The sequence below is a fragment of the Pteropus medius genome, unplaced genomic scaffold, assembly GCF_902729225.1.
Source record: "Pteropus medius unplaced genomic scaffold, Ma_sr-lr_union100, whole genome shotgun sequence".
Lineage (NCBI taxonomy): Eukaryota > Metazoa > Chordata > Mammalia > Chiroptera > Pteropodidae > Pteropus > Pteropus medius.
The window spans coordinates 2,659,121-2,785,910 of NW_024354499.1; the positions used below are offsets into that span (position 1 = coordinate 2,659,121).

General features: G+C 36.9%; 3 protein-coding genes across 5 annotated transcripts; all 3 read left to right on the forward strand.

Annotated features, from left to right (window-relative positions):
* The first annotated feature begins 10,839 nt into the window (after positions 1–10,839).
* On the forward strand, positions 10,840–64,748 carry ANXA4 (annexin A4). 3 transcript variants are annotated; one of them, XM_039852348.1, is made up of 13 exons: positions 10,840–10,974; positions 32,024–32,075; positions 39,171–39,258; positions 42,893–42,987; positions 45,212–45,325; positions 46,182–46,272; positions 47,728–47,807; positions 49,641–49,697; positions 56,012–56,105; positions 58,458–58,553; positions 59,137–59,195; positions 60,242–60,364; positions 63,696–64,748. In XM_039852348.1, exons 2-13 carry the CDS (start codon positions 32,073–32,075, stop codon positions 63,753–63,755), a joined length of 960 nt encoding a protein of 319 aa, XP_039708282.1. In that variant the 5' UTR covers positions 10,840–10,974; positions 32,024–32,072; the 3' UTR covers positions 63,756–64,748. The 3 variants fall into 3 exon arrangements, with proteins under 3 accessions (XP_039708282.1, XP_039708284.1, XP_039708283.1); XM_039852349.1 differs by lacking the exon at positions 10,840–10,974 and adding an exon at positions 20,741–20,833 and having other exon boundaries at positions 63,696–63,784; XM_039852350.1 differs by lacking the exon at positions 32,024–32,075 and having other exon boundaries at positions 10,843–10,974; positions 63,696–63,784.
* Positions 64,749–67,491: 2,743 nt separating this feature from the next.
* GMCL1 (germ cell-less 1, spermatogenesis associated) lies at positions 67,492–109,805 on the forward strand. Its single transcript, XM_039852398.1, has 14 exons — positions 67,492–68,020; positions 73,498–73,621; positions 75,745–75,841; positions 76,930–77,027; positions 79,204–79,316; positions 79,927–79,992; positions 81,653–81,737; positions 83,409–83,499; positions 87,135–87,272; positions 95,361–95,430; positions 96,796–96,871; positions 100,785–100,930; positions 103,130–103,217; positions 107,899–109,805. Exons 1-14 carry the CDS (start codon positions 67,761–67,763, stop codon positions 108,025–108,027), a joined length of 1,581 nt encoding a protein of 526 aa, XP_039708332.1. The 5' UTR covers positions 67,492–67,760; the 3' UTR covers positions 108,028–109,805.
* Positions 109,806–113,430: 3,625 nt separating this feature from the next.
* SNRNP27 (small nuclear ribonucleoprotein U4/U6.U5 subunit 27) lies at positions 113,431–121,344 on the forward strand. Its single transcript, XM_039852816.1, has 6 exons — positions 113,431–113,570; positions 114,553–114,673; positions 115,410–115,522; positions 116,102–116,181; positions 119,867–119,931; positions 120,931–121,344. Exons 1-6 carry the CDS (start codon positions 113,537–113,539, stop codon positions 120,983–120,985), a joined length of 468 nt encoding a protein of 155 aa, XP_039708750.1. The 5' UTR covers positions 113,431–113,536; the 3' UTR covers positions 120,986–121,344.
* Positions 121,345–126,790: the final 5,446 nt, after the last annotated feature.

A 126,790-nucleotide genomic window follows, 5' to 3' on the forward strand; every position in this document is an offset into this window, starting at 1 on the left:
ATATTAGCCTTTTTCATTTTAGACTTTGTGGTGTGTGCAGCGGTATCTCACTGGGGATTTAATTTGCATTTCTCTGACTAATTAAGTCAAACACTTTTTCACACACTACATTAGCTATTTGGATATCCCCTTCAAGTCTTTTGTCAATTTTCTGCAAAACATTTGAACAGGTACTTCACAAAAGTTTTGAATTTTTAATTTATTTTTATTCTTTCATTTTGAAATAATTTCAGACTTTGGCAAAAATAGTACCAAAAAATCCCATATTCCCTTTACCTAGCTTCATTATCTTGATATCTTGCATAACCATAGTTCAATGATCAAAATCAATAAATTAACATTGGTAGTCATCTACAGACCTTATTAAAACCTCATCCATTGTCTCACTCATGTCTTCTTCTGGACTGGGATTTGGTCCAGATTTACACATTGCCTTTAGCTGTTATATCTCCTGAGTCTCCATTAATCTGGGACAGTTCTTCAGCCTTAATTTGTCTTTAATAATCTTAACATTTTCAAAGAGTACTGGCCAGTTATTTTGTAAAATGCTCTCAATTTGTATTTGTCTAATGCTCCCTCAACACTAATTCAAGTTATGCATCTTTGCTAGAGTGATGTTGTTTCCTTCTCAGTGCACGATAGCAGGAGGAACACGACATCAATATGCCTTATTGGTGGTGATGCCAACTTTGATCACTTGGTTAAGGTGTCTGCCGGATTTTGCCTCTGTAAAGTTACTATTTTTCCCATTGTGGTTAGTAAACATCTCTTAAGGCAGCATGTAAATACCCTGTTTCTTGTGATTCTTTTTCTCTGTAATGTTTTTAATTTATAGTATTATTTATATATCCTTGTTATTAGTCCTCTTTTTGATATATGCTTCATAAATATCTTACCACCCTCTAAAGGCTTGTTTTTTTCACTCTCTTCATGTCTTTTGATGAACAGAAGTTCTTAAGGTTAATATAATTAAAATTGTCATTTTTTTCCTTTATGGTTACCACTAATTGTGTCCTGTTTAAGAAATCTTTACCTCTTCTTCAGAAATCAGTTCTCTGGATATTTTGTAGGAGAGAAGGGATGTTACCTTATGAAATTTCTATGTGATCAGTAGATTACAAAATGGAATGTGAGATGCCAAGAGGTTTCAGTCTCTGGGATAGAAACAGGTAAAATCTTACTGGGAATTAGATTAAGCTGGTCAGTGGTCTCCCTCAGAGGTAACTAGGAATTTCTAGTAGAGGAAGAGCTTACTAATGAGATGTCAAGGATTCAACCAAGAAGGCAATCAAAGAAAAATATAATAAGGTAGTTCAAAAGTCATGTAAACATGGAAACAGTACTTATGATATCTTTGACTTAGTTGACATTTAATGAACATTTTTTGTTTAAAAAAAAGGAAAGAAAGAAAAAAAAAGAAAAGAAAGCTTTACCTACCCCAAGGTCATGATGACATTCACTTATATCTTCTTCAAAAATATTTATTGTTTTTCCTTTCATGTGGATCTACAATCCATCTGCAACTGATTCTCTTTAAGGTAAGTATCAAGATTCATTAGTTTTTCCCAGTTTTACTGAGAAATAATTGAAATACATCACTGTATAAGTTTAAGGGATGTGGCATGATGGTTTGATTTACATATATTATGATATTCATTATTTTGTAATATGATATCAATTGACCCAGCACATTTATGGAAAAGTCCGTCCTTTCTCCACTGCACTGCCACCTTTGTCATAAATCAAGTGACTATGCATAAAGGTCTGTTTCTCCCTCTCTTCTATTTGTCTTTATGTCTGTCTTTGTGTCAATACCATGCTGACTTAAATGCCATATTATTATGTCTTGACATCTTTACATTTCTGACTTCGATCTTCTCCTTCAAGACAGACTTGGCTATATTTGGCCTTTTGCATTTCAGTCTAAATTTTAGAATCAGTTGTCAATTTCCATATGCACATCATAAACCCATGATAGGATGATTTGGATTGTGTTGAATCTGTAGATCAATTTGAAACCATTATATATTTATAATATTGAATTCTTATTATGAACATATTTCTTCCCCCCATTTAATTAGATCTTTATTTCTGTCAGTAATGTTTTATAGTTTTCAGTGTAGTGATCTCGCACGGCTTTCATTAATTTACTCCTAAGCATTTGATGTTCATAATTTATTTTTAAACTATGACTACATGAGAAAAGCAGTGTTCTCCGTGGGAGGAGATTTTACTCCCAGGACACTTTTGGCAATGTCTGGAGACATTTTTAGTTTTCACTCTGGACGTTGGGGCTACTGACATCTAGTGTAAAGGCCAGTGATGCTGTTGAACAGCATACAATGCCCAGAAAGTCTCCCATAACAAGGAATTATCCAACCCAAAATGTCGATAATGCTCCTCTCAAGAAACCTTGGTATAGTAAAAAGAATTTCCAGAAAGATGTCACTTAATAGTCATTCTTTTATACGTATTGTTTTTGGATTTTTGTGTTTCCTGCAGCATAGTAGTTTACAGTGACTTTTTTTGTTGTTGTAATAGAGTTATTATTTACTACTGGGGTGTGAATAAAACTTGGCACTTTCAGATGTTTATTAAAGGATGTTATAATTGTTAAGAGATAATTCTCCATTGGTTTTGGGTTACTGTTCATCTTCTGAGCAAATGGCATTAACAGTTTAGTTGAAGGATGTCTGCATAACAGACAACCTTGGAAAGATAAAGACAGAGAGACTCCCTATAGAGATATCTGGAGATGTCTCTCCCTAGCGGTATTCCAGGGCAGTAAAGCTACAGACCTCCGCCTTACTTCTCTGGAGAAGATTTGCTTACATTCTAGGGTGATAAAAGATAAAACTTCTCTCTGGGATGATGGGCCGTGTTGTTAGCAGTCCCCTTGGGAGATTAGGAGTTTCCTAGGTTTCTCAGCTATGACACAGATCACTGTGTGCCCAGTATCCACCTGGACCTGCCCCTACACTGCCCCCATGGGACTTGGAAGCAAAAGGAAACCTATGTTGCTCATCGTTCTGTGACTAATAAACTATCTAAATCTATTTGGCTGAATTTGTAAAAGTGTGTTAAATTCACCTAGCAGTTGCAGTAATTTCTATTGCTTAGGGATTCCTTGGCAATGACCCATTAGCAAGGTCTACTGCCAATTAGGAAGGAGTGGAGGCACCTCTAATGTCACAGGTGTGTTTTCTCTATCTTGTAGTGCTGATGTAGTTTGGGTAAGAGAAAACAGTGTCTCTATCAAAAGTTCCCAAGACCTGCCCTTTAGGGGGCTGGTCCTGAGACATTCAGAGAGACTAATAACTGTCATGTCACTGTCAATACTCAAGTTCACAACTTAGTTGTAGCCATCAAAGGCCCAGCTGTGTCTACCGGGATACCAACGGCAACAGTATAAGGCTTCGTTTGATCCCACTCAATATTTAAAACTTATTTCCTGGAGGCTGGGTCCCAGTTTTGCTCTGGAGGTCCTAGGTCCCCTGCAATGACTGGATCTTTGTTACTTAATGAGGTTCAGCATACCTGGCTCCATTCCCCCTTCTTGCGTGAGGTTTCGCAGACATCTGGTGGACCTTTCCAACCAATCTGGCATACCTATCCAGACTTGCCTGAATCTAGCAGTCACCAGAACCATAAATCAAGCTAAAACCCCTGTACAAAAATATAGTATAGGATGGGCCATCATGGTAACTCACCCAGTACTATTTGCAGCTTCTGTGATTTTATGATCGCTAACATAAATACAGTCACTTTAGGGCTGTCCACATCCACCTGGAGTATTTGTGAAAACAAATGAGACCATGTTGATTCCTATGATCATTTTCATAATGATGGTTTGACTTCATGAAGCATGAAGTCAAACAGTATATGTGAGCTGCAGATGGCAGCGGGAAAGGTACAAGCTAGAAGAGCAGATGTTTTAAAAAGTCAACAATCTTGAAGGAAAAATACCTTCCCTGGCAGTGACCATGCTTCTGAGTCAGATGAGGGGTAGAGGTGGGGCACTTCCCTGGAGACAGTGATCTGCAAATGCATTGTTATTTGACTATCAAACCACGCTGAAGTTTATATTGATATAATGCAAATTACTAACCTGCCTGTGATCAAATCAGCTTGCTGTTTTGGTTGAGCTGCAGCAGCTCATGGTAACCAAAACAAGTTTTGGAGAAGAAAAACATGGTGCTCCCTTTTTGAGGCATAGAAAAGGAAAAATAGCAAATGATTCAGCTTTTTTTTTTTTTTGATATATTTCCTGTAGAATATTAAACTACCTTCTGTTGGGGAATGGAGTTTAGGGTATGGAGTATTTGTCACCTTGGCTCGCTATGTTTATCTATAAGGCCAATGTAAAGTTCTAAGATCATACTATCTAAAAGTGAGATACATTGGGCAATAGCATATTCTAAATACCAGCAAAGTTCATTAAATAAAGGTTATTACAGTACCAAAAGAGGACTCTAATCAAAAGCTTGTGTTAATCTCAGGCATGTGGCTCATCTGCTGCCATGCAGTGCCTTACACGTTCCTTAGGAGCCCAGGCCGGAAGTGAAACCAGCTGTGGTGCTGCCTCCATGGAGAGTGTGCTCTGTTGGCTCAGGTTTGAGGAGGCGGGGAAAGGGGAAGTCAAGTGCTAACAGAGGTAGATCTATCACTACCATTGGGCCCAGGAAGAGGCTGTCCCAAAACAGACCTGTCTTCCTGTCTATCTCTTTCTCACTGTTTTTTCCCTCACTCTCAACTTAGCAGATTGGAAAAACAGATTTTCTTCCTGAGAATCCCTTACAGTAGAGAAAATAAAATGGAATAGCATTGCTAAGAGAGTCACTTAAAATGGAGTCAGGAGGCCATTGAAGACGTGGGGCCTATGCATATTTTATGTATCAGCTCTTGGAACTATTGTTAAGTTCCTGAACTATTGCTAAACTTCAGCTCGAGCGCAATGAACATCCTGGATCAATGATTGCCTCATAGATATATATGAATTTTACTTCCTCCTCATCATGGTGACAAGACCATCTGCATTCTTCACCTTGAAAGGAACCAATCCATTCTGACAACCAGCACCCTTCATTTACATAATGGGCCTGACCAATCCCAACTAACATAGCCAATATCCTTCACTTACATGGAGGACCTTAATGAGAAGAGCTCTGATGGTTTTGCCCTTTATAAATCTTGCCTTTCTTTGTTGCCTTTGGAGCACGATTTAAGTTGCCCTCTATTGCAGTCCCACCTTTGCTCAAATAAATGCTTTTTATTTTTTATTACAGCCTATGTACTTTTTTAAATACCTTCTTGCAAATCTTTCATAGATCTTTTTTTTTTTTAGTTTTAGCAAGCCTAACACACTGCTATGATTTGTGATTGCAATGCCCTATTATATAACCTGAGGAATCATTGGATTCCACGGTCCCCAAATTGGTTTGCGCCTAAAGCGGCACTAGTTACCTGACAGAAAGATGGGGAGAAAGAGGAGATGGAAAACTGCTGTTCTTTTTGTAACAAGCCTTGTAGAACTTTTGCCTCTTAGAACTGTATTTGTAACTTTGATAAAAATAAAAGTTATATTTTAAAAAATTTGGTAGATGAGCTGAATAGAAGGGACACAACTGAAAATAGAATTAATGAACTTACAAGATTAACCCTAAGGATTCTCTCAAACTTAGAGCTAAAGAACTAAAACAAAAAAACAAAAACAAAAGAAAGGTTAAGTCACATGGAGAATAAAGTCAAAAGTTCCCACAGTATCCAGAACAAAAGAATGGAGACGCTGGAAGAAAGATAATAGAAGAATGTTTCTGAGTTTGGAAGAGATTCAAGGCTTCGGAGTGAACAGATCTGAGTGCCATTCAGGCTAGTGAAACAGGTCCCACTTTTAAACACATTCTTCAAGGGAAAGAGGAAATCTTGAATTTTTCTAGTGAGAAAAACTAAGCTACCTACACAGGAACAAGAATCAGTTTACTATTAGATTTTTCTTTGGGACCAGTGGATTCTAGGAGACAATGGAGAAGTATTTTGAAGGACGGTGGCAAAGTTAGTTTCCTTTAGAGCCCCCAAACATGGCGTTTTACATAATCAGGTGATAGCAAATATTATTGGTTGGGGAAGGGAGTGATTGCTTAAAAGTTTTGCTTTGAATTTTAATTTTATTTGACGGCGATCAGAAAAATAGCCAACACTAATGCAAAGCTTACAATGAACCAAGAACTATTCTAAAAATTCTACATAGATTGTTATTTAATCCTTATAACATAGCACCTATGCGGTTAAGTATCATTACCCCCATGCTATAGATGAGAAAACTGAGGCACAAAAAAGATAAGTGACTTTTTTGAAGTCATCAGCCAATAAATGGTAGAGCTGTGATTCAAAACTTATTTTCACTTTAGAATTTAATGAGGTTTTCTTTGCGAATAAATATTTTGTCAGTTTTTATAAATATTCAGCAGATGATTGAAACTAGATGCTTTCTCTGTGGTATATGGAGTCCAGTCCAGTCCAGTCTATAACTATTAATTCTACCTCATGAATATTCAGATTACTTCTGTTTTTTGGTTTGTTTCATCTATCAAAGACATAGTAGAGGCTGTTTAAAATTTACTTCTGCTTGATATTATAAAACTTAAAAAAAGTTTCTTCTTCTGCCTCTTAGATACTGTTTTCTACATTCCAGAATTTTTTTCATACTTCTATATACCTATTTATGCTTACTCATCTTTGACTGTTAAGAGTTTTATCCATGCTTTGCATTTGTTCCCAAATAGGATGAGCTCATTCTTCTTGGCTCCTAGTCTGTCTATTTAGATGCTATTAGTAGCTTCTTCTCAAATCTTAGGCTGGAGGATTGGTTACTTTCCAGCAGCCTAAAAGGATTGTGGAGGGAGCCATCTGGCAGGGAATGTCACCCTGCAAGGTTTTATGAAGCCATAGTCCCAAGGGGCCAAAGGTTATCAGATGACTTTTGTCTTCATGTCCTTCATGGTCTTTGGCCAGACTGGATGTGGCCGGCCATCCTCCTGAGATTGCTATCTTCAGAATCAGAGAAGAGCTTGCCAATCAGGCTAAAATGTACCCCTCTTTACGCGCCATAGGTCATTTCAATGAATACTGGGAAGGAAGATTCAGAAGTCGGGGCTAACTCTCCACTTTATCTGAAAGTGTTCTTGGTTATCTGTTGTGCCATAAAATAACACCCAAATTTCAAGGTATGAAACAACAGCAGTTATTTACTATTGTTATCTCTCATGATTCTGGCTATTGACTTAGCTCAGCTTGGTCATTCTCATTCAGGATCTCTCACCTGGCTGCCATGAGATGAGGATGATGCGAGAGTCATCTCGAAGGCCTCCCCATTCACATGTCTGGCACTGGGACTGGGAAAGTTCCAACTTCTGGGGCTGGAACATCCGGGGCTCTTCTGACTCTTTATCTTCACATGATCTGTTCATGTGGTCTTTGCAGCATGGTGGCTTTAGGGCAGTTGAACTTATCATTATATGTCTGCTCAGGGCTCCACAAGCATATGTTCTGAGTGAGAGAACTAGACAGAAGCTGTACCACCTTTTAAGATCCAGCCTTGAAAGTCACATAGTGTTACTTTTGCTGTACAGCCCACCCAAGAAGCCCACTCAGGTTCAAAGAGAGGGGACAAAGATGCCATCCCTTGACGTAGGGGAGGAGGCAGCATTTTAAAAAGAGCATGTGAGACTAAATATATTCTTGCAACCACTTTTTAAAAATACAATCTACCACAGGAAGTTTAATACAATTTTGTCAAATTGATAAATGATTATATATCATCAGTAGTAATATCAATTAATACAGACTCTATTCAACTAACTCATAGAGCTGTTGTGAGGATTAATTGATTAAAACTGTGTATCTAAAGCACTTAGAATACTGACTGGCACATAGTAAGTGCTTATACAAATGTTTGCTATAGTCTACAGTTAAGGAAAATTAGAAATCAATAACTACGGTGTTAACTAATTACCCTCCCCTGCCATTCTATTTTTCTTTGTCTATTCTGCTATTCACTTTCTTTAAAAAACCTTCTTGGTTCAACTCTCGTTTTGGTGGAACACATTATCTGAAAGCTTCTTAAGAAAAGATATGTGGAAGATAATTTTTTTAAATCTTGTATGTCTGACTATATTTTTATTTACTCCTACACTTGACCAATAGTTTAGATGGGTCTGAGGATTTATGTTGGAAGTAATTTTCCCTCAGAGTTATAAAGGCATTATTACATTGTTTTCCAGTTCATGTGTTGCTATGGAGAAGTCTGATACCATCCCGGACCTTGAGACTTTGTATGAAACCTCATTTTTCCCTCTGGGTGTTTGTAAGGTATTCCCTATGTCCTTAGTCTTCTGAAATTCATATCGTTTCATATAGATCTTCAATTTTAGTATAGTTCCCCTAGCCTTGTGTGGTAGATTAAAGAGGGTGGCAATTTTCTTTGTTAGTAACCCCTCCAACCCCCCTTCAGAGATGAAGCATAACTGTCCTTCCCCTGAATCTGGACTGGCCTTAGTGATTTACATGATCTATGGAATGCAACAGAAATAACATTCAGGGGCTTCCAAGCCTAAATAATAAGACCAGTAACTTCATCCTGGATCTCTTGGAGTATCCTTTGTGGAAGCCCTGAGCCTTCATGTAGGAAGTCTGACTTCCCTGAGATTGCCAGGTGGAGGGAGCACGCAGAAGTGCACTGGTCAACAGTGCCAGCTGAGGCCAGCCTTCCAACCACCCTTGCCAGGGTGTCAGATGTGTGAGTGAATCCTCCTGACTGGCCCATCTGCCAGCTGAATACCACCAAGTGACCTTTGTTGATGCCACTTGAAGAGGACAATTGCCCAGTTAACCTCTGTCCAAATTCAGCCCCTCAAAATCATGAGACAATAAAATAGTCAATGTTTTAAGTCACTAAGTTTTGGGATAGTTTGTTAGAGGTAGATAACCAGAACATTTTCATACCTGGAATGTCTCAGGTATGAAACATTCTGGAAACCGTCTGCGTTAATCCCTGCAGAGAATGTTTCCAAAATTCCACCCAAACGGGAGAGGGGCCGTGCATTTTGGGAAGCGGATGGAGGACTCTGCTTCCTGCACAGACTTACAAAAAATCCTCCAGTTTTTAATATTAACTATATACCCCCTTTCAGAAGTACGTGGTGCAACAAATTCCTGAGTATCTTGAGAAATTCTACAATATCATGTTGCTTCTCAGCTTTCCCGATTTTTATCTTAAGAGTCAGTTTTCCCAGGCCTGCAAAGTTCATTACCACCTGTCTATCTGCTTTCTGGTTTCCAGAGTTTTGTTATTTTTCCTGTCTTGTTCCCTTGTCCTTACGAGATTAGAAACAAAACTTACGTTGTTTTAGTTGGATTTCCAGAGGGAGCTGAGGCAAACGCATGTGTTCATTTTGCTATCTTTAAAGATTCCTTTAAGTCTTTCATTTCAACAATTAAATTAATTTTAAAAACACTCTGTCTTAGATCTATTTCCTCTAAGCAGAGCCTAAGATAGGGATTCTTGTGTAAATTTAGTGAGGGAATATTCTCAGGAGAAACCTCCCAGAGGAGTAGGATAGCACAGAAGAGGAAGCAGGGCAAAGATATGGTTTCTGCTGAAATTTAGCCTCAGACTAAGCCCTTTGGAACTCTGAAATAGGAAGAGAATCACAGGTTTATTCCTGGCCTTTTGTACCCCATTTAAGTTAGTTTCTGACTGAGGCTCCCCAACCTGGTCTGGGGGAAGTTATGGGCCAAAGGGGGCAGCTGCAAGCTGGGTGCATCTACGTAGTAAAGATGATCTTGTCAGGGGTGTTAAGAGTATTTTTAAAGGGATGCAATAGTCTCTCTAATCTCTCTGAGGAAATAAGTTATCTGTATTTAATTCTTTTTCTATTTGCCTTGTTAATTTTGCTTTCTCCTTAGTTCATACGCTGGAGCTCAGAAACTTTCAAGGTTTCAAGAGGAGGAAAGGGGCAAAACCAGGTCTAGAATCAACATCAGTCTGATTCTTGCTTTTAATTATGTCATACCACCTCCTTCAGCTACAGCTGAATGAAATCATTTAATGTTACCTCTCCGGCTTTCAGGGTGCTAATAGCCACTTGGATTTGGTTTGCTGGAGAGCAAACACACTCCCTAAAGCTACCTACCCTTGGTTAAATAAAATCAGAATTTGCCTTTAGACTCAACAGATTCAATCTGCAAGCGTTCGCTGAGCACCTACTATGTGCCAGAAACAGTACTGAGCATGGGAGCAAAGACCACCTAGACTCAGTTGGTGCCTTTAAGAGGCTTATGCGCAGTCAAGGAAGCAGGAATGTAAGTTTTAATGTGCAAGAGGAAAACGCAATGTGCCAATCTGATGTGACTTTCCACTTTGCCGGCCACAGCTCGGTTGAGCCTTGACGCTGAGAGAAAAGTGCAATTTCCCCGGGGAGAAAGCTTTGACTCGCGGCGGGACTCCGGCTACCGCGCGGACCTGGGCGCCGCGGGCAAGGGGAGGAGCGGGACCGGAGAGGCCGGGGGCTGGGACCTCCGTGGGCATGGGGGCGCCCGGGGACCTGAGACCCAGAAAGTAGAGGGGTTCCGACTCTGTGGGGCAGGAGCGGGGCGGGGCGGGCTGGGTGATCCCCGCGACCTGAGAGCCGCACTCGCAGCCGCCGGGGCGCGGGCACGTGCGGTGAGCAGCCCCGGCCTGGGGCGAGGCGGCCCCCACCGGAGCCGAGCACCGCGGTCCCGGCCCCTGCTCCAGGTGAGCCTCGCCCCGCAGGACTTTTCCGGTCTCGTGGGCAGAGGGACGACCAGGAACTCGGGCTCAGTCTCCACCCCGAAGTGGGGCGGGTCCGCCCGGGATAAGACCCGGTGTTCGGCCCGGACGAGGGTGTGACCTCCGTGGCCGCCGAGGACGACCGCAGTTCCGTCTCGGCACGAACGGTAAGGGGGCCCCGGGCGCGCGGTCCTGGCTTCGGGAATCCGGTCGGGCAGCCCCGGAGGCCTCGCGCGGACCGCCCGACCTGCTCCGCGCCCTGAGTGGGGGTTCCCGCCGCCGGCCTGCGGGCGTGGCCCGGGCAGCGCGGGGTGGAGCGGGAGGCCGCGGGCCGGCGCTCACTGCGGCTCGGGGTGGACAGGAGGGAGGCAGACGTGGCCTTTATCCAGAAGGACCTCCGGAGCAGCTTATACAGCTCAGGATTCCAGTTAGAGACCATAGCTGTTCTTTAATGAGTTCATGTGCCAAGCATTGTGCTGGTTTGGGGCGTTAAAAACAAAGGATTGAGTTAATATTCCCTGGAGCCGGCTCAGTCCAACACCCAAGTTTTACTTCATAATTCTTTCCTTGTTCTTTTTAAGAAACGTACTCCTTCTCCTGATTTCTTACCCCTTTTCTCCTTTTTTTGAATATCTAATGCCAACAGCACGGAACCTGACACATGGGAATCTGTGTCACTTGCCAGTGGCTCAGTCTCATTCTTTTGTTATGGCTTTGACCAGCTGGAGACTTGGGAACCAAAGAGATTATTGCTTTTTAACAATTTGCCCATCTTTAAGTGCTCCCTAAGTTGATGCGAGTTTTTTATCTGGAGCCTACGGGTCCAAAGTAACCCACACCTTACATGAATAGTGGGCATCTGCTTTCTACAGCTTCACAGTGAGAAGAATAAATAGAAGAATAAACCCCCTCTTGCAAATGATCCCCCATTGCCTATCAATTCTAGAACCCTCCACCTCCTCCTTACAATGCAGGTAACTCTATTGATAGCCAAGCCCTAGCTCTTTAGTTGCCAGGGAATTCTCAGACAACAGAAGGGTAGAAGAGCAAATAGGAGAGGAAGGGGGCAGGAATGAGAAATGGGTGACCATAGCCTAGCCATCCAAGACCTGCTTACTTCTCAGAGCCCTATCTAACCAGGGCCAGAGCCCCTACATTCAGCTAGGCTCAGGCGTCTGTTGCTTTCGGGACACACACACACATACACGAGCATGCACAAACACAACTACTGAATCAAGGCTGTCTATGCATTTCCCTCCTAGATGTTCTTGCATTTGTTAGAGATCATTTTTCTCTGGAAGAAATTTCGAGTGTAACATGGACAGTCAGTTCTGACCATGCCAGCTTCCCTGACCATACCTAGACTTGTGTCTTGTGGCCTGTTTCTTTGCTTATGTCTAGCTACTTGTTTGTTTTCCCCATCTTGCTCATCTGCTTGTAGACTAAGCTTGCTCTCCTCCAAGGGGGATGGAGGTGAGTGGCAGGTACTATGGATGGTAGGTGGTATGCCAGGGAGTACCTGAAGCTTCAGAATAAATATGCTGGGGGAGAGGATTCGTTTTGGGGTGTCAGTTTCACCCAAATATTTGAGTATAAAACACTTTTTATGTAATCACAGATATATTTTAGAATAGAATTCAAACTTTATATATCTTGTCAATATAAAACAAGAAACTTAAAAAAAAAATGTTTTGTAGGGGCTCCGGGCTGTGTTTTGGCCCAAATCGAGCCCGTTAGGGTTTGCTTTCACTGAAATTAGGGCTACTTATGAAGGCAGTTTGATAAGTGCTCCAGTGTTCTTCCTGGAGGGACTGAATAACAGCCATCCTAGGTTACGCATCTAATCTTTATTTCAACCTGAGGTAGGGTTATTAATCTTGTTTTACAGGTGAGGATCCCAAGGCTCCAAGTTGTGGTCCTTGGTGAAGGTCAGACCACCTGTAAGCTGTTTAGTCTCTCTGCTCCACTGTGGCAGCATCAGTGCTTGGTTCATAGTGATTTGAGGATTGATTTGTGGCTTCCTGGCTTATTACCTAAATCTTGACCAAACATTTCTCTTCCTCTTTAATTTTCTTCTTGTCAAGCTGACATGTGAGAGAGGGTTGAAAGAACTGGAGCTGTTTCGACTACGGAAGGTAGATTGAGGTGGGTGTGGGAACATATGTTAACAGCCCTAAATGATTGAAGGGCTTGGCTTGTGGATGAGGGAATCAACTCACTTTTTGTGGCACTGGGCAGAGGTGGGTAGGGGTTTTTTGAATGGTAGCTTCTAGTTGAAATTAAGGAAGTGACTTTTGAAACCTGTAGGCTGGGTGGGCTTGGAGTTTGCAAGAGCTCTTTCACAAGAGGTATGTAGGCAGATCCCTTTTGATGGAGCTGTGAAGGATAAAAGGCTAAACTTAGATGACATCTAAAGTCACAGTTTCCAAATTTCAGGTACATTCTCCAGGAAGCTTGTACAACATGCCGATTTTTTGCCCCACAACCAAAAATTCATGTCTGGAATGATAGGTTAGGACACAGAAACATGCATATTTTATAGGCTTCCTAGATCATTGTAATTCAGGTGTTTCTTTACCTTTGACAAACAAACTTTATGTGTATGCTTGATAAATAAAACATTAACAAAAACATATAGGACTTATGGGAATTTAGGCCTATTGTTATGCTATAAACTCTAGGTAATGTGGTAAATGCTGAAATTGTCCCCATTCTCAAGCTCTTTATTATACTCATGGCATCACATTCATCCCATAGTTTTATAGTTCTTAACAGCTCTAGACCAATATGGAGCTCCAACAAAAGATTTTTTTGTTTGTTTTTAAACTTAATTGAAACCGAGTTGGATTACCATATTAAGATTAATTTCCCTAAGATAAATAAGTACTGGGGATGTAATGTATAGTATGCTGACTGTAGTTAACACTGCTGTATGATGCACAGAAAAGATGTTAAGAGTGTAAATCCTGAGAGTTCTCTTCATGAGGAGAAACATTTTTTTTCCTTTTTTCCTTTTTATTATATCTATAATTTTCCTAGGGATTTAGGATTTCTCTTTAAGGCCTATTGTTGGTTTTATGGGGGTGACTTGTTAGCGTTCAGCTCTGTTTGGACTGGACTGAGAGCTTTTACCATGGAACCCGAACTACCACCTCTAGAGAATTCTTTTTAAGGGTTCAAGACATTTGAGGTCAGTAAATTGTCATAATTGCTTCTTGGTTCGGACTGCTAAACATAAAAACCATAGTGAATGTTTTATCCGTAATCAGCAGTAGAGATAAATTGCAGCTAAAGGCCAAAATGTAAATTACTCTGAAAAAGACCTTTAATGTTCCCCCTCAACACCATTAACCCTTTAAGGCCTAGTATAATACAACACAAGCAGCCTGACTTGTAACAGAGCAGGAAGTCCCATGAATGGCCAGTCAATCACTATAGATTCAAAACTCTGATTTAAGGCACTCACCTTCCCCTCTTCTAAGAAGTAACAGTAAGTTATTATCAGAAGCCAATGGAGAGGGGCCCCGTGGTGAGTGAGAGCAAGGTCCCTGCCTATGTGTAATTGAGCCATCTCCCCTGGAGAAAGTCCTTTGCAGATACAAGCCCAGTGGTATAATAAGCCCCCAGCATCCTCCCTCTCACTACTCACCAAGAAGGCGTTTTGTGGGTCCTGCTTAGCATCAGCTTTTGGTACTGTTATTTTTTGATGCTGTATAAGGACTTGCTGACAAAGCGGTTCTTATTCTCGTTAGTGTCACAGTCCCCTTTGAGAATCTAATTAAAATCACGAATCCTATCTCAAGAAAAATAAACACACATTAACATTTTTCATGGTTACAAGAGTTTATGGATAGCCATCTAAACCCAACCATGGACACCTAGCAGTTATGTAGTTTCATGTTAAGAATTGCTCTGAAATTGAGCAATGTTTGTCAAAATAAAAGAATGCCTTTGTTTGTTTACCTTTGTTCCAGCGATTTGAATTCTAGGAATTTATTCCAAAGATATGTTTAGACATCTGTGTAGAGACCTGTGTATAAGGATATGTACACTGCAGCTTTGTTTGTAGCAGCAAACGGTTATAAATGACCTAAATATCTATCAGTAAGGGACTGATGAAATTATGGAATATCTATGAAGTGCAATATTATGCAGCTCTTAAAAAGTGATGCGGATTGATAGGAATAGATATAGGATGACATCCAAGATACATTTTTTTTTTTAAAAAAGCAAAATATTGGTTTGCTTGGGTTGGTACCATTTCTGTACATAATGATGGAGGCCATCTGTATTCTTATATGTTTGTTACTGCATTAAATACTTATGAGAGGATACACAGGAAAATTACGACAATCGTTGCCATGGGGTTGGGGGTGATGTTCTTATAGATATATAAGGTATCTACTGTATACTTTTTTGTACTGTTTGAATATTTTTGTCATGTATTATCAGTTTTTTAAAAATAGAGTTACAGATATCACCTGCCCATTTTAATATTGTGAAGAGGAAAAATGAAACAGATTAAGAATGTATAATTATCAAATGTTCCAACCTTAAAATTAATATATGATCATATACTTCATTTGAATACAAAGAGCTAACATGCAGTTATTCCAATGAGATGAAGTAGCAAACACTCATTCTTGTCATACATTTCAATTTGATTATTTACTCATTTGGCTAAACTTCAAGCTGGTTCCCAAAAGAACATAAGGCACTTTGAATTGCATGGTGGTGTATTTAAATGATCTGATCGGTTTCACATGTCCTTAGCTGCAGAAGCAAAGAGAGGAGGTAGATGGAATAAGTCACAGCCTGTAGACTAGATAGACCTGCTAGGGCAGGGCCCTTTGTCAGGGGAAATTCCAGCACTGATATCAGGTCATGGAGCACTGAGGGACCTGGCCTTAGCTCAGAGCTGAACCCCCACTTTAGCCAGACTGTGCCTTAATCTGTGAGGGCTCTGCCTCTCTGTGTGCTGGAACCTTTGTACTGCAGGTATTAATAGCGAATGTTCACCAAGTGTTTCTATGAGCCTGACTCTGCCAAATACCTGGAAAGTTATTTTGTTAAAATTCCACCCATTTTAGGTGGATGCTACTTGTATCATCCCCATTGTACAGATGAGGAAACTGAGGCACAAAAATGTTGAGGAATTTGCTGAAGGTCACATATTAGCAAGTGAGAGAGCCAGGATTTGAATTTGGCAGTCTGGTTCTGTATCCTGTGCCACTCTGTAATAATATATAACGGGTTAAAGTAGGGAGTCAGCCAGAAAAGGCAGGGCTGAGAGATTAAGCTGACTATGGGGCTGGACTCTTTAATAGGGGAAGAGTCTATGTCCACACTACTTGTCCAAGATGAACTTGATGTTGATCTGGGTCATTCTGAATATTCAGGAGGTCCTGGCTGATAGGTGAGGATTGAAGGGCAGATTGGAGAGTGGAACTGGACAGTGTGGTCATGATTCTGGTAGCCCATCCCTGTGGAAGCAATATTTGGGGTGGCATCTAAAGGCAGGAGAGGCTGCTGGGCTATTTGGGGACTGGTCTTCAAAAGCTAGGCAGGGTGTCAGTGGTCCTTGCCTCTGGGCCCCACCCAACATTTATTCAAGCTCTTGTCTAGCATCCCAAAATCTGTCATATTTCTAAACTCTCCCCAGGTGATTTTTGTGTACACTAAGGTTGAGGACTTTTTCCAGATACCATGCTAGGCATTTGCAGTCTGTATTAACCAGGATCTTGTTGAAGTCATAGATCCAGACACAGTGTCCCGAGGACATCCAAGGCCTGAAGAAAGGGAGAAGTTGGCAGTCTGATGCTTGTCTTTTTACCTTGGAGGAAATTCTTTCTCTAAGCCTTTTGGCAAGTTTGTCTTTATTTCTCATTGACCAGAAGTGGATCACATGACCACTCAGAAACCAAGGGTGGCAACTGGAAGGAATTTGCCTTAGAACAGTTATTTCCTCCTGGGGTGAGTCCCGACTTCCTCGTTTTCTAAACCTGGTCCCTAAAGTCATGAAGGTTCTCCTAATGAGGAAGGAGGGTGTAATGGGGGCTGTATGTTATTGCTAATGCTTGCAGAAATCCCAGCTCTATAGTTACTACTATCTCAATTTTATGCCAGAATAAACTAGCCCTCATAGGTGGGATTAAATCTGGAGGGCAGATTAGGGACTGGAATTCTGCCCTTTGTTCTGCCTCCTCCAGGGCTGAATGATCTCCTCTACTGCCTGAGCCAGCAGCACCCACATATGGGAGGAGAATTGAATTTGGAGTTTCATAGGCATTGGGAAATAACAGATCAGGCCTACCAGGAGTGATGTACCATTGCTGTAGATAGTTTTGAGAACTCTATTGTTTAAATAATCTTTGGCAAATACATTTCCTAAGTCATGTTTGTGCAGATATTTTTTAAAGTGTTAATGTTATGCCCCGCCCCCTTAATATAATTCCTTCTGTTTTTGTTTTTTCGTTTTTGTTTTTTTTCCATTCCCTCATAGTTGATGTAAGATCATGAATGGGAATCAACACTTGTGAAGTACCCATGGAGGTGGTTTGGGAACCTTTTTAGGCATCAGTAGTTGGAATCTAGAATCATCGCTACAGAGCGGTGGTTCTCAATTTGAGAATGTATCAGAATCACTTGAAAGGTTCTTAAAAACCAAATTGTTGGGCCCCACCCCCAGAGTTGTAGATTCTTTGGATCTGGGGTTGGGCAGGAGAATCTGTGCTTTTAACAAGTTCCCAGTGATGGCGTTGGTCAGGGAACCACTTTCTCAACCACTGAGTTGTGTGAACTTCTTTTAGGTTGAAATACTGGCCTGCATTTACTGAAAAGATGAACATAATGAGATTTTAATCTGCACACAGCATATTCTGTCCTTTCCAGGTTCTTTGTGTTCCCTGTTAAAGGCACATGGGGCCTCCCGACCAGGGCTGTGCTTTGAGTGGACTGGATTCCCTGGTCTGCTGCACTCCCGGGAATCTGGGCCAGGCTTATTCCTCGGAAGTGAGAAGGTGGAGGGACAGCCACACACCCTCCCTCCAGGCCAACCTTGGTTGTCTGGGCACCAAAGGTGGCCCTAAATGTTGGTCTTAAAACCCCACTTTCACCTTAAAGAATGAAATTCTGATACATGCTCAAACATAGATGAACCTTGAGAACATGATGCTAAGTGAAGTAATCCAGACACAGAAGGACAAATATCTGATTCCACTGATAAGTGGTATCTAGCATGGTCAAATTCATAGAGACATGAAGTAGAATGATGGTTATCAGGGACAGGGTGAGAGAGAAATGGGGAGTCAGTGTTTAATGGGTTCAGAGTTTCTGTTTGGGAAGATGGAAAAGTTCTGGGAATGGATAGTGGTGATGGTTGCATGACTTTTTTTTTGAGTTAGCAGGTTGGATTTCTTTTTTTAAGTTAAGTTTATTAGTAACATTGGTTAATACAATTATATAATTTTCAGGTATACATTATAATTTGACATCTGTATATTCTATTATGTATTTTACTAACGTAAAAGAAGCTTCCTTCAGCTACCATCTATTTGGATCCCCTTTACCCACTTCCACCCTCCCTACCCCTTTCTATATATTTGACCCCTTTAAATTGTTCATTCCCTCCTTCCCCACCCTGTACCCTCTGGTAACTACTAGTCTATAGTCCATGTCTATCGTATGACATTTTAAATGCAATTAGTGCCACTGAATTGTACATTTTAAAAATGGTTAAAATGGTAAATTTTGTTATGTGGATTTTACTAGTTAAATTATGCTTTCTTTACTGTTCTGTCTCCCAGTGGTATGCTGGAGCATCCTTTGCATTCTTGTATCAGCCCAATAGAGCCAATTGTTACATTTTCAGGGTTTTTGTCAGCTGATTGTTAAATATAGCTATTATTTAAAATTAAATTATATGAATTTAGGAGTAAATAAATTAAGATGTAAATATTTATAAATATTACATTTAACTCATTACTTCCTAATTATTTGACTCCCATTTGCTATTATATATATGTTCTTGAGGTTACTTATGTCTGTTATGTCTGTGTAGGGGAAATACTATAAAGTAGTGTACTCCTGCCTGTCTATTCCTAACTCCAGGTTCAGTGACATTACTGTGGTAACTTGAAAGCAGTCATGTTGGAAATATTTACACCAAAGAAATGGCTATGAATCAGGGTTTTCTTTTCTCGGAGAGGCAGTGTTAAATTTATCAGCACACCTTTGGTCTCACTGTGTCTTATTGGTGGGGCAGGTGCGAGTAATTCTGTACCAGTGAAGCCCCAGCTATTGGGATCTTCTAGCAAAACCTTCTTTAATTGAATTCTAGCACTTCTAAATAGCCCTGCCTGGGGTGTTTTTGCAGTGCCTAAAAAAGAAGAGGTAGTGGCTAAGTTTACTAGGTGGGAAACAAGATGAGTCAGGTAGTAAAAGAGTTACTTTAACCTCCTGGGGCAAGAGTGTCCTCAACTGGAACATGAAAGGGGTGGGAGAAAAAGTAGTAGAAATTAAGTTCACTATTGTAGCAATGGGAAAGAGATTTTTTTAAAAAGTTTTTATTATGGACATTTTCCAACATACTCCCAAGTAGAGAATAACAAAATGAACCCCCGTATGCCTGTTCATCACCCCGCTCAACAATGATCAACATTTCACCAAAAAAGATTTTTTCTAACTGTTAGAGTAATAAGAGGGAAGAGTACAAAGGAAAAATTGGGTAAGTATGATTTAAAATTTTTCTTCCAAATATTTACTGTACTAAAAAGAGAACATTAAATTAGAAAAATACTTAATAAATTTTAGGTATAAAATTAAATTTTATAATATATGCATAATTTCTATAAATCTTAGTAAAGCACCAAGATCTTAAAAATGAGCAAAAAATGCAAACAGATCATTCACAAAAAAAGTTACAAGTAGGAAAAAAAGAGAAAGATTCACTATTACTGTTAATTTGAAAAAGCAAGTTAAACCAATAATAGTGTTCAATATTATACCTAAATATTAAATCATGAATAAATAAAGCAAGCAAGCATGCTTATGGCTGTCTGGGTTTTGGATATCCTTATAAATTTGGAGGACACCTGGAAATATTCATAATCATCAGATATCACAAGGAATAGGTCAAAAAAAGAATAAAATATCTACAAAGGTAATTACTACAAAGACTGTTGTCATAGTATAAAAAAATCTGAACAGATAGTAAGGATATTAAATAAATTATATCATTATGATGGAAGAGTATAAAATTACTAAAATGATAAATATGGTGATTGCATGGAATATGGAAAATTAAGAGGAGAAAGTAGAACACAAAATTATTTACATACTGTGATCACAACCGTGTTAAAAGATTGGAACAAACAAAATGAAATAAATGGTAAGTTTACATTGTTTTAAAATGTCCTTTTCAGTGCTTAAAGTTGATTTAATAATTTACACAATAAAATGAAAGGGGAAAATAGATGGTTGCTAAAGACCTTATAGTCTCTAAAATTCTGCGAAAGTTCATCTTTTCCGTTTGTAGGCAGTAGACAGATCCATAATTTCCAGCATTACAGTGGAAATTCTGTCTCTACCCGTGTTCCACTGCTCGGTTTGGGAAAGAAGTTTATCAGATCATCCAGGCAACTTAAATAATAACAACTAGAGGGAAGGAGAAGTTAAGATGAGGAGTAAACTTAGCACTAACTGTCCAGAGTCCACACTTAATTGTTACCATCGTAAAATCCCGAGGCTGCTAAAATAGAAATTAAACTAGACAATAGCTTTTCTGCCATGTATATTTATTATCCTTAATATTAAAAATAAATAAAAATTATTTTTAAAAACTATCATTTTCTGGTTTTATCATTTCTGTGATTTCTTGAGGTGTTAATATAAAATTTTCCATGATTTCTGCAGGTAGTCTCCATTTCTTTTAGAAAGATTCATGTTGGAGCATTCTATTTTTATGGGAAAAAAAAATTTAGTTGAAACCAAACAGTAATGAAAAGAATGATATTTGGATATGATTTGGTAAGTTCTCTTAAATACACATGTGTTTTAAAACCTAAAATCTTTTGCCATTTAATTAAATAGAGAGAGGAAAAGGATGATCATAGAAAATTAATCTTGACCTTGATGTGCTGAGTATAGAATATTTAAACCGAAATCTTTAGTCTCAAAGGATTTATTGATATTATTATGCTGGTCATTTTTCTCCTATTTAGAATGTTATGTTATTCTACCAAATAATGAAGATGCCCAATAGTTTCCTAACTGTTTCTTCTGAATAATTAAATGACTTATTTTCAGGGATAGGCTTTTCCTTTAAATATTCTATGGCTTTGTCTTTTTTCTCTTATTCTCTAGTATTTTGTTATAGCGTGTTTTCTTTTTTCTTTTTTTAACAAATGGTAAATGAAGGCACTAAGAAGATAAACATGTTTTTTGTGAAACTAAAAATGATAACCTGATTATTTATGTAAAGTGTTCAAAACAGTAACTGATGCAATAAAGTAAGTGCTCAATAATAGCTGTAATAATTATTAAACAAGGTGAGATGTCTGGAGCAGTGCTATGCAATAGAAATACAAAGTGAGCTACAAATGTAAGTTTGAATTATCTAGTAGTCACATTTAAAAAGTAAAGACAGGTGAAATTAACTTTAATAATAGAAATTATTTTATCCAGTAGACCCAAAATTATCATTTCAACATGTGATCAATATAAAAAGTTACTAATGAGATATTTTAAAGTCTTCTTTTCATACTAAGTCTTAACAACTTGGTGTGTAGTTTGACAGAACATCTGAATTCAAATACTAAATTTTTATCAGAAATACTTGTTATGTGTTTAGGTTTCATAAAATTTAGTTTTCATGTAGGCTAACATGCTCAAATTATTTCAGACATACTTAAAAATTTTCTGATATCTGAATTGAGTACCAAAAAATGATTTTCCTTTAATATTTGCATCCCCATTGAAAAAACTGGTTCATCTTTTTTAGAATTTGACTTTTAAACTAAAAGCATAACACTTTTCAACTGCATCTAAGTTAACTTACTAACTCTTATGCCAATTCAGTCTCTCTTATTCCACATCAGTGACATGCATTGGTTTTAAATTTTTTAAATGTGTCTATACTTATTTTTTAAACTAAAAAATAATAAGCATTGAAATTTAATTACAAGTACCCAATTTACATAGGTAATCACTTAACTTGAATGTCTGTAAAACATATTCAAATATATACATTAAAAATGTTGCATCGATGCAAAGAAAAATATTCAAAGTGAATAAACCTGTTGACATCAACTAAATTGGTGATGTGATTAGGTGTAACACTCAAAAAAATGCAACGTGCCTGACATGTGCACTACACAATGCAATGAGTGAAGTAAAATGTAGCCCAACCAAAACATTAAAGTTGTGTGTTATGAAAAAATATTTTCTACTGCTTCAGTTTTAAATTTTAAATTTAATTAAAATTAAACAAAATAAAACATTCAGGTTCTCAATTGCACCTGCCACATTTTGATTGCTCAGTAAACCACATGTGGCTTGTGGCTACCGCACTGTACAGCGCTGGTAAAGAGACTGCGTCTATTAAAGGACAAAGTGAACAGAACACCTTAGTCCCACCCTGTGTACCTCTTTGTGTTGGCATCAGCTTTAAGCAGGAGAGAAAATTGTTTGTACAGTGCCTGGTCCAACGCCCAGTTTCAAGCTAGTTTTCTCTTTGTTCCTCTCTGCTTCTCCACGGTGCCATCTTTTCCTACCCCCAATGCCTGGTCTTCTGAGCTAAACAATAATAATAATACAATTTATTTATATATATGTATAGTACTTCCCAGTTATTATCTGTTCCATCGTATTGGTCGACCTTGGAATTTTGGTCTCAAGATATTGCAGCCTGTAGTTTGTGATTCAAAAGAAGAGGCCAGATGTGACCCAAGTGCAGTTGGACATATGAAAGCTCCTGGCAATAGGACAGATAAGAACAGGGTTCTTATTGGTCTTCTCTCCCTGTATCCACTCTGCCATCTCAGTGTTCACCCCAACACCTGTTGGCTGGTTTAAGGGTAAGTAGAGTCAGTAATAGGTCCACCTCACAGTTCCTCAACTCAGGTGGTAGGCTGGGGTGGGGTTTTCTGGATCAATCCCCATGGAGAGGTATAACCCATTTCGCTCTCTCTCCCTCTCCCTTTCCTCTACATCCATCTCTCTCCCATCTGCCTTTACTTAGTTTCACTTCCTCTCAGCTTTGACATTTCATTAGTTCTAGTCTTTTCAGTTTGATCATGACTTTCTTATTTTCCTCCCCTTGCCTTCATGAGATTTTTAATAAAAAAATTGGGAGAGGCTGCATCAGAAATAGCAAGTTCCCTATGTAAATCAGAAATCCCCTGTGGAAGATTTTTAACAGTTCTGTTTTTGTATTATTCTGCCAGAGTCAGCTTGAATTCTGGAAAGATTTGTAAATAGAACCCTGCTCTGGCCCACTGAAGGAGTAGCTGATCCAGGGGGAGGGGGAGTTGTCCACAAAACCAGAGTATTTTCAGGGCATGGGAGGAGTCAGAATAAAGTGGAACACTTGAGAGCAGTGTTGATTCTCTGCTCACTTCCAGATCTCCGAGGCTGACCCAGTGCAAATCTGTGAAGGAAAACTCTGCTGCTTTTCTTGTTCATCTGGGAAGAGTTTTCTTCCCTCGTGGGCAAACAGAAAGGTGATGTTGGTATGGAAAAGACCGGGCACATAATACCTGTTTTCCTGCCTACAGGCAAATAAGATCTAGCAGGACAACAGGAAGCCTGGCTGTGAGTCTGGCTTTCTCCCTGACCCTGCAAATCCCTTCCCTCCTATACAATAGTCCCCACAGATCTGTGGAGGGTAAGTTCCAATACTCCCAGTGGATGCTTGAAACTGTGGATAGTACCGAACCTGATATATACTATGTTTTTTTCCTATACATACATACATGTGATAAAGTTTAATTTGTAAATTAAGTACAGAGAGAGATGCACAACAATGACTAATAATAAAATAGAACAATTATAGCAATATAACATACTGTGATAAAAGGTATGTGAACATGGTCTCTCTCTCTCTCTCTCTCTCCCCACCCTCTCTGATAACTGAGATAGCTACTAACAGGCAAGTAGCATATACAGCCTGGATACACTGGACAAAGGGATGATTCACATGCCGTTGGGACAGTAGGACAGTACGAGATTTCATCATGCTACCCAGAACTGCAGGCAATTTAAAACTTTTGAATTCTTTATTTCTGGAACTTTCCATTTAATATTTTTGGACTGTGGATGACCATGGGTACCTGAAGCCATGGAAAGCAAAACTGTGGATAAGGGGAGACCACTGTACTTTAGTTTCTTATTTGGCCAATCTGTCTGTTTCTTTTCTGCATCGTAAGGATTTTGTAGAGAAAGATGGAGTAGATTTTAGTTTCTCTGGGAAAGATTATGAGAAAGACCAGATGCTAGATATAACAAGGTGCTCCTCTTGTTACATCCCTAAGACTTCTGATTGCTAAGACAAGAGAAGATATCAAGAGTACTGGTTAATCTTGGAATTTGGGTCTCAGGATATGGTAGCCTATAGTCTGGGTATAGTTCTTAAGGGTTATGTAATTGTATTTAAGTACATTTACATGATTTTGCAACTATCACCACCATTCTTCCACAGAACTCTTTTCATCTTACAAAATTGAAACTCTATACCTGCTGAACTATAACTTTTTATTCACCCCTTCTCCCACCCCTTGGCACTACCATTCTATGTTCTGTCTTATGAGTTTGGCTACTCTAAGTACCTAATATAAGTGGAATCATACAGTATTTGTCCTTTTGTGTCTGGCTCATTTTACTTAACATCATGTCTTTAAGGTTTATCCATGTTATAGCATGTATCAAATTTCCTTCCTTCTTATGGCTAATATTTTATCGTATGTATGTACTGCATTTTGTTTATCCATTAATTCATCAGTTGACAGGTAGGTTACTTCTATCTTTTGGCTTTTGTGAATTATGATGCTGTGAACACGGATGTACAGATGTCACTGAGTCCCTGCTTTCAATTCTTTTGAAAGACTATATATATATGTATCTGGAAGTGTATATACCCAGAATATATACCCAGAAGTGGAATTGCTGGATCATATAGTAATTATTCTATTTTTAATGTTTGGAGGAACAACCATGCTGTTTTCCATGGTGGCTGTACCATTTTATACTCCCACAAGCAGTATACAAGGGTTCCAGTTTCTCCACATCTCCACCGACACTTGTTATTTTGTTTTGTTTTGTTTTGTTTTGTTTTGTTTTGTTTTGTTTAATAGTAGCCATTCTAATGGTTGTGAGGTGAGTTCAGTGAGTTTTGACAAATGTATACATCCGATATCGCTACCCTAATGGAGATAAGAAACATTTCTATTACTCTCCAAAGTTCTGTCTCTGTGCTCCCCATCTGCCTCATCTCTACCCAGAATCACTGGCCCCAAGCAACAGTGTACATCAGCTTTGCTTGTTATAGATACTTTGTTTGGTTTCATTCACTCAGAATAGTATATATTTATCAATGTTGTCTTTTACGGGTAGTGCTTTTTTTATGTCCTAAGAAATCCCTGCCTACCTCAAGGGAGAGAATACATTCTCCTATGTGAATGGAAAATAAACCCCAGTGTGACTGGAGTAATCAAAATTATGCTAATGTTTCTTTAGAGACTACCATGGGCTCAGAAGCAAGGGGAGTGGGCCCTTCTTGGAGACTAGGCTTCGAGGAGGTCCAAGGAGCCAAGGCAATTAATATCAGCCCTGTGGCCACAGCAGCAGCTAGTTCAGTTAAACTCAGCAAGGATCCTTGTGGTGCACTGTGTGCAAGGCATGGCTGAGAAAGTTGGGGCCCAGAGTGGGAATCTGGTGAGCACCGGGGAAAGTGCTTAGAATTCAGACAACTGTGAGGATGATGATTTTGTCAGAGGATGGACACACAGAGAACCTCATTGACTTCATGGCCAAGAGAACTGTAAGGGAAATCTGGTTTGACATGTTGGTAGGTATGAAAGCCTGAACTTTGCACACTACAGATGTTTTTAATATGGGTAGAGTTGGTGACCCACACCTTAAACAGCTCACTAAACAGGTAATGCTAGAATATGAAGATGTGGTGGATACTTGGAGAAAAGAATAATAAAAAGATAGCTAACATTTCTTGAGTACATAACGTGTACACTTTTCTAAATACTTCACATGATATAATAACTTGATTAATCTTTGCAACGACTCTATAAAGTAACTATTATTGTTAATTCCATGTTACCAATGAGAAAATTGAAGTACAGAGAGATAAGAACTTACCCCAAATCATACAGCTAGGAAGTGTGTATAAGAGGTTTCTAAACCAAAAGTGTTTGGACCGTGAGCTCCAGCCACTTTGTTATGAAGGAAGGATGGTGTGGTCTTTGAAGGAGGCTGCCCTCCCTGTCTGAATGGCCATCATGAGAAATTAGCAGTCAGGCTGTGAAGTTGGCTATCCCAACTCCAGATTTGGACCTTCCTGCTGCCATTTCTCATCAGAAGGATGGCTAGATTCTCTCATGCTGGTGGGAACCTGTGCTGCCCACACTGCCAGCACCTGCCAGACCTCAGACAGAGGAGCAAACAAAACAAGTTATTACCATGCATATTACCCAGAAGGCAGATCCACCGCTTACCTGCAGACAGGGCTGTTTCCTGCCTATAAAATGAAGGAGTGGACTGGGCACTCTCTAAAGTCTTCTCTACCCTGACCATCCAGCACCGAAGGAAATGAGCTCTCAGGGAGCAGGCGTTTCCCCACCCCTCCTATTTCTACTTCCCCTTTCTTCGTATAGTTCTAGCTCAGCTTTGGAATTGCTCTCTCGCCTATGGTTAGCATAACATTTTGATCTAAAATAGGGGAAAATCAACTCTGGAAAATCAAGAGAATAGTTGTGTTTTAAGTCTAGAGGGGCACTGCCGCTAACAGCATAAGTAGCTGCCATCTAGGACTTGAGAAAACATGTCGTAATTGTGCCAACAACATAGCTTTCAATGAAAACCCATAGTGTTTTTGGTTCATAGTAAAAGCTACAGGAGCTATTTCTGGCATTCCTTCTCTCCGTCCCTACTGGTGCACACTGGATAATATTGTTATTATCTTAACATGGCTAGCACTAGGAAAAACAATCAAATAGGGTCATTATTTCTAAGCTCCTTTAACACAAGCTCCAGAGCACAGAACAAAATACAAGACCAGCTTTCCTGATACTGAGCCATTTAGCAGTGGCCAGGCCTGTCCCATGGAGGAGTGAGACCCATGACCAGAGGGAGGCTAAGTAAAGGCTGGGAGACGACCATCCATAAAGGTTGTAGAGGGTCCTTGCAATGGGAAGGAAGTTCAACGGAGTCACCAACAGCCTCCAGGATTTTTATTTTTAAAGATAGGCTACTCTTGAACAGACAGGGGTATATAGGGTATATTACATAGGGTAGAAAGGTGGAAATTAAAGTGTTTCTTTTAGTGCCTAGACCAGTAGCAGGCATTCAGATAATGTTTGTTGAATGAATGGACGTGAAATATTGGTGAAACTATCATGTTAATCTCATGATTGTGAGCAATAATCAGAGTTAACAGCATGTCAGCTTTTTTGTTTGTGTGGTCACTGGCCTTAGAGGAGGGGAATCCAATTAGTTTGCAATTGAAAGACAGAATAGTTCAAAAACACTACCACCAACAACAACCCAGCCAACAAGAATTTCAGAGACCTCCAGTCCACAGATTGTACCAGAAGTCAATCAGATAACAAAAGAAAATCACTTGGGAAAATTTGAAGCACTATGCTAGGCAAACTGAATACAGCATGTAGAGAAACAAGGTTAGCGTAGCTCCATGTAGTTTATTAGAATATGTTTTGAGTTGTGCCCTACCCGCAGCTTGTGCCTGGGGAAACTGAGGTATTAAGTAAAGTAGAAAGACATAAAGCAAGGCAAGCATTGAACAAAGAGTACAAGACTTTACCATCTCTCTCAACAATCAAGGCTACCTCAACACGCTTTTAATCTTTCTAATCTTAATTGCTCCAAAGGTTATTGAGTAGATTAAGGTAATGTAGAAGACTATTTAATGGATGTTCCTTTCCTCCTTTCCCCTGCCTTTTAGACAAAGGAGAGTAAAAACTTTAAGGGACTAGCCTGATTTGGGAATGCTAGAGAAGGAGTGGGGATATTTTCAATTATATGTAAAATATGTATTTTAAACTATTTTGTGGATCAAAATTATTATTACTATTCTCCCTCACAATGCTGTGAATAAGTGGCTAGAATTTGGACAAAGTTCTGTCAATAAGTTACTTGCCAGGACTTGGTTGGAATAGATTATTTCCTAAGATTATTTAGGAGGCAGGTTTCCAAATTTGTCTGCATTCATTTAGCACACTTCGCCTGCAGTTAAATGTTTGAAAATGTTTATTTCTCTGGACTCAAACCCCATCACTGCAACAAAACTTCCTTTACTCTTAGAAGAATCTAAGTTCCAAGGAAAAAGGGTTGCTTTCATTTTCCTATTTCATAGACAGTTTTGAAAGCCTTCGTGTTTGGGTGGGGCCCAGTCACACCCTCCAAAAATCCGCAGACTAGAAGTTTAAATTTGTCATCCTGTGGGATGTAAAATGAAACCATGTACCAAAGAAAAATGGTGAATGACTCACTCACATGTGATCTTCTGGGGAAGAAAGGGATTCAGTAAGAATGTGCCACAAGGGCAGCAGTCTCCTTCATAGTGAAGGTTCAGGTTGCCTGTCCTGGCATGTGGGTCAATGTTATGAATCTAAATGGAGGCCACTAAGTTAAGTTGAGAATCTCAAGGACAACTTCTGGCACCAGGGTGAATTCATCACAGTGCCACATCCAGCAGGACTAGAGAAATTGTATTCATCAGTACATCAAGAAAAGGTTCAACTCTTAGGGACAGATTCTATATATAGGCTTACCGTACACACATACACACATGTGCACTCACACATGAACACATACGCACTGCTAATTTAATTACATTAAGAAATAATATTGTTACTTAGACAAAAATTCTCATGCTCTAGCACTTTGTAGACAGGTCTACATGGGAAGCTAAATTCGAATCCAGAGGTTGCTTGGCAACCATGGAAACAGAACAGAGGGTTTTAGATGGATAAAATTTATCTTTACAGTAGGGAAATATCTGACCCTGGACCATCGGGTCCTGGAGCCAAGCCACTCTTTCCTTAGGGTAGCTTTGATATCCTAATACTTGGGAGTAAGCCTCTCCAAGGATTTTTTTGTGGAGCTTGCTTTGCCAGTGGACCCAGTTTTTCTTTAAATAGGCTAATACTTTTCAGCAAGTTGGCTTTGGCTCAGGAGCCATTCTTTCTCTTTGAAATGAGTTTGTGTATTTTTGTTTTGATGGTTATTTGCTGATCTCCCTAGTTTAATGCTCAGGGAACAATCTAATTTGCCTGCTTTCCAAATTCTGGGGGTGTGGGAAGAATGTGCCACACAGCTTCCTCCATGCCTATAGCCTACTGAAATAGTACTTCAACTGAGAGGCCCTTGTTCCACGTACCTGCAGCCTGCCATAAGGATGTAAGAAACTTTATACTTGAGTCAGCACCTGGCTTGTCAATTTCTGGCAGTGATACAATAGGGAAATTTGTGGGATGGTATAATAATTACCCTTCTAGACATTCAACGGGAAAACTGGATGTGTTCTCAACATACCTAATTTTTCTTTATGAATTCATCATAAATTATTTCTGCAGATTTTTGTAATCTTACTTGAAATAGGTTGAACTTATTTACAACTTACTCCCTTACGCAACTGCTCTTGGGATAGATCTCTTATGTTTAGTTTCCAGCTTTCTTTCAGTTGCTCTAAAGCTGTGTCTTAAAATCTTCAGGAGTCCTCCCATGAGCCCTTCTTGTCGAGTGCTGCTCTTATAAAGAAGTTGCAGTTTCCCACCCACATACAGCTTAACCCTTAGGGTTTTTTTGACATCTGCAAACATGTGGTCCCTTCAGCCTTCATCTTTTCATCTTGAAGAGTCCTGATACTTTTAGGGTCAGTTGAACCACACCCAATCCTGGTGTATTTGCATTTTACAGGTGTCAAAGCTGAGCCACAGTTGCTAATTATTTTGCCCCACCCATGAGCAGTAAAGGAGCTGTTCAAACTCTAAACAAAGTCTGAGCCACTGGGCAACTGTTCACAGTTGTTCAGTTTATGGAGTTGTAGGCTGGCCTTCTGAGAATTCCCATAGAGAATCTTTGGCTCTGCAGAATGGTGGGAAGTGTGAGAAGACCTGCAGGGAGCTTCAAGGAGAAGGGCCTTTCAGCCTTTGGGGGCTGATCATTTTGTGCAGTTAAGAAGAGGCCTCCAACAATTCTGCTCCTCCCCAATCCTTGCCAAAAGTTACTGAGACCTTACTGGGTGCCAGACATTGTGCTAGTAAGCATTTGAGTGGATTAATTTTATATGGATTATCTCATATCTAATGAAAGAACCACAGAGTACCATTTTCTGCATTCATTTCTCTAATCTATTTAGAAACTTGTTCGGTACTAGTAAATAATAAATATACTACAGCTGTCTCTATATAAATGGGTTTATGCTGTGTGCTCTCCAAGTTTCAAAATAAATTGTCTAACTAAAAGCACCCTGTTTTCAAGTATGATACATATTTTCCTTTAGCAAAATATTTCGAGCCCATTGAATAATAACTCTCAGTATTTCCAGAAGGCTTTGCTCAAGCAGCCTTTCCACTTCTTGTAGTGGTCAAAAGCACTGGAAGTGTTTGTGCTCGAGGCTGGCTTTTGTGGGAGGTGTCGCCTTTCCCTGCCTCCTCACTCATTGTCATTTAGTCCAAAACTAGATGGAAGCAAAGGGAGGACCCTTGTTCCTAAAAGCTGTGTCTGCCAGGTTGTCAACCAATCAGCAGCAATTCAGTCCAACTCACATATTAGTGATGGATATGGGAACATTTTGATAATTTATAAGATGTGAAACAGGGCCTCCAGACAACAGAGTGGCTGAGGCCCATGAAAGTCTCAAAAAGCGCTGCTAATGGCTTACCCTAGCACGTTCTGGGCAAATGAGAAAGAGACGCCCATTCCTGCCCCCACAGACAGTCCTGGCCCTACTCCATCCCCAGCTCATGCCACTCTGGCCCTTGTTCTTGATGCTTTAGTCCATCCCTCAAACACGGTAAGTTTATTCCTGCCTAAGGGCCTTTGCACTAACTACACCCTCTGCCTGAAACAGTTCCCCTCCAGAACTTTGAATGACTGGACCCTTCTCATTCAGGTCTTAGCTCAGATGTCATCTTCTTGGAGATGACTTTCCTGATTGCCCCATCCAGGCCGGCTCCTTTCCAGTAACCCGATCACATCATCCTCCCACCCAGGGTTCAGCAAACGTTTTCTGTGAAGGGCCAGATATTAAACATTTTCAGTTTTCTGAACCACACAGTCTCTGTCACGACTGTTCAGTTCTGCTGTTACAACATGAAAGCCACCATAGATGACATGCAAACAAGTGAGTGTGACTGCTCCAATAAGTCAATATTTATGAACACTGAAGTTTGAATTTCATATAATTTTTACATATCATGAAATATTGCTCTGATTTTTTTTTTGTCAATCATTGAAAATATAAAAACCATTATCGCCTTGCAGACTGTACAGGAACGGCATTTGGCCCATGGGCTGTAGTGTGCCGATCCTTGTTCTATACCATGATCTTGTTGTATTTCCATCTTACTGGTATTTGAAATTATCTTATTTACTTTTTTGTTTTTTTATTGTCTATCTCTCTGGGCAGACCGTAAGCTCCTCGAAGGCACATCCTTTGTCTTAGTCACCATATTATCTCTATCATCTAGAACCGTTCCTCAGTTGTGGAGGTGCTTTATGAACATTTGGTGATTGGATGTATTTTTGAAAGTATTTTGCTGGTGTAGTAAGCTTGCCTGTTCAAACAGTTGCTCTTTAATTATTAGCCTGGCCCTTGTACCTTTGGCTAATCAATAAATGACCTTTTGATTAAATTAAGTGTTATTTCCCTATGGTTTAACTTCATACAAACTGTAAGTGTTCCAGATTAATGATTTTAATGACACTTCCCTGATCACAGTCATTTCCTCTCTGCTTTTATCACAGAACTTCTGCTTGTGTGACTGAACTCTGATCTTGACGCAGTGTCACAGTCATGGTAAGTGCGAGTGCCTCTCCCTACCTGGTGCCACCACAGACAGGTACAGGATATACCACTCAGGGACTGTTTACTCAGCAGAGGGGAGGGAGGAGGAAATGATAAGGCAGTTTCTTTTTTTTTAATTTAAATTTCTTTCAGGGTGGTGAGTAATTTGACCCTAAAAATTAATTCAAAGAGAATCCTTTGAATGCTTCTAACATCCTCAGATACAGAAACAAGTTGCAGTTTTCTCTCTCCAGAAGCACTACATGTTCATTGTTGCAGACTCATCAAGAAGTGCGTATCTAGCCACAGGAACTCGTCATCTGCCTTCTGCTTTCCCTGGTGACCTGACTCCTCAGAGCTCTGTTATCTGATCCTTGAGAAGGCAAGAAATCAGATCCCTTTGAGAGTCCCATAAAGTTTAGTGCTGAGGTGGAAGTTGAGCCTCTTAGCTGCAAACATGGCTCTACCTGAGGCTGGCCATCTGCTCTCCTTCTCCCACCCAAATAAGGTGTCTGAATAGGCAGATGATTCTGATCCCTGCTCTTCTGGGAGGAAATAATAGAAGTAGAATCTTATACCTGGAGAGCAACTAGAGATCCTGCCAGTTCTAGAAGCCTTCCATTAGGAAGATAGATGTGTAAACTATCCTGAACAAATATAATGTACTCTTAGATTTTTTTTGTTACGTTAGACATTCTAGAATTTTCTTCATCATCCCTACCAGTCAAAGGCGTACTCACATCTGCCTAAAATCTCTTACGCTTTAATTTAAAATCCATTTCTTGTTAATTGATTGTCCCTGGACAAGAAGAACATTTATTCAGAGATGTTTACAGTGCCCCTACTTTGTGCCAGATGTGGTACTTGGCTCTGGGGACTCAGAATTAATGGGACACTCTTCCTGTCCTCAACAAGCTCATAGCCTTCCTACATGTGATGATTGTAAACAAGTGACCATTTAATGTGCTTTCCACTCAAGGAATATTGCCTCAGTTGTTCTTATCTTTCCTATCATGACTGTTACTAATTGGACAGATAAAGGACATTTTTAAAGGAAAGGAAAAAACACAAAATAGTCACAATTTTGTAATTCCAAATTACTTTCCATCATTTTATTTTAGACCTTACATATATAATAGTTTTTAAACAGAAGTAATAAGAGCATAAATGGCAGTTAAGTATGTATTTACTCTATTCTTTGCTTTGCTAACATGTTTATATTACACTTCATAGCTTGTTAAAATTATTTGCTCTAGATGGTAGAAGTGTCGATGTTTTAATTTTCTTCTTAAATTTGAAAAAAAATTGTGAATCTCTACAATGTCTACATGTTTCATTCTAAAGAGAAAACATGTTTTAAAAGCTATTGTTTTCAAGTATTTAAAAATTTTTTTATAGAGGTTTAATTTACATCCAGTGAAATGCACGACACTTAAGGTTATTGGTAGAGAAGTTTTGACAAATACATGTACCTACTACTCTATCAAGATAGAACATTTCATCACTACAGAAAGTTCCTTCCCGCGCCTTCCAGAAATGCTCCTTACTCCACCCCAGAAATGCAGCCACTGTTCTGATTGCTGTTTCCATAGTGATTGTTTTGCCTGTTCTAGAACACCCTATAAATGGAATCGTAGAGCAAGTACTCTTTTGTGTCTGACTTCTATCACTGAGCATTATATTTTTTACAGACTATCCATGTTGCTGTAAGTATCAGCAGTTTGTTCCTCTATTCTTTTTTTTTTTTTGCTGATTAGTGTTCCATTACATCGTATTCCTATCTTTTTGACTTTTATCATTTTCATTACTTTCATAATAACTGAATAATATTTCATTGATTGTGATATAACACCTATTTCTAGCTGTTCATTTTTGTCATTTTTTCCCACATCCTCTCTGTTTCCTTTGTCTGCTGCCACCAGAAGCCTTCCTGGGGTGGACTCCCTGCCTGCCCAGAATGGATAATGGTACATTATACCCTGGAATTTAATCAATACGGATACTTTAGCACTAACAGGAACAAATTTCCCGAGCTTATTTTTTTCCTGGAAAAAAGAGTCACTAAGAATGCCAACTGATAAGCTGAACTACGATTGCACATCCCTCTATCGATTCATCTTGTTAGATATTAATTTTAATCCTATAGTAATGTCCCTCAACAATGCAGTTTGCTTTAAAGTTGAATGCAGTGTTTGAATAGCACCCAATTTTTTTTCAATATTTGAGTTCCAAAAGAACTGTGTGAAACATGTGACTAAGAAAGCTGTCTCATGGTGGGGCCAAGGGCTGACTTAGTCCATGTTGGAATTTTGACAGAAAATCTCCAACTTGCTTATTACTACCAGTAATATTAGAAGAAAAGAAATGAAATGCCCGTATTAATTTCTTAGGGCTGCCAAAGTGAAGTACCACTAATTGGGTGACTTAAAATAATAGAAATTTGTCTCACAGTTCAGGAGGCTAGAAACACGTAACAAAGATTGGCTGGCACAGCCACAGTCCCTCTGAAACCTGTAGGACACTGCTGCCTCTTTCTGGCTTCTAGTGGTTTGCTGGCAATCTTAGGTGTTCCTTGGCTTGCAGCTGCCTAACTCCCATCTCTACCTTCATTGTCATGTGGTATCCTCCCTGTGTTTCTCTGTCCTCACATAATATTTTCTTATAAGGCACCAGTCATATTGGATTAAGGACTCAACGTACTGTGGTATGACCTCATTTTAACTTAATTAATTACATCTACAATGACCATATTTCCAAATAAGATCATATTCTGAGGAACTAGGGCTTAGGACTTCAACATATTTCCCCACCACCCCACCCCCCGAGGCAGGGGTAGGGGGCGGTATACAATTCAACCCATAACAGTGCCCATGGAAGTTAATCTCATAGATTTTTACTTTCCTCTGTCAGGCGCATGAGGGTGATGACTAAGTCCTGGACGCTCACCACGTGTAAGAGTGAAGCCTGGTCTTTCTGTAAATGAGGCCCACGCTCTCTGGTGTCTGAGACCTTTGGATGAGCTTAATGTGGGCCAGAGTGGGTCCAGGCCAAGGTGGACTAGCTCGTAGAGCTCAAGTCTGACTTGCTAACGAGCTGCCTTTAGGTATAAAAAATCTCCATACCTTTAATTGTCCCATATTACATCCCTGGAGCAAATTAAATCATCGGAGAGCTTTAGAACTATTCTACATGGTTTTTGCCATCTTATACAAATGCTCTAGTCTGGATTTTGCTTTGGCATTACCCCATAGGCTTACAGAAATAAATGTAAGAATCTCACAATTATGCTTATTGCAGAGATGTTGTTGAAGTCATATTTAATGATGATGATGATGGTAGCCACGGAGTTTGAGTTTTTGTTTTAGAATTTACTATTTGTTCTGTGCTAAGTCATTATTACAACGGTTCTGTGGGTTGATACCATTATTCTTAATATACAGGTGAGAAAAATTAAATTTCCCCTAGACCATGCAGCTAGAAAAAGAGTTGAAGCCAAGATTCAAAGTCGAGTCTATCCCACTCCAATTTCTGTGCTCCTTCCTACTAAGCTTCTTACCTCTCACTATAGCCCACTATGTCTCCTTCCTGAAGACCCACAGGTGAAATTTCCCCGCAAATACTGGGATTCTCTTTATAGTGTTCATTGCCTACCAGGTGATGTAGAAGAGACAGAGCTGACCGTGTGAATATTATATTTTACTGGAATCAAGGGCACAAGGCTATAGGGTACATTTCCATTACATCTTATGTAAGTTAAAATCCTTCTCCCTTTGTAATAATTCATAGTGATGTCCCTGTTCTATTCCCTCTCATCACCATAACATCCTACCACTTGTAGCTGCTAAAAGGGGCATTATCCAAAAGGTCAGGAGAAACAGACCTGCTGATGTGACCTCAGCCCCAGGTAGCCTTGGTTGTCTCTTCTTACCCTCAGCTTTTGAGCTCATAGCATCTTAAAAGCACACAGCACCAACTGTGAACAGAGGAGGGTGTCCAGATAGGTCTGAATGCCATTGACATCTGGGCGAATATCACTTAGATCCTTCCCCATGTGCAGCCTTAGCCAGTCAAAATGCACACGGTAATGGCAGTGCCTGACAAATTAAGGGAAAGGAGAAAGTGCTGGCTACGACTAATTGGGGTACTTTTTAAAACAAGAAAACAGTTCAGAATATTAAAACACAGGTTGCTAAAGGGTTATAATAATGCTTAGTGTCTGTGAACAGAGAAGATACTGTGTATTAAAAACCAAAGTAGTTCGATTCTACCCTCTGCCGCTAAATCAGGAAGCCCAGAAGAGCTCTGCTAATGCCCATTGCCTCTCTCTAAACTCAGTACAAAGAAACACAGGGCAATTTGGGGGAGATCGATCTCTTCTCATAGATACAGTAAGTCTCATTATTGATTAAAATCCCTCTTGCTTTGGCTTCTGTGGCTTGCCTCTCATAATTACATAGGCTTTTAAGGTCTGGATTTTGGTTTTCTTCCCACCCTCCTAGCTTTACTGTAATTTTCTTAAATTTCTCCATCTATTTATTTTTTATATTGAGTTACATGTATATTTCTCTGTGCTGATTTACACAAGTAACGTTAATGAATCAGTAAATACATTTGTAACATTCAGGGCACATGGATCTTAATTGTACAGTTATCTCTAAGTCATAATCCAACTAGATGGTTCCTGTTGGTCACTAACCCATGTTTTGCTTGTTGATATTTTTAATTTTTAATCTTTATTTGTAGGGGGTCAGTTTTACTAACTTTTTAATACTTGGAGACAACAGAGTATGTCTTTAGGGCATGGCGATCATTTCCAGTGACCCTAGTCATCATCTCTGTTGTCTGCAGTTGCTGTCTCCTCCTCATATGAGGTTTCCCATTCTCCCCTCTGCCCATTCGGTCAGGCTTCGCTCTCCTCCAGTCCAGTGGAAAAGTTCTTGTCAGGGTCACCAGGAACCTTCATGTTGCCAAATCTGACCGTCCTTTCTTTGTCCTCCTCTTAAACCTACCTCAGCAGGTACTGACCACTCCCTTCTTCCTCAGCCTCTGGACAACGTACTGTCCTGGTTTTCCTTTTGCCTCAAGGACCAATCCTTCTTGGCCATCCTTTCTGAGTTCTCCTTTCTCTGCTGGACCTATGCTGCCGGAGAGGCCCAGGCTGTCTTAGGACCCTCTTCTTTGTCTTTACTTTCTCCCTACGTCATCTCATCCAATACCATCCAAATGCTGATGTGTCCTAAATATATTACTCTAGACTTGACCTCTACTTATATTGTATAACCAACTGTCTTTTTGGCAACTGTACTGGGAAATTTAATGGATATTGCAAATGTAATGTTTTAAAAATAGAATTTCTAAATCCTACTCTCGACTGCCACCCCAAATCTGGTTGTCTTCCTCCAGTTTTCCCCAGCTAGGTAAATGATACCACTCTCTGCTCCGCTGCTCAGAGGAAACAATTTAGAGTTTCACTTGATTCTTTTCTTTCCTCAACTCCCACATCAGTCCATCAGCAAGTTCTGTCGCCTTTGCTCCAAAACATGTGCTGAGTCTGTCTTTCCATCTTTACTATTTCATCTTTGTTTTATATCATATCCCTGGATCTTGGCCCAGATTCTCAAGTAGTGTCTGCATCTCCCTACAGCAGCCTGAGTGGTCTTTTTAACATGTAAATCAGATCATTTCCTCCATTCCCTTGTTTAAATCCTGTCAATGGCTTCCCACTGAACTTGGAATAAAATATGAACTCCTTATCTGGCTTGTGAGGGCTGCCTTGTTCTGGCCCCAGCCTACTTCTCTGATTCATTCTTCCTTCCTTTCTTCCTTTCTTTCCTTTCTTCCTCCTCCTCCTCTCCCACTCTCTCTCTCCCACTCTCCTTCCTTCTTATTGTGTCTTCCTTCCTTCCTTCTATTCCTTCCTTCCTTCATTCCTTCCTTCCTTCCTTCTTCAGCTTCATTCCTTCCTTCACCTCTCCCCTTCCGTCCTCCCTCTTTTCTTCTTTTTTTCTTTCTTTTTTTAAAAAAATTATTACGCAAAAGCTTAAACACATGCAAAAGTAGACCAAACATTAAAAAGAGTGCCTTTGTACCTATTAATAATTATTCACTCTTGGTCAGTCTTGTTTCTTATTTATTTTCATTTATTTCCCCCAGCCTGTATTATTTTGGAGTAAATTCCAGACATCTTATCATCTCATCTGTAAACTATTTCAGTATATATTATACAAAAATGCTTTAAAAAACAGAACCACGAGACCATTACCATGCCTAAAAATGTTAGCACTGATTCTGTAATGTCATCAGTATCAAGTCAGTGTTCAAATTTCTCATGGTCTCATAAATGTCATATGTTTTTTACTGTTTGTTTGATTCAGGATCCAGATAAGGTTCACCCATTATGATTATTGATATGCCTCTTTAACCTTTTCTTAGCTATAGTTCCCCTCCATCTCTCTTTTCTAATTCCCCTTGCAATTTATTTGTTTCCAACCCTGTGGTGCGGGTCAGCATTTTCATCCCTCTCCTATATACTATAAGTTAATATTTGGCTCTAGAAGCTTGATTAGATTCAAGTTTGATGTTTTTTCCCCCTTTTCATGGAAGGCACAAGATTACTGCATAGGTCGTCGTTACTGTTGTCTTCTTTGTCCACCAACTTGAGCCACACTGGCCTCTGTCCTACTGCTCCGGTAAAAGCTAGTTCCAGCCTCAGGGCCTTTGCCTTAGCTGTTTCCTCTGCCTGTAATCTTTTCCCCCCGATCTTTCCTTGGTCAGCTGCTTCATGTCATTCAGATCTCAGCCTAAATGTTATTCCTCAAGAGCATCCCCTCCAGGACCGTTCTTTCTGCCCCATAGCTCTTCTCACCATCCAGCACTTGGTGAAAAATTTGTTCATTGGTTTGTTTACTGTCTGCCCCTCCCTTCTCTCCCCCTTAAACTACAATGAACGGCTTCATGGGAGCAAGGACCTCATCTATCATTGTCCCTGCTGTATCCCCAACACCTAAAATATTGTCTGGCCCATGGCAGGTGCTCAGCAAATGTTTGCTCAATGAGATGCCTCCGTGTCAGTAAGATGCTGCTTCTCAGTAATCTCTTTGTGTTCAGGCGGCCAAAGGAGGTACCATCAAAGCTGCTTCAGGATTCAATGCTGCTGAAGATGCCCAGACCCTGAGAAAGGCCATGAAAGGGCTCGGTAAGTGCCCCCCCTACTGCGTGTATTGTGCAGAGTCACAGACACACATGGAGGATTCTGTGTCCACTGGCAATTATGAGTAGGTCTCACTCGAAGAAAACACAGTGGGAACAAGTTGGCTTTTCAGGACCAATTAGATGGAAGGGCATGAATTATTCGTTTTTACTACAGAATTTTTAATGTATTCATTCTGTATTTTCCCAATTATTTAAATCTGTTTTGCATTACAACACTATGAATCTATAGCTAAAAATTTAGAAATCTATTTGCTTTCCAATTAGTGCTGGAGGTGTGTAATGCCATAAGGTTTACAAAGCACTTTCACAAATATCTCAATGGATAGATAGAATGACCCCGTGATTTAGTGAAAACAGCTCTTGCTATTGTTATTTTTGCCCCACTTTGCAAATGTGAAACTAAGACCCAGAGAAGTTAAGTCACATAGTAAGTCACATAGTAAGTAGAACTGAGCCATGAGTCACACTCAGCAGAGCCCAGAGCCGAGCTTAAGCTCACCCACGCTAAGTCCACATTCTTTCTCGTGAGTCCCTCCTCCTGTGGCTGTGATGGGCACAGCTGTGCAGGCCCGACATGCAATGTGTGGGATTTTATGTGAGAAGGCTGTGTGTACATGACCAGAAGGGCCTGTCTTCTAGTGCTCTACCCTCCAGTTAGCCCCCAAGGGCAAAGGCTTCATGCCGGGTGAGCACAGTCATGCAGGTGCACTACCCTGGCCTAGTTCCTGGCCTGGGAGGACATTTAGCCAGAGAAGTAACCCCTGGCTTATATCTACTATTTAGAATCTCCTTGAGGTTTGGATAAAAATCTTGACCATGAGGCCTTAGTTCCCAGTTTTTCTATTCAAGAAGAGTTCATTTTACTTAGCCCCAATGCTCCTAATAGCAACAATATCAATAACAGTGAACATTTGTTAAGCTCTACTCTGTGTCAGGCATGATATGTTACATGAATTATCTATTTTAATCCTGATAGCAGTTTTACTGCTAAGAAAGTTGAGATTTAGGGAGGTTTGCTAACTCGCCCAAGGTCTCAGAACTAGTGAGTGTTATAGTCGGGATTCTAGGCAATTCCAGGTGGTCTGACTTCAGGGCTGGGGTTTGAGCTGCTGTGCTATCGTAGTGCCCACCTCTGAACAGAACGTTGTTCTAAATCTATGTAACTATCGCTTCTTTTTCTCCTTTTCATAAATAAAATGGAAAATGTACTTCACCCAGTCTTTTTTTTAGATTTATCCTAATGATTTGGTATATGTCAAGAACACTATAATTCAGAATGTGGACCACATGGTATTCAGAATTCTCAAAATCAGAGTCAGGAGACATTTGACACAGCCTGTGTTTTTCAGTGCCTGCTGTGTGGGGACCAATGCAAGGTGGATGGTTAGAGGAGACCAGGGTTATGAAACCTAGTCCTTGTGGTTAGCTAGTCCATGGAGTCTAGGTGGCTAAGGCATATACAGAAATAACAATGGCCTGTTCATAATATGGTAGTGATGGAAGAGGCACAAATCAGATCCCATCAGGATTCAGAGAGAAGATCTGAACCCCCACATTCCATTTGGAGTCTTCAGGCAAAAGTTCTTGGAGAATGTAGAATTTGAGGTGGGCCTTAGAGATGAGTTGCATTTCCACTAACAGAGATAAGAAAGAATGTGTCTCAGGTGAATGGAATGGTGTGAGCAAAGCCAGGGGATGCGTGTGAGCATTGGCCTATTTTCCAATTTAGCTGAGGCCTAGGGGAGTCACAGTTCATTACATAGAAAGGTTGCTTGTAGCAAGAGTTGCTTGCAAAGCCGGAGTTGGCTGATTGGGAGCTTTCTGAGAAGGCAGATACCAAAGGGAAGTCCTAGGGGTGCTCCTGAGAAGACCACCTGCAGAACCACAGACATGGGGTAGATGGCCCACAGGCCAGGAAACAACCAATGCCAGAATCATGATGTTAAATGGAGGGGTTAGGGAGACATAAACCAACAGACTGGTAGTGAAGGAGGTCAGAAGAATAGAGTACAATACAGTTGGGTCAAGCACAGTAATTCAAGAGCTAAGTCAGTGGATTTGGCTGCCTGGTATCCTTTTATGAGGATATTTATGGTAGTGAATGAGATGTTGTCAAGAGTTCCAAATGCCAGATTGCAACGCCTGTAGTAAATCCAGCAGACAGTGGGGAACCGATGTATATTCCTGGGTAGGGGAGGGATGCTGTGAGTTTTTCTTTATAGGAAAATGAATCTGGCAAAACTTTGCAAAGAGCAGTTTGGAGGTAAGAATACTAGTTAGAATACTAGTTAGCAGACTTTTATAGTAGTTTTAGAAGAAACCCTGAAATCCTGAATGGGAGTGCTAGTGGTAGGAATTAAAAAGAGGGGACAGATGCAAAAAAAAATCATAGAGCTAGATTTTGCATGAGTTGGCAGGAAATTTGAATGTAGAGGAAGAAAGAGGGTAAAAAATCAAAGCTACTTTATAGGTTCAAACTTATAGAAGAAGGATGGCATGCAAAAGGTGATGAACTTTCCCTTCCCAGCAGAGATTGCTGGGAAGAAAAGAATAGTTGTATCTATTACCCTCTTTTTTTTTTTTTTTAGAGACCAAAGAATAGGTCCCTAAGGTATGTAAACTTAAAGTTCTATAGCTTTCTCCCTACACCTCACATTTTTCAGGACCTCTAATCTCGCAAAGAATAACTCCGGTGAAGATATTTTTCCATTTCTTCCTAAAATATTTCAGTAGAATCTCTTCTGTAACCCATCACAACTCCCCACACACTGTAAACAATGAAGAAACAGAAAACTCACCAAATATACATGAATAGCTAGCTGTTACTAAGACGAGGGACCAATTTGGAAAATGAAAATAAAGCCACCAGCACCCTCTCTGCCCCCAACCCAGTAAAAGCTGCTGCAAGAAACAGGCAAACAGAACTTAGGACATTTCTAATTTGTAATTCATCTTGTAAAGTTTGGGTAGGATATTGCATCCTGGGAATTCATGGGCAGTTATAAAAAGGAACCATCTGAGATCAGGAAAGAGGGCTTGGAAGTGAAAAACACAATTACAGATATTAAAACGCAGTGAATGCAGTGAACAGCCAATTTAGACCCTGCAAAGCGCTGAATCAGTGAATTAAAAGACAGATTTGAATTGTTTCAGAATTCAGAGAAAATGATTGAGATGAAAAATAAGAGAAAAGGCAAGAACATGGGAATATATACAGGAGATCCAAAACACAATAAGAACTGCACAGGATGGGGAAAGCATGGTCCCAATCAACGTTTATGGGCTAGTAAGTGTTGGGCATTGTGCTAAGTAATTCACTTTCTCTTTCTTTTTAACACTTGCGGCAGCCCTATGATCATGATTATTCACATTTATAGATAAGGAAACTAATGCTCAGAGAAGTTAACTATTTTGTTCAGTGGTAAACAGCTAATTAAAGAATAGGCTAAGACTCAGATCCAGTGTCTGTTGCCCAAAAAATAGACAAACCCTCTGAACAACTCTCTTTTCTTGGAAAGCTCTCAGCATGTGTTTGGGTGACTCCAGTTTCTGCAGAGGCCCATTTTCTCCTTCCTCTCTCAAATCACACTCACTCACTGTCTCCACTCCATTGCCAGGCACCGATGAAGACGCCATTATCAGTGTCCTCGCCTACCGCAACACGGCCCAGCGCCAGGAGATCAGGACAGCCTACAAAACCACCATCGGCAGGGTATGCCACAGTCTGTCTGAACTTGATTTCTGAAGTGGCCCTGTGTTTTTAAAAACTTATTCTTTTCCTCGTTTAAAGATGTTCTTGGAAAAAAGAAAAAAGCTTTCACCATGTTCCCTCAACTGTCCTTAGCAAGGAGTGATTTCAGGAGCTCTTGATTCACAGAGCTCAAGGCCAAGCTTGAACTCTTCCCACCCAAGTTCTCACAGGGACTGCGTTGTCAAACAGACTCAGCCAGCACCCTTTTGAGCACCAGGCAGGGCTGAGCTTCCTGTGTTGGTTCCCTGACCCTGAATAGGCTTCTTTTAGGCCACTGTGGAATAATTGGTCTAAAATACTTAAATCCAGCTTGACTAAAATATTTAAATCCAGTTTATTTTAAATAGGCTGTTCTAGGATTTAAAGTCTATTCCAACTCTTTCATATAAACCCATTCGTTGCATATATTCATTCCTTTGATAATCCTCAATTCCCCATCAGGTTCTAGAATGGGACTTATCTGTCTGTGTACGTGTATGTAATTTATTAGCTCATGCATTCAGAGTTTGTACACTCACCGTGTTTTCCTCTTCCAGTTTGAATCCCACACCCCTCAGGAACCCTTTCTCTGTCTCCATTTCAGTGACTCACCAACGTTATTACGCCCAATCTTTCAACATCACTGAAAAGTTATCTGTGTGATTGGCAAGAATCTTTTTATTGAGGAAACATCAATGAGTGTCTCCAGTTTCAGAGTACAGGAACTCTGATAAGTATTTCTTTCATTAAGATACTCTGTAGCCAGTCAGACTGTGGCTGCTTCCCAAAGACTGACATTAAACTGCTGAGTAGACAAGACTAGCTCAGCTGCTCGCCAGAGCACCTGTTTGGTGAACCTTGGCTGGGCACCCCAGTAGAGAATGGGATTATTAGTAGCTCGGACTATCTTCTGGGCATTTTAAACCTGTCTTCATCACTCCTCCCCCGCCCCTGCCCAAATATAATGAGCACAAATAGGCACGAATGTGCTTGTGATTTATGAACTAGAGTCCTAAAAGTTGTTGCCACACACATTCGGTGTTGATTATTTCACTTTAGAACTAAGCTAATCTAATGGCAGTTTTTTAAGATAACCAACATTAATGGATTAAGCACTAATTTATTTGTTCATTCATTCGATGTGTGGATGTAACATAAAACTATGCACAACAGATTGAAATACCATGTTATGGAATCAGGTTAGTAAGGATCAGAGATCTGGACTTGAATAGCAGCTCAGCTCCATATTGGTTGGTTGCTCTTAAGCAGGTTCTTAAACTCTCTAACCTGTTCTAGCAGGAAATGTGAATAAAAGACTTTAGAATTTGGTCCTTTGTCTAAATAATTACATTTCTTTTTAGAAATTGAGCCTTAAGAAATAATTGTGAATGATTTCAAAGATACAACTAAATGCCTAAGTATGTAACAGTAGAAAAATAGAAATAGGGGTGGGTAAAGCAATTATTTTGCATCTAGATATAGAAATTTCTGCAGCTCTTAAAAATGTCATAGATCAATATTGACTTGGAAGTATATTCAGGTGATATTGTTAAGGAAGCAAATACATTTAAGTTAGTGTCTGCAAACTTTTTGATCTCAGGACCCCTTTACACTCTTAAATCATTGAGGACTTTTTGTTTTTGTGGCTTATATTGCTATTTACTATATTAGAAATTAAAATTGAGAACATTTTAAAATATGTATTTGTTAACATTAAGAAAACAAAAATCCATCACATGTTAATATAACATTTTTATGAAAAATAGCCACATATTCCAAAATAAAAAATTTTTGGTGAGAAAGTTTTTATCGTTTTACATTTTCCAAATCTTTTTAACATCTGGCTTAATGGATGACAGCTGGATTCTCCTATCTGCCTCTGCATTCAGTTTGTAATAGGTGATTTTGGTTGAAGTATATGAAGAAAACCTGGTTTTATACAGATAGGTAGTTGGAAAAGGGAGGAGCATATTAATAGCCATTAAATATTATTGTAGATACGTAGATATAGCAAGTAGCCTTTGGAAAACTCCACTGTACAATGTGAGAGAATGACAGTGAAAAAGTCGTGTCTTGGTGTTATTAGAAAGATAATTTTGACCTTGAAGTTCCCCAGAAAGGGTCTTGGAAACACCAAGGACCACACTGTGAGAATGGCTAGTTTAAGTTACTGTAACATTAAGCAAGCTGCTTTGTTGTATTGCAGGACCTGATAGATGACTTGAAGTCGGAACTGAGTGGCAACTTCGAGCGTGTGATTGTGGGGATGATGATGCCCACTGTGCAGTACGACGTGCAGGAGCTGCGAAGAGCCATGAAGGTTTGTGCTTCTCCTCTCTTGTGCTGTTAGTGCAAATACTGACAGACTTTCTCAAGCAACTGTGACAAAGGCCCTCTAAGAGTGTGGAGGATAAGGGATAGGAGATTTTCCTTAATTTATGACAACTTCAAAAAAATGACATTATGCTATGACATTATGCTATAATGTCAAAATGACATTATAATTTAAAAGTTATTTTCCAAAAAGTTACTAAATCATTCACTCTTTCCTCTGGCTCCGTAGAGAATGATTATAGTGCTTTTGGTGCAGCTCCAGAAACTTTCTTGCTGTGTTAGCTCCTTTTGAGGTATGAAATTTTATCACTGACACCTTAGGTATCTCTAGGTCTGCTGTAGGCTCAGAACTGGCAAAAAAGGGTTCTGTGTCCATAGGTACCAGATCCACTGTGCCCTAACCTAAGGTCTGCTGATTTTTAATGACTAAGTATGAAATTCAAATATAATTACTCTTCTCAATCATATCAGTGAATACTCAGTCTTATGGAAGGTTCTGGGCTAGGCTCTGGGAAAACAAAGAGATAACAGCCTTTGCCAGAAGATTCTGCCATTCAAAGGAAAAGTACAGAGGAGATCAAAGAAAGATTAACAGAGGGCAGAAACTGTCCTTAATCTGGCACAATAACCAACACAACAATAGCCCACGAATGTTTATTATAATGATGGTTACAGTAAACACATTGGAATTCAGGCAGGACAATTAAAGATGAACAAATTCTGTAGCTAGAATCCTGTGGGTTGTCTTTATTCTCTGCAGATTTCTGGTTGTATTTCTTCTGTCTGGGGCTCAGCTTTGTAAACTGACTTATAAAACTCTCTCCTCTGGGTTTCCCATTTAGGGAGCTGGCACCGACGAGGGCTGCCTGATTGAGATCCTGGCCTCTCGGACACCTGAGGAGATCCGGCGCATAAACCAGACCTACCAGCTGGGTATGTAGCATCCTTAGTAGCCTCAGGTTTCACCGTGATCCGAGAACTAGACTAGCAGCAGAGGTGGGTCACCTACTGATCAAACTGACCATGAGGGGTCCAAGCTCTGGTTTCAGGCAGACCTCTGTTGGCTTCTCAAGACTTTTCAGGTAAACGTGCTACTTAGGCTACCCAGTGCAGTGTTTTATTACCGAAGAAGCTGGAAAGTTGTTCCTTATTATCAAGCAGAGAATCAAAGGTGCTTGTTCAAAAGTGGTGGCACCAGTGAATCTTAGCATTCTAGGGAATGGCTTGGAGGGGCTGTCTCACCCAACTTCTTACCTTCAGACTGGAGTGAATGGCTACCATCTCAGAATGATAGCCATTTACTCCCCTCTTTAAAATCTCCAGAGAATGATACAGATGAAGAGCCTTTATAAGATGCATGCCCCTTTGCCCTAAGAATATTAAAAAAAAATACACAAAGATTTTAGATCCCATAGTATTTATTTGGTGTTTGTTATATTAGCTAAAAATGTCAAACACTTTAGCAGACTGCCTAAACAAAATATGGTACACCACACAATGGACTGTTGTGTAGTCATCAAAGCGTATATTGAAGGATACTATTAAATTACATTAAATGGCATGATATATGGATAAGTGAAAAAAAGACAAATTGTAAAATGTATGCTATGGTCCCATTTTTTTCAAGAAAGAAAAATAGTATGTGTATGTGGGGAAAAATGAGGAAAGATATTCACAAAAATGTTATTGATGATTATTATTTCTTGGTGATTAGATTATCGTGAGGTTATTCCCCCCTCCCCCATTTTTCTTATTTTTTTTCTTAAGTTTTCCACAGTAAACGTGCTACTTTGGTAGAAAGAAAACAACACAATAATAGTTTTTTGGTAAATGTTCAGAGCAGGATGTTCCAAACCTTGGGAGTTTGGTTGTAGCACTGGATCCCCACATCTGCTGAATGCGGGTATTCTCCCGCTGCGGGCTGTGAAAGGTTGGAGCTTCTCTTGGGGAAGCACTCAAGCGAGTAACATGGCAGAGAAGGCACATGCTAGTATTTGGACTTGACAGCCCCCTGCTTGTCCCCAAACACGAGTTCTGAAACTCCACTCTACTTGCTTTTCAACAGTCACTATTCTTTACGTCACTGAAAACCACATTCAGAACAGACCCCTGAACAGTGGGATAGTGAGGGCTACAACCCCAGCCTCTCTCCCTCCCTTTTAAGGAACAGGAAAGAACATGTTGTTTCCACCATAACGACAAGCTAAACTTAGCCATTTTACCAGCGTTTAGTTTTTAAAAATCTGTGTGTGAGGTGAAAAACCTCACAAGGAGCTGCTTCAGTAAGCGAATCCTGGAGAGGACAGAAGGTTCTGGCGTGTGACACAGTGTTGGGCAGGACTTTTTATCCTGGCGGAGCTAATTTTGCTAATTTTACTTTCCTGCTAGAACACGGGCGGAGCCTGGAAGACGACATTTGCTCTGACACGTCATTCATGTTCCAGCGAGTGCTGGTGTCTCTGTCTGCTGTGAGTGGCTCCCTCTGTTGGCTGCTTCTGATGGGCATTGGGTTTTATTGACATGCTCACTCTGTCCCCTTTTCCAGACTTTCTTATCCTTTCAACCTCCCAAATGTCGATATTCCTCAGATGTTTTTCTCAGGCCTCTCTTCTAGAGACTCTGGCTAGTCACGTATGACTATTTGTTCTAATTTATACATACAAGTACCTAATACATGTCCGCCATCTTTATCATTCAGTGCACGGAGACTTAAGAGGATCATTAAGAGACAGTTCCTGAGCTTTAGGAGTTTATATTGTCATAAGGGAATATATCAGATATACAAGTTGCTTTGATAAAGGTCTGAAAAGTAAATGCCTAAGGAGAGGCACATAGTAAAAGAAAGATTCAAGGAGAATTTTAGCTGCAGAAACAAACAAAAGGCTTCATGGCAGAAATGTGGATTCAGAGAGGACATGGAGAGTTGGTAGGACTTTAAGAAGCAGAGGTGCAGGTGGGTGAATTCCAGGCAGCAAGAAACTAACAAGAAGGCAATGTGATATGGTCAGAGAACAACTGGCCGAGCAGTCGGGCTGGTGATTCTAGGGACAAGGTGCACGGATGAACTGAGATTCTACATTGGGAAGAGTTTACACTTTCTTCAAAGAGCAGTAGGGAACCACAGAAGGTTTGAGACCAGTAGAATATGATTGGAAATGTATTTCTGGAAGAGTAATATATTACTCACCTGTAAGATTAATTGTAATGGCAAGAAATTGGAGGTTAGGAGACCAGGTAGGAAGTTATCTCACTATTTTGTATGAGAAATAAAGCAGGACTTAGCTAGTATGGGAGCAAGGATGCAAGAAAAGAGAAGATGGTTACATGAGATATTTCACATGACTCCCCAATTGTATCTTTATCCCTGACCTCCTTTCTGAGTGTGAGACTCATTTCTCACTGCTTTTTAGAAGTTTCCTTATAGATATTTGCCATTTTCCTGACTTGTCTTTTTCTGTTAATATTGTTGCTGTTCAGAACATAACCCTGGAAACCATCTCCAACTTTCACCTTGCTTTGTCTCTGGTATTTACTTCGTGTGGTCCACTTTACTTATTTTCTACCCACTTTTTCTTTTCCTCACAGATTTACCATTCTGCTGAGCAATACCTAGACTATAGAATATTGAGACAGCATAGCAATGAAAACAGTCTAACAAACCGGAGGAAAGTAGCCCATTTTGCTGCTCCTTAGCATTCCTCTAAGGCGTCACGCCTGCCTTTCTCATGAGCTGGAGTTGGAGAAGGACAGGGTGTTTTCTTGTGTTCCTCAAGCCCCACCTCTGGTCCCAAACTCTCTCAATTCTCCTGTTCCCAACCCCTACTTGGCAGAATTGATCAGTGTAGATTTGCTGGTTCCAAAGGAATGAGTCAGCTGGGAAGACACGGGACTGCGGGGAGGTGAGGAACGGGAAGAAATAGTAGTGGAGGGAGCCGTCAACAGGCAGCATTCATTCTCCTTCCTTTTCTATGTTGCAGAGACACCCATGCAACAGAGGCTCGCCTTCTGGTTGGTAATGTTCTCTAGGCTCAGATCAGAACCACAGGAATAAATGCAAGCACACTCAGAGGACATCGGTCCTGACAGTTTATCAACAGCTAGGAAACTCAGGAGCTTGTGGTTTCCCAGAAGTGACAAACAGCACCCCTTAGCTTAAAAAAATAGGAGGGTGAACATCAGTCTTCTCTCCCTAGGCTGGAAGTGTGACCCCTTTTGGTATTCTAATTACCATGTCCCTGGATTCCCAGACATTCTTCATGGCTACTCTCTCATTCTCTTTGGTTTGTTTATCTTGTCCTTAGGGTGGCAGGGATGAAGGAAATTTTCTGGATGATGCTCTCATGAGACAGGATGCCCAGGTGAGTAGAACTGTAGCTTCTTTCTTCTCTTTTGACAGTAAGAGAGGCCTTAGTTGGTGGACCCCCTCTTATATTCGTTTATATTGAGCTAGCTGAGATGTCTTATTTAAAAAGATTCCCACGGATGATCTTTAATAGCAGAAGTTGCCTGCAGAGCTACCTGGGGCTTGGGAGTGGCATGAGGCATCATTATATAAGCACCTCTGGATTCTAGATTTTTTCACATTGGGACCTTGTTGTGGCCACCCCAGAGAACCATGGAGTGTCTTCTGTATCACTGGGAGGTGAAGAGACTTGCCTTTGCTCTGTTTATCTTGCACTTTTACTTTCCCAAAGAAAACATTTGATAGGACCTGTGTAAAAGAGCTTAGCACAATGTATATCCTGTCAGGTAAAATTAATACCAAACCCCAAGGGGCTTCCTTGGTACCCAGCCTACTGATGGCTGCCCTCAGTTATTGTAGATAACACTAATAATGGCTAATAAAAAGTGGGCCTTTACCAGGTACCAAACACTGTGCTAGCTCTTGATAAGAAGTATGTCATCGATGGCTAAGTGGAGGGCTAGGGGAGGGAGGGAGCAATTGAGGGGATCGTTTTATGAACATTATAGATGTCTAACCAATGTACCGTGTACTTGAAACTAATTTAAATAAATAAGTTTATTTTTTAAAAATCCCACTAGATCGTATACTTTAATGAATTGTAAAGCAGGTGAATTATATCTCAGTAAAGCTATTAAGTCATTTTTCAAAATGAAATACTTTACTGTTAGTAAGAAATCATCTGCGTTTCATGAAATAAGACTATTCCCCACTGATAAACAGTGCTCCACTATGAAATGGTATGACTTTGAGGGGGTGCAGGGCAGGGAGGAGAGTAAGGGGTAGAAACATGAGTGGCCAGGAGTTAAAAGTTAAACCTGGATGAAGGGTAAAAGAGCTTTATTATATTCTTCTATATGTTTATATGTTTGAAATTTCCATAATAAAAGACTTAAAAATTAAAAAAAAGTATGTCATCAAATCCTTGCAATAACCCTATGAAGTATTAGTATCCCAATTTTCTGGATAAGGGAATTGAGGCTCACAGAAATTCCTTGCTTAAGTTTCCACAGATAATAAGTGGCAGAACTGGGATTTGAACCTAGGCAATCTGGGTCTAGACCCTGTACTCTTAATATACATATAACCATAGAGAAACACTGGTCCCATTTAATATGTGAGATATGAACCATTATGGATTCTGCAAGAAAGAACCTGTTCCTTCACTAGAAGGGAAAAGGGTATGTGTGTCATAAAAGTTCTGAGGACTCAGGGAGTCCCGTCCCATACAGAGACACAAGAAATTGCCTTCAATCCAGAAGTTTTGAGGAGGGAGAAGGTATTAAAAACATTGGAACATTGGATGCTTATGTGAATTTCAGATACCTCACAGAGAGCATTTTGGGGCATGCTGGAAGGAACTTCCATAGCCTAGGTGAATCCCAAATTAAATGAAGAGTTACTGAGCAATTTATTCCTGAAACATTATATTCACTATCAATTTTTTGTGGATTTACTAGGTGCCAGGTATTGTGACTGCTTTACATTTTTTCCTTATAACAAATCTGGGAAGTAGATATTATTACTTCTGTTTGAAAGATTAGGAAACTGAAGCACAGATTTGAATTTGTCCAAGATCACAAAGTTGGTGGAATTGGGCTCTTTTGATCCAGGTCTGTCTGATTATTTCAAACTATGCAATTCAACAAACAAATATTTTGGGGCTCTGCAAGGAACACAGTTCTCCTTGGAGGCGACCTGGTGAAAAGGTGCTTCGAAATAAGTTCGGACTGGGGAAGTTGGACAGAGGGAGTAGAACTCAGAATAGGGTTTTTTTGGATATTCCAGGGCTTACCAAGAGGCAAGGAATTTAAGAACAACTTCAGCCAAGGTTTCAGCTCTTCCAGAAAAAGACAGGAGGAAACCTTGTCAATGTGTGCTCTTCAACTTGCATCAGCAGCAAGGGGATCATTGCAGAATTTGGGTATCATGCTAAGCGAAATAAGTCAAACAGAAAAAGTTGAGAACTATATAATTTCACTCATATGTGGGACATAAAACTGAAAGCAACAAATGAACAAGACAGGCAGACAGCAGTTTAGTGGTTACCAAAAGGGATCAGGAGGAGGTGGATAAGAATAAAGGGTGTCAAATACGTGATGACGGAAGGAAATTTAACTTTGGGTGTTGAACACGTAATGCAATATACATATGATGTATTATTGGATTGTATACTTGAAACCTACATAATTTTATTGACCAGTGTCACCCCAATAAATTTAATAAAATGAAAAGAATTTGGGTATTATAGCTCTATTTTGATGTAGGAAAGTGAGTTTGAGATGAGCAGAATGATCAGGGCAGGTAGAATTTGGTAGTACACACTTACGAAAGGTAGAAAATTTAAAATAGAGAGGCTATTATCTGACCATTTTATCTGTTTTTTATCTGTTTTGCGGATGAAATTCGAACTAAAGGAAATCATAGGTAGTGTTCAGAATCTCTACTTTAAAAAGAAATTTATAATATATTAAAACTACATTAAAAATGCCCTTTAGAGCTTGTGCTAGAAGGTGGCACATATTTGAATCTCTTCTTCTGGTGGAGGGCGTGGACAGGAAATATAAAAATAGGGGAAAACCTGCATCAACACTGGAAAATGAAGGAGGAGAGCCATTAAAATGCCAGATGGGCAGCAAACCTGACCTAAGGACACAGGAGGGTCATCCCAGAAAAGAGGCTAAGCCCCACCCCCCACCACCACACACCCCCAAAGTGGACACAGGCACAGTGGTTTCATGCAGACAGGAGGGAAGTCCTCAGAGAAGACTTGCACTGTGTCTCAGTTGTCCTCAGTGGACTAGCAGCAAGTGAGCCTGCTTGAAATTCATCCAAATGAAAACTGAAGACCTTCACAAAGAATCGACTCACCTTGTTCTGGGGGAAAAATCCAGGTCTGGATAGACTGCTCATCATTTAAGGATGGAGGAGCTTGAGAGTCAATGGATCCTCACCTCAAACACTAGGTAGGGAAGCAAACGGGACCATGCTGTAAGAAAGAGTCAGGTTTCAGATTGCTTTAGACCGTAAAATAAATGAGAAAAAAAAAAGGATTTTAATTAAATTAGTGCTAAAAGAAAAAGAAAAAATGCAATGAGAAAATAACAGAGATGAAAATGGAGCTGGATAAAGGGTAAACAGATTTAAGAAAAAAAAAAAAGGGAGCTAGATGAGTTGGAGGAGAAATGTTCTCAGATGAAGCAGAGAAAACCAGAATTTTAAAGTTTATTAGAAGCAAGAATGATCAAAAATGATATTGCTGAAAATGACATCATTGTGAAAAATGATGCCAAAAAAAACCTCCAGAATTCAGAAGAAAAGGACAAAGAATATAAAGGAAAGACTATGGAGATTAGAATCGTGACAAAAAGGGTATGGAAAATTTTGCACTGATATATACTTAAAAGTATAATAAAGGTAAAATAAAGCATGGGGTCCTGGTATAAGAATAGTAAAGAGAAGCCAATGTAATGATTAGAAAATCTAAGAGCAGAAACAAGCCTACGTGAGAATAAACAGGTAGCATTTTAAGTCAGCAAGGAAAACACAGATTACTTACTCAGTGGAGCTGGGACAGCTGGCTAACCATTTGGGAAAAAATAAAGTTAGATCCCTGCTTTCACCTCACATTACAATGAATTCTAAAAAGATTGAAATTTTAATATGAAAAAATGAAGTAAGATACTACAATAAAGAATAATTAAATCTTTTATTTTTTTAATCTGGAGCTGGGAAAAGATTTTGTATACCTGACACAAAAGGTAGAAACCATGAAGGAAAAATAATTGGTAGTTTGACTACATTAAAAAAGCATACAAATTGTTTTAGCAGATAATACCACAAAGAAAATTAAAGGTCAAATGACAGAATGGGAAAGTTTCTCCTTGTGTTCAATAAGCTGAATATATAAAGAGATTTTATAAATAAACAATATAGTTAACTATGCTACTGATAAATCGAAACTACTATTGTGATACTATGAATAGGAATGCTCCAGTTATTTTTTTAAAGAATGGACAATAGACTTTAATAGGCAACTCAAAAAAGAAAAAAGTAGAAATGGCAAATACCTAAAAAATGTCCAACCTCACTAGTTACTAAAAGAAATTAACACAAAAAAATAGTATTTTCTACCCATTATTAAAAAGGTTACTCTTCAAGGTCATTTGTGATATTTTATAAAAGCATCATTCTGTGACAGATTGGAAGCTGGTTCTTTGCCCCACATTCTAGGAACCACTTCAAACACTTCAAACTTAGTGACATAAAACAACCACCATTTTATTATGCCCATGGATTCTGTGGGTCAGGAATTCAGACAAATCACTGCAGAGCTGGCTGTCTCTGCTCTATAATGTCTAAGGTCTTAGTTGGGAAGACTTGAGCAGCTGGAGGTGATTCAAATGGCTGGAGGTTGGAAGCTTCATCACTCATGTGTCTGGCATTTGGACTGTGATGACTTGAAGGCGGGATCAGCTGGAACTCCAGGTGGCTTGGGCTTCCCAAAGCATGGCGGCTGTGTTTCAAGAAGGAGCATCTCACAAGCCAGCATTCCAAGAGAACCAAACCTGTCTGGCCTTTTATGACCTAGCCTCAGAAGTCAGTGGCACTACTATCATATTGTATTGATTGAAACAGTCACAAACCTACTGAGATTCAAATTTGAAAAATACTGATTTAGATAAACCCTTCATGCCCTCCCAGCTTTAAAATTGACACAAGCAATGAAGGAATTAGAGAAAGAAGTGAAGAAACAGATGAGTAGATGGAGGTAAGCTCAGTGAGTGACAAAATGTGTCAATTAAGGACATTTTGAGAAATTTAACAAGCTAGCAGCTGATTATAAACTAGCAGTAGGGTTTAAATTTTCTTTTATAAAATACACATAAAATTTACCATCTTAACCATTTTTAAGTGTACAGTTCAGTAGTTAACTATATGCACGTTGTACAACCAATCTCCAGAACTTTTTCATCTTGAAAAACTGCAACTCTATACCCATTAAACAACTCATTTTCCCCTCTCTCCAGCCACAGGCAACTACTATTCTACTTTCTGTTTCTAGGAATTTGACTATTCTAGAGACTTCATATAACATGTAAGGGAAATCATACAATATTTGTCTTTTTGTGACCGGCTTATTTCACTTAGCATAACATCCTCAAGGTTCATCATGTTGTAACACGTGTCAGAACTTCTTTTTAAGGCTGCATATTCCACTGTATGTACATACCACATTTTGTTTATCTATTTATGTGTCAATGGACGTTTGTGTTGCTTCCACCTTTTGGCTGTTGTGAATAATAACTGCTATGAACATGGGTATACATATATCTCCTTAAGATTCTGTTTTCAATTCTTTTGAATACATACCCAGAAATAGTATTGCTGGATTATATGGTAATTCTATTTTTAATTCTTGAGGAACAGCCATACTGTTTTCTAAAGAGGCTGCATCATTTTGCATTCTCACCAACCATGCACAAGGATTCCAGTTTCCCCATAACCTTGTAAACACTTTTTTATTTTCTGGGTTTTTTTTTTAATAGCCGCCATCCTAATGAGTATGAGGAGATATGAACAGCAGTTTCGATTTATCAATGGTATAATTAAAGTGACAAGAATCAATTTCTTATATTCCTACCTAGTTGGAATGTAAGCAGTTACTGATGGGTCCTGCCTCTACTGTGAGACCTTCTAGAGCCCCAAGCAGATCACAGCTCATTCTAGAGCAGTGTTGTCCAATGAAATGCTGTGATGCGTAAAATGCTCTACATCTGCACTGTCTATTATGGGTAGCCACGCATGGCCACTGAGCACTTGAAATGTGGCCAATACGAATGAGGGGTTGAATTTTATTTTTTATTTAATTTTAATTAATTAAAATTTAAATTGCCAGATGTTGTTAGTGGCTACCGTGTGGGACAACCCAAGTCTAGGATTCCTTAGCTCTTAAAATCGAAGCATGTAGTCTGCATGTAGATAGCTACTGTTGTTTGTCTTGACTCTCAAGGAGATGTTAGAGTGTCCCATTAGTCATGCCTTAGGAAAAATCTTGAGTCATTACCACTCACCGCCAATACCACTTCCACCCCTATCACCAGCAAAATAAAACTAAGCCAGCTCAGCTCTTTGAAGTTCTGGAAATATTTGGATATATCCTGGCACCTTCTCTGTGGTATTTTTAACATGTGCTTTGTTTGGCTCCAGGACTTGTATGAGGCTGGAGAGAAGAAATGGGGGACAGATGAGGTGAAATTTCTAACTGTTCTCTGTTCTCGGAATCGAAATCATCTATTGCATGGTAAGGCACTTTCCTCATCTTCTAAAGAAACTTTAAAAGATAGTGAAGACTATATCGCCCTTTATTAATTATAACATTTTCCCCTTTATTTGATACAAAGAACTGATTGTCCTGAACTGTTGTAGATGTCTTACCTTGGAATTATATCAGTGTGACAGTGTGCATGAGGGCCAATTTCTGAAAGATTAATCATGAATAATTAGCAGATATACAGCGTATTCATAGAAGTCTGGCATTCCTGTTTAAAGGAAACTGACCTTCGTAGTCAGTCCTTTTCTAAAGCAGGTGCATTTAAATGTAGTTACATAAGACAAAATCTTCAGTACATCAGCAAGCAAGAAAATAGAAATGTTGATTGACATTTGTTCCTGTATAACATCTAAGTTGTAAAACTAATAAAAGTGATTTCTTTAGGGGTTATGTTGCATCAGGTGAATAGTGGATAATTTCAAATTTTATTTCCTATGGGGAATGTTTCTAATTTGCTTCTGATGATACTAGTTTTTCTAATGTGCTTTTAACTTCTTTGGGGAAAAGATACCATACAATTGTAGAATACTTGTTGTCAGGTTTATTTTCTTCTTGTAAATAGCAATAAGGGTTTAATAAGATATTTCATCTTTTTTATAAGCTCTTTAGATCTTTATGCTATGTCATAATTTCATAAACTTACTATGCTCTTATAATCACACGCAATTTATAAAACTTGTGGGAAATTTGAGAAGAATGAGTTTGATAAATTGAAAACATAAAGTAATTGAAAATTACAACACATTTTGAAGCCACAGTTATTCCAGATATTCCACAGTGACAAGAAATAGGTGATTACTCTTGTTTATAAATGTCATGCTCCTATTTCTTTGCCTTCCCTTGCCTAATTACTAATAACACGGATCTTCCCCTGGTGGTACTTCCCAAGAACTGCAGGTCCTCAGAAGGCAATTTCATGCAAATATATCCGTAACAAATTGCCCTCCGGGCACAAGTCAGTAGTTGTGCAGTTATAAAATATCTGCTTGTAAACCACTGGAAGAAAATCTTTTAAGCCCTATTTAGGTAAAGAAAACTTCAATAAGTTTCTTACCAACCAACAATAATAGTGAGGATTCAAAATAACTAAGGTTTTGTTAATTATCGTCTAGGTGTAATGCAGTGCTAAGCATATTATAAGCATTGTTTGTTGTAACATTCCAATGAAGCAGCCATCATTTTCCCCACTTTACAAGTGGAAAAGACTGAGGCTTAGAAAATGTGTTGGTTAGTATTTTAATTCCAAGCAATATACACTGACTCTAAGTAAACAATAATAATATAAAATGGGATAAGAGGGAAAGGAAAATGCTGGTGGCTCATTGACTTGAAGAGAGAGCTGAATGACTCCAGGAAGAACAGAAATCAAGGCAGGTCTGGGAATCTCAGTAGAGGGAGTGGTAGATTTTATTTCTAAGGCAGAGTTCCCCAAAGTCTGGTCTCCATGAAGAATGCTGATTCATGAACCCCTACTTCAGACTGGCGAGCTGACTTAGAACCTCCAAGAGTGATATCCAGAAAGTTTAACACGTTTCCCAAATGATTCTTATCTTCTCTGAGGTTAAAGATGACTCACTGCTTTCGGCCATCTCCATGATCTGCTCAATTTAAAAATTACCAGGAGGGTAGGACTGATTGGTCCTGGATAGGTGAACTTCTCACTCCTTTGGTAGAGCTTATGGTGTATGTCAGGGGGCAAGGGTTTCCCTGGACTGACATCGCTGTGAGAATCACACTATTCAGGGGTGGGGTAGTACCCTAAAGAAGGTGATGTTAAGAAGATATCCAATCTAAGATGGCTCCAGAAAGAAGCAGTAAGACAGGGAAATATGTTCATGACATTCAAAAATATTTGGCAAAAAAGTGAAAAAAATGTAATTATGCTAAAGTCTATAAAAAGATGCAACCAGCTGTCGTCAAATGTGACTCAGTTTGAAGAGGTTGAATTGCCCTAGTTTCAATGAGCCAAAAGGAAGATAAATATACAGGTAATTGCCAAGGCCAAAATTACAAAAAGACACATTCAGCTTATTAAGGAAATGGTGAGAAAAGAAAGCAAATCTCTTCAGAAGTTATTTCCATTTTATGTGCGAGAAAACAGGGTCTCATGTAAGGAAAAGGATTTGTCTGATGTCCTCCTCCCCTTGGGCCTGTTCTACTTGCCATATGCCTCCTGGATTCTCACCCACATTGCTAATTAGTTTCCTCTTGAAATATGCTGAAGAATAGTGTGGACTAGTTAAAAGATGCTCATTCTCTCTATAAATTTTAGTTTCCTCTATGTTTTTATTATTTATAATTTTACTCTGTTATTTTTTGTAGTGTTTGATGAGTACAAAAGGATATCACAGAAGGATATTGAACAGAGTATTAAATCTGAAACATCTGGTAGCTTTGAAGATGCTCTGCTGGCCATAGGTAAGCTGTTAATGGGTAAAGAGTGGAGAAACAAATGTTTATAAACTTTCCTCCTTGTTATGAGTTTGTTGTTATAGGATGTAGATTTTTATATTCAGGGATAAAAAAAATTGTTTAAATCACTCATGATATACAGAATTTTATAATAAGAAATATTATATACAACCCGATTGTTATTATACCATGTGGCTTTATATATTTTATATCCTCTGTGCCTTTTTATCACAGGATAAGGGAAAGATAATTCTGTACTAGCTGTTTCTTGCAAGTCCATGAATGGTTAGAACAAGTAACTGTTCATATGGTAGACATGATAATCATTTTGAAACCATATGCTTCCCTTTGCTTTAATGGTCTTTATTAATCACTTCTCCAGGAATTTGATAATAAATTGAGGGTACTTCGCATCTGTGAAAATGTTTTCAAAAATAGCCTATGTTCATAAAACATTCTTTGGCTAAAATTTTTCTGAGAAAGCAATCAACAGATACTACTTCATACCTCGTAGAAACAGAGGGAACAACTGTCACTTTTTCTCATAGATTTTATCTGTAATCTTTTCATTTTTTTTATCTCTTGACAGTAAAGTGCATGAGGAACAAATCTGCATATTTTGCTGAAAGGCTTTATAAATCTATGAAGGTAAATGACCTCATTTTTGCATCTGAATGACTCTGACATGTCTTGCGTCCGCCTTCATATGTTTACTTATATCTCCCACACAGATTAGCAAAATCAGTGTGAGATATTCAGTTCAATTTATTAAATATTTCACTGAGTGCCTGCTATTAACAACACTAGGTAATATTTATTGAGTACTTATGCATGATCATTGTTCCTAATGTTTTATACCTATAGGTCAATTTTATTTCCACAACAGCTATATGGGGCAGGTACCGTTCTCAACCGCCATTTTACAGATGAGAAAACTGATGCATAGAGAAGATAGGCAATTTGCCCAGGGTCCTCAATGAAGAAGTAATGGAGCAGGAATGCAACACTGGCACTTGGCTTCAGGGCCCAAGCTCCTAACCATGCATTGTACTCTGTGCAAGCATCCTTGCTGGGAACTGTGGGAGGTTCAGGAAAGATCAAAATGTAGTTCTTGCTCTCAGAGAGCTTCTAACCTTGAGGGGAAGGCAGGTATGTGCAAAACACCAATAAGAACAAAATAGGATGTAAGACAGTAGTTGAGGATCCAGATATTGTAAGAACACAGGAGAAAGGGTATTTTTTGTTTGTTTGTTTGTTTGTTTGTTTGTTTGTTTGTTTAGGGAGTGAGGATCAGAAAAGAATATATAAAGAAATTGTTATGTTTGAGCAAGGCCTTAAAGGAAGTTTTACATAGGAGGATTTTACATGGGAGGAAAGATGGTAAGGCTGGGGAGGGAAGGATGACACTGGGGAAAGGAATCATTGCGGGTAAGACCGGCAGGCTGGAGAACACAGGGTATGTCTCTAGAATGACACAGAGTGGTCTCCTCTGGTCAGAACACCGAGTATTGAAAAGGTAAGTTGTTGGAAGCCTTGAACACCATGGCAAGGAATGATATTCCACAGGGCTCTAAGATTATGGTACAAAGGATGTCATCAGGAGAGTCATATGTAGTTTTACCTTGACAGACAAAAGAAGAGTACTCTCTGGAAACCAGCTAGTTTATATGTGGGCATTTTGTTTTCTTCTTTAGGGTTTGGGCACCGATGATGATACCCTTATCAGAGTGATGGTTTCCCGGGCGGAGATTGACATGATGGACATCCGGGCAAACTTCAAGAGGCTCTACGGGAAGTCTCTGTACTCCTTCATCAAGGTAGGTCACTGGAGCCTGGCCTTGGCCCAGGGGAACGCTCTGATGAAAGGACGGGGTTCTGACCTAGGTATTTAGACACTTCTTACCTGTCCTTGGCAGATATCCTTCCCTTTAAAGATGGTACTCTAATTCAGATAATTCCAGTCTCTCTCCTTTCACGCAGATATTTAAATCTCTGCCAGATTAGAAGCTGGAAGTGTTTGCCTTGTAAATATAGTAATTATTTCATGTTGACCCTAGACAAAGATTATAGTTTAATGAATACATTTAAGAGTACCATATTTTTGTCTACCTGCTTACAAGGAGAGAGAAGCAAACTGAATCAGTCATCTAGAACTCTATCCAGGGCCAGCTGAGGTATGCTTAAAATATGAGAAAGCATGTGAGTTATCCTGAGTTGCTGTTCTTTACCTGGTGCCAGACTTCAAGGTGTCCTAACTTGGCATAGGAGTGATGAGAAGTGATTGACATCCCTGAAAACCCATCCTTACTGGGATTTTGCTTCTTGAGGAAGACAGAAGGGTCTCATGAATATGAAGCCAAGACCCATTTCCCTAGAAGCAGGAGTTGCCTGCACAAAAAACTTCAAATCAAGATTTTATCTGTGAATTAAATACTATGAATCCCACCGAGAGCTTGGAGAGGTAGAACCTGTTAGGTGATTTGAGCTGCAGATTTTCATGAGTATTTTATTCAGGAACTTGTTTCTATTTCTGTACAGCCTATGAGGTAACTTTATTTTGCAGAGTTGAAATATAGCTAGCAGCAACCATTATATGTTTAGGAATTTCTTTAGAGAAAATAGAAGCCCATTAATCCTCAGAATGGGGGAAAATAATAAGGGTTTACTATCTAGAATTTATAAAGAACAATTACAACTCACCAAAAAGACAAACAACCCAATTCAAAAACGAGAATGGATCTGAATAGACATTTCTCCAAGGAAGATACACACATGGCAAATAGGCACATGAAAAGATGCTCAGCATCATTAATCATTAGGAAATGCAAATCAAAACGACATTGAAATATCACTTCATACCTACTAGGATGACTACAGTTTTTTTTATGAACTTCTCACCCTAAAAAGGAAAATAATAAATGTCAGTGAGAATATAGAGAAACTAGAACCTCGGACATTGCTGGTGAGAATGTAAAATGGTGCTTCATCAAAAACTTAAAATAACCACATGGCCCAGCAATTCCACTCCCAGATATATACTCAAAATAAATGAAAACAGGAACTCAAACAGATACTTGTACACCAATGTAAACATTATTCACAGTAGCCAAAATGTGGGAACAACCTAAGTGTCCATCAACAGATGAATGGATAAACAAAAGAATGATGTTCCTGAAACATGGATGAACCTTGAAAACATGCTAAGTGAAAAACACTGTATGGTTTCACTTATATGAAATATTTAGAATAGGTAAATTTATGGAGACAGAAAGCAGCTAGAGATTACCAAGGGCTGGAGAAAGAGGGAAAATGGAAAGTTGCTGCTTTCTGGTGACAGAATTTCTCTGTGGGGTGATGAAAGGGTTTTGGAGATAGCAATGAAGGTTGCACAACATCATGAATGTAATTAGCACCACAGAATTATACACTTAAAAATAACTAAAATGGCAAATTTTGTTAAATATTTTTCCACAATTTTTAAAAATCTATGAAAGAATCTGAAAAAATTATTTCATGAATTGTGAAAGTACACTAAATATTATATTTTCATTGTATTATTTGTTATTTACATTATTTTACTTATATTTGAATTAACAATATGGCATACTTTTACAGTGTATAATTTATTATATATTACTGTTTTTATTAACCAACAGGGGATGACTTAAATAATTTATGGAAAATCTATACAGTGTAGTACTATACACACACTAAAATGATAGGATACGAAAATATTGATTGGCCTGGGGAAACATCACTATAAATAAATTTATATTACATGTTTGTATTTATATAAATATGTAAATATATATGCACATACACAAACACTGGAAAAGATTAAAACTAAGGAATACATTGCCGGTTTTATAACAATTATCAAAAGAATAGAAATATAAAATATGTAAATAATATTAAAAAATGACAGAAATAAGATAAAAATGTAAGTTACGATAAAAATAAGTAAACTCTCAAATAAGGTAAAAATATAAAGTCCAACCACACTGTTTATAAGAAACAACTAAAATACAGTGACATGTAAGAAGCTAAAAAAAAGGCCAGGGAAAAGAACATTTTACAAATACAAAAAAGAAGGTAAAGATTACACGATAAGTTAAAAAAAAAAGAATTTAAGGAGAAAAAGCATTAAATGGGAGAAAACAGATCACTTTATATCGATAAAGACAGCAATTCACAACAAAAATTAAATCCTCATGAAATTTTAGGTGTCAAATAGTATTGCATTTAAATTATATAGATAAGAAACTTGAGGCTCCAAAAGAAGACATTGATGGAAATCCTATGCTAGGGAGACTTTAACATACCCTTATCCTTTGGCAGATCAGTGAGGCAAAGTATAAACAAGGATAATATTAAGATTTGAATAATAGACATATTAAACTTTGAACCTTGTAAACAGAGATTTCATCTTTTCTAGTGCCCAAGAAGCGCTAACAAAAATTGATCTATTAATTAGGCCATGAAAATTTCTATGTAGAAATTATAGCATCTCTGGAAGGCTATTTTGTAACCCATATCAAAAGGCATTAGAAAATGCATGATCGTCAGTCCAGTAATTCCTATTTTATGAAAATTTATCCTGAGTAAACCATCAAGAAAATGCACAAAAATTTAACTATAATATGCTTATTGCAGCAGTGTTTGTAATAATGCAAAGTTGGAAATAACATAAATATTCAACAATGGGGGGATGATCAAATGAATTATTTTACCTATGCACAGCAGAATACTCTGTAACCATTAAAGAATGATATAGAAGAATATTTAATGAATTAAAATAGGGAAATATTCAGGCTATATTAAGTAAAAAAACAGAATACAGAAGAATATTACAGTCCCATCACATAGGTCTCTATATGCATATAAAAAAGTCTTAGAAGGATATACACAAACCAAAATGTTAAGAATAGTAATCTCTAAATGGTGGAATTATGTATGATTTTTATGTTCTTTAATGTCTTTATTTTCTCCATTAAACAAGTATTAATTTTGTAATATAAATAAATGTTATTTTTTTAAAAACTAAGAAAAATCCAGACAAGCTTGAGAAAGTTAACCTAGATGACTATGAGCGGTATATTCCATTTTAAACTCCATTTATCTGACTAACTTTGCTTCCCTTGTCCCCAGGGTGACACATCTGGAGACTACAGGAAGGTCTTGCTCATCCTCTGTGGAGGAGATGATTAAAATAAAATCCATGAAAGATAAGAGAATAACCAAAACTTTGATTTTTTTTAAAAAACTTTTTTCTACATTGTTATTAGCAATATCTCAGAATGCTTATTTCCAAATTAAAACGCCAACAGATGCCTCCTAAGATATAGGCTGTATTATTATTCATCTATAATTACTCGTTATGATGCTTTAAAGCTGTACTTGCATTTCAAAGCTTATAAAACCTAAAAGGAGCTTTAAAATTAGAAATAATAATGTACTCCATGTTTTTAACAGATCACTTCATTTGTGTTTCACAGAAACTGAAATATATTAAATTATTTCATGTTTTCTTTTTGGTGAAAAACTACTGAAGTGGAAGACTGGAAGACTGTTCTAAAATCACTCTTCTTCCCTAATTCTGTTTTTCGAGCGGCTAGTAATTTCTTGATTTGAAATTGTGAGCATCTAGTTAGTAAGAATATTTGTCCAGTTTGCTATTTCACATAGTCATAGTTTGAAAGCATCCACAAATGTCCTTTGTTTAGGCTTTATCAATATTGTTAGTTGATCTTCACTAGGTTTGGTGTGAGATACTTCTATGTTAAGATCACTTACTCTCTCCAGATTCAAGTATACCAAAATCACCAATTTATCTGAACAAATTAAATTCTAACTGTGGCTATACAAGTCATATATGTCTGGTTACCAAACATAAATGCTGAACATTCCACAATATTATGGTTGATGTCTTAATCCAGCTTTAAGATGAATGGAAAAAAATTAAGTGTCAAACTAGGTATTCTGGTGATGTTATAATCCTCTGAATTTTACTTAAAGGAAATTTTTTTGAGATAAAAATAATTTTTTGTCATTTTGGATTTCGTTGATTTGTAGTAATTTATATTTGCACTGTGCCTTTCAACTCTGGAATTATTCTGAAGGTGTATTTGGATTTAGTTCAAAAGTTCAGTTTGTATACAACATGGAAAAATAATTTTAATAAAATGTGTCTTTAAAATGAGATATATTCTTTCTCTTTTTCATTTGTGAGTTTTTTCATTCTGGACACTGAAAGGAGGTATTTTTGAAGGACTTGTATTACTTAGTTTCTATTAGGAACATTAAGAAAAAATAACATAGTCTTATATGCACTACTGCTGTAAAACTAATGTTCACATATACTAAATGATGTTACTACTTAATGATATAAAATGATATATTTAATTTATTCCCTGAAAATGAGTGATGCTCTCCATTCTACTAAGTAGAACATTTATATTAAATAAGAATATTTGTTCTTTGTTCATTCTATAATATCTATTGTATTTTGATGGGTAAAATAATAAGGATTTTTTTTTCAGTTTGTTTCTACTTACCTCTTATAAGTGCTCGAACTATTGGTGAAAGCTATTTTGTGAATACTTAGTCATTTCAGTTAACTATAGGAAGTAGTACTGCTGGTTCAATACCTACCCAGAGAGTATGGAATTTTATTTTTAAATTACATATGACTTAGCCAGATTTTTTAAACAAAGTGCATTTGTTGACTGGAAGCTTTCTAGAAGGCAGGATAAAGCCACCTTGGAGGAATGTTAGTTTGTTCTATTGAACAAGCGTGACATTGTAATATAATTATGAAGCAACTTTGTTTTTCCCTCCCATTGTCCATTTACTTTTATTTATTGGGCCTAGTTCTCCTTTTTTTTTAGATGAAAATTCACTCTTAGGTTATAAGTATCATACTGTGCAGTCCCTTAAGGTCATAAAAAAGTGTCATTTCTGTAATTAATTTGTCCAGTTAAAATTCCAAACTTGATTGATAGTTGAAGTTTCTACCCTCATTCAGCTCTGGCCTATTGCCAGCAGGAAGCTGGTGGACTTCTCTTCTTTCTCCACCTAGGCTTTCTTCCATAGCCTACCTCCACTCCCAACCTAGCCAGAGTTGTAGGAGAAGGGAGAGGAAAGGGGAGTTGGAAAGTATTTAGCCGACTGTTAGTGCTGTGGTAGTACATGATCAGCGCTATGTAATGTTGGCAGATACTTAAAGCTGATTCTGATGAGCATTCTCCTGGGCTTTTTTATCAACCCCATCACCAGGGAACTACTCATCTTCCGTTCCTTTGGCAAGGCAAATGCAGTGCTCTTTATTCAGTCCCTAGGAATTTGATGATACTTTCAGGTTCTCTGTGCTGAAGTCTGTCTTTCCACCCAGGCTTCTTGCACAGGCTCTAAGATGATCCCATGCTGGATCATCTAGTTACTTGTTTCATGGTAAACACTTGCACATCCTTTGTGCTAACATTCTGGATATGCAGGCTGATCATCTTGCAGCCATCATTCTCTGCTCCTCTCCTAGTCCCTCCCCACAAGCTGCCTCAACTAGCCTCTCTGTTTTGCTTTCTCAGGGTGAGTCAGACACCAAGTCCACTGGGGCCCCCAAACTGCATATACTGCTGATGGCAGTATAAATTGGTGCGATCATTTCAGAGAGCAATTTTACAACAGTTAATAAAGTTCGAAGTTCTCAGCAAATTCATTTCTGGGGATCTACTTGGTGAATCTCTTGCACATGATGTTCATTGCTGCTCTATAAGAGCATTGAAGTAGAAACAACCTAATACCTCAGTAAGGGAAAGGATGAACAAAGTATGGGTCATACAACGAGTCATGAAAATTAACTGGAGATTTGTCAATTGGTAAGTTTCAAAAGTATAATTTTGAGGAGAAAATTGCAAAATGATAGGTATAGTAAATTCCATTTAATTATATGTATAAACGTGCAAAAGAAAATATATTGCTAATGGGTATACATATAAGAACATTCATGGGAATCATATATACCATTCCCAGGATAGTGGTCACTTTAGAGGAGGGAGAGAGATGGAGTTGGAGATGAAGCTTCTACCTATAGATATTGTTTTATTTAAAAGAATGAATCAAAGCAAGTATAATCCATCTAAATTTTTATTAAAATTTATCGGTTGTGGTAGGTCCATTTCATATTACTCTGAGTAATTCATTATAATTCATTTAAAATCTTGAATTAGGGATAGTTTCATTATAAAAATTTTATTTAAAAAGTAGGAGGGAGTCAGAAAGTGAAAGCTGCCTGTCCAGAGTTCATAGCAAGGGCTACATACTGTAGGCAGACACCCGTAATATTTGCTCAGATACTTGTAAATTTTGCTCGGGCCTCCAGAAGGCATTTTAAGCTCTGACAGTCCCAGTACAGACCCTATTCAGATGTTCCACTGCCACTGAGTGCGTAGGAAAGGAAAGGAGTGCAGGGAACCTTTACCATAACCCATCTAGGAAAGCGGAGAGTTGATGTTTAAGAAACCCAAGACCCTAGCAAAACTCCACATTCTAGGTCTTCCCCCTAGAAAAGCCTTGCCCCATCTCCGCAGAGCGTAACCCCACCCAGCACGTGGTGACTCCAAGGAAGAACTCAAATAGCACTCTTTTGGGCCCCTAACCTAGCACAAGACCCGGTAGACAACTAGAGTTCAAAGAACCTTTGCAGGAAGAATGAATGAGCTGCAATTCCCGGTCTAGTTAAAATAGAAGGGTGTGTGAAGTAACGTTAAAAGCTACGTGGGCCTCAAATACAGGATAGCACGACACCCAGGTAACCTGCAAGGCAGAAAGCAACGGCCGGACGGGCGCGAAGCCCCTCCTGCCCTTGTCCCGTTCCGCGCAGGCTCCACCCGTCACGCACACCCCTTTCCCCGCCTTTTCCGGAGGCTCGTCGCGCGCATGCGCCTTTCAGTCCGCGCTTTGTTGCGAAAGCAAGGGGCCAAGGTCCTGCGGTCCTGACGCGCCGCGCGGATAGACGCGGCGGGCGGGGCAGAGGATGGAGGCGGTAGCGTCCGCTGCAACGGTTGGGGCTGCGCGTGAGAAGGTGGCCGTGTAGGCACCCGGGCTGGGTGGAGGCCGGCGTCGGCGGCCGGACCATGGCGGGAGACCGTGTCTGCTGGGCTCCCTGAGGCGGACTTCCCGAGGTACCCTCCCTGAAATCCCGGGGAGCCGTGGCCCATGGGCTCGCTGAGCAGCCGAGTGCTGCGCCACCCGGGGCGAACCCAAGCCCAGCAGGAGCCGGGGTCTGGGGCCGGGGGCTCGTCCCGGAGGCCGGAGACTGGCGGCGATGCGGCCGGCCACGGCTTCTGTTACTGCCCGGGCAGCCGCAAGCGCAAGCGGAGCAGCGGGGCCCTCTGCTACTGTCACCCGGACTCCGAAACAGACGAGGATGAGGAGGAAGGGGACGAGCAGCAGCGGCTCCTCAACACCCCTCGACGGTACGTTGGGAGACGCTCCGGAGCCTGCTGGGCGGCCCCCGCAGCCCGGCCAGGGGACGAGCCAGGTGCCGGGTGTGCATGGTGGGCGGCGGCGGGGGGATTCGGCGCTTTCCCAGCTTGCGAGGAGCGGACATGTCCTTGACAGGGTAAACGTGGGAGCCGACTTGATGCAGGGAGGTTGGGGAGTACTTTGGGAGACGCCTGGTGTTCTGGATTATAAACCACAGACGCTTCCGGAGTGATGTTATAGACCAGGACGAGACTGAGAAACGCCAAGCTGAAGCTTGCGCCTCATTAAACCTTAGACTCGACCAGCACGCTGGCCTTCCGTAATACACCTTTGTCCTCTCTGAGTGGGGACAGTAGAATAAGTTGTTTTGCATCGATTGCCTTAAATAGTACAGACACGTAAATTTAGTCTCTGAGATAGACACCCCTATTATCGTCCATTCAGTGCAGGGGAAATGATTACACACAGTTCTCTTCAACGGTAAAAGTTAAATTTATCAATAGTGTACTCTGTTCCTTACTGAGAATAGCCATTCAAAAGTCTCTAGCATTTGAACGTTGACCGTGGATGTATGTAAGGCCGTGCTGCAGCTTGCTTAACCTTTTTTCGAAGAGTTGAAAACGAGGGTATTTACCTGTGAACTAGATGTAGTTTATAAGTAGAATATGTTTTCACATAAACAGTCTGGTTGCTTTGTTTTTAAAAGTCATCAGTGGAGTCACATAGATGTAATTTTTTGATAAAATTAAAAATTATTCAAAAAATTTTTTCTACACAAGCATTTATCTTGTAAAATAAATGGTAGATAACATGTTAATAGATTTACAAAATTTTTCATACAGTGTTACGTAATATCTGTTTTTATTTACAGAAATGAATCCTGTCAATTGTTCAGTTACCATTTTGGAGAGTTAGTGTAGTATACTTTTAACAGCTCAGATTCTGAGTTCTAGTCTGTATTCTGCACATAATAGCCTAATTCCTTATAAGTAAAATGGGGATACTAATACTAGGGTTTGACAGATATAAGAATGCACACAATACACAGTGCCTGGTACAGAAGCACTCAGTCAATACTATGTCTCCTTGTTGAATTGGCTGCCTTTATCATTACAAAATGCCTCTCTTTATCTTTGGGAATCTAGCCACCACAATTATCTTTTGATAAGTGTTTAAAAGGTACATCTTTTTCCATCCTTTCCCTTTTTGCCTGTGTCTGTATATTTAAAGTAGGTATCTTGAAGACAGCATATAATTTGAGTCTTGTTTTTCAAAAATCCACTAGGATAATCTCTGCATTTTAATTAGTATTTATGCCACTTATATTTAATATGTCATTATTGAAATATGTATGTTAGGGTCTATTTGAAAGAGATTCGAACACAGTAATTTCAACAGAGATTAGTTAATATAAGCATTATTAGCAGTTAACCGGAATTTAAGGTAAACCACTAAGATAAAGAGATCTCTAGAAAATACAGTAGTAGAGAATAGGGAGAGTCACTCCTCAAGGGCTGAAACAGAATGTTGAAGAAAGAAACAAATTTGGAATAGGGCCGCCTTTTCCAACCTGAGATTCAGATATTGGAAGAGGAGTGGCTGTAGCCCACAAGATGGAGAAGTTTGCTGAAGTGTTGGTAGGCTAAGGCTGGCAAGCAAGAAACTGCCCACTAGGATGCCGACAAAACTTGCTTGGAGGCCATCTGGCTTACAAAACTGAAAATATTCACTTTCTACACCTTTACAGAAAAAGTTGGCCAACCCCTGGACTACATGAGTGGACTGGAATGGAAAGTCTTCAAAGCAAACCTTTATTAGAAAATGCACATCAGAATTCAGTATGTGTTGTATCAGTGGAAGATGTCTAGTTTATTTAGCCCAGCATGGACGAAGGGTTTAAGAAAATATTAAGACCTAGAAATTTGGCACTTGTGTGCTTCCTCAGGTTGTCTGGTGTGCTATCCCACTTCAACCAACTATTCCATGCTTTAGCGTCCAGGCCCACCTTCCACCTCATACCTTTTGTCAACTGCATGTTTTACTTTACATTAACAAGACTTAAAACTCAACTGTTCTGCAACCAGATCTTGAGTGTGTTGTCCCTAGATTGTCACTAAAAATTGAAATCTAGCAAATAGTATTTGTTGTTATAACTATGTAAATATTGTTTACTGAAGAATCAAGTAGTGTGCTAAGACAATAAATCATACTTTGTGGGCCCAATGTCACAACCTTGTTTTTCTCTTGGAGAAATTTTCTAATCTCATAGTTAAATGGAATCTTTTTCTTACATTCCATCAAGTGCATCGTCAGGCCCTGCTTTCATTTGTATCTTATCATGATATGCCTTTTTTATTGCTTGTTTGTTTTCCTAAAGTTTCTAACTGCCTCTTCCCCTACCCCTCTTGTTGACAAGATAATATTCCTTCATCATATCTTCAGATTCTTCTCTTCCCAGACACACCTATGGACTCCTTCTCCACTAAACTCAAGGCTTCCCTCCTGGGTCCCTGTATCCTCCTTTCCCAATCTGGATCCCTTGCTCTCTAGGTCTGCACTTATCCTGGGACTTTCACCCCATCTCTAGGATTGAATCCACTGGTTTCAGTAGTCTGTGATCTTTTTCTTTCTCTCTTATTTTAGGGAACTACATCCTCAAGTATTTTCTTAAGAAAGGGTACAAAAGGAGGTAATTTGTGCTTGTCTAAATGTAAATTTAGTCTCTCACTTTATCCTTTGGCTGGATATGGACATCAAGTCCAAAATAACTTAATATCTTTGATGATGTTATATTACTTCATTGTCTTCTAGCCCACAGTGTTGATGAGAAATACAATGCTAGTCTGATTCTCTTTTCTTTTTAGGTGACCATTTTTTTCCTCTATGGACTTTTTGGAATTTTTCTCTTTGGAATTTAGGATTTAAGTAGAATGTGTTAAGTGTGAGTTTTTTAACGGCCTCGATACTTGCTGTATCCTCACAATCTAGAACTACATTATTGGAAAAAACTTTCTTCCATTAATTTCTTCCATAATTTCCTTTCTCCTGTTATCTTTGTTTTCTCTTTCTTGGACCCCACCTAACTGGATTTTGGATTTCTTGGATTGTACTTCTTTTTCATTTTTTTTCCTTTCTAGGTCTTTATGCTTTATGTTTGAAAAATTTTCTGAGCTTTGTAGTTAATTCAGGTTCTCTTTTGGCTTTTTAATTTCAGCAACCATGTTTTTAGTGTCTAAGAGCTCTTTTTTTCCTCGTTCTGAGTAATTATTTATTATAGCATCCTGATATTTTATAAATGTAATGTTCTCAGATCTCTAGATGTTTTAGAGTGTTTTGTTTTGTTTTTAAGTTCTCTTTTCCCTGAATTATGTTTCCTCTGGAGCCAATTTCTTTTTTTAATTGTCTTTAATACTCTTAATTTTCCTCAGGTTGGTTGATCCTTGGTTATCCATTTATATTTAAGAATGAGTAATGGGCGCGCACGCACGTGTGTGTGTGTGTGTGTGTGTGTGTGTGTGTGTTTTAATTGAGTAAATAGATATATTTCTGTAAAGCCTCCCCTTTGAGTAGGAAGATTGACTACTAAATTGGATATGGGTGGGGCATGCTTTGTTTTAGAGCCGAGATTCCCAAACTTTCTTTGTCTATAGCACTCTTAGCTTCTCAGTAATTTTTTTCATGGCACCTCTGGTCCTAAGGAAATAACCTCATAGATCCAAACAACTTAATAATAAAAGATTGTATAGTATCTGAAAAATGTTGCTGTTTCTTTCAAATTTAAAATATTCCACATGCCTATCCGAGTTTGCTGTGGTGTTCCAGGTGCTTTGACACAGTTTGGGAACCACAATTTAGGGTGAATAGTTTGGGAGCTACCAGGCTACAGATTTCTCATATGCCAAAATGAGGATTGCTTTGTCTGCACACCAACACCTACTAAAGCCTTAGATCTTCCTGATAGATTTGTTCTTTCTTTCTAGAAGAGCCTTGGAATCTTCATGCCTGAGTTACCTGTACTCTGTTTCATAGAGAGTGAAGAAGGCCATTAGGGGAACAAATTTTCCCATTATCTGCCTCATTGCCTCCTTTTGCCTTTTGTTTCCCCAGAGACTGCATCCCAAAACACACACACACACACACACACACACACACACACACACACACACACACACGGGTTTGAAGGGCAGATGGGCTTTAGCCTCCATCCTAGACCTTCATGATATATTTTAGACCATGGCTCTCAGTGCTTTTTCCATTCCAGTTTATTTTCTAATTTCCAGATCTATAGAATTCTCTCATCAGGTGATAAGCCCACCCTTATTTTGCTGTTGTGGGCTTATTCTTTTCTGTACTTTAAATCTTTTAATATAAGTCAGAGAAAGTGCTATCAGGAACTGGAAACTACATTGTCTCATTTATTTCTCACAGTAAACCAATGAAGTGGATACTACTGATATTCTCTTTACATCTTTACAAATGAGCTGTGGTGAAGCTGAGACTCAAACCCAACAAAGCATGTTCTATTTTTACTGTCAGGAAGAGATGTTAAATACACTGGTTCAAGACACCATCTGAATTACTTCATTTTTTTTTTTTAAAGATTAAAATGTTTTAACTACTAAAAAAAGCTGTAAGGACTGGCCAGGAATAAAAGATACTTATCAGCCTCCACCAAGGGCTTTTCTTATTTACTGGACCATCTTGAGCTATGATTATCAAACTTTTTTTTAAAAAAATGTTTCATTTAAATTAAATCTTATACAGAAATCCAAGATGTTTGCAGATATAATATGCGAACGCTGCTCTGGTTGAAGTTAGGTGGGATGCCTAGCGGTCACTCCTCAGCTGTCTCTGGTGGCCGCTAAGGCACTTTTCCACTGAGTATGGTTTTGAAAACCTTTGATCTAAGACTGCAAACCAGTTGTTCAGTGGGGGTGGGGGACATTTTAACTAATTTTTAAACTACTTTTGTACCAAAATAATATTAAATGTCAATTATTTTTGAAATTACTTGGATGGGTGAAATTTTTACTTGCGATCTCCATTTTGTAGTTGCATAGTGGTTATTATTGCAGTTGTATTGAGATCCTCCATAGTGCTGATTTCTAAATAATGAAATAAGTAAAAAGTACTCTTATCCTAATTTATCGAATAAGTAATTTACATAGTTCAAAAATCGAAAATTGTAAAAAGATTGCGTACAGCAGAAGATCTCTCTCTCATACTGCCCCCATCTCATACTGTTACCCCTCTTGGGAATAGAGTACCCCAGAGATAACCACTATTATTAGTTTCTTATGTACTCTTCCATTGTTGAGCAAATTAAGTATATAATATCCCTCTGTCCTTTTACACAAGTTGGCTCTATTTAATAGAAATTGAACAAAAGGAATATTTTGAATTATATGCAAAATGAGTAAAACATTCAGTTTTACACATATGTAAACAGTTACATTTCTTTTAACAGGAAGAAATTGAAGAGTACATCCAAATATATCTATCAAACATTATTTTTGAATGGTGAAAATAGTGACATTAAGATTTGTGCTTTAGGAGAAGAGTGGAGCTTACACAAAATATATTTATGTCAAGTAAGTATTTCATTTTTCAATTTGAGTAACCAAGGTAGCCATTAAAGAAAAACTCAAACTCTTTTTTTAAATTAAATTTATTGGGATGACATTGGTTAATAATATTACATAAGTTTCAAGTGTACAGTAATATAATACATCATCTGTATGTTGCATTGTGAGCTCATCACCCAAAGTTTAATGTCCTTCCATCACTATATAGTTGACCCCCCTTTATTGTCTTCTACCTCCTCTCACCTTCCTTCCCCTCTGGTAACCACCATACTGTTGTCTGTGTCAATGAGTTAAAAAAAAACTCAAACTGTTTAAGTCATGTTCTTATTGCACTTCACAGTAATCTTTTGCATGGACAGTGGTTGAGTCCTATCATCTGATAAAAAGTCTTGTTTTATTAGAAATATGGCAAACATTATTAGTGAAAACTTAGTTTGGTCTAGAAAATAGACTTTGAATTTTCATGGTCATACTATCCTAACAATACCTTTTTGTCATTACTCATTAAGGTGCTTATTTTGGTGCCTTCTGTTGACAAAAGAAATCAAAGTTACAGAAAAAAATATTTAATATTAAAGTTAAGATTGCTGAATTTGTTTACTTTGTATATGATTTTTTTAAATTGGGTAAATTCATCTGAAATGTTGCTTTGTAGTTAAAGTTGAATGTGAATGGAAAGTTCTTGACACTTAACTCTTCCTTTCCTGGAAAATGCAGTTATATTAGAGACAACACCAAAAAAGTGTACAGACTAAGTCATTTAGCTGATACGTCTATTTGATTTCTGTACTGAAAATATTACTATCTGCCACCCCATTTTAAAGATTCAAAATTTCCAAAATAAGAGAAAATGTTGCTCATATGGTTCAGATACTTAATTTGTGGGAGTTTTTTGTTTTGTTTTTTCATCAAATCTGTCTATTCTTTCTTCAAATCATTGTTCTAGGCAGTGGGAATAGAACTGTGAACAATTCAGTTCTTATCCTGTGGCGCTTATATTTTCCCTCTTTTTTTCATTATTTGACAATAATTACTGGTAAAACAGTAGAGTTTAAGATTTTTCAGTTGAAACATTTGAATGGAATTTTTCTCTAATATATTAGTCATACTGGGTTTTTTATTAATTTTTGGAACAGTTTTACTTTGCCTTAAAGAATATAGCTTAGAATATCAGAATATTAGTCTCAATTTGAGGATACGCGCTATAACTTTCTTTTTTAATCTCTCAAAGCAGTTTTGTGAGTTTAAGGATGAGCATGCCCCTATTAAGGCTATCCCTCTCAAGAGAAACTAGATTAATTATAGTGCAAGCCTTATGCTAAAATATAAGCCCCCTGAGGACAAAAGCAATGTGTTTTGTTTACACTGTATTCACAGTGCCTTATATATACTAAGTACTCAGTAAAATTTTTTAAATAAATTGATTAATATTTGATCGATTCCAAAATAATTCTTAATTATGAGAGGTGCTATCTAGAAAGTAACTAAGGACTTCATCCATTCTGGTACCTTTCCAAGAATTCAGGTTCATTCTAGAATTTTCTGATTAGATAAAACTAAACTTTGATTTTCCCTAATTTCTTGGGGATCGTCCTGTTAGTGTTGACTCTGGTCTGGTCTGGACCCTTTACAGCCACTGAGGTACAGGAAGGATTTAACAGTTTGATGGCTTTTAGTCTGTTCTCTTCCTCAGTACATTTTTATGTATTCACCTTGTGTGTTGTCATATGTTTATGAGAGATACTTAAATATATAACATAATTTCTAAGTTTGAACTTAGAATGTCATTGAGAAGGAAAACATATACATGTAATATACTCAGAAATTGTTTTAACTGAGTAAAAAGCTACTGAGGTTTAAATAGAATATAGAAATTCAGGTTTTTATAGTGATATGAGAATTTGGTTTAGTTTTCATTAAATTAGTATTAAGCTGAAAATATTTTATATACCTACTGGTGTCCTTATCTCAGTTTCTTTTCTCCTATAGACATATTTGGCAATTCTTTTTTTCCTTAAATAATAGAATGGATTAGTTTTGATAGAATAGTTGGCTTAAATTTAGAAATAGGGAAATAATTTGGAAGACACAGAAAGTACTGGATAATTGTTGATTTTTTCTTTTTTAAGTCTGGCTACTTTTCTAGTATGTTCAGTGGTTCTTGGAAAGAATCCAGCATGAATATTATTGAACTGGAGATTCCTGACCAGAATATTGATGTAGAAGGTAACCACCACCATAATTATCGCTACTATGCAGAATCATAAAAACATAATCTTTTGTTCTTTTGGTAAAAAATAAACATTTTCTTCTAACCTTGTAAATTAGAAAAAGTTTCATTTAACCCCAAAGCGACAACATTACATTGATTTACTCCATAGCTTATCAGTTCTGTTCTACTTATCCCTCATCATTTTAGTCATGTGGGTCATATCAATCTGTTTACTTATGTTTGTAAATATACCCACCTGGGATATGGAGGATGTAGGGTGCAGAAAGGAAAAGTATAACCATTTTAATTACATAGAAAAGCTGATAAATAATATTAATTGATCATTCCCTATATATGTAGACCTTTTCTGGGAACAATAGGATACAAATCATATAATCAGTGTTACTTAATATAAGGGTTTTTAGTTGAGAAAGCTGAGGCCCAGAGAATTTAAGAGGCTTATTTTAGTTCTCAGAGCAATTGAGTGAGCCTGGATTAGACTGTAGTTTTCCTAATTGCTATTCCAGTGCACCTTCTGCTACCTCGTTGATAGCTCAAAGAGAAGTACCCAGTACTTACTACATAGGCAAAGAGACAAGTTAAGAATATTAACAAAACAAACCATGTGAGACATAGATGAGACCAGCAGTGGAGTAAAGGATGGACAGGCTTAGAGAGCTGTGGTGGCTGGGTGAGAGTGTGGCATGGACAGAACCATGACCTATTCCATACTCCCCAGTGGTAAAGCACTGAAAACACCAGGGTTACGATTATCACTGTGTCTCTGTACTTAATGATTGGTCTACTCAGGGGTATCTTTATAAAAGTTTTTCCAAGGGTGCCTGAATTCTGACCACTAATGTCAAGATTAGCTGTAGAAGAATCCAGTTCAATTTGGTAAAATAAATGGAAATTTATAACATTATTATTAAATTAGCACCACCGGTCAGTAACCATTATTAACATTTTAATTGTGATACTTCTCTTATCCTTTTAAGTACATACTATATTTAGACATATGTCTTAGTGGGTAAAGACAGTTATATTTATAGTACTCTTATAGATATATTATTTCATTCTACATGTGTCCTTTTGCTTTCAGCACTGCAGGTTGCATTTGGATCACTGTATCGAGATGATGTCTTAATAAAGCCCAGTCGAGTTATTGCCATTTTGGCAGCAGCTTGTATGCTACAGTTGGTAAGTATGCGCATCAAAGAAAGGATCACAGCTGTATCTTTGTTTCAAAGTACCTATTCCAAAAACAAAAATTAAGCTTAGCTTTTAACAATTTTTAAAATAAAACTGAAATGTATAAATATGCCATTTGTCATGTCATTTAAAATGCTTAACCAAAAGCAAATTATTATGACTGAAGGGGTCGTGATGTCTATGTAAGATGAAAGCAAACTATTTCTGTGTAGGTGTCTTAGAATAACTAAAATGTGGAAAGAATTTACTTGTCTAAGTCCATTTACAGATTTTTATTCATTAATGATTTATCTTGACTGTTACGAAGTTCGGTGGCTTATAATTACTAATTCATTTAGGTCATGGATTTGAAAAACATTGAGTGCCTACTATGTAAACTTTTTCTTAATTATGAAATAATTATGTGTAAACCACATAAATGTATATAATCTATTGATAGAATGACAGATTTGTTCATTCAACAGAAGTATATTGAGCAATGCGCCGAACTAGGCATAAAGATCCAAAAGTAAATTAAGATATAGTCCCTACCTTCAAGAAACTCACAATATAATGAGTGCGAACTGGGGGAAGGAGGGTTGATACGCAGACCCAAAGGTGTAAAGTAAGAGCTTACAGTATTATAGGTATGATAATAAGCATCTTGTAGGATTTATGGGTGCACAAAGTGGTCATTTCCACCTTCTGATGTTAAAGAAGGAAGTAATGTTTGAGGTTGAGCCTTGAAAACTGAAAATGTATTTCTTTTGCAAAGTAAGAAGAAAGAGGAAGGAAGAGCATTTCAGGCAATAAACTTTAAGATCTAGTGATGCGAAACTGGAGGATTAGAGAATTCGAGTGGAACATGGTTCTAGCATAGAATATAAGAAGGGTTGGAGAAGGGGAGGCAAAAGCCAGATCATGAAAGTCCTCTATACTTTTTAAGAAGTTTAGACTTTATATAAGTACTTTTGGAAGATTTTAATCAGGGGAAAGACAAAGCTATGTTTTAGAAAGAATGCTTCAGGAACAATGTAAAGGATGGATTGGAGGAAAGATGAATATAAAACCTGTTGCAGTAATCCAAGTAAGGGTCTAAATTAGGGTCGTAGCAATAAGAATGGAGAAGAAATTATATCATTGTATTAACCAATGTTACCCCAATAGACTTTTAAAAAAATTAAAAATTAAAAAAGGAATGGAGAGGAGACTCTTGAATATCAGAGAGGTTAGGCAGGAATAATCCACTAGACTTGATGACAGACAAGAGGTTAATAGGAAAGGAGAGGAATCTAGAATGACTTCCAGGTAAGTTTAAAATCCTAATAGAGTCAACATATTATTTTGATCTTTAAAGAAGTTAATTAAGTTTCCTTTTATGTGGTATTTGTATACTGATTTATTTGAAGTATTAGTTAATAGCTTGCTAAATATACTTGGTTGTGGTCATTTGATTTTTAAAATGTTTTGATCCTTTCAGTACTTATTTCCACTAAGTATACCTTATTTTCTAACTTTAGTCTTTTTTTGGTTTTGTTCTAAATCCACTTTCTGCATTATCTTTATGACTTAACTATTTAACTTACTAATATACTTGCACTAATATATTTCAGAAATTCTAGCAGAAAGGGACAGTTTGCTTTCCATATATTGAATAAAGTTAGTTCATTTGAAATTTTCTATGTAAGCCTTTTAGATTAAAATTTCAGTGTAAGTTGAAAGCAATGTATTTGATTTGGGTGCATCTCTTAGCTATTGATAGGTGTTTTAAACTTTAATAAACACTTTCTGATGATTGATAGTTTACTTGCCTAGCCCATTACATGGTCAACTGACTGTGTAAAGAACTAGCAATACTTACAGAATGCTGCTTAAATTTGCAAAGGTCCCAGGGAGGGGAAGAATAGAAAAGAAAGAGAATGACAATATTCATCTTTACCTTACTGCTTTTACTCTCTCCCTTTCATTTTCAATTCCAAGTATTTAGTTGATTACTTGATGGATTTTTTTTTGGTATTTTTACTGGACTTATAAAAAACTTAGGCTTGCTGCGCTTAATGAGTTTTCTTTCTTTTCTTTCTTTCTTTTTTTTTTTCTTTTTACTTTTTAATATGTAAAAGCACATATTCAGACCTAATTTTTCCCACATGAAATGGGCCTTTCCAGTGCTTATTTATATTTACAGGATGGTTTAATACAGCAGTGTGGTGAGACAATGAAGGAAACAATTAATGTGAAAACTGTATGTGGCTATTACACATCAGCAGGGACCTATGGATTAGATTCTGTAAAGAAAAAGTGAGTTATCCTTTTGTTTTTTTCTCCCATCCCACTTTTGGGAATTTGGCTGCTTTGGTTTCTTAAGAGAATGTATAGCTATAAGAAAGAAGAAAGTGGGGAGGAATAGAATTTTGTTATAAAAAATTCCCTTTTACATTTGGACTGATTAGTAAATTCCTCAAAAGTGTTGTCTTTATAAGTGACCATGGGTGGGTTATACATGCTTGTAAAAACTATGGTTACTCTGTACAGTAGGTTTTCTATTCTTTCAAGTAACAGGCATAATAGACGTCATATCAGTACAACTACTGACAATCTTTTTAACTCTTAAGAATTGCAGTACTTATTTTCAGATTATAAAGAAGGTAATGGAAGTATGTAAACCCTTTAATAAACCATTTAACCACAAGCTTGAAATGAAGTTTTCTTCATTAGAAATGCTCTTATTAATACAAAGGGAATAGTCTCTTAATAACTGCTGACAAAAATAATACTAAATTTTCAACTGTTAAAAAAAATTGAGCATGTCCTAGCAAGACTAATATTGTTTTTATTTCAACTGTGAGTCCTACTTAATAAATCATAAATACATGATGTATAATGTAATAGTTCCATGTTTTAATTTCAGGTGCCTTGAATGGCTTCTAAACAATTTGATGACTCACCAGAATGTTGAACTTTTTAAAGAACTCAGGTATTTGAATTTTAAATAACTTTATAATTAATCATTCTGAAATACGTAAGATATTTTTGTATAAAACAATATATTATGAAAAAATGAACAATTTAAAGAAAGGTATCTTGGCTGCATCTATGAACTGAAGAAATGCTACACAAATTTCTTTGTTGTAAATGATATATATTATGTTGACTGTTTGACCAATTTTAATAGAAAAATTCATTGCTGCTATAAAATTAAAGTCTCAAGTATTACCTCACTTTCGCTGGGCTCTTAGAGAATCTAACAGTTTATTTTAAAAACCGTCTTTACCATTGAAAAGTTAAGTTTGAGGAAATTGTAAACTTTTTGATAAGCTTCATAAAATTAAATTTACAATTAGGTTGGCCTTTTGAATTAAGTCTGCTTACTATTCCATCCTTCTTTCCTTCTACAAATACTTCCAGAATGTCCACTATGGATACTCTGTTAGAGGTTCTGAAGGATTCAGAGATGGTTATGTCATGGTCTCTGCCCTAAAGGAGCTTATGTGTAGTAATGGGAGAATCTGAGAAATTAGGATAGGAATGATCTTTTAGAGCCCAGTTGGCTTTACAGTTATTTTCAGACTTGCATTTCTTTGACAGCGGTGCTTCCGAGACAAGGATACAAATGTCCCTAGTCTGTGACTTTCTGATGGAAATGTACAAGACCAAAGAGTAAACATTGCATAGCTACCTGGGATGTCACTTATATTGATTAGGGGGTGGGAAGGAGGCATTGGTAAACACAGGAGAGAGTTAACCACTTTTATGTTTAAATACACTGTGGAGTAGAGAAAATTCAGATTTTTTTTGAACATTCAAGACAAAACTCAAGAATTAATAAATATTTTTATGGCTAGACCATCTCCTGGATTCCTGGATTGTTTCCTTTTCTCTGCCCTTAAAAGATACTTTGGTAGAAAAGGTCGAGAAGCATTATTCTACGAAAAATCATCACTAGTGATGTCACAGTGTAAACAAAGCTGCAGTATATTTGATTTGAAAATCATTAGAAACACTCATTTTTTTTTTTCTTTTATAATCTCATTGAGCCTTTTCAAAAGGAGGATAAATTGTGGTGGTCATTTTAAAAACTCAGACGCTCTGCTGGCTTTTTCTGACATGAAGGAAAGAAAAACGAAGGAAAAAAATAACTGGTGATATCATTTCTACTCTAAATTTATCCTAATACATATTTCTCGATCTTACTCTCTTTAACGGTAATAAAAACATGTTTTATGACTAAGCAATTCTCTTAAGCCTAGAGTTTAAAGGTTACTTTGAAGATACAGCTGTTTCAATAAATTTTGACAAGTGTATTTTTTTTTTTTAACCATTGAATGGAGAGGAAGGAAAAAGAGGAAGGCTGCCACTTTATCAGAGCATACTAAAAGTTATCTTATTTTGAGACCTTGTTTTAATTTGATTAATTAGCAGATCAAAGCTCTTTGTTTTCCTATCAGTGCAAAAAAAGAGACTTGATCCTTGTGTTCAGATTGTTTTCTAAGATTCCTTGTCTTGGGAAGAAAGACTGATGTAATTTTTAATTCCACATTTTCTTTTGATAAGAAAGACAAAGTTTTCAGTTCCACCAGGCTCTTTTAGCCTGTGCATGAAGATAAACTCACTACCTTTCATTTTATCTTTTCTAGTATAAATGTCATGAAACAGCTCATTGGTTCATCTAATTTATTTGTGATGCAAGTGGAGATGGATGTATACACAGCTCTTAAAAAGGTATTGATGTAATGTGTGTAAGGATATCACCTCAGCATTGATTATAATAGTCAAAAACTGGAAACAACTGGGGTCCAGTGATAAGGGAATGGTTATAAATGTAAGAAAAGTAAAAGGAAATATGCCAAATGTTAAAAAGCCTTTTTTGTTTAGGGATTCAGTATCATGATGCGTGATTTTAATTTTGTTCTTTATACTTTTCTATCTTAGAAATACATTTCTTTTTTTCCCCCAGATTTTTTTTTCAAAAACAAACATGTTATTGTTTTGTTATTTACATAAGCAGAAATGTTAAATATTTTACAGTTGACTCTTGAACAACTTGGGGTTAGGGGTGCTGAAACCAACCCCCTCCACACACACAGTCAAAAATTTGACTCCCTAAAAACTTAACTACTAATAGCCTTATCTATAACATAAGCAGTAAATTAACATATATTCTGTATGTTATATGTATTCTGTATTCTTAAAGTAAGCTAGAGAAAAGAAAATGTTATGAAGAAAATCATAAGGAAAATTCATTTACAGTATTTATTGAAACAAAAATCCATATATAAGTGGACCTGCACGGTTCAAATCTGTGTTGTGCAAGGGTCAGTTGTATATGATTTTCAGAAATGTTTTCAAAGTAGAGCTTTAGTTGAATTAATGATTGATGAAATTTTCACATATACTTTTTCTAGAAAATGTTGAAATTTTTCTTTTCAGAGACCTTATTTATACTTTAGGTATAAGTTTCAAGTCATCCTTTGGAAAGGTTTCAACATTGTAAATGTAATTTTATTATCACAATTCTCTGAGACAAATTGGCTATTCTTTTTTTGTCACTTTTTAAACTTTATTATTATTCTGTAGTTACTAAGAATTCTTAATGTTACTAAGTCACAGACTTGAGGCAGAACCTGGGTATTAGGAGTCATGATCCATTGCTTTTCCCACTGTATAATTTTGCCTTTAACCTTTTGTCCCTAGCATGGAGTCTGCATTTAACACAGTTGTGAATTCTGGGAAGCCTAGTTATATCATTGTGGTTGTTTGTTGTTATGGTAGGATGAAATTCTTTTACTATTTTTCTTCAAGGGAGTTTAGTAACTGGGTTATCTAATCATCAAAGGAGTAGTAGACAGCTCATTACTATCTTTGAGCCACTGGTAGCATTCATTCTTTCCTGTTTCCTGTTTATGCCAGTAATGATAAATGCTTAGTGTGTGCCAAGCACTATTCACAGTTATGTTATACATATTAATTCTTTTAATGTCCTATGAGGTAGACAAGTTATCATTTCTTACTTTTATAATCTCACATAGCGTGTAGTGAAATTGAGTTAACTGGTAAGTAGAATAAACGTAAAATTAATATAAAATTGCTAATGTAATGTATATTAAACCTCTACCTTTTTAATCATGTAACTACGGTGTGTTTGAGACCGTACATACTTTCAAAGATTAGTTTATTCTTTATCACATACTCACCTAGTTTTTATCTTTGGACAATGATTAATGCTGTGGTTAATTTAAATCTTATAAGCATATCATATAATAGTTCTACTTCTTTCACTTGCTTGTAATGAAAACTAATTTTTTAAGTATATTTTAAGGTGGAAGCAGTTTGGAAATGTAAAATCATAATACAATGAAATCTTGTAATGTTTTAATTTACTTTTTAACCTAGTGGATGTTCCTTCAACTTGTGCCTTCTTGGAATGGATCTTTAAAACAGCTTTTGACTGAAACAGATGTCTGGTTTTCTAAGAGGAGAAAAGGTATACCTGAAATATTTATTGAGAACTTTTTTTTTTTTCCATTTAAATGTATTAAAACCAGGCTCTGACTTAATTATTATAGACCTAGAGAATTTTAGAGCTGGAGAGGTCCTTATTAATTATCTAATTCAGCCTCTCATTTACACTGAGAAAATTGAGTCTGGATAAGAAAAATGCCTTGCTTAGTATTACTTGAATTATTATTCTTGGAACTAACACCATATTTTTATTCCCCAAACTATTGTTTTTCCCATTTTATCACCAATAGATCTCGATGATTAAATTTGTCTGTTGTTTGACCACACTGAATTTTCCCTAACAAATTAAACCCTGTGTTTCAGGCAACAGTTCTTAACATCGTGGGGGGCTTATGGACAGGCATCAATGTGTCACTAACCCCTAAAAGTAGATGCAAAATTTTGTATGTCTTTGTGTGTTGTATTTGGCTGGGTGCAGAGGGAAGCTTCCATACTGTTCATGAAATTCCCAGGGGAGACTGAGCTAAAATTGGTTAAGATCAACTACCAAAAGGTCTTATCTCGACACAGGTGGAGCATGCAATACATTTATTTTTTTACTTTGCCAGAACAGATACAGAAAAAAACTTTTAATAGGCTTTGAGTTCAAGGAAGTGGATAAATCATAATCCTTAGTTCATGATTTTCTTAGTTTACTGTAATTTTTGGTCCATGCATGGTCACCATTTGTATTTTTTTAATATATCGAACCTCTAGAAATTAATCTTTGAGTACTAGAACATTAATAACTTCAGTCTTCTCATGTAGTTCTTTCTTACTGTGTCCCTCTGACTTTACTCAACCAGTGTCTTGAATTTTATGTTTATTATTCCCTTGTTTAAAAAATAATAATGTTATTGCATTATGCAGGTATGTCTTAACATACGTAATATAGTGCCGTGCTGATAAACTGGCTCTCTGAAAAAATAATCCGTGATTTGTAGCAGTTTTTAAATTTCTATTTTACACATTCTCCCAAAGTGGCTGATTTCAAGCTACTAACATGACATCATGAATGTAGAGTTGGGAAGAAATGCATACCATCAGTTCCTATGAGCCAGTATGAGCCAGCTCCAGCGCACCCCTGGACAATATATCATTTAGTTTTAGTTGTTATTGAACTATTTCTTATTGTGATCTTGATTTTTATTTCCTTAAGACAAAAGACATTGAACAGCTCTTTATATGTTTATTGGCCATATGTTCACTCTTCTATGAAATGTTAATTAGGTCATTTTCCTATTTTAATATTGTATTTGTCCTTTCTTAATTTGTAGCCATTCTTTATTCTTGATAACCAATCCTTTGTCATAAATATATGTTGCACTTATTTTCCAGTTTGTAGGTTATCTTTTTACTTTCTTAAAGATGTCTTAGAGAATAGAAGTTTTTAATTTAGTGCTCTTCATGTCTTGTTTAAATAAATTTTGTAGAAATATTTTCATAGTGAGATTTCCTAGCTTAGAGCCAAATAAATTATTTTTCTATTAAGCTTATGAATCAAAAATGTGTAAAGGACTATACCAATAAAATCTAACTTGATTTACTTAAAGAACAAATTACTAAACATATCTTAAATTATGCTTTAGTGCTACATTATGGTAATTAAAAAGAGGTCAGAGAAATTAGAGATCAGAGGAGAAATTTTAAACAGAGGGAGAAAGTTAAAACTGAAAGAAACAGAGAGGATGGAGATGCTAAAAAGACAAAAGGACTCAATAGAAAAGTAGATGTTAGGTGAATGTTGACATAAACTTATGCTTATTTGAGTTCCAGATGGATTAACCACAGCAGTCCATCAAGAGAGAAATTTTTCTGTAGCCTAAGTAGCAGAAACCAGAATAAGAAACTGTGGTCCACTTCTGGTTTTCTCACTCTAGGCTGTCCACCCCAGCCTCAGTAGTGTAAAAGTATACAATTCAAGATAACTTTTCAGGAAGACTTTTTTTTTCATAAAGCAAAATATATGTCTAATGCTATTCTTTTTCAGGGGGGAGTTTTGAGGTTATTTCACACAGTTTTAAATTATTAAAGTGATGAATCTTTAGAAATAGGACAGAAAAATCACTGTGGTCCCCTCACCTATTATATTTTGGTATATTTCTATTAGGCTTTTTTATTTGACTTTTCAGATAGATATGGGTCAGGACTATAAGAAACAATAGAAACTTATAAACTTTTTTTATGAAATTACATGTAGAGATTTCTGTTAAATTTGTCAGGTAAAATTAGTATGGCCACGTTTTAGCCAGCTAGAATCTTTAAGACATATATTTTTTTAATTCCATGAGTTCTTACAGAAGTAAATGAGCCAATATCTTCTATGCCCTTGAAGGGTTTCATGGAGTAATTTCCAAATTTCTGAGACAATCTATAATTAGATTTTTATAACTTGTTTATGTAATGGAGCGCCTATAAGAACATAATGGTATTCTTAGTACACCCCTTGACATTGGCACATTTAATTCATCACATGAACTAGAACTAACGTCATCATTTTTAAAAAGACAAGACAGGTAAATCCAAGTTACATACCTGTTATATAAATAAGCAAAGTTAACTATTTTTAAAATGTGTTTGCTGCTTTCTTATTTGTTTTTTTTGACTACGTAGGTACCAAAGGAATACAAAAAAATGTTTGGGATAAAAATTTGAAAATTGCGAAAATTCTTTTTATTAATTTGACTGTCTTTTTGTAATTTTCAGAAAGAAATTATTTTAATGGGCAACACATCCTTTCTGGTTCACGGCAAGCCTGTGTTCCATGTGAAATATAGTTTGAGACATAACAGTCTACAACAGCAACTCTCAACAATTTTTTCCTATCCTTAATAGCAACAGGGCTGAGTGTGCTCCCATACGTAGACCTTGTTCAATAGGAAACAGACTAGGGTTTATACATGAGGCTCTATTTGATAGCAGTAACTAGATATTTCCTTCTCACTCATTAAAAAGACATTGGAATGCAACCGAGAGTAACTATTTTTAGAAATAACTTTAAATTCTTCCTAAAAGGAAGAAATTTGTATACTTCTCAAATTTGAATTATTTTAATAATATATACTACTGATATGTCAGAAACTCATGGATACAATGTCTTTGTATTTTATTTTGTATTTTAATAAAGAATTGATAAATTAACTAGTGTTTATCAACTAAGGCATAAGTTAGAAGAATCCAAAGAGACATTCCATGTCTTGGGTATCTTGCAAAGACCCTTAAGTGAGGTATTTGGGCTCTAGAGTTCCACTGGAGTGTTTAGTGCCTTGGAGAGGGGATTCTGGAGACATACCATAATCCTATCATTCTTAAGCATTCATTTCCTTCCTTCCTGCACTGTAAGCTCCAGACCTCAGAAAGGTATATAACTGAATTGTACCAAGGGTCTACTTAGGACCAAAGTTCCTAAATAGAATTTCCTGGGGCTTTTTCCTAAATCTCCTGAGGTTTTTATCTACACACCAGATTTGAAAATCCTTGAAATCTTTGAAACTAGCTTACTTGTATTCTAATAGATGCATGTGTGTGTGTGTCCCCACCCATAAAAATATTTAAGAATAAAATAAATTAATAGATTTAAAAAGAATAGCTATTTCATTTAAACTGCCTTTCTTATAGATTTTGAAGGTATGACCTTCCTTGAAACTGAGCAAGGAAAACCATTTGCGTCGGTGTTCAGACAATTAAGGTTACAGTATATTATAAGTGATTTGGCCTCTGCAAGAATTATTGAACAAGATTCTCTAGTACCTTCAGGTAAGAGAACATGATGAAATTAAGATTTTAAGTAATCTCTGATTGTAATAGTAATATATATCATAGAAAAGAATAATAAATAGAAATTATCCTTAATCCCAAGAAAGTATACATTTTTATACCAAAGCTGAATCATATTACATAGGTAATTTTCTGTGTTCACATTTGATATTTTGGGTATTTTCCCATATCATTAAATACTCTCCACAATATTTAAATGGCTTATAGTTTTCTGTAATATGGGTGTTCTTTGATTTGATTAACCAGTACATATTTTGGACTAGACTTTTTAAAATGACTTTTACATAGTATTATTTAAAGGTTATAATTGTTTTCTCTATTAATACTTCTTAAATTTTCTTTTTTTTTTCTTATTCTAGTCTTAAACTTTGCGTCAAAGCAAATGTAGTATCTTTGCTAATTATAATTTAAATTTTTGAAACAGTTACTGATTTAATTTTCTAAGGTAAATCTGTAGTGCTTATATAAGATTCAGTTTAGTATTATATATGCATATAAGAAATATAAAATAGAATTTCTCTTTGAAGATTTATTTGTATATTTGTAAACATTAATAATTAGACTTACAGATTTGTCTGAAAAGTTGTGTTATTTTGACACTTATGTTTTTAATATAGCTCTGTGTTTATAGATTTAAGTCATTCTTGTAGTCTGTATACTTATTTAGAAAGGTATTGAATGGAAAGCAAACCTAGAGTTAATACTTCTGGTATATTTGAAAGTAATGCATTTTTATAAAATTCTAGCAGGCTTATGGACATTTTCTGTTAATTTTGTGTAAATAATTTTAAAATAATTTTTTTTCAATTACAGTTGACATACAATATTATATTTCAGGTAACCAAGTGATTAGACATTTATGTAACTTAGAAGCGATCATCCCTATAAATCTAGTACCCATCTAACACCATACATAGTTATTACAATATTATTATCTGTTTTTCCTATGCTATACTTTACATTCCCATGACTTTTTTAACTATCAATTTGTACTTCTTAATCCCTTTCCCTTTTTCACCTCTCCCTTCAACCACGCCCCCTTCCATCTAGCAACCGTCAAATGTTCTCTGTATCTATGAGTTTGTTTCTCTTTTGTTTGAAATCATATGGTATTTATCCTTCTCTGGCTGATTCATTTTACTTAGCACAATACCCTCTAGATCCATCTATGCTATTACAAATGGCAAGACCCCATTCTTTTTTATAGCTGAGCAATATTCCATTGTATATATGCACCACTTCTTCATTCATCCATCGATGGACACTTAGGTTCCTTCCATATCCTGGCCATTGTAGATAATGCTTCAATGAATATATGGATGCATATGTCTTTTCAAATTAGTGTTTTGGGTTTCCTTGGATAAATACCCAGAAGTGGAATTGCTGAGTCCTTTCTTGTCTTGTTATAGCCTTTGCTTTAAAGTCTGTTTTGTCTGGTATAATTATTGCTACCCTAGTTTTTTTCCTCTAGTTTCCATTTTTCGTGAAATGTCTTTTTCTACACCTTTACTTTCAGTCTGTATATGTCTTTTGATCTGAAGTGAGTCTCTTGTAGGCAGTTTATGTAAGGGTCTTGTTTTCTTATCCATTCAGCCATCCTTTGTCTTTTGATTGGCTCATTTAATCAATTTACATTTAAAATAATTGTCAATAGATATGTCGTTATTGCCATTATTCATATTTTTGTTTGTTTTTTTCCTTCTTAAAGGAGTCCCTTTAACATTTCTTGTTATAGTGGTTTAGTGGTGATGAACTCCTTTAACTTTTTCTTGTCTGGGAAGCTCTTTATCTCTCCAATTTTAAATGATAGCCTTGCTGAGTAGAGTAATCTTAGTTGTAAGTCCTTGCTTTTCATCACTTTGAATATTTCATGCCAACCCCTTCTGGCCTGCAAAGTTTCTGTTGAGAAGTCAGCTGACAGTCTTATGAGAGCTCTCTTGTAGGTAACTAATTGCTTTTCTCTTGCTGCCTTTAAGATTCTCTTTGTATTCAACTTTTGGCTTAACCTTTTAATTATGATGTGTCTTCATGTGGGCCTCGTTAGGTTCATCTTGTTTGGGACCCTTGGCACTTCCTGGGCTTGTATGTTTATTTTTTGCACCAGGTTAGAGAAGTTTTCAGTCATTATTTCTTCAAATAGGTTTTTAATTCCTTGCCCTCTCTTTTCTTCTGGTACTCCTATGATGTGAATGTTGGTATGCTTGATATTGTACCAGCGGTCCCTTAAACTATCCTCATTTTTTTTGGATTTTTTTTTCTTGTTGCTGTTCTTATTGGGTGTTTTCTGCTACCTTATCTTCCAAAGTGCTTTTTTTTTTTTTCATATTAGTATACCCCATCTTACAGATACAAATAGATAAGTAGGTTTTTCTGTATATCCAAATAAAAGTTATACATTGTTTCATAAGCAGAATATAACTTAAAATTATGTCCCATGCTGTTTGTGAAGGGGCAAAAATTGTCCACATAATTCAAATTATCAAGATAGATTGATGTGTGCTCTCAATAGCAATGTATCCTAGATTTGAAATAAATTAAAATAATTTTGATTACTTAGCTAAAATTCATTGATCATTTTTCAGAAATAGTGCCAAACACATACACTATCATTATTTCAAAATTATGCATTCTTAGAGTTTCAGTACATCCATTTTGACCACCTTTAAACACATGTCAGATATGTGTTTAATTCCAAGTTAATAAATCAGGACTTTGTATAGAAACATTCTATTTTAGGATTCAACTATGTTAAACACAGTTGAACTCCATTTCAAGGAATTAGGTTTATCTTAGGTTATATCAAGTCTACTTTATTCCATACTCTCATTGTCATACTTCCCTTCCCCTTGATACCTCTGACCTATCTTGTTACCATTCCTCCCAAACCTTTCTGTTATATGCTCTGGAACCAGGGTCAGCAAACTCTCATATCTTCCATTTCTTCCTTTAATTTATTGAGCTCTCCAAGAAGATACTACTTTCTGTAGAGGGCTTTCTGTCAGTTAAAATACTCTGCCAGTATAGGGTAGGAGGCTAGATAGTCCTAGGCCCTCAGCGCCCTTTCCAAACCATTATTGCATATGATGTGACTCACCCTCTATCCCTTGTCTCCTTACCCATCCACATTTATTTAAGACTTGGACATTTGATTTACTGTCTGCCTCACCCTGCCCCCGTCTAGTCACATAATGTGTTTATATGATCATTCCATTTAATATCCTAGCCTCCTAGTAATTTGATCTCAGTTCCAGTAACATTTATGTTTGCTGAACATTAGGCACTCACCACCCATGGAAACACTATGAACCTTGTAACTCAGAATTTCTTAGCATCAGAAGAACTGGTAGTTTTCAGGCTAGAGATAACCTTCTAGCACATTCATAACCTCATTCCCTTTTACACTGATACTTGTTTTCCAATCTGTTTTAAGCCCTCCATTTTCTACTAGTCTTTAAAACCAATCCTGCATTTTTCAGGCCTGGATATCATAATAGCTCGTTTGAGTCATTCTCACAACTGCCTTTAACTCTTTGTCCTTCTACTTGGCAAAATCCCAAAACTAAATTAAACCTTCGTTCCCATACTCTCTACTCTGTGCTGAGTACTGCTACCGAGTATTCTACAACTTTTGTGTTGGTGCCACCACCAATCCACATCTCAACACCAAGCTTGTACCTTGAGACTCCTTTTACCACTTTTACTTGGTCACTTATCTTTTTCATTCACTTCAACAATTATATCAAACCTCTGCCACTCTGTTCAAGCTTCCTATCCATTCACTTCACTATCAGTGTGGAAACTCTCCTTCTGTTTTTTACATAAATTTGAGGTAATCAGGCAATAATTGGTTCAAATTCGTAGTCCTTCTCACCTTTCTGTTCTTCCTCTCCTATCCCAGCAGTTAAGGATGCTCCTTACCTGTTCAAACCAACCTCCTACTGTGTTCATAATCTTAGTGCTTTCCTGTTTGTTCTGGAATTTTACTTTGTCATTTAATCTGTATCTTGAATCTTTTCCCCACCTATTATCCTTTAGCCTATAAAACATGGTCATCTCTTTTACTAAAAAACAAAACACCCTCCCTTGACCCTGAGTCCCCCACGATAGCCACTGTTCTTTCTCTTATTAGCCACCTTCTTCAGAGTAATCTACAGATGCTCTGTCTCCTTACCTTAGTCATTTCTCAACTCACCGAAATCTGTCTTTAGCCTTTGCTATTTCACTGAAACTTTCTAGCAAAAGTTAGGGTTGTCCTTTTTGCAAAATCCAGTGCCTCATTTTAGTCTTATTTTAACTTCTCCAGCATTTTTATCATGGTTTGTCAGATTTTTCTTTAACTTCTCTACTGTACTACCTTCATTTAGAAATGCTCTACTTTCCTGGTCCTTTTTCTACTTCTCTATTCTTTCTCTTTTTCTTTTATAAGCTTCTCTTACTCTGCTCACCTCTTAACTTCCTAAGGGTGCACTTGGCCCATTGATCTTTTCATTCCATATAGTGTCCCAGAGTGATCTCCTTCATTCATATGATTTATTAAAAGATTCCAGTTTTGACCTCTCCCCCGAGTTTCATACTTGGATATCTAAATACTGGCTAGCCATCTACAAATTGCTTCAGTTCATCTGTTCAGAACAGTGCTTATCTTTCCCTTCCAGCCCAAATCCCTGCCTTCTTTTTTCTTCCGTTTCCTATATCAGTTATCAACATCATTAATAACCTAGCTTCACAAAAAAGGGAGAATTCTAGAAGTCATCCCATATTCCTCCTAAACTCTCCACATCCATTCACTGGTCCTGTAGATTTCTTTTATGGATAATTCTCACAATCACCTACTTCCACTTCCTTGTTTAAGACATTGTCATCTCTTGCTATATTACTGTATCACAGATTATTATCTGTGTCCTTATTGGACTCCGAGGGCCATAGGTTTTTCATCTTTTTCCCTCCAATACAAGTAGTGCTTGACAAGTTGTAGACACTCCATTTGTGTGAATTAAAATTGTTTTCTAAAACATATTAACTTACATATGGCCTAATAGTGCATTTACTCTATCAGATAAGTTTGGGTTATAGCTCCTAACCAACGAACTTTAAAGGGAGGGGGACAAGTACACAAATATGTATAGATTCTAAAGTGCCCCAGGTAATATGCCAGATTATTCATTTAACATTTATTATGTAAGATAATCTTTGAAATTTATCAAGACAGTTGTCCTCATTTTACAGATGAAATGAAGTATAACTGTCCTGTCATACCGCCAGTGAGAAGCAGATCTCAGATGCAATCCTAAAGACCTTCTTATTTGAAAGCCCATATTGTTTTCACTACATCATACTGGTTACTTAAAAGAATTCCACTGTTTTATTCTCTTCGAGTTTGTATATCCAGTTGTAAAAATTTGACCAATAACTTTGATTCAATTTGAAAATTTTGATTGAATAACTTTGAATCACCATTCTTTTGAGTATACTTAATTTTTTGGCTTTTGATAACAAAGTAATGAAGTAGATATATTGTCTCTTATTTTGTATTGTGGATAAGAAAATGGGTATTGCAACTTTTTATATTAGAAATTACTGTTACGGGAATAATGTGGAAAGCTAATGCTTAATATATTAGTAAGTTAAAGAGATAATTGTTAAAGCAGTATGAGTTTTGTGAAGATAAATTGCTTTAAATGAAAAGGTATATAAATCCATGTAATTAATTTTATTCAGAAAATAGCTTTGAATTACTCAGTACTCAGTAAATTTGTCATCTTTTGGAACTGGAGTTTTAGGTTATACAAGAGTATCTTTGAACCAGCCTTCTCCGTAATTTTGTACTAATACTTTATACCTAGATGCTCTGTACAAAATATTATTTATCTACATAGGAATTTTTTATTATGTAAACTTTTTGTCCTTCGCCTTCATGATCTATATCTGACTTACATGTTTCATGTAATAGTTCCACTTTTAGGCTGTTTTTTGCTAAAAGCTTTATTGGTTATAAGTAGATTTTTGTCTTTGTATATACCTGATAATACATTTTTTCTTTCACTTAAACAATGAAATGTTGGGAAAAGTAGGAGTGTATCTTTTTGTTTATTTTTTCAAGTTTGTAAATCTAAGACATTAATTTTAAAATGGTATGCCTTTGGAGCCCCCCTTCCTCATATCCTTTGTATAAGACAGGAGAAATTATCTAAATAAAATCATTCTGACTTATTCTGTTGGGAAAATACTGTGTTTACATTCAAAACTGCTATAGACTGGGTCTACTGATCATGGCATCATCAAATTCCACTTGATGTACCTATTCTGAGTTTTTGTTTTAGACTTTGGTCTGATAAAGTTTAAAAGAAATGCTTAAACTTGTTTTCACTGAGTGGAAGTTTCTTGATGGCACCTTTGTAGAGTCTTTCCACTGAACACTAACTCTCTGCCAAAAAGGATTGTGGCAAACTCTGCCTAGTGTATCTGCCTTTTGGAGCTAGGACTGCATATAATAATATTAAAAACTCTGTATAAATGAACTGGTTTCACTTATTTTCATCCCATGTTTTTTTTAAGCTCATTTTAGCAGGGATTCTTCCCCACCCCCTATGTATTAGCAGTCACCATTGCATTTGAACTAGTGTTCTGTTGACTTACTTTTGTGCTGCTGCTATTGAATCAATTACTAGTGACCAGAAAGATTTCTGGTACCTTTTTACTGTTTTAGATTAAGGCAAGAAAAGAGGAACAAAAATATGTACCTATGTTTTAACTTGTTAAAATGCTTTTGGTTTTAAAGGAGATTATTCAAAAGTTGTTGGAATTTAAATTTTAAAACATTTTCATGGGATATATCTTGCATGATATTGGAGACTATGTGTAGCCCTTTCATTCTAATCACAAAAAGCCATATTGTCTCTAGATCAGTGAATATTAAACTGCAAGCATAACCATTAGTGTGATGAGAAACCATTTTAATGGGAAAGCGTCAGCTTTTTAAAAAAATAAACGATAGTAGAACAGAATTTAAAAATCTGAATGCATTGCAAATAAGATACACAATATGTGTGTATGTATACTGAGTCACATAAACTTTGCTAGTAGTCTTTACATAGTGAGGACAAATTGTGGCCTAGATATGTGGCAGTTATTCCTCTTAATAGTGAGAATATTTGGGGCGGGGGGAGGTGGGGAGAATCAGTCAAAGTGTATTTATAGAGAGTTTTGAGATAAGACACCAATAAGTCCATGGAAGTCATCTTTATACCTTTATTAGGTAGAGACTTATGAAGTGAAAATCCAGATTTTAATCGCACTAGGGTTTCTCTCTTCACTAGGTAGAGATTGAGAACATAAAAAATGGAAAAACTATCCTTTTGATTGGGAATAAATAAAAGTAGAAAAATAAATGTGGTGCTAAGCTGATTCTACTTGTATTTTTAATATGTTTTTATCTAAAATAATTAAAATTTCGGCTTACACACACGTGGGGAAATTATGCTTATTATTAAAGGAAAATATCTAGAGTTATAATTTTTATTCCATTTAGAATAATTTAAAGTAGAATCTTTTATTTTTATTAATAGTTATCTAATTTGCCAGATTTGTTGAGTGTGCATGATTCATCTGATAATTTAGAGGTGGTTTATGTCCCATTATTTAGTTACTATTTTTAAATAATTTAATAAAAGAAGAATCCATTAGTTTTCTGTTAAAAGTTTTGTAAAAATGAAAATATTGCTTTAGGCATATTTCTCACAAATGAAAATAAATAGAATTATGAAAAATGAAACTGTTAAATGCAAGAATACACTTTTAACTAAAGATTTAAAATCTAATTTAAATGTATATAACCTAAGTAGAATCTATCCCAAGGCAAAGAAGGATAACATTTACCACTTTAAAAATCAGTAAGCCATATTGTTATAGCATATTTGTAAAATATAAACTACCAACTTTATTTATTGCTACTTTAAACTTGAATTTAGAAATATTAATGTGTCAACTTCTTAAAAATTTTAAATCCTTTATAGTCTTCCATGTTTCTTCTTATTATTCTTATTATAGTTATTTATTTCTACATTTTAGAATGGCTGTCCTCTGTGTATAAACAGCAGTGGCTTGCTATGCTCCGGGCAGAACAAGACAGTGAAGTGGGGTGAGTATATTACATCATACTATTGTTCATTAGGGGGAAAAAAAAACCTTTGCTATGAATTTTTACATTCATTATATTGAAAAATCAGTAACAATATTGAAAAATCAAGAGCTGCTAAAGTAGAGAAAAGATCATGTAATCAGCCTTCTTATATTTGTATAACATTATCAATCTTGTAAATATTTATTTTTCTGATCAGTGAGTATAATAGAATGTTTGAATTGTTATTTGCTATATCAGGGAATTTGAGTATTTCATATACTTTGTTTCACCTGGTTTCCTTTCAACATATTGAACTATTATTACTTGGAATAACGCTTTCATAAACCATGATTTTCATATGTGTAGGTAGAGCTAATTTTCTTATTTGTGGTAGTATTGTCAAATTCTGATTAATAGGTTTTTTGAAGACTTTTAAGTAAAAAATGATTTAACATTATCTGGTTACAGATGCCTTCCCCGAAAGCATATGACCCCCTATAAAATGTTTATGTACTTTCTTCATTTTAAGGGAAGAAAATTGTCTGTTCTTTCAATGCATACTGCTTTGCAGCTTACAGAAGAACTTCCCCATTTATTACTTGGTCTTTGTACTAGCTCCTTGGTATGGGCAGAGTTTAGAGATCCATCTCTGAGTATATAGAAGAGGCCTTAAGAAGTTTAATTTTTTTGCTCTGATCTCTTTTAACCCATTTCTATGTACCAAAGAACTTCCTAAAATAATGGCCTAGTCATGTTTATTCCAAAAACTTTAATAAGGAAAGTGTTACATAGACTCATAATGATTATGAGATTTTTCAGGGTTCTATTAATTTATAATTTATATCCCATCTTTTTCCAAATCTATTCACAGCATACTTATTGTGCATAAATACGGTAAGATTGTTGAAGCAAATAATAAATCAAAAACTAAAAAATAAAAGTTAATTATTTAGTAGAATTCACATTTGAAATAATTTGTAATGTTTGAAATACCTTATAAGTCATCCTACTTTTGTGTATTCACTTTTTTAATGTTAGATGTTCTTAATTTTTTAAGATTTTTCTCATCTGTATCCTGATTGAGTTTAATACAGTCTTACCTAAGAGACTAAACTAGAGTAGTGGGTTTCTTGCCCTCAGAGGAATGTAATCATATTTCCTCTAATGAAGTGTTCTATCCACAGATATTGAACATCTGCACACTCCTGCAGGGCTGCTAAAGTGAGGACTAGGTTTCATCAATGCATTCTTATTTTTATCTATACCACAAAAAGTTTATTTTAAAATCTAGTAGCATGTTTTTCTCTTCTATTTAACTCAATTCTTTTTCGATTAATAGTTTCCTAATTTCTATGAGATTTGATGTTTTATGCATTTTTCTAGGCCTCAGGAAATCAATAAAGAAGAACTGGAGGGAAATAGCATGAGGTGTGGTAGAAAACTTGCCAAAGATGGTGAAGTAAGTATGAGCTGTGACTCTTAACATTCTCATACAAATTGTACTGTTGGTGCAAAATACACTTTCAGTTACAATCATGACAACTGTCATACCTCTCAGAAGAGCTTTTTTGATACAGTTTCTGTAGCATGATCGCTGGACAAGGAGTTACTTATTCAGGGGTGATTGATTATTTTGGCCTTGCATCAAAGTGTGGAACTTTTTGGGTCCAGATGAAAACTATGAGAAGATGATCCCTCAGCAATCCAGAAATTAAGAAATTATATGGGAGCTGTTACATAGTCTTAAAAGTGATTCTTTCTATTTTACAATTACCCTAAGTCTTAAAGAGATTCAAACCCTGTGATTGCTACCCACATTAAGAATTATGTTTTTCATTACCACCCAGTATAAATGTATATAAGTGAAACAAAAACATTACAAATCATTACATACTGCTGCTGTGTCCAAAGATTCTATTTTGTTTCATTTTTTTAAAAAGCTGATTGTGACTCATTAAATTGATTTTACAACCCACTAATGGGACATGAACTATATTTTTAAAAACTCTAGTCTAATTATACTTTTCATCTTTAAAAAATTTTAGCCTAATTTAGATAACCATTCAGATATTTTTTTCCCAAATTTTATTTCATTTTTAACTTCTTAATTTTTAAAAGTTATTTTATGTTTGCATTCATAATTATAACAAGTGTTCAAAACATAAAAGAGAAGTAGATGTATTTTTTCCTTCTTCCTCCTTGTTGCTGCTTCCAGACCTTGTTCCTCCTTCATGCCTAATTGAACCACATGTCTTTCGAAGCACATACTTCTATTACACCACTCATTACCCTTACTGTGGCCATCATTTACTGGGCTTACTGTCTTCTTCTCACTACTCTTGTTATCAGTCTTGGTGATTTCAGTATCTCTATTCCCTGACCTTCCTTCCCCTTTGATTTTGTGCTCCACTCTACCTCGGGCATCCATTTCCTGTGAGCTTATCCTCAAGTTTCATATTAGTAATTAATACCCCTCCTTGAAAATCTCTATTTCAGGCATACTATTTTCAGACTTTACCTATTATCCTTATAGCACTCTCCATCTAGTACCTGACTGCAACAGTTTAACTCCTCTGGGATGTACAGTACATTGTTCTTACTACCTTTTCCCATCACCCTCTCACCACATCCCTACTTCTTTCTTTACTTGACATATTCTATGTTCCATCTTAAAATTGGTCCCTGGCTTATACTCTTAACTTCCCATTTTCCCTTTTTCACTCTGTCAAACTCACCTGGCCAAACCCCAATTCTATGTTAAATCTCAGCTTTCTATGCACTCCATGTCTGCTTCCAAACAGATGAATGTGAATGAAGCAAAACACCATAGCCCAGCAGGTTTTACTTGAATGTTTGTAACTATTAAACTTTAAGCAGGTCTTTAGTGTTGAATGGTGATCCTCCTACACTTCCCTAGTGAATTTATCCTCCCACTCTTTGAGTAACTCCTACCTTCTCAAAAGGACAATGCTACCGCCCTCATTCTTATCTGCTGGCCTTGCTTCTTTCTTCATTCAGAAAATAAAAGCAATCGAAAGAGAATCTGTACATCTTCCCACCAATGATTCTACCAGTCTACCCGCATCTGTAAGCTATGCTTTTCCTCTTATTAGAATGGATGAACTGCCTGCTTCTCCTCTAGTCCATCTTCTCCTGGTCTCCATCCCTTCTCACCTGTTCAAAGGCTTTGTTCCTACAGTTATGCCCTCCCTCTTCCTGTATCATCAGTTTTTCTCTTCTCCAAAATCATTCTCATTTAGCATATAACATGCTGCAGCATCACCCATCTTAAACCATACCCTAACCCCACATTCCCCTCTAGCTACTACTACATTTCTGCACCCCTTTGAAGCAAATATCATTGAAAAAGTTGCCTATATTTGTTGTCTATACTTCCTGTTTTCTGACGCTCTCATGAATCCACTCCAGTTCATTTATTCCAATAAACTCCAGTGAAATTGCTGTGCCATTGTCACCAGTGATTTTCACATTGCCAAATCAAGGAGTTTTTAGCTTTCAGAAAGCTCTTGGCAACATTGCACATCTGTTCACTCACTCCTTGGAGATAGTCTCCATTTGACTTCCAAGATAGCATACTCTGCTTGTTTTCCCTCTTTTTCATTGGCTGCTCCTTTTAAGCCTATGCTAGATCCTTCTCTTTCTCAACAAATGTTGGTGTGAGTAAAGGCTCAGTACTTGAACTTTGTCCTTTCTGTGCTCACTCTTAAGTGATCTCATCTAGTCCCATGACTTCACACTGATGACTCCTAACTCCAGATTCATATATCCAGCTAGTTAATCGAAGTCTTTCTTAGGATCCTAATAGCATCTCAAATATAAAAGTCCAAGCTAAACTTTTTGATTTTCGTCCCCAAATTTCCTCCTTCTCAAATATTCTCCAACCCATAAATGCCTCTTCTGTCCATTTATTGCATAAGCTTCAGACTTTGGATTCTTCTTTCTTTCATAACCACACCTGGTGTCCATAAGCAGTCCCTCCAAGCTGTACCTTCAAAATATATTCTTCGCATATCTACCACTACTACCGAAGTCAAGCCACATTATCTCTTGCCTGTGCTGTTACAGTAGACTCATAACTGTTCTCCCTGTTTTTAGTCTTGCTCATCTACATTCTGTTTTCCACACAACAGCCAAAGTCAACTTTTTTAAAATACAAGTTAGATCATGTCGCTTCTTTTCCTAAATCTTTCTATTAGCTTCTTACCACACTTAGAAGAAATCCAAATTTTTCCTAACTGTGGACTGTTAGGCCCTACGTTTTCTGGCCTCTGATGGACAATCTGAACTCATATCCAGCTCTGTCCCCACCCAGTTATTGCCCAAGTCCCATAGCCCTTCTTGCTCTTCCTCAGCTATGCCAAGCACATTTTTACCTCCAGAGCTTTGTACTTGCTGTTCTCTTTTTCTAAGTCACTCTTTCCTCAGATAGCTACCTGGTCTACATCTTAGCTGACTCAAGATTCTACTCACCTAGCATCTCCTTAGACTTTCCCTGACCACCTGTCTGATCTATCAGGCTCCGCAACTGCAAAATCCCTTCCTCTACCCTGTCCCTCCTTCCTGGCATTTTGTTCTGTTCCCTTCCATTCCATTCTGTGTGTTATTCATCTACTCTTTTCACACAAACATATATACATATTAAAATATACATTCTACTAGGGCAGAAACATATTTACTGTTATTTTTTCAATGCCTAGAGCAGTACCTTGCACATAATATGTACCCAGTAAATATCAGTGAACTGTTGAATTACTGTTGTAATTCAGAGTATCAGCCAAACACTTGAAGCTCTAACTTTACTTCACTGTACCACAACATCTCACTTAATGGGATCTCACTGTTAGGTGATAGAATAAGCAAACTTGTGAACCTCATGATGGTATTTAAAATAACTAAGTTGTATGTCTGTTTATTAGTTACTTAAGGTATTTTAGAGTATTTTTAAAGCAAGGTAAATTTTAATGGGTTCTTATTACCTCCATCTAGTTTCCTAGTCCTCTGAGCTATACCTACTTAGAGTTACAGTGAAAAGCCGTATTACTTATGATAGAATTATAGTGTGGATATATAATGAAACAGATCACGAAGAGGCAATATTGGAAAGGTACCTTAAGGAATAATGATCATAAAGGCTGCTTTTCTGGCTTTGGTATGTACTATATCTTTGTGGTAAACCTTTATATATATTCACAGATATATTCTGTGTGTAAGCCTTAAGGGAAAGACACTGACAAAAAGTAGAGACCCATGAAAGAAATATTTGGAATGAGTTAGAAAAAGAAAAGACATTTTGAACTTTGACTTGCTAACATGATAAACTGAAGTAAATCTTTCTCTTTTGTATTTCTTAGTACTGCTGGCGGTGGACAGGTTTTAACTTCGGCTTTGACCTGCTTGTAACTTATACCAATCGATACATCATTTTCAAACGCAATACACTGAATCAGCCATGTAGTGGATCTGTCAGTTTACAACCTCGAAGGAGCATAGCATTTAGGTAAGTTGAGTTTTGCTACCCTACTCCTCTAACTCCAGAAGAAATATAGAAATGAAATAAAACCTTGATAATTTATACCAACAATAGTAGAACTTTGGTAAGATATAATATATATGAATGTGCATGGAAATGATAAGGCTCTATAATATGTTAATAATCAAAATCATAAGATCTAGATCTAGTATGTTAGGGAGAAAGAGCAGGCTGGAATATGAATGATAAAGGATTGATACTGTGCTTGAAGCTATTGCCTTGTGGGGTAGCTCCATAGTGTAGTGGTTAGCACATCTGCTTTACACACAGACGGTCCTGGGTTCGTGCCCCAGGTGGAGCCACTAGGGTCCACCAGGGGTGCCAGGCCCCGGGGACACCTGGCCCTGGGGGCATGACGTGAGCATGTGGGAGGAAACGCCCCGCCTTCAGAGATCCAGTTCTTAAGAGGAAATGGCAACATTCATAGGTCAGGAGTTGAAGTTGCAGGGGGATTAGGGGATGGAATTAAAGAAGGGAAAAAACGAGGGGAAAACAAAAAAAAACAAAAAAAAAGCTATTGCCTTGCTGCTATTCCTAGCAAATAAAAGGTCCAGACTGGAAATATAGCAAGGTATTTTTCCAGGAAAACATGTCTGGTATTATCTGTCACTTTGTATAGGATTTATGATGTCCAAGTTTGCCTGACAGTTGAGCTGATAATATTTTTCTGGAGAGGATGCTGACAAATTGAAAAATAGCTTAATGAACAGATTTTTTTGGTCACATATTTATACTTACCTTACACGTTATACAAAAATAACTCAAAATGGATCAAAGACTTAAACATAATAACTAAAACTATAAAATAACTCTTGAAAGAAAATATAGGGGCAAAGTTTCTTGACATTGGATTTGGCAGTGATTTCTACAATAAAATGCCACAAGAGCACAAGCAACAAAAGAAAAAGGTAAATTGTATTTCATCAAAATTAAAAACTGTGCATCAAAGGACATTATCAACAGAGTAAAAAGGCAACCCATGGAATGGGAGAAAATATTTGCCAACCATATATCTGATAAGGAATTAATATCCAGAATGTGTAGAAAACTTCTAAAACTCCACAACAAAAAAACAACCATCCAGATTCAGAAATGGGCAGAGGACTTAACTAAACATTTCTCCATAGAAGATATACAGATGGCTAATAAGCACCTGAGAAGATGTTCAACATCACTAATCATTGGGGAAATGCAAATCAAAACCACAGTGAGATACCACATCACACCCATTAGCATGGCTCTTATCAAAAACAAGTGTTGGTGAGGATGTGGAGAAATTGGACCCTTGTGCATTGCTGGTGGGAATATAAAATGGGGCATCTTCTGTGAAAAATGGTATGGCATTTCCTCAAAAATTAAACATAGAATTACCATAAGATCCAGCAATTCTTCTTCTGGGTATTTACCCAAAAGAATTGTAAGCAGAAACTTGAACAGATATTTGTACAGTCATTTTTATAACAGCATTATTTACAAGAGCAAAAAGTGGAAGCAACCCAAGTGTCCATCGACAGATGAACAAATAAACAAAATGTGTTGTATGCCTACAATGGAATGTTATTCAGCCTTAAAATGGAAGGAAATCCTGACACATACTATATAGCATGATCCTTGAGGACATTATGCTAAGTGAAATAAGCCAGTCTCAAAAAACAAATACTATATGATTCCACTAACATGAGATACCTAGAGTAGACCAGTTCATAGAAACAGAAAAATAGGATGGTGCTTGTCAGGGGCTAAGCAAAGGGGAAATGGGGATTTCATGTTTACTGAGTACAGTTTCAGATGAAAAAGTTCTGGTGGTGATAACTGCAGAACAATGAAAAAGTTCTGGTGGTGATAACTGTAGAACAATGAGACTATATTTAATGCCAGGAACTGTACACTTAAAAATAGTTAAAATGGTGAATTTTATGTATTACCACAATAAAAAAAGCATATTTATAAATTACTTTGATATCTTAGATACGTATAATAATAGCACAAGCTTGTAAATCTAAATAGAATCAGTTTATAGTTGAAAAGACTTTAGTCTTATCAAACAAAAACTTATAGAGAATATGGAAGAAAAAATTAATATTAAGGTGAAGGAGGGCTTATTTAAATCTGTGGTTAAAAAATCATGTTTATTTTTTTATTTGTGGGTTTTTTTTTTAATCCTAGATTACGTTTGGCCTCTTTTGATAGTAGTGGAAAACTAATATGTAGTAGAACAACTGGCTATCAAATACTTACACTTGAAAAGGATCAGGTATGTTTGATTTCTTTTGTTTCATTATAGTATTTGTCTTTCAAATCCTCTTTTCTTAATTAGAATTAAAATTCTTAAGTAGAATTAACATTTGATTTACAGATTGGTTTGAAAGTTTTTTTGAAGGTAAAGATGGAAGTAGCATGTTTACCTCTATATAATTTATTCCATTCTGCTAGAAATGTAAGATAAAAAAGAAAAATACAATTTGATTCGAGGGGCAGAGAAAAACTTATAATAGGAAAATAATTGTTTATTTTGAATATCATCTTTAAAAAGTTATGAATCTTAATTGTTTTATCCATTTTATTTCATAAGTGCATTTATTTATACATTAATAGCAGATACCTTGAAGACAATCCAGTATGTCTCCATAACTGCTGAATATTAAGAGAACATTATCTGCTAGCACAATAGGTTTCTGAAAGGACAGACATCTGTAATATTCTCATATTCTCTCTAAACCCATATGTTTCTTCATATTTCGTATGCATGTAGAAGTTTCAAAATGTCATGATGAGAAAGTAAACCATTTTCAAAAAGTAAGATGAGAGTCATTAAAATATCAATGAACGTTAGGTCAATTAAAACTAACCACCATTCCAAAGGACATACTGATTTATTAAAAGGTTCAGAGCCTATAGTTCACATAAATTATTAGAAATTAGTAATTTTCCTTAGACTGAAGAGACTCATAGAACATCAGAATTTAGCATTGCAAGGAACGCTGGAAGTGATAGTTCTAGCCTCACATGCTCTATATGAGAACTACTTCAGCAGCATTCTTACAGTCAGTCCTTCAACCATTGTTGGAACTCTGGCAACAGAGAACTGATTCTCTCACATCATAGGTAGTATTTGAGAAAGGAGATATATAATAAAGTTCAAATCTGCCTCTATTGGAATTGTCTGTTGGTTCCTATTGTGCCCTCTGGAGCTGCATGGAAAATGGCTCTCTTTTTCCTTCTACCTGGAACTTCATAAAAAACTATTGTCATGGCTCCAAGCAGCCAGAGACTTAAAAAGCACTAGGCCAAGATAATATTGTATTCTAAGTGTTCCTTGATATGTTCATTCAGCAAACATCTGTGTCCCTCCTGCATGATAGTTTCTATGCTAGCAGTAGAGGAAATAGAGAGGAACTTATATCATATAGCTTAGTATAAGTACCCTGATAGAGATGACCTCAGAGTATTGTGTAACAGCAAGGAAGAAGTCTTTAACCCTTATTATGGGGTTGGGAGCGGATATGGTTATTGGGGGAGGAGAAGGGAAGACAGCTCAGGGAAAAATTCCTCTCCTGGAAAAGTTGAAAAGTGAATGGGTATCTGAACCAAGCCACAAATGATGAGTAAGATGGAGGCAAGGGAGCCCATGGGTCATTTAAGGAACTAAAAGGTTTGTAAGAGTTCAGTAGGGCTAGAGCCAGGGCATGATGGGCTGTGTGTGGATGGAGTTTGGACTTTTTCCTGAAATCTGTAGGGAATTATGAAAGGATTTTAGTGGGGGAGTTGTATGTGTGTGTTTCTTATTGGTTATAGATGTTTGTTATGGAAAGAAATAGAAAATACAAATAAGTGGAAAGAAAAACCATGCATACCCATCTTAGAAATGATACCAAAATTAGATTAACTATTTTGTAAGCTGCTTTTTACCTACTTCATTGTACATAGCTTTTCTTGTCAATAAATATATATCTACAACATAATTTTTATTACTGCATAATATTAGTTATTTTAGATATACTGTAATTTAAATAATTCTTCCTTTGGGTTTTTTTTTTCACTCTTATAAAAACTATACATATATCTTTGTACATTGTTCTGATGTTTTTAAAGGCTAAATTCCAAGAAGTAGAATTCTTGTCAGATCGTGTATACGTTTTCTAATAGCCAGATTGCCCTCCAGAAATACTATCCAAGTTACATTCTCTCCAGCAGTATACAAGAGTATAGCCAACATAATTATCATTCTTGCTAATCTTTCTCTCAATATAAAAAGTGAAAACAAATTATATTTGTTTAAATTTTCATTTCCTTGGTTACTGATATAGTTGGGCTTTATGTATGCTTCTTGGACAAATTATCTTGTGTAAATTGACCACTTAATATTGTTTATGTTTGTTTTTATTAAGGTGTTTGTTTTCTTGTTAATTTTAACAGCTTTTATATTAAGAGTAATAACATTTGTGATATACTATAGTTTTCCCACTTTTGTCATTTTTTTCTCAAATTTCATGAAATAATGTATCAATCTGTTCCTTTAGTGATTTCTTCTTTTGCTATAATACTCAGTCATAATAATTATGATTATATAAATAGTACTCTGTACTTTTTTCTACTTTTTTTACATTGGAGTATTTTTTGTGATATACCGGAAATATATCGAATCTGTTAATGTATTTGAAATCCAGTTTTTATCATGTACTGAATCCTTATATACTTGGTTTCATTTCTAAACTTTGTTATGTTTTGTTGATTTCTTTGTCGTGGAGATAATATATTTTAACTAGACCAACTTTAATTTTAATACCTACTAATACAAACCCACCTTCATTCTTCTCTTTTCAAAAATCTGAGGGTTTTCATAATTATTCTTTTGTATGGGGTATAGAATCATTTTGTCAGTTTCTTATCAAAAATTCCTTTGAGGACTTTGATTTATATTTTTTAAAAATATAGAGTAATTTGTGGAAAATCAATTTTTTTTTTCTTCTGGAATATGGTATTCTTTACATTTATTTAGGTCTTATGTCTCTAAAATTTATCATTTCCCCCCATATTATTCCTGTATATTTCTTGGAAGTATAATGCTAAGTATTTTATATTTTAATTGCTAATGTGAAATGAATTTTTTCTAATAGTTTTTGATGACATAAGAAAGCTAGGGACTTTTGCATATTTTACAACTATACATCTTATAGGACTATGCTACCTAGATTTGCATTGTAGAAAGATCTCTAAGCAATGTGTAAGAAGTTTTAGAGACATGATAATATCAGGAAGACACTTATAATCCAGATAAGAAATGATGAGAACCTTAACTTAAGGAAGGTCGAAGTGGGGATGAAGAAATGTTGATGGTTCTAGAAATGTGTGTAAAGATGAGAAAGTCAGTAGTCAAAGATAGTTCCTGGTTTTCTGACTTGGGCAACTGGATTTATAATAGTCTTTCCTGAGATTTGAATTATAGGAAGGAAAATGAATAAGACATAAAGTGAGGATGAAGATGTGATGAATTCAGTTTTAGGCATATTTATTTGGAAAGCATTAAGGTGGAAATTCTATAGGCCAGTGGGTAAATGGGTCTGGGGGTCACAAGCAATGTCTAGGCTAGAAATAATGATCAGATGAGATAACCTGCAGAGACTATGACAGAGTAGAAACCTAGAGAACACTGGTGTTAAGGGGTAGGCAAAAAAAGTAACTTGGTGAGACCTTCAAGAGCTGGGATTGGGAGTCAATTTAGTAAATATGCCTTCACCTGGGTTATTGCTACAAACTTTGACTAGGCCAGGGTGACTCAAGCATCTAAAGGCCCCTGTGCTCTCTGCCAACCCTATTAGCAACATCAGACCAGGTGATTGCCTCACCTGACCCATCATGTTACCCGTCGTATTCACTTGCCCTGTCTTACCGAATATAGAGGGGGGTGTGTGTGAGAGAGAGACAGAGACAGAGACAGATTTGTATTCCCTACCTTTATCCAAATTTATCTTGCTGCTCCCTCAACATAGAAGCTGTGTCCAGGTGAGCCTACATCAGTCACGTAAATGTTCTAGTTTCAGTCCTTCTTCATTCCAGGAGCACATGCTTCAGTAAAATATTTTAAAACTTTAGATTTAAACAGTGTTTCGTATCATATTCTCCAAAATGTATAAAATAAGGTGAAACTAATGCATATTATTGTAGAAAATGTATCCAAGTATACAAAAAGTAGAAGTTCTCATTTCAATACTGATGCTTTTATTTTACTCAGATGATTTATTCTTTTTACCAAATGCTACTGGTAAAGGGTTCTAAACAGATCTATAGCATGAGTGGTTACATTTGTGGCTCTCAGATGTAGTCACAACTCCTGTCTCTGTGGGATTTCAAGGCATTCTGATGTGTATTGAAGTAACTGAACCTGAAATTCATTTTACATGATACTTTATGTTCTAAGAGACAAATAACATGTTTACATTAGAGACAATGGGAAATCTTAGACAATAGTGGGAACCATGCTTGTTGGTGATAATAATGAGTCCCCACCTTCATCCCTATTATTTGTTATAAATAAGGACCTTCAGAAATGGAAACCAAATGAAGTCTACATATTTCTGGACTCTATCTGTTCATAAAATATGTAGGTTCTTGATCAGAAATTTTTCAGTAATGAAAATAACTATCATTATTGAGTTCTTCATTTATGACTGGCTTTGCTAAGCCCTCTTTGTGCATTGTCTCATGTAATCCTGTGACGTGGGTACTCTTGTTGGCCCCATTTTACAGTGAGAAAGCTGCAGTTGACAGGTCACACAGCTCAGGGGTTGGGAGTTTTCAGATTTGAGTAGTGACTCTCAGACTCCAGATGCAAGCTCTTTACCACCATACTATCTTCTTCAGTTCATTCAACAGTTTTATTTTCTATTTTTTTTAACATTACTATCTGTCATTAAAGCAACAAATTTGTTTTATAGGAACAAGTAGTGATGAACTTGGACAGCAGGCTTCTGATCTTCCCTTTGTATATCTGCTGTAATTTCCTGTATATATCACCAGAAAAAAGAACTGAAAGTAATCGTCATCCAGAAAATTCAGAAAACTGAGAATCTCATCAGCTGGAAACAGTCGCACTTTGTAAACTTTTTTGGCCAGCTTTAATTTAATGGCCCTATGATGTTCACATCAAGGTGACTAACAATGACAAAGGCCTTATGAACTGTACAGATAATACAGAAAACTATTCTTATCCTCATTATGTTTCTATGCATTTATGAAAAAACATCTGAAAGCCAAGAAAATATCTGTCAAACCATTTGTGTGATAAAGATGTCAACTCATGCTTTAATTTAGCATCAGTAGAAAATTGCTATAGATAAATTTCACATTTCTCTGCAACCAAATATAGGTTTTTTAGCTTAAAGTTTGATCCTACCTAATGTTAACGAACCTTAGTTATCCATCTGTAAATTTGTCTAAAAGAATGCTAAAGGAATAATTTGAAAGGCCAATTATAAGTGCTCCTTCAACTGGTACATTTAAGGCTGTCCTTTAATTTTTTCATCTGCTCTTTATGATTCCTCCTCTTAATATCCTCCCAATATGTAGTTTTTAATCATTAAATACTTTTTTCATGGCTTTGGAGACCAAACTGAAGAAACATTTTATTTAACTTAAGCATTTTTATGCTATTTTATTTTTCTTTTAATTTAGCTTTCCTAGGATTTTAACAAAAAAATCAGCTTCAGACTTCCAAATGAACTTGAACGAGGAAGAAAATCAGTTTAATTCTGAATATATTCCTTTGCCTTACATGATCTTTTCTTTGACATTCTGTAAAAGTTTATTATTAGGTCATAAGATTACTTATGTACCAAATATTACACTTTAAACATTGTCATATTCTCTGATCTTTAGAATTATTTTTGTTCAAATTTTAGTTGGGAATCCTATTTCCTACTTAAAACTCAGGACTTTATAACCTCTGAATTGAGTGCCTTTGAGTTACACATGCGAATAGAAATTTCATAGTAAATGTACATAAGGTCGGAGGATATCATATAGAAGCTGGTAATAAAGTATTAATGTAAAAATAGAACTTATTTTTGTCAAAAATGAGATGTACACTTGTCGTGATTTATATATGTTGGCTTCTTGTGTTTACTGCTATTTTGAAAATAGCCATGCTCATTGTCTTTCCAGTCAGTGAATACTTTTTGTGGTTAATGTATATTTTTAGTATGTTTTAAAAAATGGGAATCACTTTTATGTATTTGCACATAATAAATACCCATTTGGAAAAAGAATAAGCTCTTATATAAAATGGACCAAAACCAAAAACCTAGTTGAAACCAGAATGTTTTTCTTTCAAGCTAGATATTTTCCAATTAGATTTAACTTTTGGAATTTATTGATAGTTTTTCTTCCACAGTAATGTGACCATAGATTTATAAATTGCTTCTTTCCTTTCTTTAAAGGAAGCTTTTAAATACCTCCTCCTCCTCCTCTGCCCCCAGAACTGTAGTTTGTTTCTAATACAATAATTTGGCTGCATCAAGAGGTTCCATTTATTTTTATATTTGGCTATAATTATACCTCATAAGATGCTTTTATTTTCTTTCTATCTTTTAGCATCAGAGGTTCCTTACCTTTTATAAATTAAAAAATATAAGTACCAATCTTGAATTATTTTAATAATTGAATCTTTACAAATATTGGGAGTAAAGATAAAGTGTTGAGTATATTAGTCAGTAAAATTAACTGTTTCATTTCATTTATATAAACTAACCAACTTGGAATTATATGTTGTTCTTGTCCTTTGGTTCTTTCCTGGCCAAACTGCTTATGTCATCCACAAACAGAATAATTATTTCTCTAGTCACAAGTAGGTTGTGTTCTCATTTGAATAATTGGTAATTATCAGTTAGTACTTCACACCGATAGCAAAGATCTGCTTTTGTTTTCTTACCAAATACTTTAATGTTTCCATACTTTTCAGTCTTTTCAGTAGGAATATTTTCAATAAAGTATTAATAGTGTCAGTTGACATATAAATTATTATATATGAAAGCTTTTGTGTTTTTCAGCTTTTGCCTTAAAGCCTTTGCCAAGTCTTTTTCTCAACCTGCTAGGGCTAGAAAATAATACCCAGTAATAATTATTTTAGCTTGGCTATCAGTAAAGAAGAGGTCCTTAAGAGAAAATGTTCTAGAGTCTCATGCTAAATTATAAATTATATGAATGTACCTTTTCTTTTTTAAAAAAAATTTGCCTTGAAATTTAGCAAGGCAAAATTAAATGAACAGTGGTAGTCACTAGCTTTTTTACCAAGTGTTTAGCAGATAACATTTTATTGAATTTCAAGTCTTTGAATAGTATTGAACAATTTTCAACACCACATGCAAAAATAGGGTTACCAAGAGTCACTGTGGCTAAGTTTAATTAAAATTAAATAAAATTTAAAATTTACTTCCTCAGTCACAGAAGGCATAATGTAAGTGCTTAGTAATCACATGTAACGGCTACCATATTGGACAGTGCAGATAGAGACAATTTCCATAGTTGCAGAAAGCTCTATCAAATAGATTCAGTCTAGAGTACTAGACTATCAATGTTGAAACTGTGTCGAAAGTTTTATTCCCTTTAAGATGAACTTACGTAAATAACAGAAAATAGAGCCAGGGGTGCAAATGATAGATAACTTGTCAGTCACCTGAAATGATATATTGAGTCATATTCCAAACAACGTGGATCTAATCACTTAATGGCATTCAAAAACAAGGCATAGTACAATTCCCTTCCCAACCAGAGAGTTTGAAATTTTTCCCAAAGTCCAAGGTACAGAGGTATAAAAGCGGAAAGCCTCAAATATTAATCACCGTTGACTAGTGGTCAGACTACACCTAATTAGGGGGAAAATTACTGACTCAACAGCATGCATCTACGTTATGACGAAGTATGATACTTTTGTAAAATATGGCAATTTTATATAAAATAGGACTAGCAAAGGTAAAACAAAATTTAACCAAAGCTAGGGATAGTACATTTTCAGAGAATCAGAAATGGTTAATGTTGGTTCTTACATAAAGTACACACATACTTTAAATACAGTTTGCCTTTACTGAAAAAAACGGGAAGAAACTTATAAGCAAGTGTGATCACAAGTGTTGACCTTAGCCACCCGCCCCAAATTGTATCTAAATGGCCTTATGACAGAACTTCAAACCACGTTTTAGAAACAGGATTTTCTTCCAGATATAATGCTGAAGATACACATTGCTGGATAATCTATATCCTGAGACAGGGCAACTTGATCAATAAATAAGGAAGCCCTAGCAGAACCCAATTTCTATTCACATTTTCAAGGGGAGGAGCCATTTAGAGACACCATTTCTTTTCCAGGCTAAGGTTGATCTCAGGGCTGTCCCTTTAAGGAACTTAATCCTTTGGTTTTTCCTTTTCTGTATCTTTACTTTTTTTCTTCTATGTTCAAATGGGCCTAAGTTTCTGTCGTTTTTGAAAAACCCTCATAATTACCTCCAGCAACTGCCATATTTTTCCCTGCATCAGCCAAACTGCAAGCAGTTCTTCACATTCTGTCTCTATTTCAAAAGCCATTCACAACTTCACCAGAACTTCCTGAGTCAATAAAGACTGCTGATAAATCCAATAGGTTCCATGTGTTTTGTTTTTTCATTCCTTTTAACATTTAGATTTAACCAGTTTGTTCTCTTTAAAAAGCAGCCTTCTCTTAAACTTCTCTGATACTACATTCACCAGGGGTTCCTTCTGTTTCCCTGGCCATTCCTTAGTCTCCTTTTGAGGTACTTCCACTGGCTGTCTCCAGGCCATTTTCTCTGAGCCTGCACCAGGTGATTTCATGCACTCTCATGGCTTCAAATGAGCATCTGTATTATGATTTCTTTTTCTGTAGTTCCAGCCTAGATCTCTGTTCTGAACTCCATCCAGATACACACCTAGCTGTCATCTCTTGGGTGTTCAAAATGGCACCTCAAATTAGCATGTCCAGATCTGAATGTATCTTCTGTCCCCAGAATTTATCTTATATGCCTTGTTTATCTACCTAGTTTCACAAACCAGAAATCTGGATGTGATTCTTGAATCTAATTTCCTCATCCTCTGCATCCAAAAATCACCCAAGTTTTTCCAGTTTCACCAACTATTTCTCAAATTCAAGCACTTTCCACCATACCTACTGATTTTTGTACCAGCCTCCTATTATATTTCCCATCTAGTCAACACTCATTACCCAAAGTGTTCTCTGAATAAATTCAAATCCGATTTTCTCCTATCCTTTAAACCCTTCAAAGACTCCCGAGTGCTTTTGTCTCAGAATAACTCTTATCATAGTTTACAAGTCTATTTTAGCCTTGTCTTCACATTTTCATTCATTGCTCCCGAAGTGTCTGCCATACTTTTAGTTCTCTACTTAGCCCATCTTCTCTCTCCCCCTCCTTCTGTCCCTCCCTCCCTCCTTCTCTCTCCTCTCTCTCTCCTCTCTGTCTCTCTGTCCTCTCCCTTGTACATGCAGCCTCCTCTGCTTCCACAATCTCTTCCCTCTCCCCCCACAACAAACCTCACCCCATTTCACCTAGCTTATTTTTACTCATCCTTAAGGTCTTGTTTGGTCATTTCCTCCTGGAAACTTTTCTTGACGACCCTTTCCCTCAAAACCAGTTAGGTACCAGTCTTATGTGCCCTCATAATACTCTTTCTTTATCAGTGCACTTTCACAGTTTCTTTGAATCCCTCGGTGGCCAGCAATCTTCTGGTCCCTAGGTGTGCAAAATGTTCATGTGAATAACTGTATTAATCATGCCTTTACATTTCCTGATATTTTGACATCTGGGGCCTCGCTAAGGCTGCCCCTCCCGGGGCTAGCTAATTCCTAAAGATAGCAAATGAATTACTTTGGGAGAGTGTCTTTCACATGCAAACCAACCAATCGGCAGCCCTTGCCCTCCAACCACCTTCTTTACCAAAACCCTCACAAGCTAGGTAACATATTCCTCTGCCCTAATGCCACCAGGTACAGGTACCACTCTGGACAAACCCTACATCCCCAAACCCGCTGAAATTATTCAAACTCGTCAGTCTGAAACCCGTTTACCCTGCCTCTGCTATTTCCTCCTGCAAAAAACACAATAAAGTCTCTGACCCATGCTTTCCCCCTCGCTCCCTCTGCTTGCGAATGCTATGTTTAGAGTTGGTTGACATGAAATATTTTTTGTGGACAAGAACTGGGAAAAAAGAACTGTTAGGTTAGTGGGTATACGGGTTTTCTCAGTTTCTATAATAACATCAAGTATGCCCATCGTGGACACAAAAGATGGGGAAGACACCACAACGATGGGGCTGAGAGAGCGAAGATGACAACACGGCTCCCACCGGAATCTCTGGGCTCAGGAGTGGTGGCATCGGAACAGGGCCGGGTGATTCCAGCCTGGTTTAGCACAGCCTCACTTCTTTACAAGCCGGAACCATCGCGAGTGCTTTAGACGTTTTCCAGTCGGCGTTGAAAGCGTAATTCCCGGCCTTCCCGGAAGTTGTTACACAGTCGCTTCCGGGGCGGTGTGAAGTGGAGGAGCATTCCGAATGGGTCGCAGCCGTAGCCGCTCCCCACGTAGGGGTGAGTCCAGAAGCAATTAGGGTCTGGGCTCGATTGGAGGCACCTTCTTCTCCCCCGCTCCCCGGTACGAGGGCAGCGGAGAGGCAGGCTCTTTACACCTGAGGAGAAGAGCGGGGAGGATGGTGTGTGTGGATGGGGGGATGAAGACCTGGGCCCTCCGATGTGAAGGCAGTTTTTCCCCCCTGCTAAATTAGGAGTTCGCTGACCATTGTCTGACCTCTACAATAACTTTTGTTATATTTATGGCTAGAGAATTTAGAATCAGACTGTGGTTCTGTCACTTAATTTCTGGGTGACGGTGTGCAAGTCATCCAACCTTTCTGAGTCCAAATTGGCGGGGGGTGGGGGGGACGGGTAAAATTACCCACCTTTTAAAACGTGAGAATTAATGTCACATTCCATAACACTCAGCATGTGATGCTGCCTGGTTCTTAAATGCTCAGTGTCAGTTTCCTCCCAGTTTATAATAGGGAAATCGATATTTAGAATCTTGCGTCTAGGGATCTCACCTCGTTATGTCTTCTGGCCCGCATCCCCATAAATGAGGCAGTGTGATGTAAAGAACACATAACTTCGATCAAGAGATCTAACATAGACCCTCGGTTCTACTCCCTGGTTAGTTTTTACCACCTTCAACTAGTCAAGACTTGATTTTCTTAAAAGTTAAATGAGGCCGCTTACCATGTCTATCAGAATTAAGAAGTGCTATTTAACTGCAAGAATAACACACTGAATTTCCTTGATTTACGGTGGGGCGGGGGGGAGGAGTAAAAATCTCAGTAATTTTCATATTGAGTACATGTCGAAATTATAATAGTTTGGATGTATATTGGGCCAAATAACATATTCTGTTAAAATTAATTCGACCTGTTTCTTTTTACATTTTTAATGTAACTACTAGAAATGGCTCGCATTATATTTCTGTTCGACAGCGCAGCTCTAGATCTTTGAGGTAATTTTTAGCTTTGCACTTTTGTATTAGAGCGTAGGCGGTCCCGGTCCACTTCCCGGGAGAGAGAACGCAGGCGGCGAGAAAGGTCCCGGTCCCGAGAGAGAGATCGGAGAAGAAGTCGCTCTCGATCCCCGCACAGAAGACGCTCCAGGTGAGTGCAGAGAATAACCAGAGGTTTAACCACAAGTCCCAAAGAAAGTAGTTGTTGCCCTTTACTTTGTTTTTATCTCCTATAAGTGGATTTACAATTTCACAAAATAAGGGGAACTTAAGCCCACCTTATTCTGAACCTAACATTTCTATTAGTAAATAGAATTAGTAATTTCTACTTCTAGATTTGCCTTTAGGAGTAAATGAAAAATAATACATGAAAAGCACTTAACATGGTGTACTTGGCAAAATAAGAAATGCATTTAGTATTATTTTGTTTTTTATTAACTTTTCGGTGATAATGTATTCAAGTATATAATCAAGAATGTGAAAAAAAAAAAGAATGTGAGATCTTGGAAGAAGCTTAAAATAGACTTGATTTTTAGTAAGCATCCATTGCTGTTTAAGTCATCTTTTTGTGTGTTTGTGTGTAATTGTTAGACACTGTTTGGTTACGTTTTTCTGCCTAAAAATTTTTTTTAGCCCTAACTATGCTGAGTGAGACTGATGAGTAAGCAGTAAAGTGAATTGTTTTTGTTTTTGTTTTTGTTTTACCAGTCAGGGTCTAGGCAGAACATTCTAACTCATTGTTCCATGGGGAGTGGATTCCTGGTTTTCTGGAGCCTGGCTCTTTCTTGTTCAGCCTTTACCTTTCAGGCACTCATACATACCTGTGCTGATTGACACAGTGACCAGGTATGTCTCTGTTTCTAACATCTTTACTTATTAAATATTAGGTCCCCAAGACGACACAGATCCACATCTCCTTCTCCTTCTCGGCTGAAAGAAAGACGAGATGAGGAAAAGAAAGAAACAAAAGAAACAAAGAGCAAAGAACGTCAGATTACTGGTAATGTTATGAGATAAATAATTGTAGGAAAGGTACAACCTTGTTTAGATAGCTTCAGTCATAAAGTTATGAAAGTATAATTTTTGAATATTGAAATATATTGTTTTTTTATTGTGTTCATCTCCTATGATTTTGAGATTTTGTTTTAATTGTACTTTAATGAGTTCGCGGTTATCTGTGGTGCTCCTGATATAGGAAGGACAGTTGAAAACATGAACATATTCTACTTCGGAAGTACCTTCAAAACTAGTGTCATGTCCGATATTAAACATAGTCCTGCCTAAGGGATTCAAGCATGTCTTTTTAAGCAGTCTCTGTTGGAAGGTGGAGAGCACATGCCTTTCTTGCACCTAAAGTTACATTCTGTCCAAATCACAGAGGAATTTTTTTTGTTAGAGTCAAGTCTTTAGCTAATTGTTTTGTGTGTTCTCTGCTGGTGGGGTGCAATGACTATTAATCTATTGCCACCTCCCTTTTTATATATATATATATATATATATATATATATATATATATATATATATATATATATATATGTAAAATGACGAGAGTTTTAAACATTATCACTTATTTTTGCAGAGGAAGACTTAGAGGGCAAAACAGAGGAAGAAATAGAAATGATGAAGTTAATGGGATTTGCCTCCTTTGACTCTACAAAAGTAAGTAAAATACACACAAAGCAATATACAGATGATGTATTATAGAATTGTACACTTGACACCTACATAATTTTATTAAACACTTTGTCACCCCAATGAATTTAAAAATTAAAAGTAAAACGCAGCCAGTTGAGCATTCTGATTTGAATTAATCCCTAATGACTGTCCCATTTTTCATATTCTTTTATTAACACTTGTGTAATTTCTTCCACTGATACAAGTTTATTCTGTTAGAAAATAGTAACTGTCTGTGTGAAGGCTTTGAGAGCACAGAGAAGGAAGCAGTGAGGTGTCATTGGAATCCAGGGAGTGTTTGCCTGGGATGATGATGTTAGAGTTTGATTTTAAATGTCCAATAGGTGATCAGACAAAGAAGAGGAAGATCATTTGAAGTAGAGTGAAGAGCTCATGAAAATGACATGTAGGCATGAAGGAATATTATGGGAATTTCAAATTCAGTGACTGGTAAAAGAATACTGATCAGCTAGCTAGTGACTTTAGTGAGGCTAGAAATAGAGATAAGAGGCAAATCACATAGGGCTTTTGATACCCTTAGCCATGCTAGAGTTGATTCTTTAGGTGTTGAGAGGAAGCAGTGATTTTTAAGAAAAAGAGTGACAGAATTATATGTGTTTTAGAAAGATGACCCGGGACAGCATGGAGGACAGATGGGAGGCAGGTTAGATTGGAGGCAGAGAGAACTTCAGAGTCATGCAAGTGAAAGCTGATGAAGGCCTGAACTGAGAGGAGGGGTTGGAATATTGAGAATCATTCAGGAGTCTAAGTTAGTGGTAGGAGTGGTGGGAGTGAGTAGTCAGTGATGACTCTGAGGTGACAGACTGAAAGTCTGCATGGTAGGGTTAACCAGGAGAGAATTATGAGAAAGGTAAGTGCTGTGGAAATTCAGCTGCCAGATAAAGATGACATTGGGTAGCTGCATATGTCTCTCATAGCTCAGAAGATGGGTGATATGGAGAGTGAATGCTGTCTAGCCTTAATCATAATACCAGAGACAATAAAGAAGTCAGAAGTCGGAGAGGGATTGTGAAAGGGGAGATGAAGACAGAGATTATAGGAAGGAAGAGGGGAAGAGTGGAGAGAGATAGGAGAGAGGGAGGGGGGTGGAAAGAGAAAATGGAAAGAGGATGGGGATGGAGGGAGCTAGTAAGGATAGAGGGACAAGGTGTGGAGAGAGAATATATTTTTTAAAACTTTCTTTTCTAGAATTTTACATCCATTTGGTTTTGTACATGGAAATTGAGGTTTTTTTTGAGAAAAATAATCCCCTAATCTTTTGTTCCATTGAGTTATGAATGAAGTGGCATAATTTTAGATGCTGTGAAAGTTTCTAACTGATGTGATTGTATAGGGCTCAATGAGATGTGAGCCCTATACAATCACATCAGTTAGAAACTTTCATAATTCACTTTACTGCTTACTCATCAGTCTCACTCAGCACAGTTAGAGCAAAATGTATAAACTAAGCAGTACTGAGGCAACACTGTTTTGAGGTGAGAAACTTAAGAATGAGCTCTTATTCTCACAAATGGTTATCTGAACCCCGTTTGGGTATTTAATACAGTTTATGTATCAGCTTTTTTTCCTCAAATATACCAAATCTTTGTTTTCCAAAGAGCAATTATAAGTGAAATGATTTATTAATATATATCTAGGGTGAATAAAAATATCTCCAAAGTAAAGCAACTATAATTTTGTTTTTAGAAGAATAAAGAGGGAACTTAACAATTATTTTCTTTGGGGGCGGGGTGGGGGCGGGGTTACTATTGCCCGATGTTATGTTTGAAATTCCTGACAATCAAATGTAAAGATGAAGTCTCACTTTGCTTTTAAATGTAGTCTGTGCTGAAGATGTTTGTTTATGAAGGAAAAATTAGGTGAGAATTCTTAGATCCCATAGAAGTTATGGAGCACCACAAGAACAAATGATGTCAGTTGTTTTAATGACATCTACAAGGATGTTAATTTAGTTTGTATGCAGTTAGTTTCATAACTATTAGCTATAAAGTTTCTCAGCTCACTTGTGTTTTTTAGTAATGTGTATCGTGATATTTCATTGATTTATGATAGGACCTCTTCATATGCCAATTTTTTCATATGCCTTCCATTTTTACATTTTACAGAATTCAAAGTTTGGTTATGTTTATTAATAGATAATTTTCTACTCCCGCAGGAAAATGAAAATAGAGCTAATAATACACAACTCTGCAAATAGTTTTAAAAAATCAATGTCTTTAGGAATTGAATTTAGTAAAAAGGTTAGCATTATTTACTTTTTTTCCAAGCCAGTCTTTCCAAGCCATGCCTACTTTCTGTTCCTGAGGTCAAAATCATATACCCCAAGTAATTTACCCAGTATTCTTTCTCCCCTCCCCCAAAATTTAGTAAAAACTGGAATAGAAAAGTAAGAGCAAATATATTTATTTTAACTCCACTTCAAATATGTACCTTACCTGTACATGCCTTTAGGCCAGTGAATAAGAGTCCTTTTTTTTTGCCCTAATACATATCTAATAAGTATGCTACTCAGTTCAATCCTGGGTTTCGGCACCAAAAAAAAAAAGTATACTGCAAGGATAGGGTACACTCTCATGAGTAATAATGGGGGAGTGAGAGGATTGAGGGTCACATGTATGTGTGTGTGTGCATGCGTGTGTGCACAGTGGGATAGACGAGGTGTGTGTGTGTGAGAGAGAGAGCTAAATATAGATAGATATGGCATTAAAGGATGATGTTCATCCATTTTAACAGTCATTTTCTGAGCACCTGCAAGTGCAGTGCCCTAGGATGTGAGAAGGCAAAGGTGACTCAGTCATATCCCTCCATCAGGAAACTTGCAGTCTCATGGTGGAAATAATATCAAACATATATACAGGAAAGCACAATTAACATTCTTTGGGAGTTAGAGAAGAGGGCATGTCCTGCCACCTAGGTCATTTGAATTGGGCCTTGAACAATGCATAAGAACCAGGTAGTTGAAGATGGATGGGAGTTGGGAAGGCAATTCAGGCAAGTGGTACGTTAACTTGGCTGACTCAAAAGACCCATAACGGAATTAATGAAAGAGATAGTAGATGCCACATAAGAAAGGAAGGCCAAGATATAAGTGACATTTAACATTAGCATTTATTATTCTGTATTCCAATTCTTGATTTAAAAATCAAAATTGCAAGGCCTGTGCAAGAAATAGCATGCATATGATTGGTGACTATTCCAGCTGTGAATTGGAAATGCTATGAGCTAAGGTCATAAGTTAAATTTTATGTGAATGTGAAATTTTATAGATAAAATATCCATAACCTGTATGTAGTTTCAAAGAATTCTTTGACCAATAAAGGTTAGGATCTGCCACCCTATTTTCCTGCATGCCTCTGACATAATATATAAACCATGAATGTTTATCGGTTGGAATATTATATTAATCACTTATGTGTGACTATAAAAATGTGAACAGAAAGTCATAATACTTGGGAGTTCATGGCATATCATCAGGGTCTCAGGATTTTCTTTCTCTCATTGGGCTACCTCATTCTTAGGTGGATCTTGCCATTTAAGTGTGTCTTATAGGAGCCAGCTCTTGGATCAGTGCTTTCCTCACAATACCCTTCCTGTTCCAGCCTGTATGTATCCTTCCTGTTTTTTATATTTGTTTGTTGCTTTTCTCCAGGGGAAAAAGGTGGATGGCTCTGTTAATGCCTATGCCATAAATGTGTCTCAGAAGAGGAAGTATAGGTATGATAACAACCCCCATTATTATGTTTGAAACAATGATACAAATTATGCACTTGGGAAAGAATATATTATTGGATAATCTTGTTTGTAGGAAATGTAGCAGTTTTCTGTACAGTCCTTTGTTTTAATCTTCCTTGTTTATATACTGGTGTGTTAAAATAATTTCCAGTTTACATGTGAACTAATAACTATTATAGAGTAGGGTAAATTGACATGAATGTTTTAGGACTCTATAGATAGTTCTATTTCAAAACAGCATTAAAAAAAGTCTTTAGGCTTTAATTCATTATAATTATAAGCCTAAAATAGATCCCTCCTGAAAAACTTACCTAGATTGATTGTATAAGGATTTCAACTGTATAGGCATATTTTATTAACACCACAGAACAAACTAATTCACACTTGAAATCTCACTGTATTCCTAATGAATGGAAAAGTCAAGAAATCTTCAAACATTGCCTTTCTCTTTCCCTTTATCACTGATAAAGGACTAATATTTCAATTAATTTAGAATATGAATAATGTGATTTGAGAATGCTATGAATTGAAGAACCAGAATCATTGACAGTCATTTATAAATTACCTTCAAATAAGATTTTATGGGGAAAAATAGTATAGTGTGCAATTGGATTTACTTGATGGGTCCCTATTTTGACACTCCTCTCTATTTCCTTAAACTTAGGTGTTTAGTGTTGCCTAAAATAAGTATGGATTTTCAGTTGATTTTTTTAAAAGTCTGTAGAATCTTCTCAAACAATTTTGAAAGTATATTTCCATACTCGTATTTGAATTTTAAAGAAACCTAGAAGGCTTCGGATTATTTTGAAAGTGAAATCTTCTTAATGTACATTAAATAACCTTGAATTTTTCTTACTCTAGACTTGGCCATTTTAAAGGTGATTTGTAGGTTTAATCTCTGAAGCATGTGATGATATTTTTTCATAAGAGGAGTCCAGAATTATTTTTAGTAAACACTGAATTTTTTTCTTCTTGTCATAGGCAGTACATGAATCGAAAAGGTGGATTCAACAGACCTTTGGATTTCATTGCATGAGAATTGAAATGTAGAATGATTTTTTTTCACGCATCTTGATCAGAAGAGTGGATTTTGTGTTTTGTATTTCATATGCATCAAAAATAAGATCAGAGTCCTTTGTAAAGTAAGAAACTTATTTATGATGTGTGTGGTTCACTTACCCTGCCTCAAAAGAAGAAAGGTTAAATATTACTTTTTTTTTTTTTTTTAGGAAATATCGTTTGGGGCAGACATCAGCCTCATTTTTTTATCCTTATTCCTATGGAAGTTGTATATGTTTTCTTCGTGGATGCTTGTTAGGACTTTTTAAAACACATAAAAGTAATTTGGATGTAGGTTTCTCAAATAAAGCAATATTTCTACCCCTTTGTATTTGATAAATATTTTATTCTTGTATAAAAATTTATCTCCCTACACATTTCCTTTTTTCATACATAGATTTAGATATCATGATTCTTAGTAGTTTAAAAGTTAGAAGAAGGAAAAAGTATACTGGATTTTTGAATCTTCTGTTGGTATTCTATTGATTACTTTCTCATTTTAAAAGCAATACATGATTATTGTTAAAAAAGAAAAAAAAAAACCTTAGAAGAAACCAAAAAGTAAAATAAAAGCCAAATCACCTATAATTTACCCCTGGAAATAATTAATGTTAATATTTTGTTATATATCTTCCCAGGTTCCTATGGGTATATATTTCTCGCTCCCACCCATGAGATCAGAATGTATATACTGTTCTCTTTTGCTAATCCTTTTTCTCACATCTGCTGTGAATTTTTTAAAATAATTTCTTACACATTCTTTGGAAACTTAGCTTTTAGTAGATACTTGGTTGTACCATAATTTATTAACTAATTCTTTATTGATGAACATTGGCTTCCCGCCCATAACTTGCTATGAGTAGTATCCCTGTTACATGTATATTTTTGTACTTGTTGCAGTATTTTCTCAGGTTCACTTCTTAGATGTATTATTGCTGGGTGAGATACAGGGGAGTGTGTGCGTGTTTGAGGGCTTTCGAGATATATATATATACGTATATACACACACACACACATACACTTATGACTAGAAAGGTAACAACTGACTAGTAAAATATGAGCATTCCCATTTCATACATATATACCGATATTTTGGTGTAATTTTTAGGAGTGTCCAATCTGATGGATAAAATCGTGGTATTTAATTTGTTTTATTTCTAGGGAGGATGAACATTTTAAAAACATGTTAGCCATATATATTTCTTTTGTGAAATGCTAATTCCAAATCTTGGATCCATTTGTCTTTTGGCAAGCTTTTCGTCTTCTTATTTGAAGGAAGTCTTGTTTATATTGAAGATAATAACCATTACCCATTCTATTTTACATCTCACTGATATTTGAGGCTCTGGTTCGATTTTAAATTTGAGGATTTTTTATTTGAGTAACTAATACACATGAAACACAATTGAGACAGTACAAAGGGTATACCGTGATGAGCTGATAGTGTATTTTTTCAGAGATATTCCATATATACACAAACATATATCTATCTTATTCAAATGGAAGCAAACTTTACACACTATTTTGCATCTAGCCTTTTTTCAGTTACTTGTACATTTAAGATTGTTTCTTATTAGTACATGTATTATTGCCCTTTTTTTAAGGGCAGCAATTATAGTCCATTGTATGATGGACTATAATTAAATTGAACTAATTCCCCATTGATGGACATTCAAGTTGTTCTAATCTTTTACTATTAAAAAAATTTTATAATCACTATTCTTATAGGTACATAAGTGTTTTATGTGGATTTATGATGTGTGTGAAGTGAACCACACACATCATAAATCCACATAAAACACTTCAGCTGGATTTTTTAATTCTTTATTGCATCTGAAATTTGACCACCTATTATAGTTCTTTAAAAGTTTTCCTGGCAAGTATTTTCTATAAGGAAGATAGTGGCAGTCTGACTGCATTGCATAATACAGTGTACAGAACACCTTGGTTCACTTAATCCCTATGTGTTAGAGCAGGTATTATTATCTCCGTTTCCCAGAAGAGAAAGCTGAAGCTCATCAGACATAAAGGCAGAAATTACTGGTATTGAGACTACCTGCTGGCTTCCGTGCTTAAATATTTGAATGTGCTACATCCGTTACACAACTCGTACTACCCATTGCATAAGTGTCACTGCCCCAGGCAGTGGATTATTTTGCTTGGACTTTTTGCCAGCTGAGCTAAATAGACTCCCATATCCCCACTCACCAAAATACTTGTGTATCTATAAATTATCCATGCTAAGGACTGTTTCTGACCACATTTGTACATACCTAAGGAAGGCAGACCCAATTGTTGTTTTAATAGGGAAACGAAAAATTCTGGATAAAACAGTATATCCCAAACCAAATTACAAGTCTTTGGATTGTCATCTTAGTGTTTGGATTAGTAGAAATTTGACCTGAGATCCTTAAGGCAGCATACTTTGTAAAGAAATAATTTGAGAATACCTAGTAGATCAGTAGGTTTCCTCTTCGTAAGCTAATACCAAAGGAATGGAAAAGGAGGAAGTGTTCAAAAATCCAGAGATAAGACACCTCTGATCCTAAGTCTTGGTCTGAAGAAACATGCATCAGATCATCTGATTCTATAAGAATAATGAAGATGGAAGGAACATCTTTGTCGTCTTGTCAGTCAGCAGAAGTTATGCCAAATCTTCTGTTTCTAAGCATCTAAACGTTTTAGTGCTCCAGAGCTCAGTCCCTGGGCTCCCCAGTCTCCCCTGGTGAGTCACCCATTCGAGGGACTTCAAACATCTGTCATAGCTCTCAAATTTATATTTCCAGCCTGACCGTTTTACTGAATTCCAGGCTTATGTATGCACCTAGATTATCAGGCACCTAAAATTTAAGGTTGACTGAACTCCCTGCCCAGTCTTCTCTGAGGCTTCCCCATCTCAGTAAACGGCCCCTCCACTTGTTCCTTTGCTCAGACCAAAATCCTCAAGGTCATCCTTGACTCCTCTCCTTCTCCCATGCCCCATATCTGATTCATTGGCAAAATCTTTTGGCTCTAACCTGATAATAAGATTTACTGAGGTATAGTTGACACAAAATTATAAGATACCTCAAGTATATATACATTGTAGTGATTTGATATATGTTGAATCTGACCACTTTTCACCACCTGTACTAACCTATCACTATACCATCGCTCTTGCCTGGCCAATTGCAGTAGCCTCCTTCTTCCTCTTACTGCCATAGTTTATTCTCCATCCAGCAGCAGAGATGAACCTTTTAAAATTGCTCTGGCTCTGGTGGTGTTCTATATAGAATACAGTCCGGTCCTTATTGTGGCACACAAGCCTGAACGGTCTGGCCCCCTGGCATCTCACAGCCTCACCCCACACTGCCGGCCTCCTTGTCATTCCCTGAGAACAGCTATGTGTCCACTTCAAGAGTCTTCCTCCTGGACTGTTCCTTCTCTCCACCCTCCACTTCCCAGTTTTGCATGGACAGCTTCTTTATGTTGTTCAGGTCTGCTCAAAATAAGATTCCCGAACACCTTATCCAAAATATCAAACCCCTTTCCCTCTCTATTCCTTTACCTCTTTTTTAAAAAAGATTTTAAAAATTGAGATAAAATTCACATACCATACAATTCACCCTTTCAAAGTACACTATCTCAGTGGTTTTTAGTATATTTACAGTTTTGCATCCATCACCATTAATTCTAAAACATTTCATCACCGCAAAATTAAACTCTGTACTTGTTAACAATCACTCCTCATCCCTCTCCACCCAGAAACCACTAATGTACTTTGTCTCTAAAGATGTGTCTATTTTGGACATTTTCATATAAATGGATGTTTCGTGTAAATGGAATCACAATATGTAGTCTTTTGTGTCTGACTTGTTTCACTTAGCATAATGTTTCAAGGTTCATCCATGTTGTAACATGATCAGTACTTCATTCCTTTTTATGGTAAAATGATATTCTATTCTATGGACATACTACATTTTTTATTTATAATTCATCACTTGATGGACATTTGGATTGTTCTACTTCTTGGCTATTATGAATAATGCTGGTATGATCATTAGTTTACAGGGTTTTTTTTGTATGAACATGTTTTCAGTTCTCTTGAGTATGTAACTAGAAGTGGAATTACAGGGTGATATAGAAACTCTGTGTTTAACTTTTTGAGGTACTGTCAAACTGTTTTCCAAAGCAGCTGCACTCATACATTCCAGCCAGCAATGTATGAGGATTCCAGTTTTTTCTCATTCTCTGTAAAGTTTCCTTTTACTTATAGCTTATCACTGCCTGACACACTCTCTAATCATTTACTACTTTCTAGTTCTTCCACTAGACAAGAAGAAATTGGCACAGAGTAAGGCGCTCAGTAAATATCCGTTGAATTTGTGAATATATTTCAGTGACCTTTTTGCACTTAGCTGCTTCTCTTTTTATGTTAACCTTTAGTTACCCAAGTAATAAATGGACACATTTTTCCTGTAAAAATTTTAAAACATTATGATGAAGCTAAATCCCTTTTGAACAGTACCCCATAATCCTGGTCCTATTGCACCTTCCTTACTGAGACTCCTTTGCACTGTGTCCTTCCAGACCTTTGCCTACGCATGCATGTGACAGAGTTGGAAATAAAAATACAGTTTGGGTTTTTTTTTTAAACATAAATAATATACTGTGGGGATCATTTTACAACTAATTATTTAGTTGACACTGACTTAGAGCTCTTTCCATGCTGTTATATGTACCTCTACCTTTTTTTAATTGCTACATAGTGTTTTTTGTAATATATATACCATTTTGTTTAACCATTGTTGTTTTTAAAATCACAAATATTTATGGAGTTACTAATTTTTGCAAAGCAGTGTTTTTAAAGATTTTAAAAAACTTAATATGATACTGGAGTGTCCAAAGTAGCTACAAGGAAAATTAATATTATTGAAACAGGAAATTCCATTCCTGAGTTTTATACTTTGAAGAACAAAATAAATTCCTCAAAAACTTAAACAAAACTCATTTTAATATCAAAGGTTAGGAGATATCAAACTCAGTTATAAATAAAGTACTTTAATTCTAGTTTTGGAAACTTAGAAATTTAGGGATTATAAGGCACCAGTTGTCTTTTCCCTGCCACTCTGAGGTACTCACTGAATAGGCATCTCTCTGTCGAAACTCATCGCATTTTATGAACCTGCTTGTCACTCATCATTGGCATCCATGTACTCTCCTATGCTCACGTGGAGTATAAGCCCCTCAAAGGCAGCAGACTGAGTCTTAGCTTTCTAAAAGGTGCAGCAAAAATTACCTGACAGGTATAATAGTTTGTGTTTGTGTTTTCCATTTCAACATTTTTTATTTCCCAATTCTGTTAGGTGATCTTGATGCCTGTTCAAAATAGCATAAACTATTGTAATCTCATGTTTATGCTATTACACATAGTTTTTGTTTAGAATCCTGGTCATAAAATTCAGATTCAAACGTTCTATAATTTCCAATTTTTAGTTTTGAGGTTATGTCTACCATACAATGCTTATGTAACGCCTTTGAGGTGCTAGGTGCTGGGGGATCACCACTTCTACTTTGTTTTAGAATTTTCAGTTCTATCTTCAAGACATGTACCTTCAGATTATCTTATTTAACTGATCATTGTATACATTTGTGTGAAATCTAGAAAAACAAAAAACCTTTGTTTTATACTTACTACTTGATTTCCAGTAGAGGGCACCAAATACCCTCTGAAGTTCATGATACTAATTCCTAGTTGGTGTTGCTGGCTAATCATTTTTCCACCACCACCAGGGTCCATTCT

What these genes read in the sequence shown, in the direction of transcription:
- GMCL1 (XM_039852398.1), top strand. Translation starts at nt 67,761, where the DNA reads ATGGGCTCGCTGAGCAGCCGAGTGCTGCGCCACCCGGGGCGAACCCAA. An exon ending in CAGCTTGTATGCTACAGTTG is followed by an intron (nt 77,028 to 79,203) that starts GTAAGTATGCGC and finishes TTATATTTACAG; the next exon opens with GATGGTTTAATACAGCAGTG. An exon ending in GTTTTCTAAGAGGAGAAAAG is followed by an intron (nt 83,500 to 87,134) that starts GTATACCTGAAA and finishes CCTTTCTTATAG; the next exon opens with ATTTTGAAGGTATGACCTTC.
- SNRNP27 (XM_039852816.1), top strand. Translation starts at nt 113,537, where the DNA reads ATGGGTCGCAGCCGTAGCCGCTCCCCACGTAGGG. An exon ending in TAGCCGCTCCCCACGTAGGG is followed by an intron (nt 113,571 to 114,552) that starts GTGAGTCCAGAA and finishes CTTTTGTATTAG; the next exon opens with AGCGTAGGCGGTCCCGGTCC. An exon ending in TCTCAGAAGAGGAAGTATAG is followed by an intron (nt 119,932 to 120,930) that starts GTATGATAACAA and finishes TTCTTGTCATAG; the next exon opens with GCAGTACATGAATCGAAAAG.
- ANXA4 (XM_039852348.1), top strand. An exon ending in AAAGGCCATGAAAGGGCTCG is followed by an intron (nt 39,259 to 42,892) that starts GTAAGTGCCCCC and finishes CTCCATTGCCAG; the next exon opens with GCACCGATGAAGACGCCATT. An exon ending in AGCTGCGAAGAGCCATGAAG is followed by an intron (nt 45,326 to 46,181) that starts GTTTGTGCTTCT and finishes TTTCCCATTTAG; the next exon opens with GGAGCTGGCACCGACGAGGG.